Source organism: Erpetoichthys calabaricus, chromosome 10 (genome assembly GCF_900747795.2).
Source record: "Erpetoichthys calabaricus chromosome 10, fErpCal1.3, whole genome shotgun sequence".
In the NCBI taxonomy this organism is placed as follows: domain Eukaryota; kingdom Metazoa; phylum Chordata; class Cladistia; order Polypteriformes; family Polypteridae; genus Erpetoichthys; species Erpetoichthys calabaricus.
This window is the reverse complement of record NC_041403.2, coordinates 113,445,618-113,589,796: the sequence shown is the minus strand read 5'-3', so window position 1 is coordinate 113,589,796 and position 144,179 is coordinate 113,445,618. Positions and strand designations below refer to the sequence as shown.

The 144,179-nt window shown below is 38.7% G+C and overlaps 1 protein-coding gene across 5 annotated transcripts; it reads left to right on the top strand.

Moving 5' to 3' along the window:
* Positions 1–24,424: 24,424 nt before the first annotated feature.
* On the top strand, positions 24,425–140,562 carry arfgap1 (ADP-ribosylation factor GTPase activating protein 1). 5 transcript variants are annotated; one of them, XM_028811741.2, is made up of 14 exons: positions 24,425–24,643; positions 59,369–59,433; positions 67,006–67,115; positions 86,201–86,372; positions 88,145–88,245; positions 101,258–101,347; positions 102,077–102,188; positions 116,317–116,373; positions 116,640–116,672; positions 118,763–118,792; positions 130,312–130,368; positions 135,161–135,220; positions 135,860–135,936; positions 136,256–140,562. In XM_028811741.2, the coding sequence occupies exons 2-14, from the start codon at positions 59,374–59,376 to the stop codon at positions 136,605–136,607; spliced, it is 1,311 nt and encodes a 436-aa protein (XP_028667574.2). In that variant the 5' UTR covers positions 24,425–24,643; positions 59,369–59,373; the 3' UTR covers positions 136,608–140,562. The 5 variants fall into 5 exon arrangements, with proteins under 5 accessions (XP_028667574.2, XP_028667576.2, XP_028667575.2 ...); XM_028811743.2 differs by lacking the exon at positions 135,161–135,220 and having other exon boundaries at positions 24,426–24,643; positions 135,866–135,936; XM_028811742.2 differs by lacking the exon at positions 118,763–118,792 and having other exon boundaries at positions 24,427–24,643.
* The last annotated feature ends 3,617 nt before the right edge of the window (positions 140,563–144,179 follow it).

Sequence of the window (144,179 nt, the reverse complement as noted above, 5' to 3'; positions counted from 1 at the left end):
GAGCTTTATCTAATGGGCAGATGGCCTGACATTCTGCTGTAGAATCTTCTGATACAAGGCAGAATTTATGATTTTCATAATGACAGTAGGTTAACCAGATACTGATGCATAATAAGTTCCAAACCATCTCCGTTCTTGGCTATTAATAAGATCTTCCTGTGGAATACAGTTTTTAGGTTCTCTTATAAAGAGATCAATGCTGACCAGAACATGGCTCAACCATGCATAGAACATAATTTCCAAAATGTTTATTTGTCATGTGAATAATGCCATACTTCATGTACCTCTTAATCAGCAGTTTTTTTCATCCTCTTTTGATACTGCAATGGATCTAATTTTTGCCCTGTCTCTTTTGAAGATGAAATCAAATATGGTGGCTTTAGCCTGGCAGTGAGAGATATATAGACCCCTAAATATTGTTTTATGGCAGGGTGGAATGGGTGAAGAAGAGTGTCAGGAGTAATTTGTGACAGACGGGTATCAGCAAGAGTGAAAGGGAAGGTCTACAGGATGGTAGTGAGACCAGCTATGTTATATGGGTTGGAGATGGTGGCACTGACCAGAAAGCAAGAGACAGAGCTAGAGGTAGCAGAGTTAAAGATGCTAAGATTTGAACTGGGTGTGACGAGAGGATGGATAGGATTAGAAATTAGTACATTAGAGGGTCAGCTCAGTTTGGACGGTTGGGAGACAAAGTCAGAAAGGCGAGATTGCGTTGGTTTGGACATGTGCAGAGGAGAGATTCTGGGTATATTGGGAGAAGGATGCTAAGGATAGAGTCGCCAGGGAAGAGGAAAAGAGGAAGGCCTAAGCGAAGGTTTATGGATGTGGTGAGAGAGGACATGTAGGTGATGGGTGTAACAGAGCAAGATGCAGAGGACAGAAAGATATGGAAGAAGATGATCCGCTGTGGCAACCCCTAACAGGAGCAGCCGAAAGAAGAAGAAGAAGATTTAGGAATGAGTATATTAGGTACAACATGGCACGTGCAAAGGAAAGATGAGGGGTACATTTGTAAAGAGTGCTGAGGATGGAACTACTAGGTAAGAGGAAAAGAAGAAGGTTAAAGAGAGGTTAATGGATGTGGTGAGAGAGGACATAAAGGAAGACAGTGTGGCAGAAAATGATGTAAAGGACAGGGATAAATGGAGACAGATGAAAGAAGAAGATTTACTAATTTTATAAACAATACTGAGGTCATAGGTAACTGGTGTATATTATTACTGAGCCTTTCCTAGTAGAACTAGATGGGGTACTGGATCACCACATGGCTCAGCCACACTGGGAACATTTAGAGTCAACAGTCAACCAAACTTACAAATTGTGTGGAAGTCAGAGTAAGCCACAGTAACAGGAAAAAGTACATACAGTCACATGAAGAATGGGCTACCACCTCACAGACAGTGTCTGGACTGGCTTTTGAATCTCGGGAACTCAGCACTAGTGATGTGCAACCAAGTCCAAACTGCTTAGTCAGTCTTATAATACAAATAAAATTATTACCATCATTGCAATAAATCATTTTCATCAAGCAAAATACAAAATTTGACTTTCAAGTCAAAGTTTTTTTTCAATAGAATTCTATTTTTATTACATTTTAATAATTCAGTAACTCCATCTGCTTTATCACAATGATAGCACTGAAGCAGGTAATGCTGTTTGCAACATTTAGTTAAACAGCAAAACAATAATACTAAAACTGCTGTGAAGTCAACTTAACATCAAAGCTATGAACTATAAATACTGTAAAAATCAAGAATAACCATTGAGATAAGATTGTATTTATGAGTATATATGCCCCTTCACTATTTTTTTATCTTGGTACAAAAGAGCAGAGTTCATCTTTAGTGTCAAAAGCAGTAATTTATACTTGGAGTGCCTAATTATCTGTCTAATTGATTGAAGAAGAAAAAAAAACTCCATGATCTTTTATATTGTTGGTTAATTTGTTGGATAAGTTTAATTGCTTTATTGATTATAAAGTATGATTTTAAATTATTGGTTATTACATATTTTCACTTCTGGCAATCAACTTTTGTTACATGTCCTATTACACTTGCTGAACAAACAGGCCCTAGCCTAATGTTACTCTGTTGTAAGTTGCTTTGGATAAAAGCATCTGTCAAGCAAATCAATGTAAATGTAAATGTAATTACTTATGTTCTGTTTTGGTATACTGTGCACTTTAGTACAGTATGTTGAACCTACTATACTGTACATACTTGGGTCCCTACACTAGATGAAGCTGCTTTACTTTCTCAGACAACATTTCTCCATTTCTTTTCTGACCCATACATTCCTGTTATATTAGTACTCTGGTGCCTTTTTATGTTGAAATTTGTTTGCTGCTCACAGTCTTCTGGATTTACATCAAAATAGCTCTCTGTTATGTAATTAGCAAAGCTTCAAACTAAGCAGGTTTGGAGCTGCTGAGTTCTGAGGAGACATGGTGACATCATCTTTGCAAATGAGAGAGAAGAAGCTGTTGTTTTCTGTGGTGCAAAAGTTAATTAAAAAATACATTTTGCTCCTAAAACCTTGTGTTGCAAGAATTTTAAAAACTTTTTCCCTTTTAGAAGGGTTTTTTTCTTTTTTTCATCTGTACAGGAGCAGCTGGGTGTTTGGGGGTGTGTTTGGATAATTTAACACATTATATGGGTGGCTGCCCCAAACCTTTGCAATGTCTGATGTCCTTTCTTGTCACAATGGCATACTCGGCAGGATTCCGGGACAGAACCCAAAATCAAACCAGGTAAGAAAGTACCGGGGCCGAGCTTCTGGATGGGGAGTGCGTTGGGGGGTCGGGAAAGACCCGGTACGGGCTCTGCTCCACAAGGGCATTCCCGGGCATAAATCCTACTGAAAGGAGAGTGTGGAAGGGACCCACAGATGTGGGCTGGTTTCTGGGGAGGAAACAAAAAGGGCTTATTATGCTCTCTTGGACAAGAGAGCTGAGCCGCCCACCAGGACCAAGGTCCCCGGTAATGATGGGCTTTCCCCGGGCCAGCAGGTAAAGCTAATCAAACACTGGGAATTTGATCCAGAGGGGTCGGTCCCTGAGCAGGCTATGACTCTCTGGGAGCAGGTGGCTTTGTAGCTATGGCTGTTTGACTTGACCATCTTCCAAGTTGTACCGCAGGATGCCTACTTCTTGTTCCTCCAAGTCTGCCCCAGACCTTTGCCCTGCCGGCCTGGGGACACTTCCATAACATGCACGAGCTTGTATGGCTCATAAAAAATCCGAGGCCAGTCTTGAAATCTGGGAGGACGGAACAGCCTTCTAGTAGAACGCCTAGGGAATACATCCCACTCAATAAGTCTCTCTTACACAAATTGGAGCCTGTTCCGAGGTCCCCAGGCCACTTGGTGTGCAACCTGTCCGGGAGCGAGGCGGAATGCAGGAGGACGCGGGGATATTGTTTGTGTGCCCTTAGCAAACCCCTGGCGGCTTCGCCTACCAGAGAAGTACTTATCAACGGGTATAAAGTCTCGCCAATATGTCTTACTGCAACAGTGGAATAAACAAAAGACCAGTCTTAGGTGCATATACGTTCGTGTGTATAAATCCGCCCGGTGTTACATCTGACAGGGGGGAAAGCTTAAAACACTCACCGTGGCAGTCCTCTCCGATTCCCCCTTTCCTGTGATGCTACGGCGGAACTGGTCTGACAGTGAATGCGGTAGACTACTGAGTACTCCCGGTCAGCGGTTTGGCCTCACGATAGATGAGAGTAAGTCGTCTGAAGCTGCCTCCACACGGTGTAACCAGCCGGCTGAGAGTGAGACGGAGAGCCACAAGGCCGGCGCGGAGACTCCTGGTCTGTCACAGGCAGTTGCGTCATCTACCCATGCCCCAGTGAGCCGGGAGGAATCCTGGCCCCTTGAGGTCACTCCAGATCCTCTCTCTGACTTGCAATTTCAATTTAGAATTACACCGGCTTCTTTCAAGAGAGAGCAGTGGAATGATGACTCTTTGAAGCATGCAAATAATGCAGTAGTTCCCATCAATGGCCAACGCACGCATCAGCTCATGCCACAGGGACCTCACTTCATAATTGAAAATTACCTATTATATCAGGTCGCGGAGCATGAGGGGGAGGACCGGAAGTTGCTACTTATCCCACAAACCTACCAGCGGCAGGTCTGTGAGTTGGTGCATGCCCACCTCCTTGGAGGCCATCTTGGCTCTGAAAAAACTTTGGAGCGGATCAAATAAAAGAGGAGGTTCGCCGTTTTGGCATTTCCTGTCCGGAGTGTGAACTATGGCAAATTCCCAGGAGGGACCGTGATCCTGTGCTTCCCCTTCCCCTAATTGATGTTCCTTTTGACTGCATTGGGATCGATATACTAGGACCTTTAGAGCCCTCAGCCCGAGGACATAAATATATATTAGTCCTCGTGGATTATGAGACCTGATACTCAGAGGCTGGTCGTTTGCACTTGGCTACTTCTAAGGCAATCACATGGAAACTAGTAGGGCTCTTTGCATGAGGCGGCATCCCTAGAGAAGTCCTAACAGACAAAGGGACGCCTTTTACCTCAGAAATGTTCAAGGAAACAGCCAAGTTACTGAAGATAAAGCACTGAAGGTAAAGCACTTAAGAACCGCGTTGTACCATCCTCAAACTGACAGTTTAGTAGAGGGGTTTATTCAGACTCTCAAGCAGATGCTTCGCAAGGTGGTCAGCGAGGATGTGAGGAATTAGGATCAACTCCTCCCCCTTGTTCTCTTTGTCTATCGGGAAGTCCCACAAGCCACTACGGGCTACTCACCTTTTGAGTTATTATATGGACGACAGCCCCAGGGAATATTGGATATCTTAAAGGAAGGCTGGGAAGGAGAGGCTCTTTCCTCGACAAATATACTAGAATATATTGCACAGTTACGTGATAGATTTGGAAAAATTAGACTGATTCTAAAAAGTCATATGGAGAAAGCGCAAGCAGGACAGGCCCGCCTTTATGATCGTGGCAAGACCCTCCGGGAGTTCTATCCAGGGGATCAGGTCATGGTATTGATTCCCACCTCTCATTCCAAATTGCTCACCCACTGGCAAGGCCCCTATGAAATTAAGGAGAGGAAAGGACTGGTTGATTATTTGAGCGGGTGTATCATGTGAACTTGCTAAAACCGTGGAAGGAAAGGGACCCTGATCCCATCTCCGGACAGCCCCGCTCACTCTTTGCTCAAACAGACCCCCTTAATTTTGGCAAGGAATTATCATCCAGACAGAGACAGGGGCTGGAATCAGCTATCTGCTCCATCCCAGAAGTGGTGAGTGAAAAACCTGGTTGGATCTCTTTGATTGCGCATGACATACTGACTGAGCCGGGGGTTATTGTCCGAAAGCGGCCCTATAGACTCCCGGAAACAAAGAAAGCTGAGGTGGAACTGGAAATCAAGCGAATGCTGGAACTAGGAGTGATTGAGAAAAGTTTTAGTCCCTGGTCCAGTCCCATTGTCTTGATCAGTAAGCTCAACGGCTGTTGGAGGTTTTTCAATGACTTCCGTCGGCTTAACCAGGTATCCCAGTTCGATGCTTCTCCCATGCCATGTGTGGATGACCTCCTCGAGAGGCTGGGACAAGCTAGATTCTTGACCATACTTGACATGACGAAAGGGTACTGGCAGGTTCCATTAATGGAGTCCGCGAAGGTCAAGACCGCATTTAATACCCCTAGCGGACACTGGCAGTATTGTGTCCTTTCATTCGGGTTACACGGAGCTCCTGCAACTTTCCAACGTCTGGTGGACAAAGTCCTCTGGCCCCATAATGCGTATAGTGCTGCCTACCTGGATGACGTCGTCATCTATTCCAGCACATGGAAGGAACACGTGCAGCAGATCACAGCAGTATTGCGGACGCTGGGTGAGGCCAGGCTTTGAATCAATCCCAAGAAATGTTTCTTCGGACTGAGAGAGGCTAGATATTTGGGCTACCTGGTGGGCTGGGGTACTGTGAAGCCACAGTGTTCAAAACTAAATGCCTTTTTGAACTGGCCCCGTCCGCGAAACAAGAGGTAAGTCCGACCATTTCTCAGTTTGGCCAGGTACTACCGCCAGTTCGTACCTAGGTTCTCTGAGAGAGACGGCGCCCTTGACCAAATTAACAAAGAAAAGAGCTCCCAACCACATGGTATTGTCTGACAAGACAGAAGCTACATTCTGTGATTTGAAACAGGCTCTGACTTCAGCACCTATATTGATAGCCCCTAACTTTTCTCTGTCATTTATCCTCCAGACAGACGCTTCGGACACAGGCTTGGGAGCCGTGGTGAGTCAAAGCGTCGATGGTGTTGAACACCCCGTCATGTACCTGAGCCGGAAACTGTTGGATCGGGAGACCAGGTATGCAGTAGTGGAGAAGGAAGCCTTGGCAATTAAATGGGCAATTATTCAGTTGCGGTACTACCTCTTGGGCCGGGAGTTCACTCTGGTGACAGGCCATGCACCTTTAAAGTGGATGGCCCTACACAAGGAGTCGAATCTGAGGGTCACTAGGTGGTTTCTTGACCTGCAGCCGTACAAGTTTTTGCTCATTCATTGAAAGGGGTCTCTTCATGTCAACGCTGACGCTCTCTCCCGGGCTCATGACCTCTTTGTGCAGGCCGCCCAACCCGACAGGTCTGGGCTAAGGGGGGAGCCATGTCACACACGTGCAGGTAGGAGGCAGCTGAAGGGCTTAACGATTAGTAGTAACACATCTGCCCAGGGGACGGCAGGGTGCACTAACTCTTTTTCTAAGTCTCCTGCAGACCTTTTCTGGGAAATCCCACCAGGAGGCACTGCCTCGGCTCGGTACACAGCACTTCCAGTCCTGGCCACGAGGATGACATCATTTCTGGTCCCAGCCATGAGGATGACATCACTTCCAGCCCACGCCCTGAGGATGACATCACTTCCCCCAGACTCCTTATAAAACCTCACTCCCTTCCTCTGGATTTCAGTTCTGTTTTGGACTCTGTCTTGTAAACATTACTCGCTATCAAACCTTTTACTTTTGCAGCCAGGAACACATTATATGGGTGGCTTTCCCAAACCTTTACAATGTCTCGTGTCCTTTCTTGTCACAGTATACTATTCTTGTTGTTTGTAATCAAACTAACATCAGTAAGGCATGACAGTAAGCAACAGCAGCTAACACTGGCATGTCTGTAAGTAAATACCTGGTGTCGTAGAAAGTAAATGAAACAATGATAACATATGGAACAAACTTAAGGAATGCAAATACAAATGAGATAAAGAATTATGTAGGGATCTTATCCTTTTTTGTTGCATTTATTTAACCAAATTAAAGCACATCTCATACTTATTCCCTTCCATTTCAAACAGGGCTTTAAAGACAATCAGTAGAATGAATTGTGATTTTAATTAGAAAACAAAACACTTACTATTTGAAAGTCAAGTCAGAGTCAAAGCGAACTTTACTGTCATCTCAACCATATACAAGTATACAGATAGAAGAAATTGTGAAGCTCAGGGTCCAGAGTGTAACAACATGAAATTCAAATAAAAACAATAAATAAATAAATAAAAATGAAAATTAAATTAAAATTAGAAATAAAATGTAAATTTAAATTTAAAATTAAAATTAAAACACAAACAAGACAAGATATTGTGCAAAGACGAGACAAAGAAGTAGCAGCAATATTGACATGTAGTAAGCAATATGAACATTGATGCGATGTATGTTATTATGCAATCTAGATACATAAATATTGTCAATAAATATGTAATATAATAAATAAATAATAGATATAGATAATACAGCACAGTGTGAGGTAGTGCAGAAATGGCAGCTTGACTCAGTGTATGATAATAGTTGTTTAAGACATGTGTAAACAATGACAGGTCAGAATGTGTCACAGCAGAAGGATATCAAAGAATGTTAAAGTGCAGTGTGCAAAATACTTAAAGGTCAGTATGAGATTTTTCAGTTCTTTTTTACATGCACACTAATAGACCCGGGTTCGCTCCCCAGGTCATTCCTGCGTGGAGTTTGCATGTTCTCCCCGTGTCTGCGTGAGTTTCCTCTGGGTGCTCTGGTTTCCTCCCACAGTCCAAAGACATGCAGGTTAGGTGGATTGGCATTTCTAAATTCTCCCTAGTGTGTGCTTGGTGTGCGTGTGTGTGTGTGTGTGTGTGTGTGTGTGTGTGTGTGTGTGTGTGCATGTGTGTGTGTGTGTGCACTGTGGTGAGCTGGCACCCTGCCCGGGGTTTGTTTCCTGCCTTGCGCCCTGTGTTGGCTGGTATTGGCTCCAGCAGACCCCCGTGACCCTGTAGTTAGGATATAGCGGGTTGGATAATAGATGGATGGATGGATGGATGGATGCAGACTAGTCTTTGCAGGAAAGTGGCTTGCATGTATAAAAGTTCTGTTTTTAGAGGTGGTTGAGGCAGTGTGGAAGATCCCAGGGAGCAGCATGGTGTTAAGGAGTCTGACAGTTTGGGGGTAAAAACTATCCTGCAGCCTGGCAGGTCTTGCTCTGATGCTGCAGTATATTTTCTTGGATGGCAAAAGTGTGAAAAGTCCATGTGAGGGGTGTAAGGGGTCCTGCACAATGCTGCAGGCCTTGCGGACACTGTGTTTGTAAAATATGTACTGTAGTGAAGGGAGATGCACCCCAATAATGTTTTCTGCTGTCTTCACTATCCTTTGCAGGCGCTTGTGGTCAGATATGTTGCAGTTTCCATACCAGACAGTGATGCAGCTGGTCAGAACACTCTCAATGGTGCCTCTGTAGGACATGGTGAGGATGGAAGGGGGAAGACTTGCTCACTTCAGCCGCTTCAGGAAGTGTAGTCTTTGCTGGGCTTTCTTGATTAGTGATGAGGTATTATGCGTTCACATAAGTCCCTTAGTTGTGTGCACACCAAGGAACTTGGTACTCCTAACAGTCTCCACATCTGAACCGTTGATGCTGAGTGGGATGTGGGCAGGATGTGATTTTCTGAAGTCCACAATTATCTCTTTTGTCTTGTCGACATTGAGAGATCAATTGTTGTCTTCACACCATGCAGACAGCGGTTCTACCTCATCTCTATATGTGTTCTTGTTGAACATTTATCAAGATGGGGGTCTACTAGCCATCAACTTTGACTGCATTGATCAGACTTTGGAAACCAACTGGTTAAAATCTTTTATAATAAATACAAAGTCTGAATTAGCATAAGCTACTCTAATTCAGGGTTTTCTTAAGAAACATAATAATTTATTTCAGGAGGTAGAAGTACATAATTAACAAGAAGAGTTGAAACAAATATTTGAAATATTAAAATGTGTGCTTTAATTTAAATCTAAATGTTTTCAATTGTAATAGAAATCTGTCATTTTTCACCCTGTCACAGAGAGGTCCTTAGAGGGCTTAGTCCTTAGTAAATGATCACAAATGAAAAAAAACATTATATTTGTAATCACTGACCTTGAAATAGTCTAAAATTATAACACATGCTTATGCTTGAAATTTTTCATTTTTAACCTTCTGGGAGTGGCAAGAACCACCAGCAAAGAATCAAATATAAAAATATTATCATATTCATGATCAGGAACCTCAAAATAGCCTAAAACAACATTCTACATGCCTCTATTACCAATCCCCATTGTTTGAGGTTTTGTGAAAAGGAGTACATTTGACCCTTTGTATCCCATTATGATGTGTACCCTTGGGGTTGGTTGAAAAGACTTGTACAAGTCCTTGTGATCTTTTTTTGCTTAAGACATATATGGTTTACCATTTTTCATAAGGGTGTATTTTCCTTCACAAAATGTATTCAAATAATGGCATAAAAAGGAGGGTTTTTCATTTCTAGAGGTCCAAAAATAGGAAGGAACACCAAAAAAGCTCAACATCTTGCATAACTGGACAACAGGACAAGTCAAACAGTATTTCATATATGGGGTTTATCTTATACCAGTAAGTCAGTGTTTTGTCTTCGTAGAGTAATATATTGCTCTACTTTCCCCTTTGTATTATTAAGATGTAGCCTCTGTCAGAACGCCTCAAATCCCACAGACTTACCACTGTTTATAAGGTATTATAGTATATAACTTATCCCCACCTTCCCTTCTATATCTATAGGCAATTAGATGTAGTAAAAAGACAAGCGGGAGTTAAGTTACACATACAATAATGTATTATTGATAATATTCATGAATAATAACAATATGCAAAAAACATTTGAATATTGGCAACGATACAACCTGATTAAATGGTGATGTGTAGTTTCAGGCGGCACACAGACTTGTAGTTATTTAAAATGTCTCTAGTTAAGGCATCATTGGTGCTCAGCTTTCTTCAGAACAGGCTACATGCCTCTTCAATATGGCTGCTGAGCTGTGCTCTTCATTGTGTTGTTCTTGTCAGTTCATGGTGTGAGATGCTTCTTCATCATATGTTAGTAAGAGAGAGAGAATGTGGTTGAGCAAGCAGATTTATAGATTCTCTGTCCAACCCCTAGAGCCAATAGGACATCATCGTACTTAAAGGCTTCTGATACAAGCCAATTACAAACAGCAATACTTCAGACCAATGGGGGAATACAACATCTTAAAACCTGCCACCCCCCAAGACCATACAGTCTGTTAGGCAGCCTGGCTTCCTTGTGGGGTTGAAAGACTTTAGCAGAGAAACACTCGCCAAACTGGTTTAAGGCACATCCCCCCCAACTCTGTCGTAAAATTCAAAGAGACCCTTTCCTAAAGGGGGATGGGGGGGGGGGGGGTGTAAACATTAATGCTTCTCACTAATGTAACACTAAATTACATTGCTTTGCCTAAATTACAAATAAAGACATACAAAATGTTTATCAAGTTACAGTGGTGTGAAAAACTATTTGCCCCCTTCCTGATTTCTTATTCTTTTGCATGTTTGTCACACAAAATGTTTCTGATCATCAAACACATTTAACCATTAGTCAAATATAACACAAGTAAACACAAAATGCAGTTTGTAAATAGTGGTTTTTATTATTTAGGGAGAAAAAAAAAATCCAAACCTACATGGCCCTGTGTGAAAAAGTAATTGCCCCCTGAACCTAATAACTCGTTGGGCCACCCTTAGCAGCAATAACTGCAATCAAGCGTTTGCGATAACTTGCAATGAGTCTTTTACAGCGCTCTGGAGGAATTTTGGCCCACTCATCTTTGCAAAATTGTTGTAATTCAGCTTTATTTGAGGGTTTTCTAGCATGAACCGCCTTTTTAAGGTCATGCCATAGCATCTCAATTGGATTCAGGTCAGGACTTTGACTAGGACACTCCAAAGTCTTCATTTTGTTTTTCTTCAGCCATTCAGAGGTGGATTTGCTGGTGTGTTTTGGGTCATTGTCCTGTTGCAGCACCCAAGATCGCTTCAGCTTGAGTTGACGAACAGATGGCCGGACATTCTCCTTCAGGATTTTTTGGTAGACAGTAGAATTCATGGTTCCATCTATCACAGCAAGCCTTCCAGGTCCTGAAGCAGCAAAACAACCCCAGACCATCACACTACCACCACCATATTTTACTGTTGGTATGATGTTCTTTTTCTGAAATGCTGTGTTCCTTTTACGCCAGATGTAACGGGACATTTGCCTTCCAAAAAGTTCAACTTTTGTCTCATCAGTCCACAAGGTATTTTCCCAAAAGTCTTGGCAATCATTGAGATGTTTCTTAGCAAAATTGAGACGAGCCCTAATGTTCTTTTTGCTTAACAGTGGTTTGCGTCTTGGACATCTGCCCTGCAGGCCGTTTTTGCCCAGTCTCTTTCTTATGGTGGAGTCGTGAACACTGACCTTAATTGAGGCAAGTGAGGCCTGCAGTTCTTTAGACGTTGTCCTGGGGTCTTTTGTGACCTCTCGGATGAGTCGTCTCTGCGCTCTTGGGGTAATTTTGGTCAGCCGGCCACTCCGGGGAAGGTTCACCACTGTTCCATGTTTTTGCCATTTGTGGATAATGGCTCTCACTGTGGTTCGCTGGAGTCCCAAAGCTTTAGAAATGGCTTTATAACCTTTACCAGACTGATAGATCTCAATTACTTCTGTTCTCATTTGTTCCTGAATTTCTTTGGATCTTGGCATGATGTCTAGCTTTTGAGGTGCTTTTGGTCTACTTCTCTGTGTCAGGCAGCTCCTATTTAAGTGATTTCTTGATTGAAACAGGTGTGGCAGTAATCAGGCCTGGGGGTGGCTACGGAAATTGAACTCAGGTGTGATACACCACAGTTAGGTTATTTTTTAACAAGAGGGCAATTACTTTTTCACACAGGGCCATGTAGGTTTGGATTTTTTTTCTCCCTAAATAATAAAAACCATCATTTAAAAACTGCATTTTGTGTTTACTTGTGTTATATTTAACTAATGGTTAAATGTGTTTGATGATCAGAAACATTTTGTGTGACAAACATGCAAAAGAATAAGAAATCAGGAAGGGGGCAAATAGTTTTTCACACCACTGTATATGCAAAATCTTACATCACAACAGTCAGGATACACTGGAACACACACACAAAAAAAGAGAGGTTTCAAAGCATTTCAAAAGTAATTCTTATAAATATAATCACACACATTTTACAAACATAATAACTCCACACAATATTGCTATGTGGAATTACAGATTTATTCTTTTTAGACATAAATGTCTGTTTTTTAGGGTATGGATTGTAAGGAACATTTGACTTGTTTCTAATTTGTGAGATGAATATGGTAATCTATTACCCTTTGTTGAATTTTGAATAAAATGTAATTTCTCCTGTAATTGTAAACAATATGATAAGCTTAAAAAAGGTATTTCAATGTCCTTCATTCTGATTACTAAAAATACACTACCTTACTTAGATGCACCCCTGTTCTTCCTCCGTTACTAACTAATGATCAGGATTTTATAAAGACCATTTTGCCAAATTAAGCAATTTTATCAACATTCTTTTTCTTTCATTTTCATTTAAACTGTTTTAAAGAAACAGTGTGTTAATTTCTTGAAGTTACTTCTGCCTCCAAAAGCTAAAGAGGTTCACTTAAAGGTATTTAATGATAGCTACTGTATCTATCAGAAGAATTTCTTAGACATGGGTTTAATATTGATCATGATAATTGTACATTTTGTGTAGTGGATATTGAAGTACAGACTATTTTCTTCATGTTGTTATAGTAATACATTTTGTAATTATTTATTTGATTGGTTACATTCTTTCCATTTCCCATTTTATCAGAAATGATATAATATTTAGGATTTTAATGGAGGATAAGAAGATTCCATGTTTGTTGGGTGCCCTGCTTGTTCTAAGATTTTTTTTTTATAAATATAAATGTATTAAAAATAAACCTCAATTTGTGATTTTTATTAAAGAATTTACATTGTACTGTAAATCAGTAAAAGTATATGAAAAAGAAATCAGTGACAAAAATCCTGAACATTATTGTTGATTTTAAATTAAATGAAGAGACCCCTTAGCTCACCTTTTCCCCTCCTTTTTCATTTTCTTCTGTGTGCTATTTTTCTACTTATATGTATTATACTTTTGCATTTCATGAATAAAAAGAATTCATCGTTAAAAAGAAAAAGCTGTAGATATGATATATGGTTAAATATTTACCAGCTTCTCAACACTGAAAAGGAAGAGCCTCCTGAACACCAACAGTGCCATCTGGCTGTGTATATTGCATGTACGTAGTATTGCAAAGGAGAAGATTTCAAGCTGTATCAATCCAGCGGTGAATTTCAGTCTCTGGACAGAATTAGAAATGAGTACATTAGAGGGTCAGCTCAGGTTGGTTGGTTGGCTTGGAGACAAAGTCAGAGAGGTTAGAGTGCGTTGGTTTTGACATATGCAGAGCAGAGATGCTGGGTATATTGGGAAAAGGATAGAGCTGCCAGGCAAGAGGAAAAGAGGAAGGTCTAAGAGAAGGTTTAAGGCTGTGGTGAGAGGGGACATGCAGGTGATTGGTGTGTGAGAACAAGATGTAGAGGACAGGAAGATATGGAAAAAGATGATCCGCTGTGGCAACCCCCTAACAGGAGCAGCCAAAAGAAGAAGAAGGATCCTCAACACTCTTCTGCATACTTATTGAGCATAAATCAGTTGCATCAGATTTAGGTAGGACCAGAAAAGATGGTATTCTGAAGTTTGTTGAAAAATGGATAAAAGAGAAGACTGTTTGTGCTTCCAGTCTCATAGGAGAGATGTTTGTTATGTTTTAAACAAAAAAATAACACACACACTCAAGCAAACAAGTGAGGAGCAACTGCAGATGAATGGGACATGGCACCAACTTGCTGCAAAGACTCGCAATCATTTGCGATTTTAAAGTACTTGTACCCATAATGTTTTAAATAAGGTAGCATGGTGGTGCAGTTGTAGCACTGATTCCTTGCAACAAAGAGGAGTTTGCATGTTCTCCCCATGTCCTCGTGGGTCTCTTCCACACGCTCCAGGTTTCTTCCTACAGTCAAAAGATGTGCAGGTTAGGTGGGCTAGTAAAGCTAAGTTGGCCCTTGATAATAATAATAATAATGATTCATTACATTTATATAGCGCTTTTCTCAGTACACAAAGTGCTATCCACACAGGTATGTGCATGTTCACTGTGCAATGGGCATATACTGTATATAGGCTGTAGCTCTGGATAGTAAGTTTAGAAAATGACTGAATATTAGGGAATCATCAAATGCTATAATAAATGGATCTGACAGGCATTACTTATGAGAGAATTGAAAGCTTCTAGATATAGTGCAATGTTAACTATCAGCTAAATACAAGTGTGTATTGTAGTGATTGATGCAAATGGTTTGTAAATGTGCATCAGTAACATTCAGTAGTTTGTGCGGATTGAATCTGAAAAAAATATAAAATTGAAGACTGTTTTGAGATTTCCAGGTTAAAAACACTTAAAAAAATGCCTGATGCCATTTTGTTTTCTTAACTGGCATCACCACTGATAGCACAGAAAGTAGGTGTCAAGCAAGCCAGCACCCATGCTCAAATCTAAAAGATTTTTTTTTAAATGTTCTTCTTTAATGCGTTTCTTTTTGGGGATCCTTCTGGTGAATCTCTATGAGTAAATTCATGAAGACATCGAGATGCTTGTGAGTCCTGGTGGTCCCAAACTTTTTCCATTTTACAAATTTTGAAGCCACTGTGCATCTGGAATACTCTAAGCTTTAGAAATGGTTGTATGCATTTGCCCATATCTATGCCTCACCACTAATCACTGTGCTGGAGGTCTTCAGAGAGTTTCTTGCACTTTAAGACTTTGCTTTTGTCCTGACATGCAGTGTGAATTGTTGGCCCTTATATACATAACTCCCACATAATTTCCCACAGGTGAACTCCAATCAAGTTCTAGACTCGTTTCAATGATAACTGAAAAAAATATGATGAAGCTGACCACAATTTGGAGTGTCACAGCAAAGTGTCTAAATATTTAGATAAATAGAAAATACATTTTTTGACTTATTTTAATTTGCAAAACTGCTTTGTTGATGGGTGGCATGGTGGTGCAGTGGGTAGTGCTGCTGCCTCGCAGTTAGGAGACCCGGGTTCACTTCCTAGGTCCTCCCTGCGTGGAGTTTGCATGTTCTCCCCGTGTCTGTGTGGGTTTCCTCTGGACGCTCCGGTTTCCTCCCACAGTCCAAAGACATGCAGGTTAGGTGCATTGTCTAAATTGTCCCTAGTGTGTGCTAGGTGTGTGTGTCTGTGCCCTGTGGTGGGCTGTCGCTCCCTGCCTGGGGTTTGTTTCCTGCCTTGCAGCCTGTGTTGGCTGGGATTGGCTCCAGCAGACCCCCGTGACCCTGTAGTTAGGATATAGCGGGTTGGATAATGGATGGATGTTTCATTGATGGCGATGAAGATCAGAGAATCTTTTGGGGTGTTCATTTCCTTTATATTTTTGTTCTAGAAAGATTTTTTTTTTATTTCATGTTATGTTTTTTATTTACCACCTTATCATTTTGTGGTTTGGTTACAATAACTGTCTATTGCTAGAGAGCTAGCATATTTATCAAATGCAATCTTCCTAAATTGAACTCATGATTACTATTAACTTATAGAGATGTTTTTGACATGTGGTGTTAAATCTTTTTCTGAGTAATTGCTTTTATTAGTCTATCCATGATGCATGTCACATTTGCTGGTCTCTAGGTACTTGGATGAGCTTGATCACCTTTTCATTTAGGGAACTGGAACATTACAAAATCTAGATGAGAAGAGGCTATTCAGCCCAACAAAGCTTGCCAGTCTGATACACTTAATTCTTCTAAAAAAACATCAAGTCTAGTTTTGAAAAGCCCTAAAGTCCTGCTGTCTACCACACTACTTGGTAGCATGGTTACTTGCAAGCTACATCTGACATTAACCCTTTTCATCCCTGTGGCTTGTTACATGTAGTGAAACCTCTTTCATTTGGAAAATGAACAGCAGTCTATAGAGAGGTACAGTATACAGTTCATATCAGAGCTCTTATTTTATTTTCAGCCATGGATTGTGCTAATAGAAATGCAAACAGGCTGTGGGGACTTGGAAATGGCCCTGTAGCTTCCCCTGAAGTTTCGTGTTACTCCCATGTATGGCTTTTTTGAGCACCTGTTCAACCCAGGCAAGTGCACCAAACAGGAGGAGAAAAGGACCAAGTGCCGAAAAGGCAAGGTAAAGACAACAACTCACCTGGGCATGGTAATGGCACAGCCCCTGAGAAGACAGCTGCTGAAATTTGGTGCCAAAGGGCCCAAGACTGACAGAGTTATAGCACTTCTCTCAATCACCACATGTGATGCAAAAGGGCTAGCTGTAGAGGGGCTCCCTTGATACCTCTGGATTTACCCAAAAAGTCACCCCACTTTGACTCATGGCTTGGGCATGGCACGGAGAACATTTAAAACATAAGAGAAAGTGGCTGGCTGCCGTGTGGAGTGGAGGCCAAAAAGGAGGAGAATAGGACCTTGTGCAGCATAATGGTCAGGATTCTCAGGGGTAGTCCCTATGTGAAGGCCCTTATCCACCCAGACCATACAACTGTGATCTCCTGGGTTAGGACCATGGAAGAAGTATAGATACCCCCACAGCATTATGTGCAGGATGCTCAACAAGGTCTTCTTTCCCCGCTGATTCTGCCAAGCCTGTACCCTTGGCTGTTGTTTTGCTAGATAGTAGGTAACTACAATGGGAATCTTGATAGTCAGAGTTACTCCCACTGTTTACCCATGCTTTATGGAATTTCTTCACTTTGACATTCAGAGCACTGGGCAGAAATCACATTGCATCAACACCACTCTCTGGCCCTTGCAATGATTTATTTGAATTAAACAGTCGGATTCCCCTGGTCTGCACCAGTTTTAAGCCAACTGCTAGGCACCAGCTGAGGCCACGTACTGGCCCCCAGCCCCTGCCCCGCTGACATGGAGAGGGGTAGGGCATCAGAGGCAGGCTGATGCGCAGCACAGCTGGGGCAATCCATGGGAAGGGCCCAGCGAACATCCAGAGTCACTGCCAGGGGACACCCGTGTGCCAGCACCTCATCCAGTCATGGTTTGCACCCAGCCCTGCTTTGCAGCCCAGCCCAATTGTCCCAGCCCTTAGAGCCAATCCTTATCCCAAAGTTACTGATCCAGCTTGCTGACTTCCCTTACTAACATTGTTCTATAATGCTAGAGGCTATTCAGATTGGAGAGATTTACACCCTCTCCCCCAGATTTTCAAGGGCTGCTGGAGCTCTCCAGACGCCAGCAGAAACACAGCGCTTTCCAGGGCGGCCCTCCCCTTCAACGAGTATCAAGGACTCTCCCTGGGGCTCCTGTAAGATTATCTGAGATTGCTCGCATCACCACACTGGACAAACCCAGGGGGAGTGCATCCATCTCCGGCACTCCGGATTTCGGGGATCTGAACCTGACTATCTTTAAATGGGGGAAGAGGCGATGGAGGCCATCACCCCGCGATTCAGGAAGGTATGTGCCCATCCCTTAGAACCGACTGACTCATGTTCAACTGCTATTCTCATGGAATCCTGCTCCACTTTGGGCTTCAAAGAGCTTGTTTGAATATTTGCAACTACCACTAAGATCTGCACCCATGGGTGGCTCCACCTGGGCCCTTGCCCTAGGTGTCAGTGCCCACCGTGGTGGTCCTCCTACTAGTCATGGCTTAGCTGTCGTGGCTTTAGCCCTAGGGCATGGGCCTGATACTCAGGCTACATCCATTTTCAGGGTTGATTCAGCAGGTGAGTTGTTACATACTCCTTATCAGGTTTCGACTTCCATGGCCACCCTACTGCTGTCCGTATTAACCAACACCTTTTCTGGGATCTGATAAATGTTGGCATCAGGCACCTTAACCTGGTATTCAGTTCATCCTACAGCAGCTATTATGCTTACCAAAAGTGGCCCACTAGGCACTTGGCATTCTACACCGTGGCTCCATGCCAGCGAGCCGGGCTTCTTACCTATTCAAATTTTGAGAATAGGTTGAGATCATTTCTGCCGCAAGGCCTCTTATCATTTGCTTTACCAAATGAAACTGCATTGGTGAGTGCCAGCTATCCTGAGAGAAACTTTGATTGGAACCAGCTATTAGATGGTTTGATTAGTCTGTTGCCCCTATACCCAGGTTGGATGACCAAATTTGCACGTCAGGACTCCTGTGGACCTCCACCAGAGCTTCCTCTGTCTTCGCCTTACCCAGGCATAGTTCACCACCTTTCAGGTCCTATTACATATGCTCTGGAACCCCTCCCTGGCAGGGTGGGCTGGCGGGGGAGCCTGTCATTGCACCCTTCACTTTCATTGCACCACAGGGTTTCAAGAGAGACCACCCTCGATGGTGGGGGGGACCCTCTGACTCGAGCATGTGTTAGACTTCTTGGTCCGTGTTTCAATATGGGTTGGGTGGGGAGCCAACTTTGCCACTGAACCCTGGTGCCCCTTCTGTGAAGATGTGGTTGCACCCCACCCCTGTGATGCAACATGGTGAAAAACGCACTGTGGACAGTCCGTTTGCAGGGGAACAGCTGCTTTGCTACCGGGCAGGATGCAGCAGGCATTGGAAGCCCTTGGAAGCCAAGGCTGTTAGCTTAGCTTGTAAATTCTGTGCAATGAATCTTTGGGATGGGTTTTAGGATGTTTCATTTTTGTATTGGATTTAGCTGATTTCACTGTTTGATTCCTGGCTTTGACCTCTGCTGTTATGATTTCATTTTCTAGTCTATTATCAATGATGTCCTTGTAGTATGCCAGTTTTCACCTATGACAGAACACCTAGTAGCTAGTAGCTACAAGGTTTCAGCTTACTGTATGTTCCATGTAATGAGCTTTAGCCAGGCTACTCATCTCCCCATCTCTGTACAGCTTGGCTCACCATTGCTAACACCTGTCAAGTCAGTATGCAACCTTGGGGCGGTGACTGACAGTCAGTCTTTTTCTGACCACATTTCTACCGTTTTCTCATTCATGCAGGTTCATGCTGTACAACTTCCACAAGATCAGACCTTATCTGGCAAAGTAGGTAGCACAACTTCTGGTCCAGGCTTTGGTCTTGTTGCGTCTGGACCACTGCAACTCACTTCTGGCAGGAGTACCCACATGTGCTGTCAAAGGGTATTGTCTTGTATTTAAGCTCTGCCTTGTATTTAACCAGCAGAGATGGGCACATGTCACTGTTCTCTTCTGGTTGCTACATTGGCCCCCTGTAGCAGAAAGCACTAAGTTCAAATCCCTGATGCTTGCTCACAGAGTAGTCAATGGGTCAGCACCTGAATATATGGAGACACAGGTGAAGTGCTATTCTCCTTTTCGATCATTCAGGTCTTCCAGGTGATGCCACCTCTACGTAGCATCAAGTCTCAATCCAGACTCTTTTCCTATGTAATTCCTAGTTAGTGGAATGGGCTGCCCTACTCCATCCATACTTCTGACTCCTTTAATGTATTTAAGTAGAGATTAAAGACCTATATGCTCTGTGAAGATCTGTCTAATTGATGAAGAAAAAAAAACTTTGCTCTGTGATACTTTATATTTTTGGTTAATTTGTTCAAGTTTAATTGATTTATTGATTTTAATCTATGATTGTAAATGTATGAGTTATTACATTGTTTCACTTGTGGCAATCAACTTTTGTTACCTGTCCTAATACAATTGCTGAACAAACAGGCCCTAGCCTAATGTTACTTGCTTGTTTACCACTTTGTAATTTGCTTTGGATGAAAGTGTTCACTAAGCAAATAAATGAAAATGGAAATGGAAATAGAATGCAAGTATTCTAATAAATTGTGCACCAACTATTATCGTCTTGTATTTGGCCGATACCTTTATCTAAAGGGACATAGAAGAGTAGGATACATTACAATATGTTATACAGTTAGAGCAGGTTAAATGGCCTACTTAAAGTCATTCAGCATGTCACAGGTTAAAACTAAACCAGCAAGCTTGTGGCATTAAAGACAGTGCTTCAGCCAATACACAATGCTGCCTGGCCTAAAATACTGTATGCTGTATGTAAGATGACTCTAAGTATAAAATGCCTTGGGATTTCACAGACAGTGCAAGGGTGGTGTATAAAAAATATACTGCTTGAAATATTCGTTTTGTCAGCTAAAATACAATTTGTATGTTTTTACAGTACATATTGTAAAGTTTTGTGAAAGGTTGATCATGTATACTTGGGAAGAATTAAGTGTATAATTTTGATGAAAGTAAAAGGGAGTGCAAGTTTATTGTTCCAAATATGAATGGACAATGAGTTTTTAGGCCATTGGCAATGGTGTACGACACAATTTGTGCCAACTTCTAACCCTGCAGAAGCAGAGGTGAGGGACCTATCCATGACAAAAAGCACTTACAATGGAACCCTGATTTAACATTCACATATTTAGCATTTTAATCCATCCATCCATCCATTTTCCAACCCGCTGAATCTGAACACAGGGTCACGGGGGTCTGCTAGAGCCAATCCCAGCCAACACAGGGCACAAGGCAGGAACCAATCCCGGGCAGGGTGCCAGCCCACCGCAGGACTAGTATTTTAATACAATTACCATTTTAGAAGCTGTGTTGAACATCAAAGAGCCATTGCCTGAAGAAGCACAAGTCTTTTAAGGCTATGTTCACAACTCCAGGTAAAAATAACCTTATCCTGATTTTTGCTTATATCTGATTTTCTTTTTTTGTTTTGTTTTGTTTTTCGACTGATCAAGTTAATTTTCATATCTGATATCAGTACAGATGTCTACTGAAAGTGCCTCACACACACAAAATGAATAAAACAGTTTCATCAGACAAATGCTGACTGCTGCTCTACTTTATGTTATTTCAGTGCAGAGCATCTGCAAATTCATAACCTTACGACAATCAAGAGAACCACGAAATGAAAGATAAACACTGTTGGTTTGAGTGCATTTGTTACTGCTGTCATTCTGTACATATAAACCAATGGCTCAAAAGACTGGTGAAAGCACAACAAGACAGGTTTGGATGCAAAACTGTTGTTAAAAGAACTATATAAATCCCTTCTGTAAACTTATGATTCCTTATATTTTTTTCTAATCACACTTTATAAAAAAACATCCTATCTGTATTGCATATGAGTGAAAATGGAGTCTGTGTGAATATATAGGTTGTAAACAATGGTTTATCAATGGTGTAGTTGCTGTCAACAGCACGGCAATATACATGAAAGGGAATAACAATCTGAAACAACAAACATGACAATAATAATGTCACAAATTAAATACACCAAATCAGAACACTTCAGACTTGATTGTAACTATAAATCATAGTAAAAACTGCAGTGAAAATATTAAACAAAAACTGAACAATCCTAAATAAAGATGTGTAATAATGAGATTCCAAGAAAGCATTGCCAATTTCCTCAAATTTAACACTCTTTTTTGTTGTTGTTGTCAGTCCCTAGAAAAATGTTACATGGGTGTTCTGCTGCATCTCTCGTTCTAGTCAGTAACTATTCAAACAAATGTTTTAAATTAAATTCATGCTGTGTCTAGCCAGTTTGTTACAATTTGGGTATAGAGTTAACATATGAAATATTTTGAGAACCAAATGTTATTAATTCTATCGAATTTTGCATATTGATATTTTTACCTGGATCTGTGGGTGAGGCAACACACTGTATCAGTGCTTCTCCCAACAAACCTGTGCCTGTTAACTTACTCTGCGCATCTTTATTAATAGGCTTATGATCATCAACAATGGGAAGAGTTGAGCAAGGGGAACAAGCCTCATCTAGTCACTTTTGGACTAGAGACCCCCCCTCGCCACATCATGGGGTTATCTGTTACACCACTGATCTTTGGGTTGCTGTGAAAGTGACACAAACCAACTTATCGTTATATTTTTCAAACTCAGTCCAGTTTATGTGCTAGAAGGCTGAACCCACACTCATTACTTTTAGGGGCACCAACTACCCTAATCCTGTGACACACAGCTGTATTTATCAATTGCACCTGATGACCCCGATTCTCTTGATTCACTAACACAATGTCTAACTTGTATCTCAGAATGAATGAATAGTAACTTTCTCAAGTTAAATAAAGAGAAAACTGAAATCTTAGCGATTGGCAATAATGGATACAATGAGGCTATTAGAAATAAACTGGATACATTACGATTAAAAGTCAAAACGGAGGTAAAAAGCTTAGGGGTAACTGTTGACTGTAATCTAAATTTTAAATCGCATATTAATCAGATCACTAGGACAGCATTTTTTTCACTTAAGAAACATAGCAAAAGTTAGACCTCTTATATCATTGAAAGATTGCTGAGAAATTAGTTCACGCGTTTGTTTTCAGTCGACTAGATTACTGTAACGCACTCCTCTCAGGACTACCCAAAAAATGACATAAATCGTTTGCAACTAGTGCAGAATGCAGCTGCTAGAATCCTAACCAGGAAAAGAAAATCCGAGCACATCTCTCCAGTTTTGATGTCACTACACTGGTTACCTGTGTCATCCAGGATTGACTTTAAAATTCTGCTTATGGTTTATAAAGCCTTAAATAATCTCACCCCATCTTATATATCGGAATGTCTGACGTCTTATATTCCAAATCGTAACCTCAGATCCTCAACTGAGTGTCTCCTTAGAATTCCAAGAGCAAAACTTAAAAGAAATGGTGAGGCGGCCTTCTGCTGTTATACACCTAAAATCTGGAATAGCCTGCCAATAGGAATTTGCCAGGCTAATACAGTGGAGCACTTTAAAAAGCTACTGAAAAACACATTACTTTAACATGGCCTTCTCATAACTTCACTGCAAATTAAATCCTGATACTCTGTATATCCAATTCATTATATTATAACTTTTCATGGTGGCTCTAAAATCTGTACTAACCCCTACTCTCTCTTCTGCTTCCTTTTCCGGTGTCCTTTTGGTGGTGGCTTGCACCACCACCATCTACTGAAAGTACCATGATGTTCCAACAATGATGGATGGATTAAAAGTCAGAAGTCTGTATGACCATCAGCATCAAGTGATTCCGTGAGAAACCTAACTACAAAGAGGACTATTTAATTTATGTTAGGTAGGATGCCCAGAGGGGACTGGGCGGTCTCGTGGCCTGGAACCCCTACAGTTTTTATTTTTTTCTCCAGCCTTCTGGAGTTTTTTTGTTTTTGTTTTGTTTTTTCTGTCCACCCTGGCCATCACTCCTTTTCTATGTTAACTAATGTTGTCTTATTTTAATTTCTTATTTTGTCTGTTATTTTTATTTTCTTCATTATGTAAAGCACTTTGAGCTACTTTTTGTATGAAAATGTGCTATATAAATAAATGTTGTTGTTGTAATCCAGATAATTCTTAAGAGTTTTGAACCCTTACATGCACAGCAAAATGGTTCATGATATTACATTGTTATGTTACAGTACTGTTTTTTGCTGATAACAAGTTACAGTACTTATATTTTTTATACTTAAAGAGAAAGTCCAGAAACTGATGGAAACGTTTACATTCCTTTCTTTTTCTTAATAACTACTTAAGGCATTTGAAAACCGCTTAGAGAATGGCACCAAATTACATATTTTTAATTCTGTAATTATTAAAGAACGCTTTTGAAGACATGTCGGAGAAACCTTAAGAGTAACTTCGGAAAAGTTACGGAAAATCTGGCTGAGAACAACACTTTCTACATTCGATCCGGTTTAGCTTTGCACGTGATTGAAAGAGTGGTGACTCAAGGAAGGTTGATGCTAAAATCTGAACATGAACACCAATACGTGGGCGGTCTGATGGCCGTATGAACCAATAACAAAGAGTCAGGGCGTTCCTGAACTGTAAACACAAGCGTCTTTTACCGACAGAGTGCAATTGCATGCTGCGGTACCTATGAGGTCAGTCACGTAACGCCCCAAACCTGCCCTACGTCACAGGTATTGCGGCCTGCAATTAGACCCATATCTCTTTTACTGCATTTGGACCGTGTTGCCACATTTGGTAACTGAGGGGTTAACCGGCAGTGATATTACCCAGTAGTCCATGCGCGCTGCAACGTATGCAGTCAGGCACTGGCAGACTTACCGGGAGTATGATGGCTGCCTGAGGAAAGCGATTTCATAGAACCGGCAGGTTGTAAGCTATTCATACCAAGAGAATTAATTAAGGACGACTGTTGCTGCCTCTCTGACGTCCTGCGATTAATAGAACGAGAGGGTTGCACCTTAACGAAAGGGTAAGTTAGACATCGTCAAAGATGTGGTGTCTATTGAGTTTTAATATATGATAAAAATGATGAAGGGATACAAAGCCTTCGCTTACCGGAGAGAAGTGTTGGGTCGATAATTGAGATGTGTGTTGTTGGATGGCAAATTATTGGTGTTGTTTTGGGATTTCAATGGCTATGATTTTTCAGGGTTCTTTAACTAGCCAGGAGCGGTGTCTGCGCCTCTTTTGATTCGGTGTGCCTTCTGCAGTTTTCATTGACCAGACAGCCGGGGAGCGATCTCTCCTAATCCGCATCATTCAAGTTCTTGAATAACTGACACGTGTACAGTTTGTGTATTCCTTGTGGATTAGTCAACCGGTGAAGAAACACGTTAGCGTACTATTACGTATTTGTAAACGGCAGGATCCTAAAATACAGCTTTGTTATTTTTTTTTTTGATTCTGTGTGATAGAGAACAATTACGTTATCTTGTTCGCTTTCCAGTTGTAATAATTTTGTATGGTCTGTTATTTAGATTTCAGCCGGCTTGTATTTACGTTCTATACTTTTATTAGGACTTGCATACCATGCCCATCCGTAAAACTTTTAATATAAATGTGTTGCACTGTGAATGGATGACACTGTATCTGAGTTTTTTTCACATCCGATACCGAATGTGAAAAGAATGAATAGATTAATTACTCTACATTGTCCCTGATTACTTCAAAGCGTCATTTACAGTCACTCGTTAAATTAAATCTAAATAGCAAAGTTCATAATACAAACGGCGTACAATTCATTACATTTCTTTCAATCACATACTATATATTTACATGTAGATTTCCTGATAGTATTGTTAAAACACCAAGTAATATTTATTTAAAAGTTATCTTGAAAATAAAACTTCCTGCAGTATCCACTCAAATGAATAAATGCAACTTTTTAAATTAGGGCTCTTAAACTGACTGATGTTTAAAAAGAAATTGCTTTGACTGATGCAGAGCCTGTATTTGGTGAAGTTAATTCCATACAAAAGTTAATATCCCTGTAAAACACTGGAATTGGAAATCTAAAAAGCCAAATATAATTACTGTTACCATTAGTAGGTACCAAGCCCAAATGAGTTGTTAGCCTTGATTTGGATGAAGAGACTGATGAGGTACAGTACCGTTCAAAAATATTTGAACACTTCAGTTTTTCCAGTTTTTATTAAATTTTAATCAGATGAAATGTAATGAATAACCTTAAATGGTGAAAAGATTTAAATTTAAAGTTTAGTTTAGCAAAACTGAAAAAAAGGAAATACCAGAATATTTCAAATGGGCCTTCTTTAGGGAAAAACTAATAGATTACAACCTACAGATGTTCTGCAGTAATTAAAGTAAATTCAGCCTTGCACATTAAAACAAACATTTTGCATTGGACTGTTTAAAATCCCCTCTGTTTGTCTTGAAGCAGAATTGGAACATGCTGTGTTATTACACCCTCTGAAGGACTGCTTAGACAATATTCCAGTGATAATTGCAAGAAAGCAGCAATTAACAAATGAAATGAGACCAAGCATTATTCCCTTTAGACGTGTAGGCCTTTCATTTAGGGAAACTGCAAAAAAAGATAAGTGTCAATGAGAATGGTCTTACACAATGCAGTGGAAATTGGGAAATGGAAGAAACTTATAGGAAGAGATCTGGCAGACTCAAAGTCACAACCCAATAGGAAAACCAGTTTCTCAGGGTCACCAATTTACATGATCACAGGAGCCTCACAGCACAACAGTGTCAAGCCCAGTTTAACAGTGCAGATTACAGTTAGGGATGCTACAAACAGGTTTTTTTAGGGCTGATAACAATTACTGATCTCATGTTACTGGTTCAGCTGATTACTATATACATTTTTTCCCCATATCTCATTGAATAAAAAACTTTTAAACTAACCTCCTGCATAACCAAATGCGGAGAAGCCTTATATTTCATATTAAAGTGTTAACTTTGTGGTATTTTACAATTAACTCTAGACTACAGGTGTTAGTTGCAAAATGAAATTCTGTAGGCTTATTGTTCAGTGACCATAAAAATATATAAATACTTGTACAATATTTAGATACAATGTTTATTCATAATACAAGTAGCATTAAAGAAAATAAAATGCTTCTCATAATTACAAGCTGTTATACTGTTAAATTTCTTCTCCAATGTATGGGAAAGTGAGATAAATAAGGTAGCTTGCCAATATGGTGGTCATTACATGACATGGAGTTGTCAGTAAGGGGTTTATGCAAATAAATGTGTTTTTTAAGTTTTATAATTGTGTAAGGTCTAGTGGATTAAAGTATTAAATGTGACTTTGATCAAATAGAATTGACTTGCACTTGTGGACTACACTTTTAGTACTACTGATTCAATGCATCCAATTTTTTAAATTTTATTTATTTTTTTTATTTAAGAAATGTGTGTAGATGTGGTGGAGCCTTGTGATTGTAGTATGTTCAAAACCTATTTGTGAAATTTAAAACGGGGTGATTGCAGTTCATAAAAGAAAAAGTAAATCAATTAAAAAAAATGTGAAAGCTAAATCATCAAGACTTGCTACTTTACATCAGCCTTGATCACAAAAGGATGAAATGTTATGTTCGTAGTAACTAGTGATTTAATGCTGCTATATATCTCGGCTTCTTCCTTCAGGCCGATTTACAGAGTGTCTCTCAAAATTATAATATTAAATTACTGATGGATGTGTATGCTCTTTGGTCATGAAAACTGTGACAAAGTTGATAAAGCCAAACTACCACTTATGCTTACTTAGGGTGTTATGAAGTCTCCTAACTGTATGTCACATCTGTTTTTCCTGATTAACTGGAGCACATGTTTGAATTTAATGAAAGCCAGCTATTCTTGCTCAGTGGAATATGCTTATTGACTTTGATTTTAAATTTTTGCCATTTATTCTTGTAGCTAATTGTGTAATATTTGTGGAATGTACCACCTATCTATTTTCTGCTCCAACCCCCAATGAGAGTGGCAGAAGTGTGTCACAGCACATGGGCACAATTTTAGAAATGCTTTCTGTTTCTTTAGGTCTGTGTTGCATTAAGTTTATGCAAAGAGACAATATTTGCAGTGTTGGCCCTTCTTTTTCAAGACCTCTGCAATATGCCCTGGAATGCTGTCAATCATCTTCTGAGTCAAATCCTAAATCAGTGTTTCCCAACCTCGGTCCTGGGGGCACACAGATGCTGCAGGTTTTTGTAACAACCAGATTCCTAATCAGTGACAACACCTGATAACACAGATTTCATTTAATTAGCTGGTGGAATTTTTCTTCTACTTTCATAAAGGCACAGCAGCATGATTTTTACATTTATAAGACATTTAGAAATATTTCTACTTTTGCAATAGATTGAAATGCTTAACACTCTTTTGTTGATTTCATTATATTTTGCTCTTTCTCTGTGCAGTTTTCCCCTTCGTTGTATCTTAATGACAATTAAAAATGAGCAGAGCAGACACGCTGGCAAACAACACTGAATAATCAAAGGCTGCAACTACTTTAGCATCAGACCCACTAATCTATATATATAAAATTCTTTTCGCGTTTGAAACAGAAATTACGTATGACCACGTGATATGGAAATTACCTATGACCACAGAACATATTATAATACAGGAACTAGCCAGGCGCGTTCTGACAGAGAAGTTTTATTTATTCGTCCACGTGACTGTCGCTGAAACTGCCACATTGTAACTTTTTTTTAGTTGGCAGTACTTGATAGTAGAAGAGATGAGGAAAACAGCTTTGCGTCTTTCTACATTTTAACTGCGCCGAGCTGTAAACAATGTGAAGACGAGACCGCCTTCAGCTGCAAGGGGTCGTGAGAACAAAGTGGATGCCGGGAGTCACGGAATGTCGGGCTGCTCCGCCGAGTCAAGAGCTTTGTAGTTTCGGGCAGCGTCCTCTCTTCTCGCACTGTTTGTGACACTTAAGTACCCCGTCGGCTTCTGGGTGAGTGGAAATCTTTGTGAATGAGTGTAATCGGCGCCATTGAAGCCGGACTCTGTTTGTAAATTGCCCTGCACAACTACTTACTGTCCCTTAAGGTAAGTTCGGGTCACTAAAACCCCACAACATTCAAGGTTGCTTTTGTGATTAATTATTTTAACAAGTAAATCACAGGCATGTAGTGCAAGGTTGTCAGTCAAAAATTTGGACCATCACATAGAAAATGTAATTTCTATACCACAGCGGTCGTGTAGCGCCTTTCACAAGGGATCTACTACTTACCTGTTGTGTTATAGCGCCTTTAAAAGGTAGTTTACCAGAAACCACTCCGGTAGTGCTCAATGTATCTTTACTTCTTAAATGTTAATGTTTTACTGTTTAATAACTTATAGACTACATTTTTTTTCCCCTTGCACTCAGTGAGCGAAGCCACTGGGTAATCAACTAGTTAGTAAATAATGGATTAATTAAACAATTAGAACACCTAGAAAAGTAGAATGAAAATCAAGATGAAAATATTGTTAAAAAGAAAAAATACATTTTCCCCCCTATAACTGCTTTGTACATTTTAATATATATGTACAGTGATCCCCCGCCTATCGCTGAAGTTACATTCCAGACCCATCAGTAATAGGTGAAATTCCGTGATATGGAAAGACTATATAAACATTTTTATTTTTTTTTATAGTTTAAGCCTTAAAATACCCCTCCCACACGCTTTAAACACATGTAAACTTATTAAAACACACTTTATAAACACATATATGTGGATGTCGAGCTAAGGATATGAGTAACATCTCTCTATTATAAAACATTTTAATGTCATGCAAGAGAAGGCAGTGAGACAGAAGAACAGCTGCTGTACAGGCTTTTAGATGGACGCGCAGAGCGACAAGCAGAACACGTATCTTGGCAGAAGCAGCACAAAGCCAGTAGCTGATCCGTCCACTTCTGCTTAGCGTGCGTTCAGCTCCCCCTCTTCACAACATGAGCGGGAGAGACGAAGTGGCAGGAGCATAGCGCACCTCCAGGGGGGTTGAGTGAAGCGATCGAGACCAGATCATCTCGGAGAGACTCTTTGACAACACGCACGACTAGACATTACAACCTTAGGAAGCAAACCCGTGAGGCGGTGACTTTTGCACATCACACCCTACTTATAAACAATTTAAAACAAGTTCACTGACATCTAACCTAGCAGTTGTTGGAATACTTTTGGCAGACAAACTTCAGGTGCTCCCAGCTCTTAAAACAACGTCAAGCAGAACACGCGGCAGAGATGCGAAGTGGCCAAATGGCGGCTGCTGTACAGGCTTTTAAGTGATTGACACAAAGCGCACACAGCTGGCCAGCAGCAGCAGCAAGACGCCTGCTGAACCGATTGCATTTCTTCAGCATGCATTCAGACCCTGCTTCACAACGCAAGCAGCATTATAAGTGCCACGATAAAGAGATTTAACCACGCCCTGGGCAGGAGATAAAGGACAAATATTGATTTTAGAAAAGTTTTAAAGTAAAAATGGAAATAATGCATATGTAACAATTCCCATGAAAGTAACAATTTCTTTAAATTGTTTATCCGGTAAAGCAATCCTGGGGGTGGGTGAGCAGGGGGCGGAGCCCCGTAGTAATAATAATAATATTATTAATAAATCCGCGATGTAGCGGGTGCGCGATAGCTGAACTGCAATATAGCGGGGAATCACTGTGTGTGTGTGTGTGTATATATATATATATATATATATATATATATATATATATATATATTTATTTTACCAAACTTAGTTTTATAATTTCTATATTGTTCCCAAAACACAGAACTTGGGAAATAACAAATCACTTAATTAGCCCAGGGTTTTAATTAAAAACAGAAGCTTGATGGAACAAAAACCTTCAGCCACAGTGTGGCCCCAGGACAGAGGTTGGGAAACACCATCCTAACTGATGGCAGCCCATTCTTGCATAATCAATACTTTTATAATCAAGTTTGTCAGAATTTTTGAGTTTGTTTTTCCACCTGCCTCTTGAGGATTGACTACAACTTCTCAGAGGGATTAAGGTCTGGGGCATTTCCTGGCCATGGACCCAATATTTCGGTGTTTTGTTCCCCGAGCCACTTAATTATTACTTTTGCCCGGTGCTCCATCTTGTTGGAAAAGGCATTGTTTGTCACCAAGCTGTTCTTGGATGTTTGGGAGAAGTTGCTCTCGGAGAATGTTTTGGTACCATTCTTTATTCGTGGCTGTGTTCTTAGGCAAAATTGTGAGCCCACTGCCTTGGCTGAGAAGCAACCCCATACGTGAATGGTCTCAGGATGCTGTACTGTTGGCATGACAACAGTACTGATGGTAGCGCTCACCTATTTCTTCTCCAGACAATCTTTTTTCCAGATGCCCCAGATAATTGGAAATGGGATTCATCAAAGAAAAGGTACAGGGATTGGACTGCTGAGGACTGGGGTAAAGTCATTGAGGCTGAGAAACAAGAATAAAACCATTAGAGACATCTGTAAAAAAATTAGGATTACCTAAGGTTTTTGGAATATCTTCCTGCAATATCATTAACAAGAAAGAATGCACTGGTGAGCTCAGTATTCAAAAAGGGACTGGTAGGCCAAGGAAGACCTCCACTGCAGATGACAGAAGAATCCTCACTGTGGTAAAAAAAAAAACCACCTGTCTAACAGATCAAAAACAGTCTTCAGGAGGCAGATGTGTATATGTGTGTCAGACTACTATCTGTAAAAGACTTCATGAGCAGAAATATAGAGGTCACACTGCAAGATGCAAATCACTAGCTGGCTACAAACACGGGGTGGCCAGGTTATGGTTTGTGAAAAAGAGCCTGCACAACTCTGGAAAAAGGTCTTATGGACAAACGAAGCAAAGATTAACTTGTATTAGAGTGGTGACAAGAATAAATATATACAAATACCCTTAAAATCTACAACGTGCCCATTAATCACATCTGAATCATTTGATTTGTAATTTTAAACTGTGGAACAGAGGGGGTATTTCAATGGAAATATGATGTCTTTGTCCCAAACATGATGGAAGCCACTGTATTAAGCACATTCAGTTGTCAGTGTTCAGTCAAATATGCCCCTTCACCAGAGAATTCATCAACAGGTTAACCTACACTTAAGAATCGTCTGTTTATTTTATAGCTCCACAGAAAAATCCCAACTTAAAACAACCTGTAGAATCATTTTTTTTTATCTTCACAGGACTTTGTTTTTTTTCCCAGTAATAGACCACCTGTAATCATGAAGTAATTTTTTCAACAAACATGTATGCTGCCTTAGATGTAGGTGTAGACCGCTTTTGAAATAGTGTAAATGAAAATGAGGGGTAATGTCAGACTATTCCGACTGGATCAAACTGGTTTGATAATGGATAGACAGACAATTTATACTCGTGCGTTTCCAGCTAGTAGTCATTTTTCTTGGTCTAGTAGATATATAGATTATAGCAAATATTTCAAATAAATGGATTATATTGTGCAATATATATGGTATATAATATACAGTATATAGTATTTGGTATCTTTAAGTGATCTTAAATCATCTTTATACATTAACATTCCCAACCTTTGAGTATTGTGTACCCTAGTTGACAGTGCTGCAGAAGCCTTAGCACCCCCATTCCTGCATTTATTGAATGATATGAAATATTGCAATAATGTATGTATTTCAAAATGTTCTTGTGCAAATATAGCATACTATGTACAGTGCTATAAGAAAATGTTTAGTTGAAGGACACTTGAGTGAATGAAAAGCTTTTCCTCTTATTTATCCAATGAACAATACTACCCGACACCAAGAGCCAGGTGTGAAAAATTGCTTCCTATTACTTTCAACTCAGTTTAAGGGGTAAGTAGCATCCACTGAATGAACACAGCCATGGTTGATTTCAGGCAGTCCTGATCAATATTAATCTTACTTATTTTTAACCTATAACATCAGAGTCAAATCCTCCAAGAAGACAAAGAATTCTTAAAAAAAAAAATAATCCAAAAAACTAAAGGTTATGCTTGTTTCCTTGCCTAAACTTTTTAATCTGAGGCCCCAAATAAGAAAATCCACACTGTACTGGGAACCAAGAAGATAATTACTTTTTGAATGAATAGTATGAAAGCTCATTTAACTTAGTAACTTGATATATGCTGCTGGATAAGGGATACAGCTTCTTAGATTAATTTTTGAACTTCTTATTTACCTTGTCTTACTTACAAAAATATTATTTAATGTTTTTATAATAAGCTTCACTATTAACAATACATTTTTCCAAAAGAGTTCCCAAATAGTTTAATATTTCTGAGGTTCCATTGAGCAATTCAATGAACAGAGGTAAAAACAAAAAAAAGAAAGCTAAATTAGTCCTAAAAATGTAAGCACCATTTGTACTTTATGGGTGATGGAATTGGAATAAATCTTGCTGAAGATTTTAGAGACCAGTTTAAAATGTTCAAAGCTACCAACAGACATCTTGCTGAATGTATACTGCTTATCTCAACCTTTTCATATTTTCTGACATTTTTACGGTTCTTAGTGATGTGACAACACATCCTCTACATACAGACACACACTTTTACCCAATTCACCCACCCTTTATAACACCCTGAAAATTGTCACATCTGCACCGGTTATTTGATTTTGATATTTTTATGCCACTCAATAGTCTCTTCACTTTATAAGCTCATCTGACAGTTCCTTCTCTCTATCCCTTTCTTATACATGTCTTTGCTGTTATTCTGACTATTTAATAGGTTGTGAGATGGGAGTTGAGGAAAACATATTCGGTTTTCATGCTTCATAAACAAAGGCATAGCTTCACATACTGCCGCAATAAAAGTATGATAAATAGTGGGAGTCGTATCACTTTGTATAATTCACACTTGAGTGAACTTCTGTAATGTTACTGCACAATCATGTGGGGTGGGGACCCATAGTTTAAGAAACACTGCTTGAAAGGGGCAGGGGAGAGTTTGTCCCCAGTGGAGTCTACAGTGCTTCTGAGAGCGAAAGAACAAAGAACTGAGCACAAGTTCTTTCAAAACTATTGTTTACTTCCAGTACTGAAATGTTGGTACCATACTGTTTTAAAAATTGAATTTTTCTGTACTTGTTTTGTATCAGTTTATTGCTTAACCCTAGTTGTACTAATACTGTAAAAAAGAAAGTACTGTTGGATTTTCAGAGCTTTGGTACTGACTTTGTACGTATGTATCGGTTCTTGCGACATCCCTACTAAAATGTGCTTAGATTTTTTTTTTTTAGTGGCTCATAATTGTAAATTATTGGTCATTAACAAATAGTGGCAACTGAACTCAAGCACACAAATCATTGTGAATTTCTTAGAATTAAAATTTATCAGCATAAAATGTCAAACTGCTGGTTTGAAAGAGGGCAAAATTAGTAATAGTCTAAAGAAGAAAATCTGTTTCCGATTTAGGTGGTTGCAAGGACTGCTTGCCAATAATATGCTAAATAAGCCTGGAAAGCAGCATTTAATTCTCATTTATAAAGCAGTGTATAAATCATACATTTGGTAGTATGATCATGAAAGCTGTCCTTTGTACAACCAACCAGTAGGTGAAAGCCAATTGTTAATGGGCTTTTGGTAAACTTGGGAGAGTACAAAGTAGACTACCTAAAATGTAATTTTACAAAAAAACTCCTCGGAAGTGATAAATAATAAAAAATATTATTAAGCAAAATCCCCGAAGCTAGAGAATAAAAGCATTAAAGTGGCCAAAAGGGAAGACAGCTACTGCAAATGATGTAAAAATTCTGATTGATAACATTCTCAAGTCAAGTCAAGTTGGGGAGCATGCGCTAGTACAGTGCGTTGCTGCACCCACCACATGACAAAACAGCTTGGGATCCTGGTTGGCAACCCCCCAGGCAGACACGTGGTCCGGTCTCACCCTCCGGAAATGACCCTCTATCTGCTGCAGCCAGGTGTTATGTGGGCCACCCCTTGGCCTGGTCCAGCCACTCTGGTTCCTAACAATGAGGATCCTCCAAGCTGGATCGCCTTCGGGGAAACATGCCACATGGCCGTAGTGCCGTAACTGACTCTCCCTCACAATGCAGGTAATGTGCCTCATTCGTGACTCCATGAGCAACCACTTATTCGACACAAAGTCAAACCAACGCTACCCAAGGATTTTCCGGAGGGACACAGTACCAAAGGATTCCAGTCTTCATCTCGGGTCACTGGATAGTATCCATGTCTTGCAACCATATAGCAAGACATGAAGCACCAGGACTCTAAAGACTTGGATCTTCGTCCTTTTGCATAGATATCGGGAGCGCCATACACCCCTTTCCAGTGACCTCATGACTCCCCATACTCTCCCAATCCATCTACTGACTTCATAGGAAGAGTCACCAGAGACATGAATGTCACTGCCAAGGTAAGTAAACCTCTCAACAAGGTCAACACTCCCTCCGCAAACAGTCACAATGCTGATGGCTGTGCCCAAGAGGTCATTAAAGGCCTGGATCTTGTTTGTTTTTTTTATCCAGGACACTTGCAAGCCCAGACACTCAGACTCCTCGCTCAGTTTCTTGAGTGCTCCGATCAGAGCCTCCATTGACTCGGTGAAGATCACAGCATCATCAGCAAAGTCAAGATCCGAGAATCTTTCTTCACCATCAGATGCCCCACTAACACTGGACCCCATGACCTAGCCCAACACCAAGTCCATAAAAGCACTGAACAGAGTAGGAACAAGAACACACCCCTGACGAACCTCAGAATCAACTGGGAAAAACAGAGGTTCTACCTCCACTCTGCACAGCACTCACAGTACCAGTGTACAGGCCGCTCATGATATCCAGCAACCTTGAGGGGATCCCTCAAACCCTCAGGATTTTCCACAGGGCTGCTCGATCAACTGAGTTGAACACTTTACGAAAATTGACGAAAACTACAAAGAAACTCTACCAATATTCACGTTTGTGCTCCATGAGAACCCTCAGTGCCAGGATGAGGTCGATAGTACACTACTTAGGTGTAAAAATCAGACTGTTCCAGTCGTTGGTAGGTGAGCAGGTGATCACAGATCCTATTGAGGATGACCCTTGCAAGGACCTTACCCGGCACTGAGAGCAATGTTATCACCCTGTAGTTGCTGCAATCACCCTTCTCTTTCCAGATAGGGACGACAAGTCCCATTTTCCAGTCAGTTGGGATGATGCCAGTCTCCCAAATGGAAGCAAAGATTGCTTGCAATGCAAGGAGGATAGCCTTACCACCAGCCAGGAGAAGTTCAACCCGGTACCACGGATCCCTGCAGCCTTTCCTCCTCTCAGCTGTTTCACCACCTATGCAATCTCAGTGAGATTAGGTGGTTCACAGCTAATTGGAGGATCAGCCTCAAGAATCTTGGACTCGGAGATATCCAACGTCCTAGCTGGAGGATCAGCTTTGAACAACTGTTCAAAGTAGCATCCTCCTTGGCATAAAATTAGACAGTGATGTCAGTATTGGAAATCCATAGTCATGTTGCTAAATATATTTCCAGAATAACTGAGAATCAAATAATTACTTGTTTGAATTTCTTGAAAACATAAGCTATTTTATAAAGCAGGAGCTGACGATTTTTGTTCCACATGCAAAATATTGACATTTTTACCATATTATGTTGTGCAGGGATTCTTAAACTGATGGTGTGCAACAGTACAGCTATTATATCGGCAGTTAAACTTGATCAGCCTTGGCTTGAGCAAAATTATAATGTTCACAGTACACAATACCTCTTTATGCTAAAAAAAACTCAATAGTGTACCTGCCACCATACTTTTATTTATTTAATATTAGCTTGATTAGCATGTTATAGTAGTGCTGAGCGGTATGACCAAAATTCTATATCACGGTATTTTTCAAAATTATACCGGTTTCACGGTATTGGACGGTATTTTTTTCCCATGCATGAGTGGATGTTAACTACATTTTCCACTGCAGTTACTGGCTAAAAATAACCTATTCCACTATCATGAGAATGGTACAAAAAATATTTTAATGTGCACACAAGTATTAATACAGGTTTGCATGGCCCCATAAAGTGATAGTGTTCTAGGGGGTGGCACTAATGAAGAGAAGGAATCGATTGCATGACAGATGCAGTCAAAATATAGCCTTTTTATTGAGCAAATTTTGCAAACAACTTAAACTAAAATTTTGACAACATATTTTCAACCATCCAAAAAGGCATTTAGACTTGCTAAAATATCCAGAGGTGCTTGTCAAAAGTTGTATTGCACTGAACATGTCTTAGAAAAAGAATAAATAGTGAATATTTTTTGTAAACCAATTACACTTTGTTAATGTTAACAATCTCTGTCTACTGACACGTTAAAATGACTTTTTCATAAGCGTCGAGAATAAATTCAACATGTCATCACACTATTACACAGTATTGAATAAAAACAAAAAACAACAAGTACAACTTGGCTTGCAGTATTATCCAGTAGTATAGAAACAGTATTCACACATTTGAACATAATGGTCCACATCTGAACTTTTAAAACCAAAGTATCTCCAGACAACAGACACGGCTCCTTTTTTTGGCAAAAGTTCTTCTGTATCATCATGTTTAACTTTCTCGTCTGCTACAGCTTCAGTTTAAGAATGTTCTCTGTCCATTTTCACCGTTCAATACATCCACTAACGCATGTACTCCGTTGCATGCGTGTTTAGCAGTGCAGCAGCAAAAAAGGTCCCCCCTTAAACAGTTTCCCGCTGCGCTACGTTCCGAACGTTCTTTAGGCTATTTAAACCGGTGTTGCAGTATAAGAAAAATCCATATAACAAAAATAAAAAAGTTTTTTGGTATGAACCGGTATACCACCCAACACTATATTATAGCATACAGAGATGTATTATTGACATGTGGATGCACATTTTTTAATGAAGATCTTAAAACCCTAAAATGAACAGTTTATAAAATATGTAGTGGGTGTTAGGTCAAAAACGCATACTTTTGTCAAACTTGGTAAGGCTACATAATGTTAATTTATTTTATTCCACCCATTGAGTTAAAGTAAGGTAGCTTTTGAGCCTTTTTGCAGTACAGTAGGTGCTTTAATGACGAACTAAGATGTTTTCTCTCTGTATTCTAGGAGAATAATTTGAAGACCGTGATCTTATTCTGAAATATTTTTTGCATAAATTCACCAAACCAGAATTTTATGTTGCTAATGCTGTTTACATTATATGTTAGGAGAATATGCACGGTTGTCTTTGTTCAGTGAAGAACATTAACCACAGAGGCTTTCAAATTAAAGCCAAAATAATGAAACTTCTTTCACAGTGAAACTGTTAATTTTTCAACAGTAGTGCAAAAAAAAAACAAACATAATAACTGCATGATTTCACTGTTTACACCAGCATTTCTCAACCTTTAAGTATTTGCGACCCGAGTTTTCATAAGTTTTAATCGTGCCCCCCTAATGTTTTTTTGAAACCCTAATAAACTTTATTCCTATATTTTTTGCTGCCAGTACACTGCTACAAGTTTAAAATTTTCCTACGAATAGCGAAATTACGCCACATATGGCAAAAAGGGGGCGCGCCCCACAGTTTGAGAACCGCTGGTTTACACTACAGTTGTTACTCATTTTTTAGAAAGGTGTATGATCTCTTTGTTGGCCATTTTACTGATATTGAGTTGAAAGATTTGTCTGTTCTTTGACAAAGATTCTTTTATTACTTCAGCAATTGTATAGTATTTCTTATTTGGAGAGGAACTGTATCTAATCGGTCAGTGTTTCTTTATTGGCAACAAAATTCAATGTGATTCTTAACAAATCAAACAACATTTTTCATAAGAGTTTTCTTTCCGAGTTTTTAAATTTTACAATTATTGAGTAAGAAAATGTAGACAAGTGTATTGAAAAGGTATAAAGATATAGCTCTGGATAAGCAGGTTTGGAAGATGGATGGATGATTTTTATATACTTTGCAACATGAGTGGTTTAGTTGATCATCTCTTCTGGAAGCTGCTTAAATTTAATCATAAGCTTTGGAACCTCTCACTGAATCAGTACTGAAGGTGTGAAATAAAGAGCAGAAATCAATTATCACAAGACAGGCAGCTTCTAAGTGAACTATCTTTAGCCTCAGGGTAGCAGCCAGTTTGTTTAATAAATAGGCCAGCAGTTACCGTAATCTAAGTATCAAGTAAAACATAATATTTTATAGTTAATTGACAGCATGAATGTGTTCCCTTACATTTTTTATCACTGCATCCAAGCGAGGTAGTTTTTAGAGTGTCAACTGTTGTGGAGTGTAACCGATAGTTTAATAGCCTATTTTTACTTTGGTTCTCCTCCCACATCTCCAAAATGTATGCATGAACTGGTCCCTTATCCAGGATTAGCATCCTTTATAGTGGTCAGTGCTGCTGCGGTGGGCTTTGCACCCATAACCCTTAACTGGATTAAACAGCTTTCAGAATGTTATGTTGTTATGATGTGCAGGTATTTGAGATAAGGAGCTCAAATATTTTCAGAGAAAAGAGAGAGAGAGAGAGAGCATGTACACTCTTATAGTCTGAATTGAGGTGTGATTATAGGTGGGTCACATTTATTCAGAGTGTTGTTAAAAATGCTGTTTGTTGAGTTTTCAGTTCCTTTAACAGTAGCAATTTGGTAAAAGTATTTAAAACTTCAGAGGGATTCTAATTCAGTATGTAGTCAATAAATACTATCTATCTATCGATCGACATCAATCTATCTCCATCTATCGATCGACATCTATATGTATATACATCTGTATATATATAATATATATAATATATGAATAATGCTGAGCAATTGTTAGCAATTGATGACAGTAGAAGCAATTCCAGTAATTCCTAGACACATACAGGTGAAAACACAAAATGGTGAACTGAAATACATTTTTATTAGCAGCATTCAGAATAATGCAGTGTTGAACAGAAAATTTTGGAAAGGCAAAGAAAATGTATGGCATAAATTTAATGTAATTGAATCTTGAAATTGGACTGGTGGCTTTCAGGTAATGTCTTTTCATATGATATATTCTTGCAGAAACAAAACGGGCTGTTTTATAAAATGTTCAAATTTCTTGAACTCTTGCGGCTATAATAGTATTGTGATTACAGTGTGTAAAAATATTTTTAAATTGAACTTATCAGTGTTTTCAATGTTTTAAAAATTTGAAATTCCTAATGTACACCAGTAACAGCACCTGACTAAATACTGCTGACTAAATACTGCCTTATCAGGATGGTATGTATTGGGATGATGGGGATCATGATTGTGTATTTAAAAATAATTTTATTTACATGCTTTATGATGCTGCATGTTGGCAATGATAACTGGAGGTCTGTCATTTAACATTATGGCTTTAAATTAGAAATGTTTCTTAATGATTATTAATTTCATTTCAATTTATTCTTATTAATCACAATTACACTTTAAGTCAGTGGTAGTCAACCTGGTCCCTACCACCCACTAGTGGGCGTTCCAGCTTTCATGGTGGGCGGTAGCGGAGCAACCAAACGGTGCTGCGATTACATACTAATCGACTAACTGTTGACCAGTCAAGATCAGGACAGCAGTCAGACGCTGTTACAGGGCATCTGTATTGGGACCGCACCCGACCTCTTTCGCGACCACCTGGCCCGCATCCGCAAGCAAAAGAAGTGATGCCATTGGCCAACACCCGCTACATAAAATTTTATAAAACGCATAACCACGGATACTCACTAACTTAGTCTCGTCTCGACAAACTCTTGCTCAACCACGACACTTGTAACATCCAGCAATCCTCAACTTAGAGGTGCCCAGCATTTGTTACTCTGTCAACACATTCATCATTTCAACGTACGAGGAGCTACGATTACTACATCCCGATCCTGACTCTCAACGGCTGTTGTTGGATCCACATATCTTTCAACATTACGGTCTGACGAAAACCTTGCGGGATCGTGATAGCCAGCGCCTTGACTGACCATCCGCGTCCAACGTACGCTGTGCTGTCCAGCGACCGGAACACCTGATCCTGCCTGACCAATGCCAGAGGTCCATCTTTTCATTCACTCACAGTGGTATCCACAAACCCACCCCATTTGGACAACTGTGTCGTTCAGGAAGTGTTCACCCATCAATACATAATTATGCGGCGTATGCTACGCCGCGGGTTGACTAGTATTTTCTATTAATCCAATAAACTTAATGTTACTGCTGAAATACTGCTGTTTCCATAAGGCATGTCATATATTATAAAAGGAAGTTGCTACTTTGAAAGCTCAGCCAATGATAAACAAAAGTCCAAAGAATTAAGAGGGGTTCCCAAACTTTTTCATATGACTGTATGTTTGATGAAACAGTAGATAAGTGTGTAAGAAAAACAGCAAAGTCATTCAGAAAGTCATTATTTGATTTAGGAGGCCGGTAAACAGTTGCAATAATAGTAGGAATAGGTCCAGTTGACACACAAGAGATTCAAATGAAGGCAGGAACCGATAACAGCAGGACTTTCCACGTCTCACGATACATTAACACAGAACCTCATCCCCAGCCAGAGCCATGGGGTTGAGAGATGTAAACAAACCCCGGGGGAGTGGATTTGTTAAGTTGGGAAAAGTCATGAGGTTGTTGCCATGTCTCTGTTAGACAGAAAAAGTCAAACTTACGATCACAGAGGAGATTGTGGATGAGAGGCCCCTTGCTCGTAAGTGAGCGGATGTTCAACAGACTGAAGTTGACAATGGCGTTATCGCATTTAGCAACGGTGTTAGCTGACTGGGCTAGGTTGGCTAACACACTGTGGTTACCGACTCTGCCTAAGTTACGTGGAGGACGTTGAGAACTGGACCAGATGGAGTTTATTATTTTTGAAGTGTCAGCTTGGATACTCCGGTGGGACCCATTGTGGATATATCTACGACGGGGAAGGAATACGATGTCCGGGTGGAGATACAGCCCAGTCTGTGGAGGCTCGGACAGGTGGAAGCACAGTCAGAGGAGCTCGGCAACTGAGTACTGAAGCAGGATTGTCGCAGCTTGGATAGCGAGCGACAGGAGGGACCAAACAAACATGAACCAAATAAATATCCTACCGGTCCACATGTTAAGCGAAGACGCAGACAACTCAGATATCCGGAGAACAAAGCCAGGTAAGTTTCAAAGTGGGGATAGGCTGAAAAATAGTCCATACACAGCCAAAAAATCAATCTAGCTTTAAATGACTAAAAAAATAAAACTCAACAAATAAATCTGCCCAAAATGAAAACAGTTGCTTAGTCCGTTAGATTGTAAGTTAATTGTAAAAAAAGTTAAAAAGTTACCGGCGAGCAGCGGCGACCAGTCATTCGCTCAACCGGAAGTCAACCTTTTAAAGCATACATCTTTTTTCCTGCTCTTAACTAGCGTAAAAGTCTACTTTCTAGAAATGAGTTTGTATATTTGAGGTACATTACATTAAAAAGAGATTGTAAATAGTGTTTACATATTCTATTTTTGTTTACAAAAGCAGAGTTTTAGGTAATGCTGTTTCAAAAAAAGTCAACAATCTCTTTCCTTTACAAGAACCATATCATGAAGTGACTTTATTGAAAGTGAAACTGAACTGGAATTAATCTTAGGATTTCAAGTACTAAATACTAAATGCCAAATATGTGTGAAAGTACAGAAATATTGCTTTAACACGGTTTTGTTTTTTTATTATTGCTCCAACAAAAATAAAATTCTAAGATATAGCTGAAATTGCATTTGTTCCATACTCCATGTCTTGCCAATACACATCCAAATAAAAACCACCAGCCACAATTAAAAAGTGACTAATAAATACAGATGTATAAGTGTCAGTAAATGGTGACTTTCACCAAAGACTTCCACCAAACCCCCCAATGCCAACATCAGTCTTTCCATTTCATAAATCTGATTTACTTTCAATAAAAGATCTCTAAAATTAATTCTAGCAAAACCTTCTCTAAATGTATTTGTATGCATTTAGCTTAACATACTGTATGTATGTATTTTATGTATTATTGCATGGTGCTAATGTTTATAACCTAGAAATAGAAAAATACTACATAATAAATGCTTTGAATTTAATTATTTGCAAAGGAAAGACACAATGTGTGTCTTCATCATAGTCTGATAATTCACATGTCTAAATAAACATTTAACATGTGAACACTTGACTTTTTGAGACTGAGACATGCTGATTTCATTCTTGCAAATAGAATTAGAAGAAGTGCTGAATGAGAGTTAATTAAAAAATATATTTTGCTCCTAAAATTGTTTTTTTGGTTGCCACTAAGGAGCTGTACAGTAATTTTTAAAGCTATTTTCTCTTTAGAAGGTGTGACGGGCGGCCTCTGTTATTACCTGGCTGTGACGGCAACAGAATGGAAGGACCCAGGGAGAAGGCATCGGTGAGGCAGTACCTCCCCTGGGATGCTAGAGGGCAGCCCTCATGTGTGCCTGTGGCACCACGGATTCCCACAGGGCATGGTGGGAGCTGGAGTTTGGTACAGCACTGCTGGATTCCTTGAGGGCCGCCATGGGGAGCTGCAGAGCCCTATTATGAACTTCAACCATACCTAGGAGTGATTCCAGGTAATGTTGATGAACCACCTGGAACACTCCCAGGACCTGAATAACAGGAGCCGCCTCACTCCATTTGGGAGCCAGAGTCTGGAGGAAGTGGATGAAGCTTGCTGGGAGAGGAGTGGAGGTGGAGAGAAGAAAGAAGGAAAAGAGGACTGTGCTGTGCTTTATGTACTTTGCTCTGGGGAGCAGAAAAGAGTGCTCCCCAGCTGTAAATAAAGATATGCTGTATGACAACTCATGTCCTGCCTGTCTGTGTCAGGGTCATGGCAGCTGTTGGCACCCCAGTGGTGCACAATTGGCATCCCAGATGGAACCTCATGGCCATCTGTTGATAGGACACCCAAGTTAAAATAATTAATGTGGCCGTCCTGACACAGCAGCGCGAGGTGCACGTCCAGCAGCAGCACTCCAAAGCACGAAGAAGCACCTGATGTCGCCTTGTTCATAATAGGATGAAAATGGTCCAGGACAGAAGTGGGGGTTATGCCAAACTGGGTGCATGCCATCTGCCGCATTGTGATCGCCACATCTGGGATCGATGTGGCTTGTCAAAGCGGGAGCACGCCAAACAACACGCTCCAGAGGGAGGAAAGTGCCAGCCGCGGGATCATAGGTACCGAGAGTGTTTTACATCTTGTGCAAGCACTTACCTCCTAGGAAACGATATGCTCCCAAGGAGGCAGACAGACGTCCAAGCTTGGAGCGCCCGAGCTCTGAAGGCCCAACTGCGCAACTTGCAGTTGAGGAGCACAGACCTGCCGTATGGACATAGGAAGACCCAGGATAATTGGTCACCTCTATGTAGCCTGGACCGTCGACCAATGGACAAGATCTTCCGAAGAGGGGAGTGGGTGGCGAAGAGAAGGAAAAGAGGACTGTGCTGTGCTTTATGTTCTGTGCAGAGATGAGTACTTCCTAGCTATAAATAAACGTGTGTGCTCTGTAGCAATTCGTGTCAGGGCAGTGGTACGAGCCCCAGGCTTCACAGAAGGCTTTTTTACATTTTTCTGTATAAAAGTACCTGAGTGTTTTGGGTAGGCATTTAGAATGTTGGTATTTGGACTTGCATAACCAGATGTATAGAAGTCTTATGTTCCATATTACAGTGTTGACTTTGGTATTTTTATATTTAAACTATAGACCAGATGTGTTCTTATTTTTATTAACAAAATGAAATTCTTTATCCTTTTTGTTCAGTGACTATAAAAATACTAAAAAAAAATGTGTTGCCTTAAATTTAATTTAATATGTACAGAAATAATTATCCATAATACATATGGCATAAGTACGAGCTGTCATATTGTTTAATTTTTTCTGTAACCTACTTATCTGGAATAAAGTTTAATTAAAAAGGGTATAGATTTATGGAGCACTGAACTCCTTTTGGAATAAATGGAACCTGTTCCAATGTGACAAGTTACATTTGAACTGCAGGGATCCCAATGTGTTGGGGAGTAATATAAGCAGGCTAGTCAAGGATTGCTTAAAAGAGAAAATAGGAGTCAAGAAGTTTAGGACAGGCCAGGTTTAGAATTGTACATGAGGAGTCGAACAATAGTGTAAAAACAATTATGCTTAGTAATGTAAATTCTAACATAAAATGTTTTTGTGCAAAAGTAAAATAACACTTTAAAAATGGCTTTCGTTAATGCTGGAAGTATCAAAAATAAAACCAATGAATTGGAATTGTGTGTACCCAAGTATAAAAAAGATATTTAAGCAATAACAGAAACCTGGCTAAATCATAAATATGAGGATGAGTATAACATAGATAGGTACACATTTTTTTATAGAAAGAACAGAAAAGGAGGGAGAGTTGCCTTTTATGTAACACAGAATTTAAATGCAAGTCTTCCTTAGTTGGGTGATGAGCCAAATCTTAGTGAGGATGGCTGGATTCATATGGAGGCCTTATTTTAGGAATGTGCTATGTACAACCCCCAATGCAGACAGTAGTTTAATACACATTTTTAACAATATTAAAAGGCATGTATACAGAGGGATATTATAGTCATGGGTGATTTTAACTACCCAAAAATTAACTCTTCAAATAGTGAAGTACAAGAATAGGAGTTAATAGACAAAATCAATGTGTTTTGTGTTATTAATTTATTTTTTATCACTCGCCCGTTTTGTTTAATTTGGATTTGGTCTCTGTTAAGCATAGTAAATCCACCACCACCCGTCTCTCCCGTGTCATTCCCCCCTCTGCTGCTAAAGATTTTGCAGCTGCTTTTTCATCAATTTCCACATCATGTGAATCCACGGATGTTGATGTTTTATTGCAAACATTCCATACTTCCTGCTGTTCTGTGATGGATGACATAGCCCCACTCAAACGGAGACAATCTAAAGTCAAGGTTGACCCATGGCTAAACGAACAAACTCGTTCCATCAGGCAAAACTGTAGGCGTCTAGAACGCAAATGGAGGAAAGATGGTCTTATTGTTACCTTCGACCGCATGAGAGACGCGTGGTCCCAATACCAGAGAGCAGTCAGAGGTGCAAGGAACCGTTTTTTCGCGGATATCATTTTAAAAAACTCTGGCAATCAACGTGTCTTATATAAAACACTAAATGCTGTCCTTTCTCCAGTTGCAACTGTTTTTTCTTCTGCTTCCACTGCTCTTTGTGATCAGATCCTTACGTTTTTTCTGGATAAGGTCACGAACATTAGATCCCAGATCTCCATTTCTTCTTCTGGCTCTGTTGACTTAGCTGTTCCTGCACACGGCTCTTTCACCAGCTTTGAACCCATTTCGCTCTTCCATCTGGAAAAAATCGTCGCCTCAATGAAGCCTTTGGGCTCTCCGGACAATGTGGTGCCGCCCAGACTCCTGAAAGATGTGTTTCCTGCGATTCGATATGACGTCCTAAAGATCATAACTAGTAGTCTATCTTCGGCTATAGTTCCTCGTGCTTTCAAACACGCAGTTGTACATCCAATTCTGAAAAAACCTGATTTAGACCCTGCTGTTCTTTCCAATCTTCGTCCAATTTCCAAACTACCTTTCTTGTCAAAAATACTAGAAAAAGTAGTTTATGAGCAATTAACTCATCACTTACAGGACCATCAGGTAATGGACCTTTTTCAGTCAGGCTTTAGGCCCCAACATAGCACAGAAACCGTGCATTTACGTGTCCTAAATGACATCCTTTTGGCATTGGACTCAGGACTTCATGTGATTATGGTTCTTCTCGACCTATCTGCTGCGTTTGACACAATCGATCATGGCATCATGATCTCCCGACTCGAATCCTGGGCTGGTGTATCTGGCTCAGCCCTCGACTGGTTCAGATCATATTTCTGCAACAGGACTCTTAGAGTCATGTTGGACGATTTTTCATCTGAATCAGTCCTACTCCCATGTGGGGTCCCCCAGGGTTCCATTTTAGGGCCACTACTTTTTTCAATCTACATTCTGCCTTTAGGTGCAATTTTTAGAAAACATGCAATTTCATATCATCTATATGCTGACGACTGCCAAATTTATTTTTCCCTTAAGCCAACTGACTCCACCAAACCTCTCCTCGACTGCCTATCTGACATTAAGGATTGGCTGGCTGTAAATTTCCTTCACCTAATGATTCAAAAACCGAGGTCATTGTTTTTAGTCCCGACTACAAACAGATTCCATCTTTTGGCCTGCTTCCTGAAAATGGATACTCAAGTCAACAGCACAGTAAAATCCTGTTTTTTCCAGCTCAGGCGTATCGCCAAACTCAAGCCTATTCTGTCTAACCATCTCCTGCAATCAGTAATCCATGCATTTATTACGTCCCGGCTTGATTACTCTAATTCCTGCCTTTATGGTATCAGCAAAGCCACTCTTTCTAGATTACAACTGGTTCAAAATGCGGCTGCAAGGCTTCTAACAGGGAGTGGCAGAGGCCAACATATTACTCCAATTTTAAAAACCTTACGTTGGCTGCCGGTTAGATTCAGAATCAATTTTAAGATACTCCTCTTAACTTATAAGGCATTAAATGGTCTAGCCCCCGCCTATTTGAGTGTTTTGCTCCATCAATACAAGCCCCCTAGCGCTCTTAGATCCGCAGATCAGCTCCTTCTAACCGTTCCCAAGGCACGTTTCAAAGCTCGCGGTGAAAGGGCTTTCTCCATCGGTGCACCCAGGCTCTGGAACTCCCTACCCTTAGTGGTTAGGCAAGCCACTTCAGTTGCCACATTCAAATTACGCTTAAAAATGCACTTCTTCACATTGGCTTTTAATTCTTAACTTGTTTCATTTTCTACTTGTTTTTCGCTATTTTCTCTATTTTATTGGATCCTCTGACCTGTTTTTAGTTTTTAGTTCAAATTCTCTCTTAATGTTTGCTTTAATATTTTGTTTTTAGTCCTGTTTGTTTTAACTGTACAGCGCTTTGGTCGGTTGTAATGCTGTGTTTTTAAGCGCTCAACAAATAAATATGGTATGGTATGGTATTTTTGTAAACACTGTATAAAGCACCAACACTGGGAGAAGCCTGTCTCGATTTAGTATTTTGTAATAACCAGAATAGAATTGAGGGTGTAGAGGTTATTGAACCGCTAGGGTCAAGTGACCATAATATAAACAGTTCTCAATATTTTGGAAGAGCATGGATGCAAAAGCTAAAACTGTTGGGTTTAAGTTTGGTTGGACAGATTTTGAACAGATGCAGCAAAGTCTAAAAGGGATAAACTGGGATAAGCTTTTAAGTTAGTGGAACAGGTTTAAAAACGTTTTACACATAATGCAAGATTGCACATTCCAAAAATTGGAATTGGTAGGAAATAAAAAAAAAAAAAAAAAAAAGGGGGAAGGAGATAAAAAAAGAAGCTGCAAATGAGTAAACAGTTGTATAAAGCAAGTCAGACTATTACCTCTAATGCTAATAATAGGGTGTATGAGGGCAACTGTTAAAAAGGATATTAAAAGGCAGTTGGAGAGGATATATCATTTAAGGTAAAAGATGTGACTGAAAGATTTTCTTTCAGTATTTTAATAGATTAAGAACAGTCAAGTAGGAGGTAGCATGTATCAATAATAGTAAAGTGAGATTAACATATATGGACTGTAAAGTAGCAGATGCTCTAAACAAAAACCCATTTATTTCTATAGCACAATGTCATATAAAGGATGTAGCTCAAAGATAGAGGTATTTAAATGCAAAGAAAAGCACTTCAAATTTAGATAAGAATAACAGTGAATAAATAGGATATAAAATATACTGTAGATAAATGTACACATGCATAAAGATATGTAGTTAAAGAGTCCTCAAAATATCTTTTTTTTTTTTTTTTTTAAGTTCTAAATAACAGTTTAGTGTTCAAACAAAATCTACATGGCTAGCTTCCAAGCCAAAACACCGACATGCCCCAACACACAGGGCATTTTGCCTTACATGAATGTTCTTGTGTAGTTCTTAATGTTTTTTTTTTTGGCTTTATCTTAAAGGATTCAATTCAGTGGGTTTTGTCACAAGTTGGAGTATCCATATTCATTCTAACATCATGGGTGGCTACACAGAACTTTGAGGTGGTTGTGGTGCTGAGTGCCACCACCGAAGAACCAGAAAACAAAACTGAGAAAAGTAAAGATTAACAACAATTGCAGATTCACTGAAATGAATAATTGTTTGCTTATCTAGGGTATTAAGAGTAAAACTAAATTAAAAAAAGGTGGATTTTATGAGTTTCTTAACATGTTCCCCAGTATTAGCCTGGCATATCTCAATTGGTGAAATATTTCAAATTTTGGTGAATAATAGCAAAAAGCTTCCTCCTTCATTAAAGCTTGGCTGTTATAATTATAAGCAATCTGCTATTAGAATATATAACGTTACGGCTTGGAATGTAGGAGGAAAGGCACTCCAAGATATAGGTGCAAGATTATTCATTTCTAAAGGACACCAATATAATGATACTAAAACTTGTGACGTGGTCAGGTTTTCTTTTTCTGGTTACCTTTCTTGCTGTTGCATTCTGAAATAACTGCAACCGATTGATGTCTTTCTTAGGTAGAACAATTATGAGTGCATTATGTAATTTAGCTGACTAAAAACAAAAGCATGAATTTCTCAGCATCTTGAAGTACTATAAGAGGTCTAATTTTTGCAGTTTTCCTTAAATTGATAAATGCAGTCTTGGGGCTGGGAAATACAGTATTTTGACATTTTAAAATATACAGTGGTACCTTGAGATGCAAGTTTAATTCGTTCCGTGACCGAGCTCGCAAGTCAAAATGCTCGTATCTCAAATCAATTTTCCCCATTCAAATTAATTGAAATGAGATTAATTTGTGCCAGCCCCCAAAAAACCACCCCAATTTTTTGTTAAATGTTTTCAACTTAAGAAAAATGTATTTATACTGAACAAATATTGTATAGAAACAAAATAAAATCTAATACATAAAAGAGAATCTCAAGAAATAAACAGATGTTGGCGAAGCCGATTTAGGTATTGTAATGTTTTTTTCTTAACTTCTTAACTTAATTTTCTTCTTCACTAGTTTTTTTTTTCTTTTTTGCCACGCTTTCCTCACTTTCATTCTCAAGGCGTTTCAATAGAAACCTATCCAAGGAGCTTTGTTTATTCCTCCCCTTTTAGAATGTTTCTGAAATGAGTTAGGCAAGTGTCATTAAATAGCGCTGCTGCACGACCAGTTGCAATTTTTTCAGGGTGTTTCTTTAAAGTTCGAAACTTTTTCCCACATTGCAAACACTTCCTTTATCTCACTTTAAGAGACAACCTCCTCCACAATACAGATCTCCTGCAGAACCTCCGTATGTTGCCGCGTCTATAGTTCTGTCAACTCCTCCGTCTTCATTTCCTCGGAATGTGCGGCGACAACCTCTTTGATGGCTCGTATTTCGAATTTTGGCTCGTAACTCAAGGCAAAAAATAAACCTAGTGACGGCTCGTATCTCAAAAAACTCGTACGTTGGGGCACTCATATCTCAAGGTACCACTGTACTGGTATATAAATTGAGCAGGATATAGATTGAGGCAATTTCTTTTATGTCAAGTTTAAATAAAGTTTTGTTTTAATCTTGTGGAAAGCCTTTTTTCTTATCCCTCACTGCCTGTTCCAGGCTTCACTACTGTGCTCTGCTAGAAACTCCAACCCACTCACTGCTTCAGTTAGCACTTTTGCACCATCTGAGCTGAGCCATGTTTCACTTATTACAAGAAAGTCAATTTTCCTATCATTGATAAGATTTGTTAATGTAAAAATTTGTATTAATGCCACTTTGTGCTGTTTTTTTATTTATTCTATAATCTCTTGTTATAGTTCTAATACAGTGCACCTTCATCCATCCATTGTCTCCCGCTTATCCGAGGTCGGGTCGCGGGGGCAGCAGCTTGAGCAGAGATGCCCAGACTTCCCTCTCCCCGGCCACTTCTTCTAGCTCTTCCGGGAGAATCCCAAGGCGTTCCCAGGCCAGTCGAGAGACATAGTCCCTCCAGCGTGTCCTGGGTCTTCCCCGGGGCCTCCTCCCGGTTGGACGTGCCTGGAACACCTCACCAGGGAGGCGTCCAGGAGGCATCCTGATCAGATGCCCGAGCCACCTTATCTGACTCCTCTCGATGCGGAGGAGCAGCGGCTCTACTCTGAGCCCCTCCCGGATGACTGAGCTTCTCACCCTATCTTTAAGGGAAAGCCCAGACACCCTGCGGAGGAAACTCATTTCAGCCGCTTGTATTCGCGATCTCGTTCTTTTCGGTCACTACCCATAGCTCATGACCATAGGTGAGGGTAGGAACATAGATCGACTGGTAAATTGAGAGCTTCGCCTTGCGGCTCAGCTCCTTTTTCACCACGACAGACCGATGCAACGCCCACATTACTGTGGATGCCGCACCGATCCGCCTGTCGATCTCACGCTCCATTCTTCCCTCACTCGTGAACAAGACCCCGAGATACTTGAACTCCTCCACTTGGGGCAGGATCTCGCTACCAACCCTGAGAGGGAACTCCCCTTTTCCGGTTGAGGACCATGGTCTCGGATTTGGAGGTGCTGATTCTCATCCCAGCCGCTTCACACTCGGCTGCGAACCGATCCAGAGAGAGCTGAAGATCACAGCCTGATGAAGCAAACAGGACAACATCATCTGCAAAAAGCAGTGACCCAATCCTGAGCCCACCAAACCGGACCACCTCAACACCCTGGCTGCGCCTAGAAATTCTGTCCATAAAAGTTATGAACAGAATCGGTGACAAAGGGCAGCCCTGGCGGAGTCCAACTCTCACTGGAAACGGGTTCGACTTACTGCCGGCAATGCGGACCAAGCTCTGGCACTGATCGTACAGGGACTGAACAGCTCTTATCAGGGGGGCCGGTACCCCATACTCTCGGAGTACCCCCCACAGGATTCCCCGAGGGACACGGTCGAATGCCTTTTCTAAGTCCACAAAACACATGTAGACTGGTTGGGCAAACTCCCATGCACCCTCCAGGACCCTGCTAAGGGTATAGAGCTGGTCCACTGTTCCGCGACCAGGACGAAAACCACACTGTTCCTCCTGAATCCGAGGCTCGACTATCCGACGGACCCTCCTCTCCAGGACCCCTGAATAGACTTTTCCAGGGAGGCTGAGGAGTGTGATCCCTCTGTAGTTGGAACACACCCTCCGATCCCCCTTCTTAAAGAGGGGGACCACCACCCCGGTCTGCCAATCCAGAGGCACTGTCCCTGATGTCCATGCGATGTTGCAGAGGCGTGTCAGCCAAGACAGTCCTACAACATCCAGAGCCTTGAGGAACTCCGGGCGTATCTCATCCACCCCCGGGGCCCTGCCACCAAGGAGTTTTTTGACCACCTCGGTGACCTCAGTCCCAGAGATGGGGGAGCCCACCTCTGAGTCCCCAGGCTCTGCTTCCTCATTGGAAGGCATGTTAATGGGATTGAGGAGGTCTTCGAAGTACTCCCCCCACCGACCCACAACGTCCCGAGTCGAGGTCAGCAGCGCAACCATCCCCACCATATACAGTGTTGACACTGCACTGCTTCCCCTTCCTGAGACGCCGGATGGTGGACCAGAATCTCCTCGAAGCCGTCCGAAAGTCATTCTCCATGGCCTCCCCAAACTCCTCCCACGCCCGAGTTTTTGCCTCAGCAACCACCAAAGCCGCATTCCACTTGGCCTGCCGGTACCTATCAGCTGCCTCCGGGGTCCCACAGGACAAAAGGGTCCTGTAGGACTCCTTCTTCAGCTTGACGGCATCCTTCACCGCCGGTGTCCACCAGCGGGTTCGGGGATTGCCGCCACGACAGGCACCGACCACCTTACGGCCACAGCTCCGTCAGCTGCCTCAACAATAGAGGCACGGAACATGGCCCATTCGGACTCAATGTCCCCCATCTCCCTCGGGATGTGGTCGAAGTTCTGCCGGAGGTGGGAGTTGAAGCTACTTCTGACAGGGGGCTCTGCCAGACGTTCCCAGCAGACCCTCACAACACGTTTGGGCCTACCACGCCTGACCGGCATCCTCCCCCACCATCGAAGCCAACTCACCACCAGGTGGTGATCAGTTGACAGCTCCGCCCCTCTCTTCACCCGAGTGTCCAAGACATGTGGCCGCAAGTCCGACGACACGACCACAAAGTCGATCATCGAACTGAGGCCTAGGGTGTCCTGGTGCCAAGTGCACATATGAACACCCCTATGCTTGAACATGGTGTTCGTTATGGACAATCCGTGACGAGCACAGAAGTCCAATAACAAAACACCGCTCGGGTTCAGATCAGGGGGGCCATTCCTCCCAATCACGCCCTTCCAGGTCTCACTGTCATTGCCCACGTGAGCATTGAAGTCTCCCAGCAGAACGAGGGAGTCCCCAGAAGGTATGCCCTCTAGCACCCCCTCCAGGGACTCCAAAAAGGGTGGGTACTCCGAACTGCTGTTCGGTGCATACGCACAAACAACAGTTAGGACCCGTCCCCCCACCCGAAGGCGAAGGGAGGCTACCCTCTCGTCCACCGGGGTAAACCCCAATGTACAGGCTCCAAGTTGGGGGGCAATAAGTATACCCACACCTGCTCGGCGCCTCTCACCGGGGGCAACTCCAGTGTGGTAGAGAGTCCAGCCCCTCTCAAGGAGATTGGTTCCAGAGTCCAAGCTGTGCGTCGAGGTGAGCCCGACTATATCTAGCCGGAACCTCTCAACTTCGCGCACTAGCTCAGGCTCCTTCCCCTTCAGAGAGGTGACATTCCACGTCCCAAGAGCCAGTTTCTGTAGCCGAGGATCGGACCGCCAAGGTCCCCGCCTTCGGCCACCACCCAACTCACACTGCACCCGACCTCCTTGGCCCCTCCCATAGGTGGTGAGCCCATGGTGCACCTCTGTAGGTGAAATGGAAAATTACTAATTTGTCTGAGATTTTTTTTAGTTAGACTGTGGTTATAGTGCTAATACAGCGCACATCTAAAGTTGAACTTGCCAAAGAATTATTGCATCCTAACAAGGCATTATAGAAAATCTTAGGACTAAAATTACATAGTCAAGAAAGCCCGATTACCTTCGAGATATTGTCGGAGAGGACCCGGGCACTGAATCTGTTTTGGATTTGGACCTTCTCGTCTGAAGAAACACGGTCTCTTCCAGAAATTCTCAGTTGTCCACAAAACTGATATTTTGTCTCTTACAGAAGCCTCTCAACTAGTTGTTCAAGGCCAGCAGATGACTGAAGGATTCATCCGACCCTCTATCTAAAGGCAGGGTACCTGAAATGATGATTCTCGCAGCTGGGGTCCCCTCCTTCGTGGCTTGATTTAGTTCAGTGAAGTCTATCTTTAGAACCTCTGATTGTCTTTATCAAATGTTGTTTATGCCCGCATGTAGTACAGTGGTCCCAATAGCCCTGTCCTTGTGCTTCTCAATGACTGTTGGTGGTGTTCTTGTAATATCTTGTACTCATTTACTGGGAAAACAAGAAACAAAATATTGAGGTTGCGCACAATTCATTCCCCATCAACAAATACATCGCCACAGTCAGCCGGCATGGTGGGGGAGCAAAGATGGTTGAAGCAGTTCTGGATGACTTTGCTTGCCAGAGCTGATGGAGGTGATCTAGCTTTGCGCCCCTGCCTGCATTGCTGAAACAGCCGGATTCCATCATCGTCGTTTTGAGTAGGAGGTGGGATGGGATGGAAAAACTGTCTTGGCATAGTGAGCAAGCTGCATGGCATAGGTTTGATGTTGTTGAATCGAAACAAGTTATTATCAGCTGCTGAGGATGTCTCTTTTAGCAGGAGAACCTTCTGTTCCCTGAGGTGCGTCTATTTGGCAAGGAGTTGCTGAATCTGACTCTCAAGGGCCCACAATTCTTCAGCAATGCGTTGCATCTAACGGTCATCCATCTTGCACTGCCACTTCGCATCCTAGGAAAGAAAAGGAGTGGATGCTTAGACAAAAAAGTAAAAGGTGTGGGAGTTTAGGGTGAAGTGTGTAGATGGGTACAGAAATAGCTAAAACAGAGGAAGCATTGGGTGATGGTGTGAGGAGCCTTATCAGAATTGGTTGAAGTTAAGAGTGGTAGCCGACAGGGATCAGTGCTATAGTCGCTACTATTTTTAATAAATTATATATATATATAATATGACTAGCTGTTCCCCGTGGCTCCACCCATGTAGTAGTGAAACAGGACAAGCTTTAAAAATCATTTACATAAAAAAAGAAAAAATGTAATTCTAGCCCAGTGGAAGGCAGGTACACTCCAACGTCAAATGTTGCCACTGTGTCTGATCGTATTCAGCTCTGATGGGAGAAATCTATCTCTCTGTCTCTATCTCGATCTCTAGATGATGATGTCTTTTGAACAAACAGACACTAGCTAAGCAGAGGCAAGATACATTGCAACACATGGCTAGAGGTAGACCTACTTGAACAGAGGCTGGTGCGTGTGTGAGGAGGGCGAATAAATCGTTACTTCAAGCAAACTGTGGTGCTTAGCACAATGAGAGGAGTTGCAGAATCAACCGGAATGTTCAAGCAAATTATAGAAAAAATGCAATCTAAATCTGTTAAGTAGTTATCTCGTGAAAAGTGGACAGACACTGAAATATAGATATAGACAATTGGAAAACAATCTTGAATTTGTTTAATCATTACAGAGGGACTTAGACAGCATATAATGTAATGTTGGTAAATGTAAAGTATTAAACATAGGAAGTAAAGATATGAAATTTAAATACACAATGAAAATTGAAAGTACATCTTAGTGCTGGGTGGTATACCGGTTCATACCAAAAAACGTTTTTTTATCTTTGTTATGATATGGATTTTTCTTATACCGGAACACCGGTTTAAATAGCCTAAACAACATTCGGAACGTGGAACAGCGGGAAACTGTTTAAGGGAGGACCTTTTTCACTGGTGCACCGCTAAATACTCATGCAACGGAGTACATGAGTTAGTGGAGGTATTGAGTGGTGAAAATGGACAGAGAACATTCCAAAACAGAAGCTGTAGCAGACAATAAAGTTGAACATGATGACACAGAAGAACTTTTGACGAAAAAAGGTGCCGTGTCTGTAGATACTTTGGTTTTAAAAGGTTGGATGTGGACCATTATGTTCAAATGTGTGAATGCTGTTTCTATACTACTGGATAATACTGCAAGCCAAGTTGTACTTGTTTTATTTTATGTTTTTTCAATACTGTTTAATGTGCCTGGTTACGGTGTAATAGTGTGACGATGCCGGTCCCTTACAGACTCCCTCTTCCCACATGGGAGTCTGTTGAACCAACACCGTCGATAGTTATGACTGAGATGAGCTGAGAAATCTTATTGAAGCCAGGGAATGGTGGAAAGTGCTCAAGTGCTTTTGTTAAAAATAGTCAAAGTAAAACCAAAAGTGTCCGTTGTGCAGTGTTCAGAAAAATACAGTACCCAAATAAATAGCAAATCCATAAAGCCAGTGAAACGTGGAGATATAATCCATAATAAATAAATCCATTAAAATGCAGTCTCTCTTCTCTCTCCATGCCCAATCGCAACACACCACCTTCTGTCTCCATGGCTCACCCTTCACTGGCATTGCTGACGGAGCCTTTGCAGCACAAACTGCTTTCTGCCAACCCCTGTCTTGGCTGCCGCCACACTGCGCAGCCAGACCATCCGAGGTTGGCACACCTCCTATCTTCCTTCGCACTCACTCAGTTGCTCCTCAGATCCATTGGGAGGTCTTACATTTCTCTCACCCCACTCTACACGCTTAGTCAGTGGGGTGAACCAGCCCCTAGATCGCCTCAGCCTGTGCTTCCTCATGGAGCCCCAGCTCATGCTGCCTTCTCCTTCCTGGTGTCTGGATCGTCTCCCATTACTGCCTTTTCCCTTCTTTAACCTCCTTGTGTTCTATCTTTTCTTTTTTCCTTCCCCCTATCCTGCGCCCACGGAGACAGACATGGCAAACTGGATTTAAAAATGGACTTTTTTTTTTTTTTTTTTTTTTTTTGAAGCCGCGGACCCACTATATCACAAATAGCATTATAATTGCAAGTTAATTTTATTATTTATGTGTATAGCTTAACTTGAAGCAAGGTCCATATTAATGCAATTTGCCTTAATAACGGTTCAGTTGCTAAAGATGTCATCACCAAGTTGCACTTGTTTTATTTTATTTTGGTGAATACTGTGAAATGTACCTGGGCTTGAAGTTTTAAAGTAATAGTATTATTACTGGAAGTTGCACTATTATTTATTTTATTGTTATTTATTAGTTTAAATATTATGCAGTTTAATGATGGTAGATTTGTTTAAAAAGTCACTTTAACATGTCAGTAGACAGAGATTGTTAACATTAACGTAAAGTGTAGTTGGTTTACAAAAAATATTTACCATTTGTTCCTTTCCTAAGTCATGTTCATGACTTTTCTAAGTCATGTTCAGTACAACTTTTGACAAACACCTCTGGATATTTTACTAAGTCTAAATGCCTCTTTGGATGGTTGACAATTTGTTTTCAAAAGTTTTAGTTTAAGTTGTTTGCAAAAACTGTCATGCAATTGATTCCTTCTCTTCATTAGTACCCCCCTCCTTGAAAACTATCACTTTATGGGGCGATGCAAACCTGTATTAATACTTTTGTGCACATTAAAATGTTTTTTTGTACAATGTGTAATTCTCATGACAGTGGAATAGGTTATTCTTAGCCAGTCTACTGCAGTAATTGCAGTGGAAAATGTGGTTAACTCATGCATGGGAAAAAAATACCGTTGAATACCGCGAAACTGGTACAATTTTGAAAAATACCGTGATGTAGAATTTTGGTCATACCGCCCAGCACTAGTACATCTTATGAGAACGATTTAGGAGTCGTAATGTACTTGTCACTGTCAACTACTAAACAGTATTTAAAAGTCATTAAGAATGCTAACAGAATGGTTGGTTATATAGCACAATGTGTAGAGTACATACTACATTATATAGCACAGTGTGTACATACAAATCAAAGGAGATTATGCTGAATCTTTATAATGTATTGGTATGGTCACATCTGTAGTACTGTTTGCAGTTTTGGCCTCCAGGATATTCAAAAAGACATTAGAGAACTAAAAAAAAAAATGTCCAGAGAGTAGTAACTAGTCTGATCCCAAGATTGCAGGGGTTGAGTTATGAGTAAAGATTAAAACAGCTGAGTCTTTTCAGTTAAAGTATGATATGAGATGACATATTTGAAGTATTCAAAATTGTGAAAGGAATTAGTACAATGTATTGAGACTATTACTTTAAAGTAGGGCTGCACGATTAATCTTTTTTTTCTCATGATAACGATATTTATGACCCACGATCAGTTAATAAATATCGTCGCGATTTTACAGTATAAAGACCAAACTGTTTTTTATGGGCTGAGTTTACGGATTGGACACTATGACATTACTGCGTCTAGATTGCAAGCGCTTTCTGAAGCAGTAGAAATCAATAGCAGCAATAACAGTCAGTCAGAATAAACATATGATGGTGGAGCAACGTGAGGAAGGTGCAGAAGTGCGATCGTTAGTTCCTAAAAAGGGGTCATACTCAGTTGTCTGGAACTATTTCGATTTCGAGGAATGTGATGTTGATCAGGTACGAGTCTTGTGCAAACTTTGCTCCTGTTCTGTCCAAACGTCCCAAGGTAACACAGCAAACCTCATCAACCACCTTAAAAGCCACCACAAAGTACACTATCAAGAATTTCAACGACTGAAGGCACAGACAGCAACAACAAAAAAATTACCAGCCATCCACAACACAGACAACAATATCAGGGACATTGTTCAATGCAATACCATATCTGCCTAGCTCGCAAAGACACCGGGAAATAACAGAGGCGATCACGTACCATATAGCCAAGGATATGTGTCCAATAACCACCGTGAGCAGTGAGGGGTTTAAAAAAATGATCGCAACACTTGATAAAAGATATAGCATTCCCTCACGCAACCATTTTTCCAATGTTGCGCTGCCGCCGCTGTATGCGAACTGCCGAAAAGAAATAGAAAGAGAAATTCTCAGGCTCAGCCTTGAATATTTTGCTGCCACGACCAACTTATGGTCAAGCAGAACTGCGGAACCGTATTTGAGCTTGACAGTTCATTTTATTGACAGCGAGTTTGAGATGAAAAGCAAGCTTTTGCAAACTTCGTTTTTCCCACAAGACCATACAGCGGAGTTTATTGCAGTGGGCCTCAAAGAAGCGATGTCCGCTTGGGGCTTGGTGGAAGAAAGACTTGTGTGCATCACAACGGACAACGCAGCTAATATGATTAGGGCAGCATCTTTGAATAACTGGCCGAGGCTACACTGCTTTGGTCACAGACTTCATTTACCAAAGGAATAATCATCATTATTAATCGTGATAAAAATTTTGAGAAAAATAATCGTGATAATCATTTTTTCTGTTATCGTGCAGCCCTACTTTAAAGTGTGTTCAACAAGGACAAGGTGACACAGTTGGACATTTGTTAGGGGGAAATTTCACACAAATGGTAGGGAGTTTTTCTTTACACAGAGAACCACAGACACATGGAATAAGTTACCAAGTGGTAAGGTAGACGGTAGGATTTTATTGACCTTTTAAAAGTTGATTTTATTTTGGAGGAATTAAATGGATTGGACTGGCAAGCCTTGTTAGGATGAATGTTCTGTTTTTGTGTAAATCTTTCTAATGTTCTGTGTGTTTTTTTATATAGGAATTATGGCAAGTCCCAGAACTAGACGTGTGCTTAAGGAAGTGCGAACACAAGATGAGAATAACGTAAGTAATAAACAAATAGAAAAGAATTAATTTCTTGCTATTTTTATTTAGAGCTACACTTCAATTTTAAAACAGAGATTCAATGTGTTGCTCACATCTGTGAGATTTGGTTATTTTCAGACGTGTACTATACTTTTTTAAATCCTGAGGCTATTAGGCACCTATCAATAGATAGATAGATAGATAGTATTAATACCTATAAAGTATGACGTTAATTTACAATGATATTTAATGTTTAACATATATAGGGTACTTTTTCAGAGTTAGTCATATGAAAAAGTTTGGGAACCCCTCTCAGCCTGCATAATAATTTACTTTCAACAAAAAAGATAACAATGGTATGTCTTTCATTTCCTAGGAACACCTGAGTACAGGGGTGTTTTCCGAACAAAGATTTTAGTGAAGCAGTATTTAGTTGTATGAAATTAAATCAAATGTGAAAAACTGGCGTTGCAAAAATTTGGGTCCCCTTGTAATTTTGCTGATTTGAATGCATGTAACTGCTCAATACTGATTACTTGCAACACCAAGTTGGTTTGATTAGCTCGTTAAGCCTTGAACTTCATAGACAGGTGTGTCCAATCATGACAAAAGGTATTTAAGGTGGTCAATTGCAAGTTGTGCTTCCCTTTGACTCTTTGATCCTCAAAGCAACTCTCAAAAGATCTGAAAACAAAGATTGTTCAGTATCATGGTTTACGGAAAGGGTACAAACCGCAATCTCAGAGGTTTAAACTGTTAGTTTCAACTGTAAGGAATGTAATCAGGAAATGGAAGGCCACAGGCACAGTTGCTGTTAAACCCAGGTCTGGCAGGCCAAGAAAAATACAGGAGCGGCATATGCGCAGGATTGTGAGAATGGTTACAGACAACCCACAGATCACCTCCAAAGACCTGCAAGAACATCTTGCTGCAGATGGTGTATCTGTACATCGTTCTACAATTCAGCACAATTTGCATAAAGAACATCTGTATGGCAGGGTGATGAGAAAGAAGCCCTTTCTGCACTCACGCCACAAACAGTCGCTTGTTGTATGCAAATGCTCATTTAGACAATCCAGATTCATTTTGGAACAAAGTGCTTTGGACTGATGAGACAAAAATTGAGTTATTTGGTCATAACAAAAAACACTACATTCTAAGAAAAACACCTGCTACCTACTGTCAAATTTGGTGGAGGTTCCATCGTGCTGTGGGGGGCTGTGTGGCTAGTTCAGGGACTGGGGCCCTTGTTAAAGTCGAGGGTCAGATGAATTCAACCCAATATCAACAAATTCTTCAGGATAATGTTCAAGCATCAGTCACAAAGTTGAAGTTACGCAGGGGTTGGATATTCCAACGAGATAATGACCAAAAACACAGTTCGAAATCTACAAAGGCATTCATGCAGAGGGAGATGTACAATGTTCTGGAATGGCCGTCATAGTCCCCTGACTTGAATATCATCGAAAATCTATGGGATGATTTGAAGCAGGCCATCCATGCTCGGCAGCCATCAAATTTAACTGAACTGGAGAGATTTTGTATGGAAGAATGGTCAAAAATATGTCCATCCAGAATCCAGACACTCATCAAAGGCTATAGGAGGTGACTAGAGGCTGTTATATTTGCAAAAGGAGGCTCAACTAAGTATTGATGTAATATCTCTGTTGGGGTGCCCACATGTATGCACCTGTCTAATTTTGTTATGATGCATATTGCATATTTTCTGTTAATCCAATAAACTTAATGTCACTGCTGAAATACTGTTTCCATAAGGCATGTCATATATTAAAAGGAAGCTGCTACTTTGAAAGCTCAGCCAATGATAAACAAAAATCCAAAGAATTAAGAGGGGTTCCTAAACTTTTTCATATGACTGTATGTAGGAGTATAGCAGTTAAACCATAGGCACATTTGTATGCAGTGGATGCTGTTTATTTTTTTGTCCAGTACGGACACTTTTTTTAAATTTTTTTCATGTGTTAGTTTTTTTTTTTTTTTTATTTACATTTTTACATGTTTTTGGATATGAATCAGACAGTCTATATCTGCTAAGAAAGAAGATTCCGATACATTGATATTTAGGGGTAAACCCCACCCCCATAAAAAATAAATACCCCAAATTGTGAAAAGCACTTTCCTGGATTGATTGAAATCTGATGCCATTATAGAAAAAGAAAATTTGTCTTTTGTTGATATTTACTGGTAATCATTAAGAGAAATGGTGCTTGTTGCAAGTTTAGGAGGAGGGCAGTTGCCCTACACAGGAAAAAAGTCAAAGTGGCAAACTGCATGGAAATGAGATGTGAAGTGGGCAAAGAAATGTTAGATGTGGTTAGCAAGTGGCCTCCTTGGGTTCATGTAGTACTATCTATTTTTTTAGCAAATGTCGACACAGGGAGTGCAGTTCCCATTAGCCAGTGTGCTGGTCTAGATGATTTTATCAGTGCTTATAGTTTAAAAAAAAAAAAAAAGCAAACACAGCTTTTTTTTTTTTTCTTTTTTTTTTTAAATAACAATTTCATTGTGTCAATGGAGTACATCATTTTCACAGCATTTATCTTAGGGAGTATCTTTTTTTTCATCTTGGATTGTTTTTAAACATTTACAAAAGACGCTTTTTCTCTATTTATTTTAATTTGAATCATTTTCTGAGAAATATGTTGCCAGAACCAGTGTAGGCAGTGTTACCAAACCCTTAAGGAACAATCTTCTTTTCTTTATTTCTATACCCACCCGAAAAAAAATCCCAAACATGATGTTTTCAAAAGGAAATCGTGCTGTTCTACTTAACATTTACTTATTATAATATCATGGTTGACATAATCAAAAACTGATTACATTTTTTTTAATTGGTGCATAGCCTTGCAAACACTGTTCTCCACCTGTATATCATCATTAAATTCACAATACCAATCAGTGATCATTGTTAGGTGATTTTTGAAATTAAAAACGCATACCGCAGATTAACCCATGGGGCCGAGCAACAGTTTCTCAAAATGAGGTGTGATTATTTCTGTAGCTGATGAGATCAGATGCTGTTTATCAGAATGGGATAAGAGGACAGGATGGTGCTTTTGAATGAGTAAAAGCAATAAACTTTTTTTTTTTTTTTGGTTGGTAAACTTTTATTGAAACCCACTGTATAATGAGGCACTACTAATTTTAGGCTTTGATGCTAGTGGAGAGTTGAGGTTTCTAGTAGTTTTTAGCTTTAGATTAATTAATTTTAAATCATACTTGTCACATTACTGAATACCACTATTGGTCCTTTAATATGAAGCTTTGCTGCAGTCTCTTTCACTTTCTACAGTTCATATCATTCAAAGTTCATAAAATGATTTCTTTCCACGTGTTCTTTCCTGTACAGTATTTAAAATGTTCAGTTCACTATATGGGCAATGTAAACGGGCCATCTAGGTCTTTGTCTGGTTGAAAGTATGGCAAAAAAGAAACTGGAACATATGAAAAACATGTAAAGAAATGCTGAAGTGAACAATGTAAACAAATGAAAATCCTAAACATTTAATAATAATAATAAAGTTCACTGCGGTGGGTTGGCACCCTGCCTGGGATTGGTTCCTGCCTTGTGCCCTGTGTTGGCTGGGATTGGCTCCAGCAGACCCCCGTGACCCTGTGTTCGGATTCAGCGGGTTGGAAAATGGATGGATAGAAGGATAGATAATAAAGTTCACATTATTCCTACTGATTTCCTGTTTCAATTCAAAAGAGTTCATTTTCCTGTATAATTCTGTTTTGCAATCGCCATTAACCAAAGTCAGGTCACTAGGAAAGGCAGGAATGTTTTACTCATGGACAATTATGTATAGCATGTTGATGCTGATGCAGCTCCATTAACCTAATAATATGTTGTTACTTATTATTTGAATGGAGCATTTATCCAAGGCAACTTAGAACATTTGAGATAGAATTGGTTACATTTCTTTTGTTTTTTTCCAATTGGAGTACAGGTAGGTGAAGTGACTTGCTTCAGGTCTCTCTGTGTCAGTAGCAGGAACTGAATCCACCTCAGGGTTTGAAGTTCAAACAAAGCCTTATCAGCAATATGCAGAACTTCTTTTTGCAAAGTATTTACTTTGATAGCAACAGTTAGTATTTGATATACTGTTGGGGTGGGAATTGGGGTAAGCAAGCTTGAGCTATTTGATAGTTCATCTTCCAGTCTTTGCTTTGATCTAGAGGAAAAAATGAAGCCATACTTTATTGGTATCTTTTGCCAATGCTTAATGTTTACAACTTTATATCTTTGACAATTATAGGTTGTCCATTTTTGGATATTCTCCTCCATTGACAAGATCTTATCCTTAAATATTAATCTTGACCATTAAAGTCAATAATTGTTGCTACATATTTTTTCCAGGCAAAACCTTGTTATTAACACAGCTAGTACAATGTTTGTGTATGTATGTATAATGTGTGACATTGGTGTTAGCATATGTATTTTATTGGAAGAACTCAAAAAAAATCTGAGGACAAAAACCATATCTAATCTTATTTCACCTAGAACACCACAAAAGTATATTGACCTAATATTTAGTAGCACATTCTTTGGAATGGACAACTGCAATCAAGCACTTCTTGTAGCAATGCAGTTTTTGCACCTTTCTACTAGAATTTTAAGCACTCTTCTTTTGCAAAATGCTCTAGATCTGGTGGATGCCTCTTTAAAATGACTCTTTTCAGATACCACCACAAGTGTAGTCCAGTGCTTATTTTGAAACTATTTCTGTGTGCTTTTGAGAAGTGTGCTTTGCGTCATTGTCATGCTAAAAGACCCATGATCTTCGACTGACACCAAACTTTGATACTGGATTCCTTGACAATCTTCAGATTTCATGATGTCTTGCACAGTTTCAAGGCAAACCAGTGCAGGGGAGCAGCAAAGCAATTAAAAAATATCAGTGTCCACATCTGTGTTTGACAATAGGGATACTGTTTTCTTTGAAGGCTTCGGTTTTTTTTTTTTTTTCCTGTAAACATAAAGATGATGTGCTGTAGCAAAAAGCTGTAGCTGTGTTTCATCTGGCCAGAGTACATTCTCCCAGAAGGATTCCATAGACCTTTAACATCTTGATAATGCTGTGTGCAGTTGGCACTGAAACAAGAATGTCTCTGGAGATGCAACGGCTGTGCAATTGTTTATGCTTTTCTATAACTTTGTTTCTCGCCTCTTCAGACAATTCTTTACTTTTCTGTCTTTTCTCCTTGCAAAGTGTGGCACACACAAAACATGTCAAATACCTTTTTTTTCTATTTAAACTGGTTAAATGTATGATTTTTAAATTGACAGCACTTATAACTTGTTACAGGTGATTTGGAATACCAGTTATTTCTCACAACTTCTAAAATGTGCTAATAATTTTGTCAATACCCTTTTTAGGGTTCTGTGTGAAATAAGAATAGATATAGCTGATTTTTCTCCCCGGGCTTTTTTTCTTCCTTCCAATGCAAGTAAAAAAAATATTACATTTTATTTTGCAATGCCATACATTTTATGGAAGAATTGGTGTATTACCTGAAGAAAACTACAGCAGTGCCAATATTTTTGGCCACAACTGTTTGTGTGTATTTGCATGTATAATAAAAAAATCAAAACACAATTATATGTACTGTAATGTATAAAAAATGAAGTACAATGATGTATAAAAAGAAAATAAAACAAAGAAAAATTGTACAGTATTAGTTAAAGAAGAAATTTGGAAGCTAATATTTTCAAGGGAATGTTTTAGAAGGAAAAAAATAATGTTGAAGTGACAACACAATTTAGCTGGGGCTGGAGTCAAAGGTCAAGAACGCAGTAATTTCCACTTTAGCAATGGTCTTTGTTCAAAACCGCTCCATTAGTCCAAACAAGGGCTCAGAATTGACAATATATAGTTGAAGTTAATAAGAGCATTTTGTGATAATGATGTCCAGAGAAGTACATGAAGCATAGCCACTGATCTCTTTAATGGCAAAGAGTGGAGGCAAATTGAAGGGGAAGTTACTGAACTAAAAAGCTAGGAGGCCTGAAACAGGTAGGTGGCATTTTTGGTAAGAAACGAGTTTTGGGAGAAATTCAATCCAATGCAAGGGCTGTCTGAAGTGGGTATGTAAAACTTGTAGTGTCTGTAAGAGGAGTGCAGATTTAAATATTGGGAATGAAATGATCTTACAGAAAATAGCGAAGTTCTGCTACTTCAGTGACATGTTGAATTCAAAAGGAGATGCGGGTATACCAGTGATGGCAAGGTTGAGAAGTGTGTGGAAGGAATTCTGGAACGTGTCCCCCATTATTTCTGATGGACTGTCATGGAGTGAGCAAAATGCATGCTGAGTTAAGGGGAAGACTTGGTAGTGAAGTGAAAGTTGATAAGTATTGCGCACACAAGTTGGAGACTAAGAAAACACAGTCTTACATAGGCCGATGCAGCAACATTTTACTGTCTGAACATTAAACTGTAATTGAAATTGTGCTAAATTACAAAGAACAGCTTCCTATCCTGAGGAATATTTTTGTGTACTGCACATAGTAATGTAAAGTTCAGACTGGAATGGTACAAAAAAACCTTTAGTATTGTTAAACCAGGCATTTTGCTTTCCATACTTAAACCTTGTTCTAGATTTCATTTTCCCCCCAGAAGAGGATAATAAGAATATCAAGTATTTTCATCTGGATGCCCCATCTAAATTGTTCGGCCCTATTGTAAGCACTAAATCCCTTCGATTCAAATCCCCCCAGATGCCCGCACCAGAGAGAGAGTACAAAAGCAAGGCTATACTTTAATTAGCTGTTCATCACCATATAACAACTGAAAGGAGGCCTGGTGATGCTGATTCAAAACTAGGATGCTAATGGGTGGGGACCCTGACTCAGTTCATGTTATTAATTCATTTAGAGGCTCATCCATGAAGGACAGATGATCAAACAAATGCTGTATCTGCAGAAATGCCACCATTAGAATCAAACCAGCTTACACAGAGCTAGCCTCCAAGTATAGAACAGACAAATAACAAGGCATTGCAAAATAAGGTGGTTGATGCAAGAACAGTGCTCAAATCTAATTTAAACTTAGCGAAGAATTTAATGGGCTCGAAGTTTTGCAGATGATCTCCTTTAGTGGTAGCTGCATTTTACAGTATTGTGCTATACTCTCTGGGGTGTACTTTAATTGACTGTCAGGCTCTTAGAAGCAAGATCAAAGTGGTGGAATAATTTTGTGATGTATGCTATGTTAAAATCAAATGAGGAGAGATGAATTGATGTTCTATTTTGTACCTAGTAGGATGTGTACACAGGTATTTTCCTTTTGACACAGTTTAAATTTATCCAGAAAGCCTGTTCATGTATTTTAAACATTCAGATGTAATGGTAATTTACTTGAAAGAAGAGCTATCAGTAGCTGTTTAAATGTGTCATGTCTCTGTATTCATCCAGTCTCTTTACTACTCCACGTGTTCTTTCTTATGTGTATCTACTGTAAATTCAAGTGTATTTTATAGTACAAAAACCTAAGATCATTTTACAAAAATATCACTTACTTGATTGCATTCTGATTTTAAAATTTCTCAATTCTATTCTTTTTGCAGACATGCTTTGAGTGTGGTACTTTCAATCCACAATGGGTGAGCGTTACATATGGCATCTGGATTTGCTTGGAGTGTTCAGGGAAACATCGAGGTCTAGGAGTACATCTGAGGTTAGTTTACCACATTGCAATCATTTGCCCAAAAAGCCAGGGGCTTATAAAGAATTCCTTTAATATGAAAGGCTTAATGAGCTTCCAACTGTCATTATGAACGTGTGAACTTTTATTTTTAATGACTATATTTGCAAATATACTTCATTGTTTGGATATCATTTTACTTTGGTGAAACAATGTCAACACACTTTGGGTTGAATTGTTCATTTTTTTAATGTAGTAAATATTTGTTGATCACCAAAATAGGTCATTGTTTCCACTTTTTCATGTGCAATGTGTATAGTTAGATTAAAACAGTAAGCTGATATCTCTTGAGGTCATCCAAATAGTACTCTGTCCTTGCACATGCCCTCATCAACAAAAAAAACATGATTTCTCCTTTGCTTCTCAGTCTGAAAGATTGCACTTCACAATTAACGCTGAAGGCGCTCCTCTAAAATATACATACTATAAGTATTGTAGTTTCCACACAGCTCCCAGGTTCAAAATACATTTTATTTAAAGAAATCCATTTCTCCACTCAGGCAAGCTTTGCCCTTCTACTGTGACTCAGATACAGTCATGGCCGAAATTATCGGCACCCCTGGAATTTTCCTTGAAAATGCACCATTTCTCCCAGAAAATTGTTGCAATTACAAATGTTTTGGTATACAGTGATCCCTCGCTATATCGCGCTTCGCCTTTTGCGGCTTCACTCCATCACGGATTTTATATGTAAGCATATTTAAATATATATCGCGGATTTTTCGCTGCTTCGCGGGTTTCTGCGGACAATGGGTCTTTTAATTTCTGGTACATGCTTCCTCAGTTGGTTTGCCCAGTTGATTTCATACAAGGGACGCTATTGGCAGATGGCTGAGAAGCTACCCAACTTACTTTCTCTCTCTCTCTCTCTTGCGCTGACGTAGGGGGGTGTGAGCAGGGGGGCTGTGTGCAGCTGCTTCCTGAAGGACATGCTGCACGTTGCTTCGCATACTTAAAAGCTCAAAGGGCACGTATTGATTTTTGACTTTATTTGTTTTTCTGTGGCTCTCTCTCTCTTCCTGCTCCTGATAGAGGGGGTGTGAGCTGCCGCCTTCAACAGCTTTGTACCGGCGGTGCTTCGCATACTTAAAAGCCAAAAAGCCCTATTGATTTTTTTTTTTTGACTGCTTGCTTTGCACTCCTTTGAAAAGGAAGATATGTTTGCATTCTTTTAATTGTGAGACAGAACTGTCATCTCTGTCTTGTCATGGAGCACAGTTTAAACTTTTGAAAAAGAGACAAATGTTTGTTTGCAGTGTTTGAATAACGTTCCTGTCTCTCTACAACCTCCTGTGTTTCTGCGCAAATCTGTGACCCAAGCATGACATTCTAAAAATAACCATATAAACATATGGTTTCTACTTCGCGGATTTTCCTATTTCGTGGGTGGCTCTGGAACGCAACCCCCGCGATGGAGGAGGGATTACTGTACACGTTTATTTCCTTTATGTGCATTGGAACAACACAAAAAACAGAGAAAAAAAGCCAAATCTGACATCATTTCACACAAAACTCAAAAACCGGGCTGGACAAAATTATTAGCACCCTCTACTTAATATTTGGTTGCACGCCCTTTGGAAAAAATAACTGAAATCAAGCGCTTCCTATAACCATCAACAAGCTTGTTACACCTCTCAACTGGATTTTCCGACCACTCTTCTTTTGCAAACTGCTCAAGGTCTCTCAGATTTGAAGGGCGCCTTCTCCCAACAGCAATTTTGAGATTTCTCCATAAGTGTTAAATCAGATTTAGATCCGGACTCATTGCTGGCCACTTCAGAACTCTCCAGCGCTTTGTCTTCAACCATTTCTGAGTGCTTTTAGAGGTATGTTTGGGGTCATTGTCCTGCTGGAACACCTATGACCTCTGACACAGACCCAGCTTTCTGACACTGGGCCCTACATTGCGCCCCAATATTTTTTGGTAGTCTTCAGACTTCATGATGCCTTGCACACAGTCAAGGCATCCAGTGCCAGAGGCAGCAAAACATCTTAGAACCTCCACCATGTTTGACTCTAGGTACTGTGTTCTTTTCTTCGTAGGCCTCATTCTGTTTTCTGTAAACAGTAGAATGATGAGCTTTACCAAAAAGGTCTACCTTGGTCTCATCTGTCCACAAGACGTTCGCCCAGAAGGATTTTGGCTTCCTCAAGTACATTTTGGCAAACTCCAGTCTGGCTTTTTTATTTTTCTGTGTCAGCAGTGGGGTCCTCCTGGCTCTCCTGCTATAGCGTTTCATTTCATTCAGATGTCGACGGATAGTTCGAGCTGACACTGTTGCACCCTGAGTCTGCAGAACAGCTTGAATATGTTTTAAAGTTGATTGGGGTTGTTTATCCACCATTCGGACTATCCTTCATTGCAGTCTTTTATCAATTTTTCTCTTCTGTCCACGTCCAGGGAGATTAGCTACAGTGCCATGTGTTGTGAACTTCTTGATTATGTTGCGCACAGTGGACAAAGGAACATGAAAATCTCTGGAGATGGACTTGTAGCCTTGAGATTGTTGATATTTTTCCACAGTTTTTGTTCTCAAGTCCTCAGACAATTCTCTGCTCTTCTTTCTGTTCTCCATGCTTAGTGTGGCACACTCAGACACACAACAGAAAGGTTGAGTCAACTTTTCTCCATTTTAACTAGCTTCAGGTGTGATTGCTATATTGCCAGCACCTGTTTCTTGCCACAGGTGAGTTCAAACGAGCATCATATGCTTGAAATAAAACGATTTACCCACAGTTTTGAAAGGGTGCCAATAATTTTGTCTGGCCCATTTTTGGAGTTTTGTGTGACATGATGTCAGATTTGGCTTTGTTTCTGTTTTTTTTGTGTTGTTCCAATGCACATAAAGGAAATTAAACATGTATATACAAAAACATTTGTAATTGCAATAATTTTCTGGGAGAAATGGTGCATTTTCTGGGAAAATTCCAGGGGTGCCGATAATTTCGGCCATGACTGTATGGAGTACTCTTTTTACTGGACCTTGAAGTACTTCTGGTACCAAAATATTGTTTCCAGGAAGCACTTGGAGTTTAGGTGGAAATTTTATAGGATAAGGAATCATACTTCTAACAGCACCCAGGAAATCCAACCTTTTTGATTTGATATACACTGCTTAAAAAATGAAGGGAACACTTAAATCGCACATTGGATCTTGATGAATGAAATATTCAAGTGGAAAATCTGTACTGAGTAATACTGTGTAATTCATTGAGAACAACATGATGTAACAATGGTCAATGGAAACCAAAATCACATTGAGGTTTGAATTCAACATCACACTGCAAACCGAAGTCAAAAATTTAAATTGCATCAATTCATAATGTGTCAGGAACTACACACACTCACACTCTAGCCACATAGCTGGTCATTTCCTGCACTAGGAGGAACCCAGGGCCTATTGCACCAACATAAGGTAGGACAGTAGCTCTGAGGATTTCATCCTGGCACCTAACAACAGCCAGGGCACTGTTGCCTAGCACGTGGAGCTCTGTGCGACCGTCCAAGGATATGCCTCCCCTCCACCAGTGTCAACAGAGATGTACAGTAAAATGGTTATACAGGAGTTTTAATTTGCAATGCAAAAATGTAAGCATGTCCACATGTTCTTGGCTCTCTTTTTTGGAAATGTTGTTGCCTGTGACTGAAAAGAGATGCTCAAGTGGTGCTGAGGTAGCAGGGACACATAGGTAGGTCTTTGCAAGCCAGGCCAGAGTGGGGTATGTAGCCTCATTAGTCTTCCATCTATGTAATGGATTTTCTTTTTTGGCAGCTTGTTTATGTCCAAAGTATGTCAGGATCTCATTCCTTAAATCCTGTCCATAGATTTCTTCAGTTTTCACATCTGTTATCTTCTTCACTGGTGTTTCCTGACCCAAGGAGTGAGTCAAGTACGGTGACAGGAGTTGTAGGTCAGGCAGCTGTATTACTGGTGGAGGTACTGGCAGCATAGATTTTGTCTTCCTAACACTGTTGGTGATCCATTTCCCTTTTCACTTCAAGTGCCTGTGTTTCATGTGCAAGCTGAAGTACAAACACTTGCTCAGGTGTCAAACTTCCTTGGATCCAGTACAGTAACAAGCTAAGTTTAAAAATGTGACCTCCTCCCTCCATCGTTTTGTTATCTGCTCCATAGCAGTGACTTGGAAAGCCTGCATTGCATTTGACTCCAACACTCATTTCTTAATGGATTTCATGAGCTCTGTTGCAAGTTGGGGCATTGAAGACATTGTAGGATATTTCTCTCAACTTATATACACAGTGGCACATTCAAAAGGTTTAAGAGCAGTGGAAAGCTATTCAAGCATGATCCATTATTTTGCTTTTAAATCAAGGTGGTACTTGTCTCTCTTTGTGACAATGGTGTGAGACAGAGTTGCAGTTATGGGCCACCTTTGCTCAAGCTTTCAACTAATCAGATAGAGCTTTCGCTGTTCCACTCGCTGTAAACTTTATTTCATCCTTATTGTTCTTAATACACCTGCTCTTTGACATTTCTTTTACCACTTAAAAAAAAAAAAAATATCTTTAGATGATGCTTGCCTTTTCTGCAGTGTTTCTCTTTTTTTAATCCTTTCAAACTTTCACAGTGATGCTTTCATAGACCGTATGGTTAACACTAGAGTTAGTATTATGTCTACATTATACAGCTGTTTTTTCGCAGCTTCATATTTAGCTCCTGATTTATCCACTTCATGGTTTGTGGAATAGTCATTGTCAGTTGTACTGTAGATTGTGAACTTATTTTACAGTATGCGAGTGCTTTGGTATTCCACATATACTATTTTAATATTTTTTAAAGTAATATAATTTGCCAAGTATTTCATCCTCTTTAATAAAACAGTATCTGTCTCTGTGACCATCTGGTTTCTATATCTGTTGTCAATCCAAATAATGGCACATTACAAACATTTTTAGTAATAAAATGCATTGCAGTTGTCTTACCAATAGATTGCATATCACAAGTATTAACACTGCTTTTATAAATCTCATACCAAATGGAGCATAACCGAGACATATGCATTACATGGTACACTGCAAACATTAATGCTGAGGTTTACATTGATTGCTTAGATTTCAACCAGTCTTAGATGGGTAGCAAAGCTAGTAATAACATAACAGTATCTTTTCTAAACTGCACTTTAAAGTGCCACATTACAATCCTTTGGATTAGTGCTCAGCCATAAATGATGTGGCAGATTTGGGGGGTTGTGTTTGAAGATACAGAGCACTTTCATGAGTTTATGGTCACCAGCAACTCTTCTTATTGATCCCAGCATTCATTTGACGCATCTTCTGGGCATATCCTCAGAAATTAACAAGATGTGTGTGTGAGTTGCAGTACCAGCAAAAAGTCGAGGGGCACAGTGTGTTCAAGTTGGAATGTGACATTAGAGTCTGTTTATTATCAACATATGACAACAAGCCGCTTTGCAGATCCTACAGGATATCAAAGTGCATGCTTCGATGTTTGATGAATAGTTCAATGTGGTGAAGCAAATCATCAAACTTAAATGCTGACACGTGAATGTATTTGTGGTGCTTTTCTTCATTTATTTCTCCATGGGCAATATAAGCATTGCATATTTCCCATCATAATGATGCAATACATGTTAAAGGTCTCACGTACCATCTTCTGTGTTGTCTTTTTTTTTTTTTTTTGTTGTTGTGCACTTTTACAACAGCATCAGAATGTACTGAAGCATATTTAAGCCACAGTGGGGGAAAAAAATTAGGAACACAGTGAAGAAAAAAGGGTCTATTTTGTGATTAAAGTGGAAATTTCGACTTTAATCTTGTAGTTTGTCATTAAAGTAGAGTGTCATAAAAATCCGCTTAAAACTGACCCAGTTGTTAATCTATACATTCTTCTGAGCGTCTTCCTGTGCTTACAGTAGCAGCAGGCAGCAATTGTCGGACAGAGCACATTAAATTTATGATATTCCAGCTCTCTGCACTTTTAGAATCCTTAGATTTATACTTGGTATCACTTTCATGATGAAATGTGTTAAACCATGTATGTTACAATGTACAGATAAATAATGAATACTATTAATAATTACACACAAGGGGGCAGCACAGTGGCAGAGCGGTAGCTCAGCTGCCTCACAGGGAGTCCCGTCCTTGATGTTTCCTTCCTGGTGTTTGCATGTTTTCTTGGTGGATTTCCACAGTGTGCTCCGGTTTCTTTCCAAGGCCATGCAGGTTTGGGGGATTTAGTGATGCTAAAATGATTCTGGTGTTTGTGTGTGCTAGTATTCACTTTGCGATGAGCTGATGCCCTGTTCAGGGATTATTTCTAACTCGTGCCTGATGCATGCTGGAATGGGCACGTCCGTGCATTATGATCACTTGATGTTTTAGTCACCTTTACTTCCCAAATTTTGTTCCGATTTTACTGCAAAATACTAAATCTAGACAGAAATTCGTTCTCATCAGTGCCTTAACAGAGTTAGAAAATTGTCTCCAAATATATGTATAACTAGGGGGCTTTGCTCGTCAACCAGTATAAGCTGCCATGCGGTGTGATCTGAACTTTGCTCGCATACCAATTCCCCCCAACGCGCCGTTGTGAAGAGTGTGGCTGAATGCACACCAATGTGATGCGGTTGCTCCTCTGAAACCCCTCTTAAACGGTGATACATTGGGGAAACAAGTAACAGTTGTTTTTTTTTTACCTCCTCTTTGCTCGATAAGCTACTGGCTTGCTGCTGCTTTCGTTCCGCGTGATCGGCATTGCGGGCAGCACTTCAAACGTTTAAAAGCCTTGCTTACGGGACTTGCTTACAAAGGTTGTAAGTATGATGTGACGTGAAGTGCCTGTCTCACGCGATGTGAGAATTTGTCCCTCTTCAAAAGTGTCTCTCTTCAAAAGATCACGATTTGTCGCCAGATTTTTTTATATAATAGAGAGACATTCTGCTCTTGTGCTCTATTTGTAAATCCTCCATTGCTGTATTGTCCCTCTCTAAACTCACTCTTTTTAAAAATGTTGTTTAAAAAAAACAAAAAAAAACAAAACTGAATATTGTCTGTATTGGGGATCTATAAAACACACTTGATGTCAACTTCTTCACATTTTTAAATTTGCCTATTTGTCCTAAACACTATGTACCACCTGCATTATGTTTAAGAGCCTGTCAGTCTGTCTAGGGAGCTTTCCCATTTGTATAATAATAACAGTAATACATTTACTGTATATAGTATTTTTCCCATGCTCAAAGCATTTAAAACCAGGTAGGCAACATCATGTGTAAGTATCCTTGTAACTAGAGTAGACCTGTAACTGCTCCCTTCTTTCCTGGAGATTGCCTACTATTTTAGACTGTTCACTTGATTCACTTCCTTGACACAGTAAAAAGGAAATGCCAAAACCCCCTTAATCTGTATGTTCAGGGCTACACTGATAGACTTCCTTAACAGAATAGGAGAGGAGTAGTTCAGACTTCCACTGATACACGTCCTCAACACAATGAAAATCCCAAAGCCCCTAATCTGTCCATTCAGACACTTCCTCCATACAACAGAACGGTAGCTGCAGATCCTAGACTTTCAAGTTGGAGTGGTATTATAGGAATTTCACCTGATTTCTATCCATCTCTCCAATGGAACTACTTAGTGTGACTCTCTGAGGCTGCCTCCTGCCTCAGCCAGGTGCAGAGCTATTCCAAAGTGATCGGCTCAAAGTCACTTACCTAAGTGGTTAATTTAATGAATAAATGCCCCCGGTCCCACAACTTGGAGTGATGAACAAGCAAGGTTTGCACTTCTTTACAAACTTATTTACAATAATCAGTAATGTTTCAATTTGATCTCTCTGTTCTACATTCTAACCGTTCTTTCTGCGCTTTTAATTCTGTTTTAATTTCATAGTTAAAAATTTCTTACCTTTTATGGCACCATTGTTTGTGTCTGTCTCCTGGATATTCACCCAGCCATTCAGAGTCACTCAGCCGAATTCATGTAGATCCTTTCAAGCCACCCCCCACCACCACCCACACCCACACATTGAGGTCACCTAATTTATGTTGTGGAAAAAACGTTCTTACATCTTCAAAAAAAGGCAGTCATGGTGCTCAAATGAGAATGCAGGATGTTTCTTTATTGGCTCAAAGATATGAACAAATGTTTCAGTTCATGGAGTAAGCAATCGATTAAACAATTCATTGTCTTTTATACTTACCAATGCATTAAAGTATGTATATTACATTATACAGATACATTTTTAACTTAATTTAAATGATGTATACTGTTAATAATTAAACGTGGGGGAACGGTGGCACAGCATTAGCAATGAGCAGGTTTCCTGTCCTGGGATTGTTTCTGCCTCGCACTGTTTGCTTGCTGGGACTGGCGCGCCCCTGGATAGATCAATGGATGGAATCATTAAGCATGTACAATGAAGATATTTCAATGTTCCTTAAAAGTTTGGAATAATCTGTGTTACAGATGGTTTGACATATATTATTGTGTGTGATTGGTTACTTCGAGAAAGAAAAAGAAGTACAGGAATTGAAAATGTGAAAGAGACAGTACTGCTGCAATAAATCAATTCATAGAGGGTCGCGCACATCCCAGCAAGCATCTTGTGGGATGCAGGAACAATCTCTGGACAGGGCGCCAGCTCATCGCTACTACTGCGCCACCATGCCCCATGTTTAATACATGCTTTAATTCATGAAAATTATATCAAGTATATATCATGGTATTTAAATTGTTCAGACAGCTGTAATATTGTGAATGTAATGTATTCTGTGTCCTGTCGGCATAAGAGAAAGCCTGTTTAAGAAGCACGTAGTGATTCACACACAGAGCACATAGAATATGAAGCATTTAACATGCTCACTGTAGTTACGATGGGATCTGAAAAACAAGATTAAGTTTACAACGTTCTACTTTAATGACAAAATAAACAACGTGATTTAAGTGGAACTTTCGAGATTAAAGTTGACATTTCAAGCTATTTTTTCCACCGTGTCCCTAATTTTTTTTTTCTCTATACCATAATAAGCTTCTATATGACACTCAGACGGTGGGCTACAACTCTCCATTTTATGGTGACTTTGATATCTGACCACTTACTTTTTTTATTAAGGGCACTGTGCGACTTTTTGAACTTGAACTTTCGATCAACTTCCTTTTGTTGTTTATACAAATGCTTAAACCAACAAATAGTATGTTTTTCATTGCCTCCACTTCTCATTTGCTGAAATTCTTATTTTTTCCCTATGGTTTTGCCTTTGTCTTTTCACATAACACTGAACTTAATGGAATATTTATATTGATTTGCATTATTCAAAGAGGTGTAATTCTGAGAGGGGTGGCAGGCGAGGGCACGACCGTTACATTTCATGCTGACCAGGATTTACTGTAGAGGAAGTGTGTGAAAGTTGGCTTATGCACAGTTTTCTGCATCTGAAATTTTTTGTGTGTACGCACATTTCGGCTTTTGTCCATACACCATGTTTTAATGTGAATTCTATGCATGGCGTTATGCTTGAGGCCCCAGGTTTTTTTGCAAGGTAGCTAGATAGAAATCTGTTGACATTTAATATTAGGACTGAACTCTGACTACGCAGATTCTGCCTATTACATCTGAAGTCCCCTAAAAAGTTGTTGTTTTAAGGTTTTACTGTGTATAGCTGAGCACCCATCTGCAGTCAAGTTTTGAAACATCACAATGTTTTTTAAAACTATGCTTTGTTTTTATTCACTTAAAAGTGAATGTCATTTTATTAAAATGTGCATTGTTTTACAGAAGTGTTCATATTCCTTCAAAGATTTTAAATGTTTCTGGATTTTTAGTAATCTTTACACATCTTGCTTAGATTGTGTTTATAATGTAAGCTGACATATTCAAAATAATTTATTTCAGATAAAATTTATTTCAAATTAAAATGTAGTTGTTTTTGGCAGCAGTAGTTTCATCTTTGAAGGGTTAAGTCATCAAATATGGAAGAAATTTCTCAGCAAGCATGTAATTCTTAACAACTAGACTCAGTAGTGCATGTACACCAGTGAAGTCAAATACAGCCTCCTCTGTTTAGGAATTGTTAAATTCACAATGAATCTGAAAACAGCATGAAAGTGACCAGTAAACATTCTATTTGTATTCAAAGAGTGGAAACTTCCTATACATACAATAGATTAAGAAATTGATACAAAGCTGATTCAGAGTTTTTTTGGATCTTTCTTATAGCACTAGAGACTGCTTCAAACCACTAAGACATAACCTAGAAAATGAGGTTTGTCAAAGTTCAGAATCCAATGAGAAGCCAACAGTTACCTTGGAAAAACAGTAGATATCAGTGGGTCACACTGCAGTAATGCAGATGTTCATCAACAACTTTGTTTAATGCAAATTTGTATAGAAGTGCTCAAAAAGATTCAGTTTAGGCACATGTAGAGTTTGCTGGAAAGTAAAAGTCTTGAAGTCATACAAGACACAAGATTAAGGTATTTTATCCAAATTTCAGAGAGTTTTGGTAGGTATAGGCTTGGCACTACCTCTACCTCAAGGAATACTATACATGTAGTTAAGTGTGATGACTCCAGCATCGTACTGTGGTGTTCATCTGATCAGCACATAGATGTGAATCAAGTGAGAGTTTGCATTGGATTTGTTGCTAATGGCTGCTTATCTTAGCTTTTGCTTGCATCCTTTAAACTTTTAAATTGATATTAACCTCCTCTTTCCAGCTCAGATAGTAGCCCAAGTTCAACCTTACCTTTCAAAGAATGACTCTTTTACAAAAAAAAAAACCTTCCAGTCCTGCAAAGGTATCAACCCAGACTGAAAATGGTGCACCTGAAGATGTTGTCTCTCTCTCTCTCGCTCTTTCTGTCACTCTCTCTTTTCATGGGCAGTTTTCTTGAAGTTGTATAAAATTTTGTGATAGGTAAATTCTGCTTCACTTACCAACTGTGATATTCCTGATATCAATAGCAAGATGGAAATGCTAATGAAAATTTTTAGAGATGATGGACCATAATGGACTGTACAGTACCACAATGAATTTTAAATGACACAACTCAGATGCAGTTGAAGTGCAGACTTTTAGCTTTAATTCAGTGGGGTGAACAAAATGATTGCATAAAAATGTGAGGCAACTAAAGCATTTTTTAACATAATCCCTTCATTTCAGGGGCTCAAAAGTAATTGGACAAATTAAATAACTGGAAATAAAATGTTCATTTCTAATACTTGGTTGAAACCCTTTGATGGCAATGACAGCCTGAAGTCTTGAACTCATGGACATCACCAGATGCTGGGTTTCTCCTTTTTAATGCTCTGCCAGGCCTTTACTGCAACGGCTTTCAGTTGCTGTTTGTTTGTGGACCTTTCTGTCTGAAGTTTAGTCTTCAAAAAGTGAAATGCATACTCAATTGGGTTAAGATCAGGTGACTGACTTGGCCATTCAAAAATGATCCACTTCTTTATTTAATAAACTCCTGGGTTACTTTGGCTGTATGTTTTGGGTCATTGTCCATCTGTATCATGAAACGCCGCCCAAGCAATTTGACTGCATTTAGCTGGATTTGAGCAGACAGTATGTCTCTTAACACCTCAGAATTCATTCGGCTACTTCTGTCCTGTGTCATATCATCAATAAACACTAGTGTCCCAGTGCCACTGGCAACCATGCATGCCTCCACCGTGTTTTACAGATGATGTGGTATGCTTTGGATAATGAGCTGTTCCACGCCTTCTCCATACTTTTTTCTTGCCATCATTCTGGCAGAGGTTGATCTTGGTTTCATCTGTCCAAAGAATGTTTTTCCAGAACTGTGCTGGCTTTTTTTTAGATGTTCTTTAGCAAAGTCCAATCTAGCCTTTCTATTCTTGAGGCTTATGAGTGGCTTGCACCTTGCAGTGCACCCTCTGTATTTACTTTCATGCAGTCTTCTCTTTATGGTAGACTTGGATATCGATACGCCTACCCCCTGGAGAGTGTTGAAGGGGTTTCTCTTCACCATGGAAATGATTCTGCGATCATCCACCACTGTTGTCTTCCGTGGACGTCCAGGTCTTTTTCCATTGCTGAGTTCACCAGTGCTTGCTTTCTTTCTCAGGATGTACCAAACTGTAGATTTTGCCACTCGTAATATTGTAGCAATTTCTCGGATGGGTTTTTTCTGTTTTCGCAGCTTAAGGATGGCTTCTTTCACCTGCATGGAGAGCTCCTTTGACCGCATGTTGTCTGTTCACAGCAAAATCTTCCACATGCAAGCACCACACCTCAAATCAACTCCAGGCCTTTTATCTGCTTAATTGATAATGACAAATCGACGGACTTGCCCACACCTGCCCATGAAATAGCCTTTGAATCAATTGTCTAATTACTTTTGAGCCCCTGAAATGAAGGGATTGTGTTAAAAATGCTTTAGTTGCCTCATATTTTTATGCAATCGTTTTGTTCACCCCACTGAATTAAAGCTGATAGTCTGCACTTCAACTGCGTCTGAGTTGTTTCATTTAAAATTTATTGTGGTAATGTACAGAACCAAAATTAGAAAAAAAGTTGTCTCCAATTATTTATGGATTTAACTGTACATACAAAATAAAATCTGATTTATAAAACATGTTTGCCAGGTCCCATGCAAAATGTCTTTATAAATCTCAAATCAATTTAAAATGTGGATGTGCATGCACTTTTAGCCTATACCCATCACCTCCCACCAGTAACCAAATATGGCTTTAAAAAACACCCATTGTAAATGTTCATGACCTAATTACCTTTTAAATTTGGCCATTTTTTTTTTGTGATGTTTTACTACATTTACTACAAACCATGGGAGAACAGAGGAAACAAACCCAGTGAATGGAAACTTTAGGTATTATGGACTTTTGCCATAGCTTAAGGAGTGGCTGAGTTCTGCTCCCCAATCCAATAATTGCTTAAATAAAAGGTGTTTTTTTCCCTAAATTAAGGCCTCAGTTATTGTAAATATGTTAATCAATGAATTAGGTGTGCAGTGACGCAGTGGATTTGCTAAAATGCCAACAACAACAATTTTGTGTAGGACTTACAGTTGGTCAAGTCAATGTCCATGCCATCTTCCTGTTTTATAAATCCCAATATTTTTTCACCGGAATTGGCAGGTGTACTCTCTTTTCAGCGCTCTGTCATGTGAACACACAGATTGTACTACACACTGGTTAACACTTTGTACCCATCACCCTATGAAGTCAGTAGATGGACTGGGAAAGAGTTGGGGGGGGTGGGGTTGGGGAGGGTTGGGTTGGGTTGGCACATGAGATTACTGGAAAGGGGTGTGTGGTGCTCCCGAGATCTTTGCAAAAGGAAGTCAAGTCCAAGCCTTTAGAGTCCTGATTCTTCCTGTTTTGCTATATGGTTGCGAGACATGGACACTATCCAGTGACCTGAGACAAAGATTGGACTCTTTTGGTACTGTGTCCTAGTGCTGGGCGGTATACCGGTTCATACCGAAAACCGTTTTTTATTTTTGTTATAATATGGATTTTTCTTATACCGCAACACCAGTTTAAATTGCCTAAATGACGTTTGGAACGTGGCGCAGCGGGAAACTGTTCAAGTGGGGACCTTTTTCACTGCTACACCGCTAATCATAGATGTGTTGTGCAGGGGCTTTTTTTCACTGCTACACCGCTTAAATAGGTAGTGTAGGTATTGCTCAGTGAAAATGGACAGAGAACATTCTGAAACTGAAGCTGTAGCTGACGATAAAGTTGAACATGATGATACAGAAGAACTTTTGCCAAAAAAAAGGAGTCATGTCTGTTGCCTGGAGATACTTTGGATTTAAAAGGTCGGATGTGGACCATTATGTTCAAATGTGCGAATACTGTTTCTATATTACTGGATAATACTGCAAGCCAAGTTGTACTTGTTTTATTTGTTTCCAATACAGTGTAATGTACCTGGGTACTGTGTAATAGTGTGACGACATGTTGACTTTAATCTCAACGCTTATGACGAGAATAAAGTCGACATGTCGACTTTATTCTCGTAATTTGTCATTAAAGTAGAACATCGTAAACTAAACTTCATTGTAAAATGAATATTTAATTTACAAGATTTTCTCAAACCCGTCATAAGTTATATAGCACATTAAATGCTTTGTATTAAGTGTTCCCCGAGCCATGTTAAATCGGTACGTGCTTCTTAAACTGATTTCCTCTTGTACTGAGGAGGCGCCGCAGCAATCGCCGCACAGAATACATTCACTTCATGATATTCCTGCTCTCTGAACATTTAAAATGTTAAGATAAATACTTGATATCATTTTCATGTTGAAATGCATTAAAGCATGTATTAATCATGTGGGGGCACGGCGGCGTGGAGGTTGCACTGCTGCCTCGCAGCAAAGGTGTCTCGGGTGTACCCTGCCTTGAATTTGCATGTTTTTCTGGTGGGTTTACTCAGTGTGCTTCAGTTTCCTTTCAAATCACGTAGGATGTGGGGTTTTGTTACGTTATATTGACTCTGCTAGTGTATGTTTTGCTCGTGTTCATTCACCCTGCAATGTGCTGACGACTCGTTCAGGATTTGCTCCTGCCTCACACACAATGCTTACTGGGATGGGCGCAACCCAGAATGGATGGCATAATTAAACATGTATAACGAAGATATTTTTAAAGTTCTGAACACTCCATGGGCTAAGTTTATAACTAGTTTTAATTTCACAAAGACATTTATTGTGTGGTGATTGGTTATGTGGAGAAAGAAAAAGGAAGGATAGGAACTGGGGTTTTGGTATGTCAGAAAGCCGGCACGCGTGCAACAAACAAAGCCCACTCAGAAGAACATCCATTGAATTCTGTGTTCGTGTCTCCGACCACCAGATCACAAACCCAACATTTACACAATATTTAAGTTAAACCTTTGCGATACCCATTCATACATCCAGTTTTTTCGAGCCTCGTCACACCTGCCATAAAGTTCTTTACACTGAACATACACCTTGGGACCCCTTACTGCGAGGGAGCAGCACTACCGCCTCACTACCATGCATGTTTAATACCTGCTTTAATGCATTTCATCATGAGAATGATATCAAGTATTTATCTTGGCATTCTAAATTTTCAGAGAGCAGGAATATCATGAAGTGAATGGATTCTGTGCAGTGATTGCTGCTTGCACCTCCTCTTAGTGCGGAGGAAGTCAGTTTAAGAAGCGTAGTGATTTAACAACTGGGTCGGGGAACACAACACAAAGCATTTAATGTGCTGCATTAACTTATGACGGGGTTTGAGAAAATCTAGTAAATTAAACATTGATTTTAGGATGAAGTTTTTAGTTTATGTCATTCTCCTTTATTCTCATAATTTTATAATTAAAGTGGAAATGTTTTTTTTTTCTTCCTTGTGTCCGAATTTTTTTTTCTTCACCATGGCCCTAATACGATTCCGTAGGGCTATACCACAAATAGCATTATAAATGCAAGTTGCAGTTTTATTATTTATGTATATAGCTTAGCTTGAAGCAAGGTCCATATTAATGCAGTTTGCCTAAATGATGGTTCAGTTGGTAAAGATGTCATCACCAAGTTGCACTTGTTTTATTTTATTTTAATTTGGTGAATACTGTGTAATGCACCTGGGCTTAAAGTCTTGAAGTAACAGTGCAACTATCAGTAATAATACTATTTTTTATTTTATTGTTATTATTTATTAGTTTAAATATTATGCAGTTTAATGATGGTAAAGCTGTTTAAAAAGTCGTTTTGCCGACCCACATGAGGCTGGACCTCACTTCCCAAAGTCCCAGTCCTCTGACATACCTAGAGACAGAGGATGTCCAAAACAAAACAATTCCCCCAGCAGTGGTGTATGAGGAATAAAATTAAGAAATCTATTGCCAATACAGTCCAATTACTGTAAGCATAAAATCTAATCTTCAACAATCTTGAGATAGTAAAATAATAAGCCCAGGGAATGGTGTTGAAAAGTGGCCCTGGATAAGCATAGTAAACCCTAATATGATAATAACAATAACAATAAACCAAGGGTATGATGTTAAACAGTCTCATTTAGAAGAGTAAAAAAAAAAAAGAATTATTAATTTCTTTGACGTATACATTCATATACGCATATAATATTTTTTTTAATTTTAATTAAAGCATAAACAAAAAGTGTCAGAGAAGGGAAAAGAACGTATAGTTACAGTACCAGTATCATTGCAAGCGGATCAAACAACTGGCAAGATCTTCTTTGCCATGCCTTGACAGGATCGTATTTCAAAAAAAGTGTCAGAATCTGCTTTCTTAACTCTTTTTATGCTTCCTCCGTAGTGGTAAAGATGTAATGCTTGTCTTGAATATCCACTTTCAGTTTGGCAGCGTACAAGAGGCTGTATCTGATCTCGGATTTCCGTAAGCGCTGTTTTATGTTGTAAAAAGCTGCACGCTTAGCAGCTGTTGAGGGTGAGAAATCCGGGAACATGCAAATGAGGTTATTTTCAAATATAATCACTTGTTTCTGTCTGAGAAGTGACACTACATGTAATTTAAATTGTAAATTCTCGATGCGCTAATAAGACTCCTAGGTTTAGAGGTATTTGATCCCCGTATGCGGTAAGCTGCTGCTATTTCAGTGTCAGCTTTACAGTCTTCTTCAATTATTTTAGAGAATAGCTCAGCTATGAATTTCACTGGGTTTGGACTTTCATGATTCTCTGGGAGATCTTCGATTCTAATATTATTCCTTCTGCATCCATCTTCCAGTACAGTAAGTCTGTCTCCAAGTTTTTTGCATTCGGAATTTGCAGCCGTTGCTTTCCCGTCCGCAGTAGATGCCAGAGGTTTGGCTGTTTCAATTTGAGTCATGAATGTTCGCTTAACGTCTTCCAACTAATGGCCAAGTGCTCTCAGTTTTTCTTCAAACTTACATGCATTTTCCTAAATGTGTTTTTTTCAGTTTTTCTAATTTTTTCCAGCATATCTTTTAAAGGCTGCCTAAAAGCGATTATATACACATTTGTTCAGGTCTTTATTATCCTGCCGCAGCTTCTCATTTGTGTTGAGCGTACCATGTATTTCTTTCTTTCTATCTTTCTTGAGCTCCTTTATGTCTTTAGCGGTGGCCGTGGCCATTGCACTGATCATTACCTTCAGTTCAGACAGATCGTTTCGGCCTTCGTGCTCCGCAGGTGAAGTGACAAGCCCGGTTTCTGCCAATGCTCCCGACTCGCAAGGAATAGATGAAAACGCAGAAGGCAAGGCCATTTCCAGTTTCAAAGAATCTTCTGGAATCGATGAGCTATCGTGACAATGTACATTCACTTGTACATTCGCTCTCACTTTCGCACTCAACTGGAGACGATCGATGAAGTGGCCCAGGGTCCCGAGAGATCTGTGCTTTCGCCTGTCTGCTCCTCATCAGTCTCTGTAAGGCCATACCTTGAGGTTGAACTTGGACTTGATGCCTGTCTAGGCTTGGTTGTAGCTTTGGTTTTCTTTTCCATTTCTTTCTGAGCCCTTTTCTTACCGCTTATGTTTATATATGCTTGCATATACTGTAATAGAACCTTCTAGAGTTGGGTAAATACAGGATACCTCGGGATGATGAAAATAAGAGAAAAATTAACACAGCTGCTAATGGAGTTCCACTTCAGACGTCCATCTCCCTTAACAGAGGAGACCAATTCCCGAGTGGCTTGATCAGGCCAAGGGGATTCCCACGTAACACCTTGCAGATAAATGGTCACTTCTGGAGGGTGGAACTGAACCAGGGGTATGCCTTTGAGATTGCCAACCAGGATCCGGAGTTGTTTCATTGTGTGGTGGGTGCAGCAGTGCGCTGTACCAGTGCATGCTCCCCATCCTGACCTGACCTAACCAGTAGTCAAAACTCCAAATGGGACAAGGATGATTAGGAATTTGTACATATGAACAGCATCTCGATGAGGACCAAAAACCAAACAACAAGAGTACTGGAATTTATTTGATTCCACTTCCATTTGTTCATTTTTGAAAGTCTTTTTTATTTTCTTACCCCCAAGAGCTGTGATCTCTCCCTGATGATGCTGAGATAAAGCCAACATTAAACAAATGAAAAGGGGCTTTATAAGTGGGTATATTTGCTACACAGTTGTTCAGATTTGGGACTTTGAAAATCTTGTCACCATCAGAGTGCCACATTCAGCCGATATCCATAGTGGTTACTCACTGTAATAAAGTTCACCTCCGTTATTGCCTAACATTTGTCATAATGGAATAGCTTTGCAAGTCCTATTTCATAAAAATTACAATGACCAGACATGCTCAAGCAAAAAAGGATTTATTTAGAAAGTTTTTTTTTTTTTTTTTTTAATTTAGGTTTGGTTAATTGGCAGTTGCAAATTGTAGGGTGTTTATGTGTTTATGAATGTCTTGATGAGTAAAAGTGATTCCCCTGAAAAGCTGAAATGGATTGGGAAAATTCTAGAACCTACCTACTTGAGAGCTCCTGTGTCTGCGTGGTTCTTGAACACACCTAAATGTTACACCTTGTGTCTATTTTGCTAGACTATTTTCATTAGCCTATCCGTTTACCTGTGACATAATAGTTCACAATTGACCATAATCTGATCTAAAACCAGAGTTTGTAGGTTTCAATTTTTTTTTTTTTTTTTTTGCAAGTCTTTTTTTAGTAACTTAAATACACTGCTAATGAGACTGTGTATCCATAAATGTGGGTATTGACTGAACAGTGATGTCATGTTTTATAGTGATAGTCATGACGTCAAACACATTGCAAATATGGGTGATATTCTTAGCAACAGCCATAGCAACAATAATCACAAAAACAATATTCTGCAAAAAGGTAAACAGTTCACAATTTAAAAATATTCAATCACAAAATAAAGCAAGACAATTGCAAAATTACTTGAGAATCATGGCATTAAGATGTTTTCATTAAAAAAAAAACGCTTGTATTGTATCACTGAGGAATTTTTTTTCCTCGGTTCTTTCTTTCATGGTTTATATCCATCATGTTAAATTACTGATACAAATTTAAAGTTTTGTTAGTTGTATTCGAATTTTAGCAAGTTAAAATATAAAGTGATTTGTCTCTTATTCCGTACCTCTTTAGTTTTGTGCGTTCTGTCACAATGGATAAATGGAAGGACATCGAATTAGAGAAGATGAAAGCTGGTGGAAATCGCAAGTTCCGAGAGTTCTTAGAATCTCAGGATGACTGTGACCCTTGCTGGAGTTTGCAGGAAAAGTACAACAGCAAAGCAGCTGCACTATTCAGAGACAAGGTTAGTGAAGCTGTGTTTTATATTTGTCCTTTGAATTATAGTTGATTTTTTTTTTCTTCATATATATATATTTCATTACAATAAGTTTCCACTTGTTCATTAGATTTATGTTTAAATGCTTTGTAACTGTTTTGGTAACTTCTGTACAAACCATGCTCATTCTGTCTCTCTTTCCAACTCTCTCTCTTGAGAGAGAGAGACCTCAGTGTCTATAACCAGTTAGATGTTGGTTACACTCAAGTAACACCCATGTCTTCAACTGGCCATAGTTTAGTGGTAATGTTAATGGACTATTGTTAAGTTTAATTTTTGTTAAAGAAATCTGTGTCTTTCACTCATTATGTAATTAACATTTTGTAAACATTATAATTGCATTTACCCTTTGAACTTACTGCAGCACTCTATGCCTGCACTTAGTGAAGAACATTATAGAAAAGTAAACTGAAACTGAATTTTCATTAGCTACTAAAGACTATGTGACATTGCCTGACTTTTCCAAAAATTTTTAAGTCATAGCTTTCATTTATATAATCTTACCGAGTTGGAGCCAGTTGGCAGTGCATTCTCATGGAGGCTGGTCACATAATCAGCATATCCAGTGACTCAGTGATTTTGTCTTTAGTCATAGGGATGGACTCTATGTGCATGAGAGACAAAAATGAATGCTGATTCATAAGTACAATGCATGTAATGCAGCAACAAGGAGTAAGGAACATAGGAGTTTTAGACCTCACAAATCTGAGCTTCTGTTTTGCATACCACGACAGAATTGGAAAAGGAGCTGAGATTGTAGCTTACCTCGCCAGACCTTATAACACTTTGCACAACACCAGTTCTATTAGGCAGCATGTTATTGGCTGTAACAAAAAGAAGCAGGCATGACAGTCCTGGAAAGTTGGAACACAGTTGCCAAATATGACATGCTTAGTAATTTTCAGTTGTGTAAATTGACATGGTCCAGTGACAAGACAAGGAGCTGCAGTCAGCAAGGCTCATGTACCTAATGACTGGAAGTCATGAACTGTGATATTAGCTTTAACCTGTTTTATCCTACTTCTTGTAGATAGTTGACCTTGAGTAAGTTTTGTGATCCTGTGGAGAATGACAGAAGAACAATATACATGAGTGTAGCTATTTTCTGTAGAATGCATGACGCAATTAACATTTCTCATAGCCAATGAAACATGGATGACTTAAATTCTTTCAGTTTAGGCAGCACAAGGGCATTCATTGAACAGGCTTTCAACAGAATTCACATTAGATGACCAGTGTGGTTTTAGTTTAAGGACAAAGCCGAAACTTTTGGTCAAAGGAGACAGATGCTTGGTAAAAACTGTTACAGGTGAAGCTCGATCCTAAATAAATTTTTAGGCATTATGAGATACATACTGTAGGTCTATACAGTGGCTATTTTTTTATTAATTGTATTAGTATAGGTTTTAGGTGATGTGGAGATTTGCCCAATTGACTTTATTTAGTGACAGTGACTCTAGGGAAGGTATATTACAATAAGTCTTACAATTGACAACCTGTAAGCTAATATTGTTTAAATAATGTAAGTGTATTCTATATATGAATCTCTAACTGTGCCAGTACCTTGATCATATTCCAGTTTTGTTCATTATTCTCAATTTCTACCATTAGAAGTTAATTTTATTAGGATTTAGAGCAGACAGTGATAAAATTATTTTTTAAACTTAATTAAAATAAGATACAGCCTTTTTAATATACGTTTTGTGAGTGTGTGTGTGTTTTTCTTTTTCCCATCCCAGGTGGCCACTTTAGCTGAAGGCCGAGATTGGTCTGTTGAAACTTCATCGGCTAGAAACTGGTCCCCACCTCAAACCAAGGTTCCACTCGCATCTGTCCATCGGTAAGCATTATGTGTATAGCGTTTATCACTATGTACTAAACATAGTTAAACTGAATAAAGACCCCCCCCAACCCTGATATTTGCTTTTGTAATCACACATTTAAGAAACGTTTAATACTGAAGTTCCATGTTAACAAAGGACAACCCCACAAAGAAGATGAAAATGCTTACATTTTATAGTTTGTAAAGAAATTTCAAGATCTCCCAATTATTTTTCATTCCTGTGTGTTAGACTTTAACTTTCCATTCATCTTGAATATTTTCCCATCTGTAGGAGCCATGGCACTGTATACAGTGCATCCGGAAAGTATTCACAGCGTATCACTTTTTCCACATTTTGTTATTTTATAGCCTTATTCCAAAATGGATTAAATTCATTTTTTTTCCTTAGAATTCTACATACAACACCCCATAATGACAATGTGAAAAAAGTTTACTTGAGGTTTTTGCAAATTTATTAAAAATAAAAAAGCTGAGAAATCACCTGTACATAAGTATTCACAGCCTTTGCTCAATACTTTGTCGATGCACCTTTGGCAGCAATTACAGCCTCAAGTCTTGTTGAATATGATGCCACAAGCTTGGCACACCTATCCAGAAACAACAGAACAAGAAAGGCGAAGGTTTTCATTATTTAAGACAGATGTTCCCAAGAATAACTGACGCCAAGATCAAAGAGGGCATTTTTGTTGTCCCCCAGATCAGACATGTTATGAGTGAGAAGCAGTTTGAAGATCTGTTAGTTGGGCTGGAAAAAATTGCCTGGAAGGCCTTCAAACACGTTGTTGACAATTTTCTGGGCAATTACAGAGACCCAATCTACATTCCGCTGGTAAACAAACTTCTCAAAGCATATAAGACAATGAAGTGCAACATGTCACTCAAGATTCATTTCCTCCACTCGCAATTGGACTTATTCCCCGCAAATCTCGGTGCTGTCAGTGACGAACACGGTGAAAGGTTTCACCAGGATATTGCTACGATGGAGAAACGATACCAGGGCAATTGGAATCCGTCAATGCTTGCTGACTACTATTGGACACTGCAACGTGATGCACCAGACATTGAATACAAAAGAAAACCAGGAGCAAAACACTTTTAATTCTGTTGAATTTAATAGCTTATGCGAAACATAAACGTGACTAAATATGTTATTGTCAGTAAACATATAAATGTCAATTTCTCAGAGTTCCTACGTCACGTAGTAAAACCAAAACTATATTTGTGCATACCCAGTAGGTGCCTGTCACAATCGGCAAAAACTTTTCAGGATGCAAGACTTTTCAAAAAAAATTGTTGTGCAGTGAAATGTATTAGATAGCCCTTTCACCTACCCATTCAGAGAGCAGAGAAAGAACAAAGGCTTAGTTTGAAGTTATCATTAAACAATGGTGCAGTATACAAAGTGTTTTTTTTTTTTTTTTTTTTTTTTTTTAAGGATAGGAGTAATAAAAGACTGCCAGATTCTAATACACTTATAAGGTGAAATTGCCTTTTTAGCTTTAAATTAAATTTATTCTTTTTCCAGTGTGTTATGATAGGTGGCTTAGGATTCTTTCTGTTGAGCAAGTTTGTACCAACAATGTTTGTGAAAGTTAGGATAAGTTTTTTTCATTATCCAATAATATACCATTGACTATTACCCCCAAACAGTGCTATAAGTGAAATGGCAATTATCATAATTCCAACATTGTCTCATAAATAAGCAAAGGTTTTATTTAAATAAAGTCTAAGCAGCCATCATGGTATACCAGTGCTTGTATATTTTAATATGCTGCTTTCGTCTGTTGCAAAATATTTTTGGATGCCTCATAAACATATGTGTCCTTTCTAGACCAAGAATTTAAACACAACCTTAACTGGACAAAGGAATAACAAAGGCAGGGTGTCTGAGTAGATCATTTTGTAAATTTCCCTAACCTTTTTGTGTACTTCTTTAAGAATGTTTTGTAGGACTTGGACCTGAGTCTGCAAGCTGATTGTTCAATTTTTGGATACAGAATAATTAGACTGTCCTACCCCAACTACAAAGACTAACCTTAAAGTTTGTGTGGGTTGGGCATTGTTACTTTTAAGTCCCTAATGTTAAGATCTCCCCTTAGGTACCTAATCTTAAGACTCTCTTTTGGGTGCCTAATCCTAAGATTTTTCCCTTCTGGCCCATTCTTTTAGAGTCCCTTATCTTAAGAACACCTTTTAAAACCCTTAATTTTAAATTTTTAGAACCCTAATGTACACCATCAAATTAAGGTTTCTCGGATAATCCAAAATTTTATTTTTGAATTATGGGGTTTTTAGGTACTCTATTTTAACTACTGGTCATTGCTTTTAAAACCAGATTATTATTTATTTGAATATCTGCTTTTAACAGTTTTAATTTTGCAATTTTAAAGATCTATTTATTAAGGCATTTTAGACAGTATTTTGTATTAGGGTGTTTTACAGTGTTAGCCATTATGAATGTGGTGAGAAGTTAAGCATAATGACACCTTTTATTGGCTAACTAAAAAGATTACAATATGCAAGCTTTTGAGGCAACTCAGGAACCCCCTTCAGGCAAGATGTAATACAGAAACTGGAGTTCCCTGTGATTATATAGACACCAGGACAGATGCAACATTGGAAAACCTTTAAGTGAGACATCTTAAATGTAAAAAATTAATAGACCTCTTTAGGCTAAGATTCATTAAGCAAGAGAGGAGAACAATGTATATGCAAGATCTTTGGGTAAGATAACTGTCCAACAAAGTGTTTTGAAGTTTCTGATGAGTTTTTTGATACATTGTGGGTCTGTAGACAGGTTGTCTGTGTCAGTCCGAGAGATGCAAGCAATCCTCATATCTGGCCATAAAACTCTTGTCTTTATTCACACCATGTTATAATGTGTTAAGTTTGAGCACGAGTTTAACTTCCCATTCTTTTCTCTCTTGTTGTATTCTGAAGTTGCCCATAAGCACTGTGACTTTAAAGTCCCTCTCACAGTGTACATGGCTGTTGAATGGGCTGCTACAGGAACATCTGTGTTGCCACGTTTGATGCAGAATCTGTGCAAATTCATTCTCTGGTAGGGTGTTTGTCCAGTTTCTTCCACATAGAGTGCAGTGTCAGGACATTTCATGCAGAGAATAAGGTAGACCAAATTAGATGATCTACAAGAAAATGATCCCTTTATGCGATGTTCTAGTCGGCAGTGTGGTATAACTTCACGGTCTGTATTATAAATGTGAGCACATGTTTTACATCTTTTCTGTAGGCAGGGAGTTGTGCCATTTTCTGTTGGTTTAGTTAGGGAGCTTCGGACAATTAGTTGCTGCAGGTTTGGCAGTTATCTGTATGCCAGGAGGGGAGGTTCTGGAAATACATTTTTAGTTTTTTGTCATTGTGTAGTATTGGCTGAAGTTTTTATAATTTTTCAAAGTGCTTCAAGATGTGGGTTATAGGTGATGTGGTCGCTGAAAGTCGAGAACGACAAGGAAGCGGACACCAATATAAAATAAAAAGCAATTTCTTTATTCTTGGTGAGTTAGAGATTGGATCACCCTCCCCCCCAGCTCTGTGCCACTGGCTGGTCAGAACAGACTGCCTGCTCTAAAAAGAGAAAATTCCTCTTATATTACCTAGCTTATTCATTAGCCAAAGAGAAAAAAACATGACAGTTCATTTTGAGGTCATATATAGATTGCTATAAGTTACAGTTACATCCTGATTTATTACATGCAGGAGTGCACAGTTTCTTAGTAAAATAAAGAGTTATCAGGGCACTTACATTCGTAAAAATACGCCCTTATCAGCACACAGACACAAGACCAGTTTAAAGCAGTTTCTTATAGTTCAGTACATTTAGTTATAAAGAAAGTACATTCTTACAGCTTTAATATCTTCATTAGATTTTGTCTGGTTAGATTAATAAATCCTTATTAATTAATCCGTAAGGGACATGTGTCTTATAGTTTTAAGCAAGAATTCAGAAAACTATCACATTGATTTATAATATCACAGGGTGTTCTGTTAGTATCAAGAGATCAGCATTTTCTCAGAATGCAAATTAGTCCCTTAAACTGTGCACAAGCTTAATTCTTTTTCTACGTATATGAAAAACAAATTATATAGAAATAATAAATCATATAGTTGTCTGCAGCATGATTAATACAAAATATAGTCCTTGGTATTTGTGAGTTAAATACTTATAATCATTATAGTTAATAATGTTTTTTCTTCCTCAGTGACAACAAGGGGGATGCGGTTCTTATTGTCTTTGTTTTAATATTCCAGAAGGTTGTGTCTGGGTATGGCAGTAGCTCTTCTTATTTGAGTGTCTGTTGATTTGGGAGTATAACCTTGTCTGATGAAATGTTGTCTAAGCTCCTGCGGTTGTTTATCCTGGTCTGTCGGGTCTGAGCAAATACGATTGTATTGTATTGCTTGGCTGAAAATAATGGAGCGCCTTATATGTTTGGGGTGGAATCTATCACTTATTAGGTAGGTCTGTCGGTTTGTGAAAAACAGAAGTTATAGGGGTGTTTTTCAGTTGAACGGTGGTGTCAGGGAAGCTGACTTCTGTTTTTGAATAATTAAGCTTCAGCTTTATGTTGGGGTGGAAAGAATTCTATTCATTATGAAAATGGATGATGTCCTTCTCACTGGCAGTCCAGATTATGAAGATGTCATCTATGTAATGGAGATACAGCATTAGTTTGAAGATGCACGTTGACATAAAGTCTTCTTCCAATTTTGCCATAAATAGGTTTGCTTAGTGAGGTGCAAACCAATAGCCCATTGCAATCCCCATTTGTTGCAAGTAGAAGTCATGTCCAAATGTGAGCTTGCATATTGTAATCTTTTTAGTTAGCTAATAAAAGGTGTCATTTTGCTTGACTTCTCACTATAGACAGTATTTTGATTATGTATATAATTTTATTTCAGTAGGTTTTTTTTTAGCGATGTTTAATGGTATTTTAGAAGTATTTTGTGTGCTCCCTTCTGTTAGCGATAAGTGTTTAGGCAGGAAGATTAGACAGATTATTGTCATCATAGGTAGAGTACCCATGCACCTGGCCCTCTAAGAGGCACCAGCTCTCTCTCTCTCTCTCTCTCTCTCTCTCTCTCTCTCTCTCTCTCTATCTACAGTGGGTACGGAAAGTATTCAGACCCGCTTCAATTTTTCACTCTTTGTTATATTGCAGCCATTTGCTAAAATCATTTAAATTATTTTTTTCCTCATTAATGTACACACAGCACCCCATATTGACAGACAAAAAAAAGAATTTTTGAAATTGTTGCAGATTTATTAAAAAAGAAAAACTGAAATATCACATGGTCCTAAGTATTCAGACCCTTTGCTGTGACACTCATATACTGTATATATCTACTGTATATATAATAGAGAGAGAGAGAGAGAGAGAGAGAGAACGAGCTTTATATATATATATAGTTCTGAAATTATGGAGTCCCTCAGAGTACATGCTGCTGCTTACCATACCTTGAAATGAGCATGAACTGCCATTTCATGCAACTGTACATAATTTCCTGTGAACAGAACATACTGCTTAAAGGTTTGATATTACATACATAGTTACATTCAACAATAAAAGATATTGGCAGGTTTATTAAAGTATTCATTTAAACCCAGGTCATTGCATCCACGAAGCATTTGTGCCAGCCACTGCACTACTGTGATCCGCAAAACGCTTTTATACCAACAACAATATTCCTGTCTAACACCTTACTATGACTATACAACTACAGTAGAACCTCTGGTGATGAACATTTCTGAACACGTACAAATCGGGTTAGAATCAAAAAGTTTACCGAAACTTTGCATCTGTTCACGACCACATGCTCTGGTGGCGAACAAAAACACTGGTGGCCATTATCCCTACACGCGTTCGTACACACCAATGATTTGCCATTCTCCATTTCCCATTTTCTTTTGTTTGCATAAAGCCTAACAGAGCCTAACAAAGCAGATGATGTTGCAAAGGGCGTTATAATGTTAACCAAGCAGAGGCCTCAAGTGCTGCAAGAGGTGGAAAAACTGTTGCTAGTGTGGTTGAATGAGAATCAACTTGCAGGGGATAGCGTAAGCAAGCCGATCATATGCGAGAAAGCCAGGAAGATTTATGGCGATATGCTGAAAAAAAAAAAAAATCCTCCTTCGTGTGGCGAAGGTGAGTAATTTAAAGCCAGTAGAGGATGGTTTGATAAGTTTCGCAAGAGAAGTGGCATTTAATTTTTTTTTTTTGCCCTGTGCTTAAAAATAATAAAAAAAAGTGTTTACAGCAAGCAGTTTTTTAAGGGTCTAGCGCGAACTCTTAGTGTTAGTTTTCTCTGTTGTTCAAGGTTTTCTCGGTGTTATTCAATGTTTTTACATTTAATTTACTATTACACTGTGCATTCTATGGTATAATTAACTATTTTTTTTGCTTAAAAATATATATATTTACATACAGTTTGAATGGTCTGGAACAGATTAATTGTATTTACATACAATCTTATGGGGAAATTACATTTGGGTCGCGACCAAATCAGGTCGTGTCCAGAGTTTTGGAATGAATTGCGGTCGTGACCAGAGGTACCCTTGTACCAAGTCAGAAGATTTCTTTCTTTTTAACTTTCTTCATTTTTAATCATTCTGATATGTGTTCAGACCAGTGTGTGTGTGTGTGTGTCTCAATCTACTGTAGAAAGCCAAATTTCCCCCAGGGGACAAATAAAGTTTATCCATCTAGTAAAATGGAATAGTTAGCTAACTTCTTGCAGGTATTTAAAAGATCGCAGCTGGGTTCTTATTTGTATAAATTGCAAGGGTATTCCTTATTCCACATTTTGATTGCATGTGAATTTTGTCCAGTCCAGTGCAAGTATGCTCATTTAATTTTCTGGCAAACTTGTCACACTTGCTTGTCTACATCAATAGACTTGTGGTATTTGAAATGCTTGCTAAAGAGTTAAATCACATCTAACCACTTTGTTCATCAACATTTTGTGACAAGAGACATGCCCTTCTTAAAATGAGACAATTTTTGCCTAGCCAAACTTGAATATCCTAATCCACTGGCAAACCTGGCACAAGATCATCTATTGCACTTTGGAGAACAAATTGCGGTATTTAGAATTCAGACACAGGTACACTAGGAAGATTCATTAACTAACCTGCCATGTTATCTTGTTCATGAAGATGCAAAAGGAAAAGCTTTGAGTCTTTGTATTTCAATTTAGCAAACATAACAATTCAATTTTAGAAGCAAACTATAATTTAAACCGTACTTTTTGCAAAAAAAAAAAAAAAATCTCTAATGAAGATGTAGCAAAAAGTGATATTGGTAGACCACAAAATCTCTGTCATCAAATCAAAACCCAGTCTTCTGTCACCAAAACAAATACAGTGGTGTGAAAAACTATTTGCCCCCTTCCTGATTTCTTATTCTTTTGCATGTTTGTCACACAAAATGTTTCTGATCATCAAACACATTTAACCATTAGTCAAATATAACACAAGTAAACACAAAATGCAGTTTTTAAATGATGGTTTTTATTATTTAGGGAGAAAAAAAATCCAAACCTACATGGCCCTGTGTGAAAAAGTAATTGCCCCCTTGTTAAAAAATAACCTAACTGTGGTGTATCACACCTGAGTTCAATTTCCGTAGCCACCCCCAGGCCTGATTACTGCCACACCTGTTTCAATCAAGAAATCACTTAAATAGGAGCTGCCTGACACAGAGAAGTAGACCAAAAGCACCTCAAAAGCTAGACATCATGCCAAGATCCAAAGAAATTCAGGAACAAATGAGAACAGAAGTAATTGAGATCTATCAGTCTGGTAAAGGTTATAAAGCCATTTCTAAAGCTTTGGGACTCCAGTGAACCACAGTGAGAGCCATTATCCACAAATGGCAAAAACATGGAACAGTGGTGAACCTTCCCAGGAGTGGCCGGCCGACCAAAATTACCCCAAGAGCGCAGAGACGACTCATCCGAGAGGTCACAGAAGACCCCAGGACAACGTCTAAAGAACTGCAGGCCTCACTTGCCTCAATTAAGGTCAGTGTTCACGACTCCACCATAAGAAAGAGACTGGGCAAAAATGGCCTGCATGGCAGATTTCCAAGACGCAAACCACTGTTAAGCAAAAGAACATTAGGGCTCGTCTCAATTTTGCTAAGAAACATCTCAGTGATTGCCAAGACTTTTGGGAAAATACCTTGTGGACTGATGAGACAAAAGTTGAACTTTTTGGAAGGCAAATGTCCCGTTACATCTGGCGTAAAAGGAACACAGCATTTCAGAAAAAGAACATCATACCAACAGTAAAATATGGTGGTGGTAGTGTGATGGTCTGGGGTTGTTTTGCTGCTTCAGGACCTGGAAGGCTTGCTGTGATAGATGGAACCATGAATTCTACTGTCTACCAAAAAATCCTGAAGGAGAATGTCCGGCCATCTGTTCGTCAACTCAAGCTGAAGCGATCTTGGGTGCTGCAACAGGACAATGACCCAAAACACACCAGCAAATCCACCTCTGAATGGCTGAAGAAAAACAAAATGAAGACTTTGGAGTGGCCTAGTCAAAGTCCTGACCTGAATCCAATTGAGATGCTATGGCATGACCTTAAAAAGGCGGTTCATGCTAGAAAACCCTAAAATAAAGCTGAATTACAACAATTTTGCAAAGATGAGTGGGCCACAATTCCTCCAGAGCGCTGTAATAGACTCAAGTTATCGCAAACGCTTGATTGCAGTTATTGCTGCTAAGGGTGGCCCAACCAGTTATTAGGTTCAGGGGGCAATTACTTTTTCACACAGGGCCATGTAGGTTTGGATTTTTTTTTCTCCCTAAATAATAAAAACCACCATTTACAAACTGCATTTTGTGTTTACTTGTGTTATATTTGACTAATGGTTAAATGTGTTTGATGATCAGAAACATTTTGTGTGACAAACATGCAAAAGAATAAGAAATCAGGAAGGGGGCAAATAGTTTTTCACACCACTGTATATTCAGTGTTTGCTATATCTTTAGAGGATGAGCGAGAAATTTAATTGTCAAGAAGCAAAATTCAAGCGATGGCATTGCATATTTTCCTGTTGTCCAAATATTTTATAAATTTCAGTTTAAAGGCACTTATAACTGGGCGTCTTGTTAAAGCTTGTTGTTACATTTCTTGTCTCTGTGTGTTTTATCTGATCTAATTGATCTGTGGAATAGGTGAGCTGAATGCACAGCCCTAAGCATCTGGGGCCTCATGTATAACGCTGTGCGTAGAACTCACACTATAACATGGCATAAGCACAAAAAGCGGAAATGTTCATATGCAGAAAAAAATCCAGATGCATAAGTCTGTGCGAACGCCAACTTCCACGTTCTTCCACTACATAAATCCTGGTCAGCGTGAAAACTAACGCATGTGCACGCGCCTGCTGTCCCGCCCCAGCTCCTCCCAAAATTATGCCTCTTTGAATATGCAAATCAATATAAATAGTCCTTAAGCTCAGCCTTCTGTGAAAAGACAATGGCAAAAACACGAGGGAAAATAGAAGAATTTCAGCGAATACCAAGTGGAGGCAAGGAAAAACATACTATTTGTTGGTTTAAACAGTGGTATAAACAACAAAAGGAAGTTGATCGAGTGACATAGCGTGTAGGAGAAACTCGAAAGCTCAAGTTCACAAAGTTGCACAGTACCCGAAATAAAAAAGAAGTTGTCATATATCAAAGTTGCCATGAAAAGGCAAGTCGTAGCCCACCGTCTGAGTGTCATATGAAAGCTTATTAGGATACAGAGAAAAAAAAAAGGCACACAGTGGGGGAAAAAGCACAAAATGTCAACTTTAATCTCGAAATTTCCACTATAATCACATAATGTATTTTGTCATTAAAGTAGAACATCATAAACTTCATCTTAAAATCAATTAATTTACTAGTTTCTCAAATCCCATCTTAACTAAAGTAGCACATTAAATGCTTTGTTTTGTATTTGATCTTCTGTGTGTGTGAATCACTACGTGCTTGCGGGCTTTCTCTTCCTCCGTCAGGACACATAATCCATTACATTCGTAATATTACAGCTCTCTGAATAATTAAAATACTGAGATGTATACATGATATAATTTTCATGATGATATGAGTTAAAGCATGTTATTAAACATGGGAACATGGTGGCACAGTGATTGTTCATGTCTCATGCAAGATGCTTGCTGCGCCATGCACGACTTTCGATGAAATACTTTATTGTAGCAGTACTGTCTCTTTCAAACTTACTAACCCCCTTACTTTTCTTTCTCCAAATACCCAATCGCCACACAATCAGCTCTGTAATAGACGTTAAGCCATCTGTAAGCTTAGAAACGCCGATTCTTCAAAACTTTTAAGGAACATTGAAATATCTTCGTAGTACGTATTTAATTATTCTATCCATCTATCCTTCCAGTGTCGCGCCAGCACCAGCAAGAATACAGTGTGAGGCAGGAACAATCCATGAACGGAGTGCCAGCTCCTCTCTAGCGCTGCAGCACTGTGTCCTCACATGTTTAATTATTAACAATATAGATTATTTAAATTAAGTTAGTTTTATCTGTATACTATAATAAACATGTTTTGCTGCATTTCATCTTAAAAATGATAGTCATCATATGTAAATACGCGCTTTATAAAGTGCCTCAGGTTGTGCAATATTATAACTGTAGTGCAAGTTTACAGTGAGGTAATTGTACTTATAAGTACAAACAGTTCTACAAGGAGCACTTGATGGACTGATTGAATGCGTTTATAGGTCTTGGGATGAAACTGTTTCTGAACCACGAGGTCCGTACAGGAAAGGCTTTGAAGCGTTTGCCATGTGAAAGCAGTTCAATAGACAGCATGGCTGAGGCAGCATGTGCTTGATGCTGTATACCGATAATTCTCTTTCTGATCAGCTGCTGTAGATCTGATTCCCCACTCGGATATAGTGATATAAATACTCCGAGTGGTGCAGTGAGAGTAATATGGAAAAAGATGATCTGCTGTAGCAACCCCTAACAAGAGCAGCTGAAAGAAGAAGGTGGTGCAGTGAGAGTAACAAAGCTAAAGCAGCTATGGTATTTGGAATACTTTGGCTATTCCCTGGACCATTATATTGTTACAGGTTAATTACAATCAGATGCCTTAAACTAATAAACAATATGCAGTTAGTTTCAGTGTATATGATAAAACCACATCAGGGATGTGGATCTAAAAAAGAAAGGGTAACCACACAGAAACAGTAGCACTGCTTTGAGATGCTGGGTGCCGCCAGATTGCAAAACCGAGTGGAGGACTTGTGTACGCCAGGGTTGGAGCTACCATGAAAATGTGAATGACTTTGCGCCAAGTTTGTTTTAAATATCGCGATTTGAGCATGGAGGCGTTCGTACGCAAAATTTTTGTGCATACGCACCATTTAGACATGAGGCCCCTGGTGACAAGTCACAAAAACTTTTTCTTAATTATAGAGAGTTTTGCAGTATGGTACTTTTGTTTCTCCTTTACTCTATCTCGCTCTGTCACATACATTGCTGTATGTTAATGGATTAAAAACCTTATAAGAAAATATTTTGAGAGATTTGTCTAAAAAAAAAAAAAAAAAGTTATATTAATGCTAAATGTTATATTTTGAAATCCTTGTACTCTTATATAGTTAAAAGAACTGGGCAAAGGCTTTGAAAATTCAGTTTCATATAGAAAGTGCAAAATGCTAAACACAGGCAAAATGAAATTCAATGTTACACTGTTCTAAAGTAAGCAACCTCTGAAAAGGAATTAGCAGTTTATGTTGACACAACATTTTCATCATCTAAGTGTTGCATAGAAACTATTAAAAGGCAAATAAAATGTTAAGATTATATAGTAAAAACTGTTAAATATAAATTGAGGTACGTTATGCTTAGATTATAGAATGCAGTAGTGAGACCACATCTGCAGTATTGTGTCCAGTTCTGGTCACCACACTTACAAGAAAGACATAGCAGCATCTCAGTTCTTAAGAACATGTCATACTTTGACAGACTCTGTGAAATAAAACTGTTTAATATCTAGAGGAGGGAGAATTCTTTGAGGACCTAATCCAGATCTTCAAAATTCTGAAAGGCTTTGATAAACTAGATTTAATAGAATTATTTCTACTTGTGGACACCAGTGGAAAGTAAAGGGAAGTGCATTTATGACTAAAGCGAGGAAGCATTGCTTTATGAAAAGAGTGTGGGAGTCTGGAACAAGCAGAAACCCTAACAACCTTTAAGAAGATTCTGGATCAGATGTTGGGACATCTTAGCTATTAACTTAACAACCAGCTTGAAGGACTGAATTGTCTTCTCTTGTTTTTAAAAATTTCTTAGGTTCTGATGTAGAGTCGTATATAAATGCTTTAGTCTTGCCCTATCACCTTATAGAAACTAATGGCTATACTCTAGTGTGTATGTTACAGTCCCAAAATGAAGGCTTGTTTAAATTTCCAAGGATAAATGTAACTGCTTTTGGAGGTAGATGCTTTATCTAAAGAGTACACAAATGCTGGATGATCTAGCTGGTAAATTAGAGAAAGCTAACTAGTTCAGTAGTCTCAGTTTCTAAATTAAAGCTCAAGAGTATTCCATGGAAAAGTAATGTTAGAGCTGCAGCTGAGGCTATTCCTATCGTTGTCACATTGCTTTTTAAAGAATTGTAATTGCTTCAGTTGGCCATTGAGAAGTTTCCTATTGTCAATCCTTATTGGGGTATTTCATGGCATTATGTCAGTCTTAGACTGCATATGTTTTCAGAAGCGATGGTCCTATTTTCATATTGTTATTATTTTCCTGCAGAAAATTTCATTTAAAAATGTGACTGACTAGGATATCTGAAATTTGTTTTGATGTTCTTAGTTGTTTACAGTCATAACAGGTGTAAAAATTTTAATCCAGGGGAAATTCAATTTAAGAGTAGGTAAGGTACAATGTATGTATTGAATCTGTTTCAGTTACAAAGATTTTGTCATGTTTTCATTTCTCCCTGGCAGCACTTCAGCTGGTCAAGCCCAGAGTTCAGGTTCTTCCTCGGACAAGGCGTTTGAAGATTGGCTGAGTGATGATCTTAACTCCTATCAAAGGTATACCTGTTTTTTCTTTCTTTCTTTCTTTCTTTCTTTCTTTCTTTCTTTCTTTCTTTCTTTCTTTCTTTCTTTCTTTCTTTCTTTCTTTCTTTCTTTCTTTCTTTCTTTCTTTCTTTCTTTCTTTCTTTCTTTCTTTCTTTCTTTCTTTCTCAATTTTTCAAGTGTGGTTTGGGAGAAAAGCTGACAATTAGAAAAAAATCTCAAGATTACTCTTGCTTCCCATTACTAAGCAAATCAGAAATAGAGAATGGCTTGACTGATAACAAGATCACAATGCTGTTATGTCAGGTAATCAGATTATTAGTAAACACTGGTGAACGTATTGGATCTGGTGGGAATATCATTGTTATAGCAGATGATCTCAGAATACCTGAAGTAACATCACTGTAATTTTTTGAAAAATTTTACACATTTAGTCAGTCATTTTTATCATATTAAATTTTTAACCTGAAGCAAAGCATCAATAGTTCTTACCTTTTTGTACTATGCTTTTGCTTTAGTTTGCAAAGTATAATTGGATAATGTGTCCACTGCAAAAGGTAGTATTCAAAATAAAGGTTTATATTTAGAAATGGTTTTCAAAAGAACAGTGGTAGTATAGTTCCATTTAACCATCCTCAGTCATCTTTTAAGAAACATTTGACGGCTTGTTTAAGAAATATAAAATAAAGTTTTAACAGTGCATTGTTTAAATGTTTATTAATCATTCTAAAAAATTTATTTTAGCGGAGGTGGATATAGCAGTCAGGAGAACCGTTATGTTGGTTTTGGAAACACTGTTAACTCACAGAAGAAAGAAGAGGACTTCTTTAATAATGCCATGACATCAATTTATTCGGTATGAATTTTATGCTTTATTTTCTACAAGGCTGATGCTGCTGTAAAGTTAACATTTTTACTTGGCTTAACATCTACAACATATCTGTTAGTGATCTGATTACATCATAGCTACAACAAAGTTGCAATGAATACAGCCATATTATTTACTAAATTCTGGTGTTATTTTAATTTTCAGGTGTTTTTTAAGTTTAGAATACAGGCAGTCCTCGGGTTACATACGAGATAGGGACTGTAGCTTTGTACTTAAGTTGAATTTGTACGTAAGTCGGAACAGGTACATTATTTTAACAAATGCTATTGTTGACAGACTGTAACCAAGTGCTCTGCCAATGAATGATGGAGTTTCACCTTTTTCTGACCTTTTTATTATTTCTTCTTTATTTTCAATGGTGATGTTTTTTCTCTTCTTTACTATATCACCAGCACTTGCATCAGATTTGTGTTTCAAAGACATTGTTGAAGGGTGAAGACAAAAGGTTAAGATGAGCTCTTCTGCACAGCACTGTACAGCTATCACAGCAGGAAGGCACCAGTCGTCAACACGTCTGATGTATAGGGTGGTCCAGATCTAATTATGCAATTTTCATTACGCTATAACTTATTCAGTTTATTACATAGAAAATCACCCAAAAAATCCCGGACCATTGAGAAGTGTGCGAACTGACGACATGAAGAATCGTCTTCGCGCCAAACTGGAATTGTCCCTGCATAAATCAATCCAAACGATCTGGATCTGCATAATTAGATCTGGACCACCCTGTACTGACAAGAGACAACTTCCTGCTATGTGTGTAACAGTACAAACAGGCTTGCTATTGAGAATGATTGGGAGCAGCGAGGGGCGGTTCATCACCTGCCCACCTCACAGTAACCTCCACTACAGTATGCTGCCTGCAGCGTACGCAACACCACCGCCCCCATTCAACACGCAGCCATCTGAGGCACACTACAATGCTACCCCTCACCGCCCTGTTCAGCCACAACTGGATCACCGCGTGCAGCATTACCAGCCGTGCACCTAGAACGAACGGGGCAGCCTGTACCTGACTTCTCATTGCTTCTGTGGAGGTTGCATATTTTCTTCATGTATCCATGTTTTTTCTCTGACACTCCATGTTAATTGGTAACATTAAATTGAGTTTTGGTTTATGTGTGTACCTTGCTGATGAATTTTGCATTACTACTCTTACTACAAGTGGGAATGGGGTGGTTGTCTGAATGGAAAATAAAGTATACAGCAGTATGCAACATATGTAGAACTCCTGCTGTAGGATGGATTCACTGGTTAGTCTCACAGTATTCTGTAAAATCTCAAACTCCCCAACTTGGAAAGACTTCAAGCTACGGACTTCTGGGAGACAATCCCAATTAATTCTCATCCTGTCCCTATTGTACTCTGCTATGAACTGCTTCAGTGTGATAAAAACAACTGCTCAACCATTTTTCTTGAAACTGTTTCCGTAAGGTACAACATGGTCATAAGCTTTTTTCAGGTATGCAAATCACATTTCTGCAAGATTGGCAATCTCTTATAACCCTACAAATTATCTGTGCCAGGAAACTTGGTCCACTGTTCCATGGCTGTAATCAGAAAAATAAGTTTAATGTCACTGTGCTCTGTACAAAAAAATATTTTATAAATCCACCAACATCTACAGGCCAGGCCAAAGTTAGCACACAGGGGCTCTCAGCATTTAGAACTGCTAGGCAAGCATTTGAAGAGAGAAAGGTACAACTACGAAAATGGGCATTGTACTATTTCTGTATATTAGATGAAATTGAATCCTCTCCTTGCTTGGAACCTAAGTAAGGGCCTGCACGTGGACAAAACAGTATAATAGACCTGGACAGCAGCCAAGTCTTCGAAGCCGATGGACTGATGGAAGATTACGTCATCCGTCCTGAAAACCCTTCCAGTGCAGTGACAGAAAATGGCAGACTGTATACTGTACATCGAGATCCCACCTGTTTGGTTTCCTCCGTCTGTAATGCCGCGTAAATCTTCATTAAAGAAAGCTAAGGTATTTTATCTTATGTGATTTCTTACTGCCAATCACTATGGGAGAGATATCACCTTTTAATATTATATCTATATAGTTTTGGGATACTTTAAACGCCACAATTACAAAAAAAACTTATTCCAACCAGGGAGCTATCGCCCCCTACAGAAAATAATGGCATAACTGAATCTTTGGTGTTAAAGGATCTGAGGTTCATCTATTAGACAGGCTGTTTCTGTTCCTCACTGCATGTTTTCCCATTGAGGATGCAGAGTGTGATCACAGGTAGATTTCCACCTTTGTAAAAGTGGGAACCACCCTCCAAAATCTACCATTTATTCTTCCCCACTGTTTACTCACCATGGCATGGACAATTAGCTTGAAAATATCCAGTGCTTTTAGCATCTGCAGTCTGATCTCATTTATCCATTGAGTCCTTGCTGCTATGGAGTTTTATTTTCAACACTGAAACCTCAATCACAGAAATGGACTTATGCTTCATTTGAGGAAGGCATGTCACTGGATTTAACAATTCGTTATTTGAAATACATAGTCATTAACCATTTTGGGTCTTCTAAGTCTGTTCAGCATACACTCCCATTTCTCCAAACCAGCTCATCATAAAGTGGTGAAAGGACAGCTTTGCATTTCTCTTTACTTGAGTGTGCAGGTAATATGGTCTTAGATTACATGAAAGGACTGCAATGTTGTCTTTGGTCTTTGTCATAAACATACCAAGTACACTTAAAGGAATACTCCAACCAGACATTTTTTTAAATGTTACTTACCCCATTTACTTTTTAGTGGTGGCCAAGAAAAAATTAAATCCTGTGTTTTCATGGAGAAATTAAAAATTGAACAGTTAAACTCAATGGCATCAATAGAGGATCAGCACACAACGAAGTGTCCATGGAAAAACGAAAAATTTGTGTCACATAATCCATATGTTCAATGGATATATGGTGAAAATGTGTTTTGTTTTTTTTTTGTTTTTTGCTAAAATATTAATGGTTACTTCTTGAAAGCTCCACACTAATTGTATACAAGGGAAGATGTCATTCCCACAATGCTGTGCGTTTGTTTGAACATGGTGTATGTTTTGGACAGTCCACATTGGAGAGTATCTTACCAACAAATTTCACTTGCGAACAATTATGTTATCGTGCACATTGTAATAAGTCGGGTTTTTTTCTATGTAAAGATGATTGATTCATGAAGAAAAGTTTGAGGTAGAGTTTTGTTGTCTTTAGCTTTTATGAATGTTGCTAATAATAGTGGCGCAAACTTAGTTTACATTTTGTTTAACAAAATTTTACTAAGTAGCCATCAGGACCTGCTGTTTTACCACTTTGGATTGAGATTATAGCATCCAGTAATTCTGAGAGTGTCAGAGGTTTGTTCAGTGTCTGTAGACCGAGTATTTAGCTGGAGTATTTGTATTACATCAACAAACTCCTTAGGTTGTGTCTTGTCTTCTTTAAACTGTGTAAAATATAAGGACTTAAAGTACTTGCTATATGTGCGGGTTTTTTTTTATGATCAAGTATTTTAAACTTCCTGCTTGGGGATTTGTTGATCTAAGATTTTATTAGCCTTTGTCTATGTTCATATTAGTGATGTCACGATTTAAAGTCTTTTGTTTTTTGTTTTTTTTTCTTTTGTTGTCAAGAGGTTAAATTCTGATTGTAAAGTTTATCTTTTCTTGTAAAGTGTCTCAATTGGAGATCTGGCCTATTCTTGATCTAATCTGCAAATTTCATTTTAACATTAGAACAATCAAGACAAGGATGGGGCATTCAATCCAACAAAGCCTAACCACTTAATTCAAGTCTAGCTTTAAAAATTTTTAAGTGCAATTGTTTACCATACTATTTGGTAGCTTATTCCAAGTGTCTTTGGTTTTCCATGTTAGGAAACTTCCTAATGTTTGTGTGAAATTTACCCTTAACAAGTTTCTAACAGTGTCCCCTTGTTCTTGATGAATTTTTTTTTTTTAAATAACTGTCTTCATCTACTGTTCTAATTTCCTTCATAGTATTAGACACTTCAAACGTATCTCTTCTTAATCTTCTTTTGTTTAAACTGAAAAGGTTCAAATCTTTTAATCTTTCTCTGTAAATTCATCCCCTGTAGCTCTGAACTCGACCTAGTTGCTCTTCTCTGGACTTTTTCTAGAACTCCAGATGGAGGCCTCACCTGTGCATTACAAAGCTTAAGCATAACCTCCTTGGACTTGTACACAACATTTCATGCTGTATAACCTAACATTCTGTTAAACTTATTAATGGCTTATGTACACTGTCTGAAGTTGACACTGTCGAGTCCACTATGACACCTAAATCCTTCTCATAAGGTGTATTCAAACCAAACATTTTTATTTCCTATGTGTAATTTTTCTGATTAATTAACATAGTGGCCTTCAGGATCAAGAATTAAATCTGATGCTGCAAATGAGATTGTTTTATGTAACAAGATTCCGACACCTCTTTACTTTGTATAGCTGGAGTGAAAAATTTAGAGATCCAGTCTCTTAACACTAACCCTAGACTCCCCCCACCCTGAACCCTCCCCCATTTTGCCTTCCCAAATGAGGCTAGACAAACCACTGGAAGCGGTGTAGTAAAGAGTAAATTGAGATATCTTATGATAGTACAGTCCAGATACAGTAAACTAAGAGTGGGATGTTAAACAGTCTCCTGAAAGCAAAAAAGAGGATTTTTTTAATGACACTTTTCAGTTACTTCAGTTACTTAGTAGTTACCCAAATGCACATATAGTTAATAGAATTAATTTAAGTATAGTAAATGAAAAAGTGAACAAAGAGGAAATAGAAGGTATAGTTACGGCAAATGTTACATTAAGAATAGACCAAGTTGCAAGCAGAATCTTTTTTGTATTACTAAAGCACAAAATGACACATGTTCAGTTTTTTTTTTTAGTTCATTTTCTGCTTCTTTGGTAGAACTGAAAATTTTTAAATTGGCCATTGACATTTACTTTTAGTTTAGCTGGAAGTAAGAGAATATATCTGAATTCAGCTTTGTGTAATTGCTGTTTGATGCTGTACAAAGTAGCTCAGTTGACAGCTGTTGAAAGAGGAGATATCTGGGATAGTACAATTATGGCGGTTTTCAAATATAATCTTCTCTTTCTGTCTGAGAATTGACATCAGAATTTCTTTAACCCGTAGTTTGTAGAATCTGGCAATCGGGCCTCTAGGCTTTGAGCCATTTGGTCCATGTATGCAATAAGCCACCAAGATATGTGTGTCCATTTTTAGCGTCTTCTATTATTTTGGAAAACTAGGGGGCGGTGCCTCCTGCTCGCTTCACTTTTAAGATTTTTTTTTCTTTGAATTGTTGCTATTTCATTAGTTTTACTTTTATGTCAGAACTTCAGTAAAAACAATATTTGGAATCTTTCAAGTACCAACATGCTGAATCTTTTAAATGAGGTTCGTGAGATATGTGTTTAATGACTTTGTACCATAATTCAGGATAGGTTTCTCTGTTTGGAATTTCAGCACAGACAAAACGATCTACATCATCAGCAGTTAATAATTTTTTTGCAAAGTAACCAATAAATGCATATGAGGTAAACCCCGTTTTTGAATTTCTCTGACTTAAACTTCAAAGCCTTACAATATTTACATACTTCTGACATATCACTTATGTCCATATATTCGATCTCTATTCGCCTTTTCGTTATTTCTCCGAGTAATAATTTCTCTTTGTTTGTGCTAATGCGATGTTTACTTTCTTTGTTTTGACACTTTCATTTTTTTCTGCTTTCATATTCTGTATATTGCTCTGCATGTGTTTCTCGCCTACGTTTTTTTTTGCGTCTTTTGAATTCCACTGTTTTCATTATCTATAACCTGCTCTGCATGTGTTTGGCCCCCTTGTTTTTTAACCTCTTTATGGCGTTTTACAGTAATCCCTCCTCAATCGCTTGGTTGCATTCCAGAACCCCCCGCAAAAGGTAAAAATCCGCGAAGTAGAAACCATATGTTTATATGGTTATTTTTATATTGTCATGCTTGGGTCACAGATTTGCACAGAAACACAGGAGGTTGTAGAGTGACAGGAACTTTATTCAAACACTGCAAATAAACATTTGTGTCTTTTTCAAAAGTTTAAACTGTGCTCCATGACAAGACAGAGATGACAGTTCCGTCTCACAATTAAAAGAATGCAAACATATCTTCCTCTTCAAAGGAGTGTGCGTCAGGAGCAGAGAATGTCAGAGAGAGAGAGAGAAAGCAAACAATCAAAAATCAATAGGGCTGTTTGGCTTTTAAGTATGTGAAGCACCGCCGGACAAAGCAGCTGCACGGAAGGGAGCAATGTGAAGATAATCTTTCAGCATTTTTAGACGAGCGTCCGTATCGTCTAGGGGTGCGAACAGCCCCCCTGCTCACACCCCCTCCGTCAGGAGCAGAGAATGTCGGAGCGAGAGAGAGAGAAAAGAAAACAATCAAAAATCAATATGTGCTGTTTGATCTTTAAGTATGCGAAGCACCGTGCAGGAAGCATATCGCTTGACAAAGCAGCCACATGTAAGCCCAGCAAGGAAGGGAGCCATGTGAAGGTAATCTTTCAGCGTTTTTTGAGGGCCGTATCTTATAGGGGTGCGAACAGCCCCCCGTGCTCACAATATATTTGAGGAGTTTTATTTAATACAGTACTTAATATGCGTTCTGGTTGTGTAGCTTCTCAGCCATCTGCCAATAGCATCCCATGTATGAAATCAACTGGGCAAACCAACTGAGGAAGCATGTACCAGAAATTAAAAGACCCATTGTCCGCAGAAATCCGCGAACCAGCAAAAAATCCGCGATATATATTTAAATATGCTTGCATTTAAAATCCACGATAGAGTGAAGCCGCGAAAGTCGAAGCACAATATAGCGAAGGATTACTGTACTTTGTTTTCTACTCTGTCTTTTATTTCTGACCTTGCTTTGTCTCGCTTTTTTTTTTTCCAATGACACCTGGTCTGTGGTGATTATTTTCCCTTTTTTCGAGTAATAATTTCCATTTAGTTGCGCTACTGCGATCTTTACTTTCTTTTTTTTTTTTTAATACTTTCTAATTTTCCTGCTTTCATATTCTTTATCTTTCTCTACATATGTATCGCGGCAATATTTTTTTTTTTGAGTCTTTCGAATTCCACTGCTTTTATAATCTCTAACCTGCTCTGCATGCGTATAGCACCAATGTTTTTAAACATCTTTATGAAGTTCTACTTTGTCTTTTCAGCAGTGCATTTCAGTGGGCTTGGACTTTCATGGTTTTTAGGAAGTCCTTCAGTTCTGATATTGTTCCTTGTATATGCCTTCTAATGCTGCAAATTTATCACAAAGCACTTTGCATTCAGATTCTACAGCAGTTTTTTTTTTTTATTTTGTCAACCGCGGATGTGAATTGTTCTGCCTCTTCAATGTGAGTTGTAAACGTTAGGTTAACTTCTTCCAGGTGAGCACCAAGTACTCTGATTTTGTCCTACATTTATCTTACATTTTTTCCATCAATTTTTGCTAGATTTTTTTTTTTTTGTTGGTTTACATCAAAGTTTTTCCTTAAACGTACTTCCTGGTCTTTTATATCCTCAATCAGCTGGTCTGTCCTGTTTTGTGGTTCTGCATTATTCTTCTTTATATTCTTTATGATACTTTATATTCTTTATGTAATACATTTTTACCATTCTTCTAATTCTTTATAACATTCATTGCATCATTTATATTTACCCCAAATGTGGTAGTCAATACCTGCAGCTTGTTTCCATCTTCTCCATGCTCTGAAGTCGAAGTTTCAAATCTCATTGGAGTTGATGCTTTTGACTTGGGGGCTATTGGTAATAGATGACTGCAGGGATAAAGAGACCAAGTTTGGTTCAGATATGCTGCCCAAACGCAACAAATTCTCGTTGCCCGCCTCACTCGCATTTGCTTTCCCACATTCACTGTTGGCTAGAGCAGATTCTGCATCATGAGGTCCTGGCTAATTCATTCTTTTGTCTCTCTGTTCCTGTTCAGTCTGTGGCAGGCCATATAGTGAACTTGACACAGCTTAGACTTTGATGAAACTTTAGTTACCTTTTCCTTCTCTTTCTGACCCCTTGTTCTCCTGTTCATGCTTTTAATATACTTGTAATTGATTCCTCTCTGGTTTATTTAATACAGTATATCTCCGATAGATAAATAAAAAATCTAAATAACACTTCTGCCAGGGGGAGCACTATCTCAGACACCCATCCCTCACAATGGACAAGGCCAACTGAGATCTGCTTTTTTTGAGCTTTACGGTATGCTAGTTCAGGTAGAGCATGTCTTTTTTACCAAGGAGATGGAACATTGGGGTATTAGCCCTTATTTTAAAGACAGTGGAATAATAAACTGAGAAAAAGGAAGATTGGGAAGAGTCATCTTGAGGAATGGAATAAACAACAAAAATGCTATTTAATGAATTCAGACCACTTTTTTGTTCATTAATTAAAATGACCACAACTTGTCTGTCTTTTTTCAATTCACAACTCAAATGCAAAGAAGAACTTGAAATTTCTTCTTAATCTTGTTAGCATAAAAGCAGAAATTTGCCTATTTCACTTGTAAACTTGTTAGGCATGATAACCTTGTTTCTTCTTGATGAACAACTTATGAAAATTTCAAGGATTTGCAGATTTTTTTTTAAGAATTTGTACTGTGTTGTATTAATTGTGTGTGCCACACAGTGTAGGTTTTGGTAAGAAGCAAGTATTGCATGATTTAAAATGGTAATCCATATTCATAATTATACCTCATGAATTTGGAATGTTTAGATGGTACACTGTGTGTGTGTGTGTGTGTGTGTGTGTGTGTGTGTGTGTGTGTGTGTGTATATATATTGTATATGTGTGTATATATATGAAACAAATGCAAAAGAAAAATGCCTTTGTAAATATATACTGTATTTTAACAGCAAATAAGCTGTAGTGAAATTAATGATTAAAATAATTCAAAACTATCAGTACATGTATATTTACAATTAAGTATTTAACTCTCTATCAATTAATCGATTTAGTGTGTGTGAATGTATATATTTTTTGACAACTGGTGAAAAAATAAAATATGGCATCCCACAAGGTTCTATACTTGGGTCAATTCTGTTTTCATTATACATGCTTCCTCTTGGCTCTATTTTCCATAAGCATAATGTATCTTTCCACTGTTTTACCGATGACACACAAATTATCTACCGCTCAGAAACTACTCCTTGGGGTTTCTTTTGGCTTACTTGCCTGATGTAAAATGCTGGATGTCATCAAATTTTCTCGACTTGTATCCAAGTAAAACTGAGATTTTGATGTTTAGTCCATCCAGTGGGCCTGTCGCTAACATAGACCCTCTATCAAAACATTGTATGACATCTGCAAAAAGCGTGGGTGTTATCCTAGACAATATTCTTAAACTGGATAACTAGATAAACTCTGTAAGAAGCTGTTTATTCTAGTTAAGTATCATTTTAAAAAAATCAACCCCTTTCTTTGTTTTGCTGGTTTGAAAAAAGTTGATCATGCTGTTGTTTCATCCCACATAGACTATTAGAATTTGTTGTACAATGGTGCCAGTCATACTCTTCTCTCTCGCCTGCAGGTGGTCCAAAACTCTCCTACAAGGCTCTTAACTGGTTCACGTAAGCGTGAGCACATCACTCCTATTTTTGCTTCACTCCATTGGCTTCTTGTCAGTCTTAGAGTTGATTTCAAAATTTTATTGTATACTTTTTAAATGGACTGGCCCTGGCTTATCAGTCTGACTTCCTTGTGCCCCTTCTCGATCCCTGAGATTGTCCGACCAGTTGCTACTGGCCTTACCATGATCAATGGGGTGATTGAGCTTTTGTGGTAACTGCTCCTCAGCTCTGGAACAGCCTAAGGCCAGGTTTATACTTCATGTGATGCGTGTTCCTGAGGACGCTGCTGGTTTCACAAGCATTGTACTGTTTATGCTTGCGTGTGTACTTTATGTAAATCTGGAAGATTCCACCAGGTGGCAGTGTGAGATATCATCACGGTGAGAACAGATTCGGCTTCAATGTATTGTGAATTGCCTGAAACACCCATTAAAATCCAAGGGCACCTTGCCATATTATCTCGGAAAAGGATGGATGTTTAACGATTAAATCCATCAATCCAGGGATGCACCCATTCGATAGATACTTTATTAATCCCAAGGGGAAATTCACATACTCCAGCAGCAGAATATTGATAAAAAACAATATTAAATTAAAGAGTGATAAAAGTGCAGGTATAACAGACAATAGCTTTGTCTAATGTTAACGCTTACACACACACCCCCCCGACTGAAGAGTCGCATAGACTGAGGAGATCATTCCTCCCCCACACTGTCAGTGGAGCAGGACAGTGACAGCAGTCTGTCGCAGAAGCTGCTCCTCTGTCTGGAGATGATACTGTTTAGTGAATGCAGTGGATTCTCCATGATTGACAGGAGCCTGCTCAGCGCCCGTCGCTCTGCCACTGATGTCAAACTGTCCAGCTTCATGCCTACAATAGAACCTGCCTTCCTCGCCAGTTTGTCCAGGCATGAGGCGTCCCTCTTCTTTATGCTGCTTCCCCAGCACACCACCGCATAGTAGAGGGCACTTGCCACAACTATCTGATAGAACATCTGCAGCATCTTATTGCAGATGTTGAAGGACGTCGGCCTTCTATGAAAGTATAGTCAGCTCTGTCCTCTCTTGCACAAAGCATCAGTATTGGCAGTCCAGTCCAATTGATCATCCAGCTGCACTCCTAGTTATTTATAGGTCTGCACCTTCTGCACACAGTCACCTCTGATGATCATGGGGTCCGTGAGGGGCCTGATCCTCCTAAAATCCACCACCAACTCCTTGGTTTTGCTAGTGTTCAGCTGTAGGTGGTTTGAGTCGCACCATTTAACAAAGTCCTTGATTAGGTTCCTAATCACTGTTAATTCCAGCTAGCATTGGGCACTAGGCAGAAACAGTCCCTGGACTGGGCATCAGCTCATCGCAAGGTGCATACAAACACACACGTACACTAGCATCATTTTAGCATCACCAAATCCCCAAACCTGCATATCTTTGGAAGGTAACCAGATCACACTGTGGAAACCCACCAGGAAATCATGCAAACCTCCAGGCAGGGAACCCAAGGGACGTGACACTCTGCGAGACAGCAGCGCTACCACCCCACCACCGTGCTGCCACCACGTGTGTAATTATGAACAGTATTCATTACTGGAATAAGCTGAAATATCAAATTTAATGTGTTCTATGTGGCGATTGCTGCTTATCACTGCTGTTAATGCAGGAGGAAGCCCCAGAAGCACGTAGCGATTAATAACTGGGTTGGTTTTAAGATGACGTTTTACGACGGTCTACTTCAATAATAAAATACACTATGTGATTAAAGTGGTCATTTTGAGATTTAAGCCGAAATTTCCACTTTAATCACAAAATACACATTTTCACTGTGTCCCTAACTTTTTTCTCTCTGTGGCTTAAATACACCGCAGTACATTCTGATGTTTTTATGAAGGTGCAAAAAAAAAAAAAAAATCTTAAAATGTATCGTGTCATTATGATGGGGAATATGCGACACTTGAATATAAAAGCACTACAAATGCATTTGTATGTTGGCATTTTGCTTCATCACATCGAACCATTCATGAAACAGCTTTCTGTCAAATGTAAGTAGTAAACCGAGACTCTGACGTCACGTTCCAACTTTATCACTGCGCCCCCTGACTTTTTGCTGGTATTGCAACTTGCGAACACGTCCCATTAATTTCTGAGGATGTGATCTGAGGATGCGTCAAATGAACACTGGGAACACATGGTAGCCATGATGAGTGTGTATACGTGTTCTGAGCATGAAGTATAAACTGGCCCTAACACTTCAGATAAGAGCAACTCCAACCCTGTCAGTTTTTAAATCTTTCCTGTGTGAATTCAAGCAAAATGGCACCTTTTATTGGATGAGCAGATTACAAAATGCAAGCTTTTGTGACAACTCATGCCCTTTCTTCAGGCAGTTTGTAATATAGAAACTTGAGTTCCCTGTGTATATATTAACACTAGGACAAATAACAAAATTGGTAAACCTTTAAGTGGGTCACCTTCAATGTAAAAAAATTAACAGATCCCTCTAGTCCAAAATTCATTTTGCTGCTAAATTTTAGCAGGAGAGGAGAACAATGTATAGTCAAGATCTTTTGATACTGCATTTTGTAATCTTTTCAGTTAGTCAATAAAAGGTGTCGCTTAGCTTGACTTCTCATTGCATCCATAATAGCTAACACGGTACAAGACCCTACTACTAAATCTTTGCTGAAAACACTTTTTCTTTCCTCTCTGGCTTTTAGTGGTACAATTATTTGTCAATTGTTTATTGTTTTTATTTACTTTTTCAAGTTTATTTCTTTGTATTAACTTTTTATTTAATAATCTTTGAATTAATTTTCCTGCTTTCATGTACAGCATTTTGGAAGTGACTTGTCTTGACTTGAAAACTACTTTTGTTTTTGTTGTTGACATTTGATTCAGATAAGTATATTACTGAAAAAATTAATGTGACACCTTGCAATTGTGAGAATAATTTCATTTTCTGTTATGTAGGGATACTCCGATCAGGTTTTTTCAGACTGACTGGGCTAACATGCTTAATATGTGTACAAGGAAAATTACAAACTTTGCTTTTATTCAAACAAGCCTATTGTTTACAAAGCAGCAATTTAAAATTATTTTTCATATTTTCTTTCATATTGAAAATGTGAGCTTCTGTACTAAACACAAGCTTGCTCACGATCCAAAAATCAGACAAGCAGTGTCCACTTAAATTAAACAATTCAAAAAGATCTTAATTAGTTGATGTATCAAGTATCTTTTCTTGCCATTTGTCTAATTGTACCAGATGCTTCTCCAGTTCCTTTTTCTCAGTTTGTTACTCCACTTTCTTTGATGTAAAGGTTAATATTCCAGTATTCTCTCTCTTTGGTAAAGTCTGCCTTGCTGATTTCTGTTTACAGGAAGTTTGTGGCATATAAAAAAAAACACATGAGCTTGCTGAACTACTATAATATTACCCGTAAAGGAGCACTACAACCAAATTACTGTAAAGCTTAGAAAAGTAGATTCATGCATCCATTATCCAGTCCGCTATATTCTAACTACAGGGTCACGGGGGTCTGCTGGAGCCAATCAAAGTCAACACAGGGTGCAAGGCAAGAAACAAACCCCGGGCAGGGCACACACACCAAGCACACAATAGGGACAATTTCGGATCGCCAATACACCTGACCTGCATGTCTTTGGACTGTGGGAGGAAACCGGAGCACCCGGAGTAAACCTACGCAGACAAGGGGAGAACATGCAAACTCCATGCAGGAAAGCGAACCTAAGTCTCCTAACTGCGAGGCAGCAACACTACCACTGCGCCACCGTGCCGCCCTAGAAAGTAGATGTTGGGAGGAAAAAAATTTGTGATTGGCCAATTTACAGATCACCGATTCTTTTGTCTTCGAGTCTTTTGTCGTGAAAATTCTTCGATTTTGATTGGCGTTCAGTTGATCAGAACATCACTACTTTATGCCAAGTGTATTATGAGTAAATATTTTCTTCACCTATTTTATGAGGCAAAGTCTTGATTTTAAGGTAATTTTATTTATTTTAGAATTTTTATGGTCACTGAACAATAAACCTGCAGAATTAAATTTTGCCAATTAAACATAAATAGTTAACACCTGTGTTCTACAGTTTAACACTTTAATAGCATCATGGCTTCTATGGTGGTTATGCAGGAGATTAGTGTAAAATGTTTTTTAAAGGAATTAAAAAAAAAAAAAAAGGAATCCGCCAATTCATTAATATGAAATCAGTGATCTGTGTTAGCCCTTAAAAGCCTGATTGGAACATCCCTATAGCTTTGTTAATCACTGGTAGCTGGAAAAGTTCACAGTTTACATGTCTTCATAATGTATTGCTGCTACACACCTGAGACTGGTTCTACTAGTGTGGAGTTTGCACATAGCAAACGTTTGAATTGTTGAAAAACTCTTCCATTTAAAGCTGTCGTCATTTTAAATAAACTTCTGTGTTTCTGCAGGGATGGAGCAATTTTACTGTTGGGGCAAGTAAATTTGCATTAGCTGCGAAAGAAAACGTAAGTGTGACTGTGATTCAAGCGCATTTTTTTAAATAACATTAATTAATAGCATGATTTTGTAATTTGCATCATTTTTTCTAAACACTGCTGTTTTAAAAGGCTATAGATATTTAGAGCTATGCTTAACATCGTAGTAATTGTAAGTATAAGCAAGATAATTAATGTGGGAAGTGAAACTATTCATATATTTAAGTTACAAATCTTACTATTTTGTCTTTTGTGATATGAAATAAAGTTTTATTTTATTTATTTTTTTTTTGTAGACAACAAAACTTGCAAACCAAGCAACACAGAAGGTAATACCTTATTTATGTCACTTTAGTTTAATTATGTGATCATGTGTAAATTTTAAAGCATCAAATAAGTCGGACACTCTGGAAAATTTTTTAATGGTAATAAACACGTTGCCTTACTTTTATCTCAGTCTAGGCGTTTTGCAATGTGCTCAAAACAAATATTAAATATAAAAATTATTCTTGCTTATACATTATTTTAAACTCAACATGATAACAGTGATTATCAGATATATTATGATCATGGGGTGTGAAATGCCTGTATATTGCATTTTGTCAAGCAATGAATCATTTCCATCAAACAAACTCCTGACTGTTTTTGCAGTTCCTTATTTGTGAACTATTTCTGTGTATACATATAATATGGAAAAGAATGGTGACAGCAGTTTATTAAGAATCTGCATATTGTAGCTTAATAGCACCCCTTTAATCTTTGCAAACTCAAAAGTAAATGTAATAAAGCCACACCATTAAATGACTTAAGAGTTTATTGCAAATAAAAAGCATTCCATATGAAACTGATACACTTCGGATGAAATTCCTTTGATTGTCTCAGGAGTAGCCTACACATAATACTGACTTTATACCATAATCGCTTTTAACTTTCTTTCACATTGTCTTTAAAATTGCTTTACAACCCTGAATGTCACTTTACCACACACTTAATATTTCAAACAAAAGATATTTTGAAATGATTATTTATGTAGCAATCTTTTGAAATTGTATATTTGAGGTCTTGACTTAACTTAAAATTAAAAAGAGAAAAACTAAAGAAGCAATCACTGTTCCCTTTACAATGCAGTTTGAAAAACATATAACCAGTACATTCGCCATTCCAATATGTAACTTGTAATTTTACAATTAGCATATATATTAATACCTGAAATGATTTCTTTTTTCTCTCATTTTCTGTGAAGGTTTCTTTATAGGTCTTAATACACATATTAATATAATCTCTTTCTCTTTGCATGTTTTTAAATTGTATTTTGTGTTTTTATTCTTCATTTATAAGATCTCATTATCCAGGGAGAATTATGAAGCTAAGCCTTAATTCATGCAATTTGTGAGATTTATATTGTAAACCTAGCAAGCAATAGAGAACTGAAACTCAAAGTCGAGTACAGTATGTCTTGTAGCATTACTTTTAGTCCTAAGGTTAGGTGATAAATAAGAATTCAAGCTCTTGCTTGACTGTACAGCTATAGATATCCCAGAGGACAGAAGAGGTATAAATTCTGAGGTGTCCCAAGTTGGTCTATACAAACTTGTCTTCATGAGGCATCTGAACAACAGTAGACATGGAGCAGTTTAGTGGCTGAAACATAATTTGATAGGACATTTCTAATAGTATTGTTAATTTTTTTTATGTACTTTTGAACTACTCAGAACAGTGTAAAAAAACTGTTTAATAATAATTTTAAAGGTTAATGGAATAACCACTGTATATAGACTCATGCAGATATGATATATTGCATCAGACTGTCCTTTATTTTTCTAACAGGATGTAAGCCTTTTATTAATCTACACAGAAGCGAGTCATAGAGTATTGTTTGTAAAGTTATGAGCAGCAAAGCAATGGTGTGTTTTTTTCAATCCACATGGCAGGGGATAAGCAAAGACAACATACATACAGTACAAAGATACAGTAGTTGGTTTTAGTGGTTCAAAGTAAAACTTATAGCACACAATGGAAAAAAATTAATTAACTTAACATTGATTATGGTATTGTAAATGAATGTTAAAAGATAAGTACTATTTAGTTGTTTCTGAATTACTGTTCCTCAAAAGCCAATGGAATATACAGTAATTTTATTTATTCTTACTTGAATTTTAATCAAGGAAATCCTAGATTTACTAATGTGTTTGCTCATTTTTTAAAATAAGACTACACTTTCTATATTAATACAACTTGGTTTTGATTAATACCCTTTTTTAAACTGTGAGAAAAATGTAAATACAGTACTTGTTTTTTTATTTTTATGAATGTAATAACTTTTGTCACACTTTGATTGTGTATTTGTATGCCTTTACTTGCTCTGCTTATCTGATCAGTTTCTACTTTCTATCCTTCTTTGCATCATATCTGGATTAAGATATGGGGTTATAAACCCCCACCAGAGCCGGTAAAGCAGTTGATTGTACTCTGCATGGCTCACATTTTCTTTGTCTGCCTGTATTAATAACGATGCTTAATTGTATTTCATTTACTCATGGCCACTGTGTTATTTGATTATTTTTATTTATGTCTAATCCATACCTCTTTACTGATGGCTCTTCTTTCTTTAGTGAACATCACTGAATTCACCAATGCATATATTGTATGGTCTAGTGTCCAGCACACATGGGATTTCATAGCAGATGATTCAGGTTTTTGTTTTCCCCTCAATGTGTATAAACAAACTAAATCTTTCTATACCTGCTGCAGTTTTAGTGACTTCACATTAAAAAGTATTCATCTGTTGTCCAACACTACAACTTATTATTTTGTATAGCTCTCTTCACTTAGTGCAGACACAGAGTCCTGTGAACAATTCTCAGTTAAAATACAAGTATAGATTATATTAATTACTAAATACAGAATTGGTACACATAAAAATATAGATTTGTTAAAACACATGGAGAACAAGGTAGAAACTGATTAAAATAAATGGAAACCAGCAATATCTGTCCATCAGTTAATTGATGAAGTATGGTCAGTTGACAGCGAAAGTGGTTAAAAAAGTCAGTCCTGGCTGCCTGCCTCCTCCTCCTTCCGATAATGGAGTCTGTGCTGGCTGTCGGATCTGATGAGATAATTTTTTGATGATTCCAACCCCCTTTTATCCCAGATGACTTTTCCATATGCAGGAAATTAGCCTGGTAGAAGGCAGGGGCACCAAGTGCCATATCCAGACACCGAGAAGAGAAACAGAATAGATTAGATTTATTAACGGTTTAAAAGGATTGTATTACTTCTATTTCTGTTCAAATAACTAACACAATTGTAGTAAGTACAGCTAATCAGCAGCTGTAGTCGAGGTGTGCTAGCCTAAAGTAGTAAGTCTTCAGTTTAGATTTAAAAGCTGAGACTCAAGTGGCATGCCTTATATTAGCAAGCAGATCATTCCATGGCTTTGGGGGCCTTTAACTAAAAACTTGACCTCTCACTGTTATTGATCCTTGGAATCTTATATAGGCTGACGTCTTGAGATCTCAATTTGTGCTCTGGGCTATAAGTAATAAGTTCAGCACCAAATTGTTTATGTGGGATGAGTGCTTGTGAAGTTAATGTGTGCAACAGAATGCTGTAACAGGCCTCGGCTGGAGCACCAGCTCATTGTAGGGCATGCCATTTTGTAGCTTTTTTGAGCAAAGTTAACTTTAACGCAGTTCATTTCTCATACAGCACTATTTAACAAAGATAGGCTTATACACGTTAACAAATATAATTTCTTTTGTTTTAATTTTTTAAATAATATATTAAAGGCAAATAACATTCCATACAAGCAAGTCAAATTTTTACAAAACTAACTTCACATCAAGTCAACCCCCACCCATGAGAAAGAGAGTTAAGCCATTATAAATAAATAAATAGAAATAATTAAAATAAATAAGGGAAGAGAATCCACGTTCTCATTTTAAATCCTTATTCTAAAATGTTATTGATTAGATCCTGCCAGGTTTTCAAGTTTTGCTTTGATTCTCTAAGTGAGAATTTGATTTTTTTTTCAATTTCAAATAATATATAACATCAGTTACCCACTGACTTAAAAGAGGTGAGTTAGGATTCTGCCAGTTGAGCAAGATAGGTCTATATGCTTATAGTGTAGTAAAGGCAATCACAGTTTGTTTGTCCTTCTCCACTTTAAGCCCATCTGGAAGTACACCAAACACAGCTGTTAATGGATTAGGAGAAATTGTGACACCAAGGCTCTCTGCAAGGCATTTAAAAATTTTGGTCCAAAATGATGTTAATTTGGTGCACACCCAAAACATACAGTATGGCCCAATGAGGCTGGAACTTGATTGTAACTTGCCCTGCAAACATTTTGAACAATCTTAAACGAGACAGATGTGCTTGATAGATGATTTTAAGTTGAATAATTGTACACTTTCTGCATATGGAGCTCGAGTAAATTCTGTGCATTGCTACCTTTCCACTCCTTTTCTGAAATGTTGAGTGAGAGATCCTCTTCCCAACTGTACTCTAGGATCTTTGTAAGGGAGGGGCTTTAAAATGTTTTTGTATATTACAGAAATGCTATCTGAGTCGTCAAGACTGATCAATATTTTTTCCTGAATATAAATAGGTGGGAGGTGAGGAAAATTGGGCAGGTTTTGTTTAGCAAAGTTTCTAATTTGAAGTTAGTGAAAGAAATGTGTTGCTGGAAAGTTAAATTTGGAGGTTAATTGTTTGTAGGATATGAAGACGTTGTTTAAGTACAAATCTCTAAGAGATTTAATCCTGAATGTTTTTCAAACATTAAAACTGCGTACGTTTGAGATGGCGGAAAAAGGTGGTTATTGTGCAGAGGTGCCACAGACAAAAACTTCTCTAACTTGAAGTACTTCCTACATTGGTTCCATATTCTGAGTGAATGGAACACAGTTTGGTTGTTAGTATATTGGCAATAACTTGTATTTACTCGGGTATAAAGCAAGGAATATAAGAAAGTGCTGCAGGATTTTATTTATCTTGCGGACCAAACCTGTGTATGTTCATCTATTTGTGTCAATCTCCAGGGGCCTCATGTATAACGCCGTGCGTAGAACTCACACTATAACAGGGGTGGGCAATTGTTTTGGCTCGGGGGCCACTTTGTGGAAGCGGATGTTAGCGGAGGGTCGCACCTTTTAAAATGATTGCATTCATTAGTTAACTTTGCATTTCAGAAAAGGTATAAATTGTACTATAAAAATCAATAAATATAAATTAAATAAAAAAGTAGCAGTTTTATATTCAATTTATTTATTGTGCTAATTTCATATCTATAGCTGCAAGCACATTTAATTTTAGAATCAGTAATGAGACAAATGTACCCTATCACACTTTTCTGCAATTTTTTTGAAATCAGGAGTGAGATTGCTTGTTGAGATTCTCATCACAGCCTGCAAGTTAATGTCTGTCAAAGAGCATCTATATTTACTCTTGTTAATCTTCAAGCAAGAAAAACTTTGCTCACAAATATATGTAGACCCAAATATAGAGAACATTTTCCCAGCAAATTTCTTCATACATGGAAATTTTTCAGCAGACAAAGATTTGTAAAAGTCAACTAATGTCACAGCATTAAACATTTCTTTCACAGTGTGATCTGACTGCATGTCAATAAGTTCAAGCTGCAGCTCCTCAGGTGCTGTGTCAATATCAGCAGTGAAGGGATAAGAGAGCAAATTGAATTTAGGCTCAATTTTCTTAAAGTCCTGAAATCTTCTTGTGACCTCATCCTCCAAACTCTGCAGATGATCCCTAATCTTAGCAGAAACACTTTCAGGCACTTTCTGTTTTCCTAATAAAGGGAAATGACAAAAATTGCCTTCACCTGCTTGCCTTGCAAATAGACTTAGTTTTGCTTTGAATGATTTTACATGCTTCCACATTTCATGTGCAAACAACCCCTTTCCCTGCAATGTCACATTCAATTCATTCAATTTCTCAAATACATCAGCTGCAAACATCATCTCGTATCTCCACTCCTCACATCCTATTTTTATAACAAAATCATGAGATATCTTCTTCGTGTCCAGAAATAAGAGGATTTCATTCTGCAATGCCCAGACTCTTTTTATCACTTTGCCCAGGCTCAACCACCTCACCCTGTTGTGGTAAATTACGTCTTCATACTCTGCCTCCACATCCTCAAGAAAAGATTTGAACTGTCGATGGTGGAGTGCCCTTGCTCTGATTGTGTTCACCACACTAACAATAGGATCTACCACATGCTTTAAGTCCAGTGCAGCTTTACAAAGGCTCTCCTGATGCAAAATACAATGAAAAGACAAGATATCACTGTCTGTGTCTTGTGCTTGTAACTTGTTTTTTTAAAAGCTTAACCATACCTACATTTTTTCCAATGAAAGCGCTGGCCCCATCTGTTGTAATGCTTGCCATTTTGTTCCAGGACAAGCCACTTTTCTCCACGCAATTCACAGCACACTCAAGCAAGTCCTGACCAGTGGTTCTATCTTTCATTGATTCTAGGCCAAGTAATTCCTCTGTGATGATGAAATTTTCACTAATTCCACGGATAAAGATGAGTAATTGTGCAGTGTCTTCATTATCTGTGCTCTCATCCAGTGCCAAAGAAAACCAAACAAAATCTTTGCTCGCAGTCTTCAGCTGTTCTGTGAGTTCGTCACTAATTGAGTCAATGCGCCGCACTATAGTCCTTCTTGACAATGAAATGCTTTCAGATTTGCTTCTCACATCAGGACACAATACGCTTGCACACTCTACCATACACTGCTTAATAAACTCGCCATCCGAAAAAGGCTTGTTGCGTTTAGCAAGGTTGTAGGCTACCATTAAACTTGCTTCTGTAGCGCTATTTTGAAGTGTTGATTGCTTTGTAAATAATTCTTGTTGCTTCTTCAGCCTTTTCACACACTCCGCAGCTTTTATTTTGCGTTCTTCCTTGGAAAGTTTGCAGCCAAATTCGCTATGTTTTGTTTCGTGGTGTCGTTTCAGATTGTACTCCTTAAATACGGCTATCGTTTCATGACACAATAAACACACTGCTTTATTCCCTGTATTACCAAAGAAATATTTGTTTGTCCATTCTTCATTAAACACACGACATTCATCACCGATTTTACGTTTTTTCGGAGGGTTCATGGTTTCACTAAAGTTGGAAATTTATATATTTACTGTTGCAAAGACAAAATTGAAATTAAACAGATCAACCGGGAAAGCACTGCGCATCGTTCCTACACTGCACATGCGTATTGACGTGGCCGTCCTAGTGGAAAATACGAGACAAATCTTCGGTCACGCACGGGAAGGAAATCTCGGTTCAAGGCGGATTTTTCTGACTGTCTTGGCGGGCCACAAAAAACTCTTAGCGGGCCGCATGTGGCCCGCGGGCCGCAATTTGCCCACCCCTGCACTATAACATGGCGTAAGCACAAAAGCGGGATTGTGCGTACGCACAGAAAAATCCAGATGCAGGAATCTGTGCGCACGCATACTTTCACGTTCTTCTACTACATAAATCCCGATTTGCGTGAAAAGTAACGCACGTGCACGCGCCTTCTGTCCCGCCCCAACTCCTCCCAGAATTATGCCTCTTTGAATATGCAAATCAATATAAATAGCCTTCTGTGAAAAGACAATGGGAAAAGCACGGGAGAAAATATAAGAATTTCAGCGAATACCAAGTGGAGGCAAATGAAAAACGTACTATTTGTTGGTTTAAACAGTGGTATAATCAACAAAAGGAAGCTGATCGAGTGACAGTGTGTCGGAGAAACTCGAAGGCTCAACTTCACAAAGTCGCACAGTGCCCGAAATAAAAAAGAAATCACATATCAAAGTCGCCGTGAAAAAGCGAGTCGTAGCCCACCGTCTGAGTGTCATATGAAAGCTTATTAGGGTACAGACAAAAAAAAGGCACACAGTGGGGAAAAAAGCACGAAATGTCAACTTTAATCTCGAAATTTCCACTTTAATCACGTAGTTTATTTTGCCATTAAAGTAGAACATCTTAAACTTCACCTTAAAATCGTTTAATTTACTAGTTTCTCAAATCCTATTGTAACTAAAGTGGCATGTTAAATGCTTTGTTCTGTATTTGATCTTCTATGTGCTCTATGTGTATGAATCACTACCTGCTTTTTAAACGGGCTTTCTCTTTCTCCGACGGGACACATACTCCATTACATTCTTGATATTACAGCTCTCTGAATAAGTAAAATACTGAGATGTATACGTGATATCTTTTTCATGATGATAGGAATGAAAGCATGTTATTAAACATGGGAACACGGTGGCGCAGTGCTTGTTCATGTCTCACGCAAGAGGCTTGCTGCGCCATGCGCAACCTTCAGTTAAATAATTTATCACAGCAGTACTGTCTCTTTCAAACGTATTAACCTCCAATTCCTGTCCTTACTTTTCTTTCTCCAAAAACTCAATCGCCACACAATAAGCTATGTAATAGACGTGAAGCCATCTGTAAGCTTAGAACTTCGATTCTTCAAAACTTTTAAGGAACATTGAAATATCTTAGTAGTACGTGTTTAATTATTATATCCGTCTATCTTTCCAGTGTCGCGTCAGCACCAGCAATAATACAGCGCAAGGCAGGAACAATTACTGAACTAGCTAGCGCTGCGGCACCGTGTCCTCACATGTTTAATTATTAACAATACAGATTATTTAAATGAAGTTAAAGTTTTATCTGTATAATATAATCAACATGTTTTGCTGCATTTCGTCTTAGAAATGAATACCGTCATCACATGTAAATACGCGCTTTATAAAGTGCCGCAGGTTGTGCAATATTATAACTGTAGTGCAAGTTTACAGTGGGGTAATTGTACTTATAAGTCCAAATATTTCTACAAGGAGCACTTGATGGACTGATTTAGTGTGTTTAGAGTTCTTGGGATGAAACTGTTTCTAAACCGCGAAGTCCGTACAGGGACTAAAGCGTTTGCTGTGGCTCAGGCAGCATCTGCTTCATGCTGTGTACCGATAATTCTCTTTCCAATCAGCTGCTGCTGTGATTTCCCACTTAGATACAGTAATATAAATACTCTGAGTGGTGCAGTGAGAGTAATGTGGAAAAAGATGATCTGCCGTGGCAACCCTTAACGGGATCAGCTGAAAGAACATGCAGTGAGAGTTACAACGCTAAAGCAGTTATGGTATTTGGAATACTATGGCTATTCCCTGGACCATTATATTGCTACAGGTTAATTACAATCAGATGCATTACACTAATAAACAATATGCAGTTAATTTCATTGTATTTATAAAGCCGCTCCAGGAATGTGGATTTAAGAAAGAAAGAGTGATGACACAGGAACAGTAGCACTGCTTTGGCACTGGGTGCCGCCAGTCTGCAAAACCGGGCGGATAAATTGCGTACGCCAAGGAATGAGTTACCGTGGAAATGTGCGTGGCTTTACGCCAAGTTTAGGTTTTATACATCGCGATTTGAGCGTGGAAAGGTTCGTACGCAACATTTCTGTGCGTACGCACCGTTTATACATGAGGCCCCAGGTTGTTATACAGTAGTTTGTATATTTGCTGCCCAGTAATTAAACTGAAAGTTAGAGCCATGCCACCTTCTGTCTAGGTCTTTGTAGGGTCTCCCTTTGGATATGTGGATGTTTTGATTTCCAAATAAATGAGGTTTTGATTGAAACGAACTTCAAAAAAAAAACTATTTATTGATGTATACTGGAAAACTTTGAAATAGAAAAAGAAGCTTAGGAAGGATATTCATCTTGACAGTGTTAATTCTTCCAGCTAAAGTGAGATGAAGGGTAGACTATCTATGCAAGTCTTGCTTAAGTTTTTCCATGCAGACAGCAAAATTTTGTTGATAAACAGCATTATGTTTACTTGTGATTTTAACCCTAGGTATTTAAACCAATCTGCAATGATCCATTTCTGAACCTATATACTGAATCCATTTCCATTCAGAGTATAGGCACATTTTTTTTTCTTTTTTTGCTGCTGCTGCTTCTGTGATGCAGGTTTAATGTTTCAAGATGTTGAACAGGTTGATAAAAATGCCTTTAAACTCTTCTAAACAAGTCAAAAAGGTAGATGGTAATGCTAACATTATTAATGTCAACAGGTCTTTATAATTAAAATATTTACTATAAAATTGCTTTTTATTACTATTAAAGCTGTATAACACAATAATCTATTAACCTACACATAATAGCATCCATTTCTTCCCTTTATATATTCATGTTATTCATCCCAGCCCATCAACCAGTGAAAAGACAGAAGTTAATTTGACTGAAATTTTCTTTGTAGCATGTACAGTATGTACAGAACTAAATTTCCATATTTCATTTAAATACCAAATATAATATTATAATTTGGCAGATTATAGTCTTAGTTTAAAATATTTTTTATTATTGTTCAGGTACCACATTCTCATTGAATCTCTTGGAATTTTTGGTATTCCCTTGAAAGTTTGTAGATAGTGATACATACTGAGAAATATAGACTTCATGCTAAAATCTACAGCCCAAAATTTCTAAAACATCCATCCAGTTTTTTTAAATTTTATTTATATTTCATGACATGACTCCATGTTAAGTTTTAGTTTTCTAAATTGAAATACTTCATACCACTGATAAGTATGTTGGGCCAGTTCAGAAAGAACCTTTTTAATGCTTTTCTGGACTGGAATAAGATTTTTACTTTAGTCTTTGAATATTTGTTTAATTATGACACCTCTACAGTATGTAAAATTAAATGACCTAGAAAGAGGAAAGTGTCCAGATTTATGCATACAAATAAAATTTGCTCAAAATTATGTGGAACCCATAAATCCTTTTATGATAATCCTTCAGTAGCTCTTAATTAAATAGAGACCACATTAAAGATGCTGTATAAAGTGGCACATAATCCTTTTATAAGAAGACCTTTTGTTTGAACGTTTTCCTCTTTGTTTCCAATACTTCTTGGAATACTAAAACTTATTCTGCTGCCAGGACGACTCAAGAGAAAGACCAAAGTAAGGGGAAATGATGCTAAAACTATTCAAAGTACAGGACTGATTTCAATTAAAGGAAAAAAAAGAGGATTTAATTTTGGTGGATTTTAATATTGAAAAGTAGGAAGGATAATAAAATCAACATTTAGGCTCAAGTGATAGAAGAAGAAATATGTTTTTGCTGGATAAAATTAATGCGGAAGAAATTTAGTGATGTACTTTTAGAGTTCGTTGTCAAATTGACCACTGGTCACATCTGCTTACCAAAACACATCAATAAAGAATTAATACAATACTCTAATAGTATTCACTGAAACAATAACCTGATAATATAGGGAAAGGGTAATCTCACCTTATTTTGATATAATGGCATTGCATATTCCTCTCTCCAATTTTTCCATATTTGGGATTTACTTCATTTAATTATTCACAGAAATGTTCATCCAAGATCCACAGGGTAATAAAAAATGGTACACATTTCAAGTGATCTTGTTATACTGACTATTTTTCTATTGTTGAATACATTTAACCAAAAAAAGTGGCCTCGAGTTTTGGATGTATTTTAGAAAATAATAGGAATCTGCAGTAGATTAAAATGTTGCTTTTATGTGGAGTTCACAGAGAACTCCCAATGGAAATCACAGTATATCATCTTTAAAAATGACTAGTTTAGTTTAATAAACACTATGCCCACAGTAAAAATAGCACACCCATAATAAAAAAATTACATCAATTTGTATACTGAAGAAAGGAATCATTAATTTTAAATGATAGTAGAGAATATGTTAAAATCCTCAATTTGGAATACTAAGAAAAAAGAATGATACTTTCATATATTTTTTGTTTATATTTTTGAATATGTGTTTTGAATAGCCTTTTGGGAAAGTGCTTCAGTTCCTGCTTGCTCTTTACTCTTTTCTTTCTTCCTTGACAAAATGTATGCATATTTTCCTAATGTGTATTTTATATTATTTTTACTTATAATTAATTTAGCAATTTAAATTGTATACTGTTTTTATATGAATAGGGGAAAACTACCACCTAGATTTGAAAAAAGAATAGCTGGTTATGACAGACAACTGCTATTAAAAGTATAACTTACCACAATCAGTTTCATCACATGCTTTGAAAGTGGAGTCACCAGTGGTTCTGCCTATGGAAAGAATACATCTTGTGTTCTCCTTTAGCCTTTTTGATCCACACTAACTGTGATTGGATTAATCAAGTTTGACCTGAGGCTTTACAGTTTTTGACCTAGGTATATAAGGCTACACATCTAATAGATGATAAAATTCTAACTAAAAATAAGATCAGAAAAGCATCTGATGTCCCATGGATGTATTTTAAGTTTTGTACATCCAAATTAAGCACTTCAAAATATACAGTACATGCCAAAGTGAAAGAGATGGCCATTCTTGTATAGTGGCATTCAAAAGTTTGGGCACCTTTGTTAAAATGTCTGTTACTGTGAATAGCTAATTGGGTAGACGAAGAACTGGTCACCAAAAAGCATAAAGTTAACAATGACACATTTCTTTAATATTTTAAGCAAGATTATAATTTTTTTTCCATCATTCACAGGTACAAAATCCCCAAAAAAATGAAAAGGGCCAGAAACAAAAGTTTGGGCACCTGACTTGGTCAGTACTTAGTAACACCTGCATTAGCAAGTATCACAGATTCTTAACACTTTTTGTAGCTAACTTAAAGTCTTTAAATTCTTACTTGTGATACTTTTACCCATTCATCCTTGAAAAAGGGTTCTGATTCTGCAAGATTCATGGGCTATCTTGCATGCACTGCTCTTTTGAGATTTACACGTACAGGCTATAAATTTTGTCCTGTCTATACAGGTAAAATAACTATTAAGTATGTGCCAGGCATCAGTACATAAATGTAGATTACAGCTGTAATCTACATGACAAACAGTAGAAAGAAAAACAAAGAAGATCCTTATCTAGGAAAGATTTTCCACTAAAACACAAGACTGAATTAAGATCATGTCTTCACACAGTGTTGTGCTGGTAAATTCTCCAAGACCGTTTTAACAGAAATCCTTTTTTATTTAGTATGAGGATCGTGTTGTTATAAAATAATCCATAAAAATAAGTTGAGTTCTCTTCCTGGATAGTAGACAAACTTTTATATAATGCTATAAAAATGGCTCAGAATTTTTTCCAGCACTTGTAGGGTCCACTAATTAAAATTTAAGAACATAGCGAGTTTCTGTTTAGTTTGATGAAATGTACTTCTCCACCCAAAATGTAATGCTTTAAATTAATTACCCGATGGTACTTTATAGCAAATGCCAAGAAAAAAATGTAGTCTCATGTTTTCATACAAAATGGAGAGAAAAATGTTTGATATATTAATAGAAGCCAACAGAGACCAATGCTATACAACTGCAAATGATTTGAAAAACATCCACCACACCACATTACCCATGCTGGATAATCCATATTAGAGTTATCCAGTCATATGCCCAAAATGAAGAATGGTTTTTTTGCTAAAATATTTTTAAATAGATACTTCTGGAATAATCTGCACATATCATAAACAGAAAACTGAAGCTTCATGGGATTGACGTTTTATCCTATAGAAAGCACTTAAAAGACACCTTTTATCATGGTTTGACCATGGTGCTTGTCACTGATATAGTATGTTACATCAAGGTGGGAGACGTCTGGGGGGAAAAAAAATCCTGCTGAGCAGAGCTTAACATTTTACATATTTTATTGTCAAAATATCTTCTGCTCTTTTATTTCTTCCATCATGATCATGACCATAGTGTTAATACTTGTATTGATGCAGTTGTTTATCTTCTATGCTAGCACTTTCCATTTTATTCGAATGATCATCCCATCCATTAAGAACTAAATTGAAGAATTACTCTAAAAAACGTAATTTTTTATTTCTGAAAGTATACATCGTGTTGTGTTACTAAATCACAGTTTTGAAATAACTTTTTTCCTTTTAAATAGGCAACAGAGTTGAGTCAGAGTATAAACGAAAATGTCCTCAAACCTACACAAGAGAAGGTAATTATCCAATCTAATACAATATATCTCTCTTTCTAAGAATATCTTCTCTCCTGTATGTTACAGATTTGGATTCACTGTTTTCCATCAAAATGAAAGCTTGATTTGTGTGGCTGGCTCTTGTATGGAAAGAAAATTTAAACCAGCAGACCTCTCAGACATACTGTGACATTATTTAAGACCTGTGAAGAAATAGACATCAGTCTTAAAGTACAGTGATGAACAATCTGCCCCACTTAATCATCTAGCTCTGATTAGATTAATTGGCATTTTTAATATTGCATTCTTAATTTTATTTATTACTGTCTTCAGTGTCAAAAGACATTATACTTTGGTGGGTTCTGCAGGTTTGGCAAGAAGCTCATCAGTTTCTTCTTCTTCTGGGTACTCTCATTGGGGTCACCACAGCGGATCATCTTTTTCCATATCCTCCTGTTCTCTGCATCTTGCTCCTTTACAACCACCACTTTCATGTCCTCTCTCACAACAAACCGTCTCTTAGGCCTTCCTGTTTTCCTCAATAACCTTCTCCCAATATACCCAGCATCTCTCTTCTGCACACGTCCAAACCAACGCAATCTTGCCTCTCTGCCTTTGTCTTCAACTGTCCAACTTGAGCTTCACCCTCTAATGTACTCATTTCTAATCCTGTCCATCCTTCTCATACCCAATGCAAATCTTAACATTTTTAACTCTATCTCCTATTTTTTATGTTCAGTGCCACCATCTGTAACCCATATAACATGACTAGTTCAAGCGCTGAGAACAAATGCCAGTGTCGGTGTGGTTCCCTATTTACCTGATGAGGTAAGTATGCGGTATCGTGGCATCAGAGCCGGCACTAAGCTAAAAATGAAGCGGCTTGCGAGAAAGTGCCATTTTAAGCCTTCTGTGCTTTCTGTGATCCTGGGAAATGTGAACTCACTACCAAATAAGATCGACGAACTGGCTGCACTGGTGAAAAATGTCAGAACCTACAGAGAATGCAGTTTGTTGTGCTTTTGAGAAACGTGGCTAACAACTAACATCCCAGATGCTAATGTGGAGCTACCCAGGTTTAGCACAGTTAGAGCGGACAGAGACGCAAGTACCTGCGGGAAGCACAAAGGAGGAGGACTCGCTCTCTATGTCAATACAAAGTGGTGTGACTCTGGACATATAAACATCAAAATCTCCACTTGCTGTAGGGACATCGAACTGTTGGCCGTAAGTTTGTGTCCCTATTACTTGCCCAGAGAGTTTGGACACGTCATTGTTGTTATTGTTTACATCCCTCCTCGGGCAGACGTAGAGATAGCATGTGACGTCATCCATTCTACTGTTGCTAAGTTACAAACGCAGCACCCTGAGGCGCTTGTGCTTAACGCTGGAGACTTTAACCATGTGACGCTGGACAAAACATTACCTGCCTTCTCCCAGTATGTGGATTGTAACACCCAGGGAAATAAGACTATTCACCTACTGTATGCAAACGTTAAAGACACATACAGCGCCACCCAGCTGCCTGCACTTGGGAAAGCAGATCATAACCTGGTTCTGCTTCAGCCTCACTACAAACCAAGAGTGAGGGTCCTACCTGCAACCACACGCTCATTCAGGAAGTGGTCCCCTGAAGCAGAGCAGGCTCTGAGGGACTGCTTTGGAACTACGGACTGGGATATCCAGCAGGGATCACATAGTGAGAACATTGAGGAGGTTGTTGACTGCACTACTGACTACATCAACTTCTGTATGGACATTGTAGTTCCAGTAAGAACAGTATGCTGCTATGCTAACAACAAGCCATAGATTACATGTGACATCAAGGGCCTTTTGAACCAGAAGAAAAGGGCTTTTAAAGGCGGTGATCAGCATGAGCTCAAGCGCGTGCAGAAGGAACTCAGAGTCCAGGTCAGGGCGGCGAAGGAGCAGTACAGGAGAAAGCTGGAGCAGAAGTTGCAGAATAACAGCATGAAGGAAGTGTGGGATGGGACGAAGATCATCACTGGCTGCAGCTCGAAGCGGGGTGCCACCATCGAGAGAGACGTGGAGAGAGCAAACCAAATGAACAACTTCTTTAACAGGTTTGACCACCCTAACCCACTCTCACCTCAGAGTACTACACCCTCCACCCATCCTTCTGCTGATACCAGCATAGGAAAGACATCCCCACCCACAATTACGGCAGCGCAGGTGAGCAAAGAGCTGAGGAGACTTTGTGACAGCAAAGCAGTGGGTCCAGATGGAGTATCGCCACGACTACTGAAGGCCTGTGCGTTGGAGCTGGGGAGTCCTCTACAGCGCATCTTCAACCTGAGCCTGGAACAGAGGAGTCCCGAGGCTTTGGAAAACATCTTGTATCACCCCAGTCCCAAAGGTATCACGTCCTAGTGAGCTGAACGAGTTCCGGCCTGTCACTTTGACATCACATGTGATGAAGACCATGGAGCGGCTACTGCTTCACCACCTGAGGCCACAGGTACGCCATGCCCTTGAACCTCTGCAGTTTGCATACCAGGAGAAGGTGGGAGCGGAGGATGCCATCATCTATATGCTACATCAATCACTCTCCCACTTGGACAGAGGCAGTGGTGCTGTAAGAATTATGTTTCTAGACTCGTCTAGCGCCTTCAACACCATCCAACCTCTGCTCCTCAGGGACAAGCTGACAGAGATGGGAGTAGATTCATACCTAGTGGCATGGTTCGTGGACTATCTTACAAACAGACCTCAGTATGTGCATCTCGGGAACTGCAGGTCCGACATTGTGGTCAGCAACACAGGAGCGCCGCAGGGGACTGTACTTTTTCCGGTCCTGTTCAGCCTATATACATCAGACTTCCAATATAACTCTGAGTCCTGCCACATGCACAAGTTCGCTGACGACACTGCTATCGTGGGCTGCATCAGGAGTGGGCAGGAGGAGGAGTATAGGAACCTCATCAAGGACTTTGTTAAATGGTGCGACTCAAACCACCTACACCTGAACACCAGCAAAACCAAGGAGCTGGTAGTGGATTTTAGGAGGCCCAGGCCCCTCCTGGACCCCGTGATCATCAGAGGTGACTGTGTGGAGAGGGTGCAGACCTATAAATACCTGGGAGTGCAGCTGGATGATAAATTGGACTGGACTGCCAATACTGATTCTCTGTGCAAGAGAGGACAGAGCCGGCTATACTTCCTTAGAAGACTGGCGTCCTTCAATATCTGCGATAAGATGCTGCAGATGTTCTATCAGACGGTTGTGGTGAATGCCGTCTTCTATGCGGTGGTGTGCTGGGGAGGCAGCATAAAGAAGGACGCCTCACGCCTGGAAAAACTGGTGAGGAAGGCAAGCTCTATTGCAGGCATGGAGCTGGACGGTTTGACATCCATGGCAGAGTGACGGGCGCTCAGCAGGCTCCTATCAATTATGGAGAATCCACTGCATCCACTAAACAGTGTCATCTCCAGACAGAGGAGCAGCTTCAGCGACAGACTGCTGTCACTGTCCTGCTCCACTGATAGTCTGAGGAGATCGTTCCTCCCCCAAACTATTCGACTCTTCAATTCCACCCGGCGGGGTAAACGTTAACATTATTCAAAGTTATTGTCTGTTTTTACCTACCTTTTTATTACTCTTTAATATTGTTTTTTTGTATCAGTATTCTGCTGCTGGAGTATGTGAATTTCCCCTTGGGATTAATAAAGTATCCATCTATCTATTGATCTATCGTCTTATAGACCTTTATTTTTACTCTTGCTGGTGCCCATCTGTCACAAATCATTCCTGATACTCTTCTCCACCCTACCTGCACTCTCTCTTCATCTGTCTGCCACACTCCCCATTACTCTGTTCTGTTGATCCCAAATATTTAAACTCCCCCATCTTTATCAACTCGTCTCCTTGTATCCTCACCATTCCTCTGACTTCCCTCTCATTCACACACATGTATTCTGTCTTGTTCTTACTGACCTTCATTCCTATCATCTTTAGAGCATATCTTCACCTCTCCAGGGTCTCCTCTACCTGCTACAGATCACAATGTCATCTGCTAACATCATAATCCATGGCGACTCCTGTCTAATCTCATCTGTCAACCTGTCCATCACAATTGCAAATAAAGGGCTCAGAGCTGATTTCTAATGTAATTCCACCTCTACATCGAATGCATCTGTCACTCCTACTGCAGACTTCACCAATGTCATACATTCCTTCTACATATCCTGTACCACTCTTAACATACTGTTCTGCCAGTCCCGACATCCTCATACAGTACCACAACTCCTCTCTAGGCACCCTGGCATATGCTTTCTCTGAGTCCACAAAGACACAATGCAACTCCTTCTGGCCATCGCTATACTTCTCCATCAACACCCTCAGACCAAACATCACATCTCTAGTGCTCTTTCCAGACATTAAACTATAACAAGCCCATCGGTTAATATTTATTTAATTACTTTCATATTACAGTATACAATTCCTCTTTAATTTATATTTCATGAAGAGGCCAAAGTTTTAATATAAATGTATAATAATTAGCTCTGTCCTGCTGGTACAAACGGATGTTAGAACTGGTTATTTTTGTATTTCTAGGTGGTGATTTGATTCTGAAATCAATTAAATCCCAAGTGAAGTAATTATAAAGCATCCTTATAATAAATTTTACACCAGCATACGTTTCGAATTGTTACTAAGGACACATTTTTTATTATATTAGAAGAATCCTTAATGTATAATTGGGGAAATATGTACTTTTTCATCACACATACAAGTAATAGTACTTTATAAACTTGCTTGTATTGTATTTATGGTCTTTTTTTACTTGTCCAGGTGAAAGATGGCAAATTATTTGATGATGTTACAAGTAGTATGTCTCAGCTGGCTTCAAAGGTATGAGGCACTTTAGTGCCAAGTGGAGATCTTCAAGCCAGCCTCCATATCTCAGAATTATTAAACATTTTAATTTGTGGATGTGGAGTACTAAGCGATCTTGTTAGAAGTACCATGTAAGTGTGGTCTTCAGTAATCTTCAGAGCTAGATATCCTTTCATGCATAGGATCACTTATGATACCTATGAAATAAAGCCATTGATGAATTATCAATTATTAAATCTGAAGATTTTTAATTAATACATTTAATTGTTATGAAGAATTTACATTGCTAATTGAGAACTTATTTCTACACAAACCTGCATGTAAACAACCACGTGATTGGTTTATTGAGCTTATTTTCTGGTCTATGCTGGCTGGGTTGAACTCCATTTTTTTTTTAAATGTTCATATAAACTAATTTTCTGATCTCTTGTTGATTTTGCTGCCGTGACCATTGTTATGGTGGTAAGTATTCAATATTCACGTCATAGCAAGAAAATGTTTTCCTAGACTATACAAATTAATAATTACATTTTTCTTATTTTTTCATATTTTGGCTTGTTTTGATTTTTGCTAATTCAGTCCTCTGCATAATTTTTTCTTAAAAAAATTGCAAGCTCTAATTTTATTTACTCGTTATTTATCTATCAAATTTAGGTTCAGGGAGCTGGTACAAAAGGCTGGAAAGACATGACCACATTCTTTTCTGGAAAACCAGAAGATTCTTCTAATAGGTAATGGCATAGAGGAAGGATAAGTGTCAAGTTTTTTCTTCTTTTATTTCATGGCAGCTGTTAGAATTAAGAAAATCTGACAATAGAAAGGTAAATTATTTGAATGTCAGATTCTGGATTTAATTATGTGCTTTGATATCTTTTGAAGTTCAAAGTTCAGACCTTGAATCAGGTGTTACTTGTCTTAAGTGCTGTTTTTGTTTTTAAAATCCTATAAAACTATTCACATGTGCCATGACACAAATTTAAAATATATGTTTGTAATTTTCTTGTTGATAACGGTTTAATAACTACATGCATCATTACTGTTTACCTACAGGCCTGCAATGGGTGATAGCTACCAGAATAGTGGCATTGAGGAGAGTTATCAGAACAGTGGCTTGGGTAACCAGGAATTTTGGGAAAACTTTGGTAGTGAATCCAAGACGAAAAAATCACCCAGTAATGACAGCTGGACATATGCAGATAACAATTCCACTGAGAAAAAGAGTTTGGATAGCTGGGACAATTGGGGTTCTGAGACTGTTTCCAAGAATAACCATAGCACTGGAGAAAGCTGGGAGACATGGGATAACAACTGGGATGCTGCTGGTGAGGGTAAAGCAAAAAAATCACCCAAAAAGACCGCCAAAGTGGCCAACGATGATACCTGGGATAACCAAAACTGGTAGCCCCATCACCTTCTTTTGACTAGTATTCCTGTGTTGTATGCTGACAACAGTGTGTTAGTTAACCATACATGGTTAACTACTTGATGATAAATCTCATTTTTCCTTTTTTGTAAGAATATGATCCCACTGTTGTTGATTTCATAATGTTTATGCTGCACTCAAAGTACCTTTGAACACCTAAATTCAAAGCTGAAACTGTATGGCTGTATTAAGCAATGAGGGGTCTGGAAAATGAGATGGTCAGTATTTTCAGTTGAGTAAATGGCATATGAATTTCATTTTCTAGAGATTCTCCATTACTGTCAATATTGGGGAGAAAGACTTTCTGCCTGCCCTGCTCTACTAGACAAGTTAATTTAAAAATACTGAGGCTATAACTGGCTAGAATAAAACTTGTTGGAAAACAGGCCTGGCTATAAACATTGCAAAGTATAGTTGCAATTCTTTGACCATATAGATTTGACTAATAACTGCATAATATTTTAAAAGGTTGAAAATGTGCTTGATCTTGACCCCTATTCCATTTGCAAAGTCATAGATGCCTTCTGGGGTAGTAAGGAAATTATTCATATTAAAATATGTATTTTTTTTTTTATTATTATTAAAGAACCCTATATTGAAAGAAATTATGTATTACATCAACATTAGTTTAGTATTTAGATCTTTTTAATTGTTGAATAATGCATATATCAACTTGTAATAGGTCATGTTCTATTTTAAGGTATTTGCCTTTTCTCATATACAGAAATAATTTACTACATTAGAAAACTTTTTTTCAATGAAATAATCATGTTCATTATTTTCATTTGTTTTAGTAGTACTTGTTGACTGGATAATTACACAGTCTGAAATATATTAAAAGTATGTCCAGCTACTTATTGCCATCAGGATTGTTAGGTTCTAATAATGCAGGTATAATTTTAAGGGTGCTTTAATATGTAGAAAGTACCTTACATAGATAAACACTTAGTTCAAATGCATATTAAAATGGCATCCCTATTTTTATGCTAAATCATATCAGGACAAAGTTTAGTTTTTTTTTTTTTTTTTTGTTTGTTTGTTTTTTTTTTCAATTTGTAAATTGCTAATTGAAAAGCCACCACCTCCACCTCTAAAACATTACAGATAAGTTTATAAGTGGGGAGAAAGACTGAATTAGTGTTTTTTATGTAATACAAATTGTGACTCCTAGGATTGTTCATCATACTCTAGTGGTAAGGCTGACATTAAAGCCACCAGAATACACAATATTATCTAGATAAACATTTTCCATGACATAATTATTCAAATTTAATGGAAGACAGACAGACTCTCATAATACTGACTGGCATCTTTGGCATTTTCTTCTTTGGGATCTGTTGTTACTTATTTTTATTTATTTGGTTAACAGTAAAGAAATCATTTGCACAGTCCTTAAGCATGCCTTTCTGTATACAGTATAAGCTTTCCTTGAAATAACCATATAGATGTGATGTGGAAGCTGATATTCAGTCTGGATTGGAGGTCCATAGTTTCTTACAAGCTACAGCTGATAATTTATTAAAAGTCCTTTTACTTGCATTGCCTTGACATTATTTTTGGATGGAGTCAACCTTTCTTAAATACTTTTTGTTGTTGTTTTTCGAAGTACAAGTATTATCAGCACAGGCCCAGGTAACCAAACCTTTTTTTTTCACTCCCGAGTTTGGAAGTAATGCACTAAAAAAAGCCTTTGTGTGCTCTCTTTTTATTTTGTAGAGTTGAACTTGTTCAAATGAATGAGTGGAAAGGCTTTTAAATGGATAGGATGACTGGAACACAGAGTTGGGGAAACCAGTATTTTAAATCTTATAAAGTTTTCTAATTGAGATTTCAGAGGCTTTCTTGTTTTGAATGTACAGGCACTTTTTCTCCTGTTATTGGTGCTTTTTATGTATGCAAAATTGAGGTTAGACCTGAATGATATTAAGACAAATCCATATTGTGGTTGTTATGCTATATATCCTATTAAGTATAATTTCAGTTTATTTTGTATAGCACCGTTCAGTGAGTGCAAAATTTGATTAAAACTTTTACAAAATATTAATTGCATATGTGCACACAAAGATAAAAACACAATTTTTTATTCTATTTAACATGAAAGGATCCAAACAATATATATTCTTTTAATATTATTATTGTTGAAATATGGCCATCTGACAATGGAGGAAATAAATAAATAAATACAAATTCCTAGGTTTAAAATCCCTGTAGAAAATAAACATCTGGAGGGGAGAGTCCACAGTCCATTATAATGCAAAGTCATTATAAACAATTAATGAAAGAACATTACTGTTCAGTACATAACAGAAATCTGGTTTGATCAGCTTGGTTTAAAACTGTCCAAACATTAAAGATGAAAAGAGGCGGAGGGAGATCCATACCTTTTTGATTTCCTTTTAAGTCTGGCTTATAAGATGCATAAATAATTGTGATTAGCATGTCTTAAAATTGCTGAATGTAGTGTAGCTAGTTTTTACTCTTTTCTAATTTTCAGAAATAAACCTTTAGTTTTATATTTTCACCATCTAAGGGCAGCCCTAGGTGAATAACGAGGTGAAATGACAACATTTGTAAATTATTAAATGTGACAGGATACAAATATTAATTTTTTTATCTATATTTAACAGTTCTGTAGTTTCCAATTACATTAACCCATTGGAGTGAATAAATAAAATCTAACTAGCTCCTACACCAAGTATCTTTTCTTGGCAATGAAAGATTCAACAGCGATAAATGATGTACACATGAAGTGAGTGTTCAGCCACTGTTTTTATGTGGCATGCTTTTTTTTTTTGCTGTCTAGTTGTTGACTGATGAAGACGACCATCAATGATCCTAGAGGCTGTTTAATAGTTTGCAGACTTGCTTTAAATTGATGTGGGGAAAATAAATTAAACTTCTTAAATTAGTTTACTGTAGTGCAGACAATTTAAAATGATTTGTCTCCACTTTGGTAATCAGTTCATAGCTTTAATGTGTTAAACATCTTTAAAAGTTAGCTTCACTATTAACGTTGTGTCTGTCACAAAGTCCCGGACTGTCATACAAGGCCCTCAATACACAAGTGGTCAGAGATGACTCTGGTTCAAATTCAAATGGAAATTCTGGACTAACACTTAGTTTTCAGTGTTGCAACTTTGCTGCAGACAGCCTGTTGGCACAGTTCCTTTCATCATTTGACAGAAATATGTTCAGTCTGATGCAAATTGTCCAAAAATATTTCTTAGGGTCACATTTTTAATTTAAAATGATTTAAGCACTTCATAGTCACCAACTTTAAAGACTAGAAAATTTCATGTTAATATCAAAATATGCAGTCTACCAACTCTTAAGTGTTCCATAGCTTGATAATGATCGTCTTATATGCCTCCCAATCCTAGTTACTATGGTTCTGGGGTCAGTTTCTCATGAACGTATTGTTGAAAAACTTCGTCAAGGCTTCAAAATGTAACTTGTACTCTTATCTCTGGTGCATTTTTGTTAATTTTAGTGTTTTAATGTATTGCTGTTGAATGAAAATTTTATGTTGCTAATTTTGTTTGTATATTTCTTTCTGCCTGGATGGGTTTTTTCTCTTAAATTGTGATTATATAAATATTTGTGTGTGTTTTTGTGTGCTTTTTTTTCTCTTCTGAATAAGTGTCATTTTATTATTTTTTACTTGACTTGTCATTTATCTTATGCCTTGTCTGATTCAGACATTCCATTAACACAAAGGAAATGTATATTTCTGTAAATATACTCGGTCGTGTTTGTTCTGCCACCAGCATGAAAAAGAGTTTTTATTTTTGCCATTTCTTTCCTGTGCAGGAAAGAGTGGTATATACCCAGTATGCGACAACATCCAAGATTGTGGTCTTAAATTATGTTGATGTGTAACCTCACTTAACCTGGAAGTCAAGCTAAATAAAATCCACAAAAGTCTATTCTCTTATTACTAGTACTGTGTTTGTTTAATTACTCTTTCTTTATTCTGCTCTGCTGCATCTGGTAAACAGAAAACCAAGAGCAAAGCAATTGAAACATTCTTGTCGCACAATGTTTAGAACATTTGACACCGGGCTTTCACCTGCTCTTCCTCACACTCTCCTGCTCTGCCACAGTGGTGATTCTGAGTTGCTGGTGTTCTTCTAATCTGAAGATAGGAGCTAAAGCAGGATGATTGCCCCCTTGTCGTGGTTCTTATCTTGTGTCCTGAAGTAAAAGTTCTGGTTTTGAATGAAGTCTTCAGACTGTGTCTGTCTTATTTGAAAATGAAGCATTAAATGCAACTTTTTTTGTAGAAATGCAGGTATGAATACAGAATGAAAATGAGACATGAGATGTAAAATTTTTTTCTCAGTGTAAACTGACACTGTTCTCTTTATTTGTTCATTGCAAAGGAAACTTTGAAAAGTGCGATGAAACTCAAACAGTACAGTATCTGCACACTACACAACTACCAAAGTGAATGTTCGGTGGAGCTCTGACTCAGAATTTGGTTATTTGTATGATTTCACGCCTACACTCTTACCGAGACTGCCCAAGACATGAAATTTCACAGACTGTCACTTTCTTTTGGTCTAACAAGAAAGAGGCAAACTGTTGCAGGGTTCCCGAGACTTGGCAAAAGTATAGGTGCAGCATTAAGTAAATTTTGCATTACATTATCTTCAGTGGTCATTTTTGCTTGAAAAAACATTTGTTATACTGAAATTTGTTTCATTAAAACAAAATCTGTTAAGTATGATGTATAAATGATTGTCCGGGCCAACAAAAGATATTCATTATTCTGAATATTTTGTTACTTCAGCATTCACTATAACAAGATTTGTCCTGTCAGAGTGTGTGTGTGTATTATATACACACTAGTAACTGATGTGTTTTTGGTGAAGAAGAGAGCTGAGAACCTGCAAGACATTTGTTTCTCAAAATATGGATTCTGGTGTCCAAGTGCTTTTATACAGTTACCCATCTGAGCCTTCCCCTTCTTTTTCTGTCCCGGTAAGATCCAGTTTGCCCTCTTCTCTCAAGATAATAACAGACACCTTTATTTTTTGGCAGTCTGTCACATAGAATGGCCTTCATTGTGCAAAAAAAAATAGAAATTGGTTTCATTTTGGCCATTTTTGTAACCAGAGCTGAACTTTATAAATACCAGTACCTTGCAACATAAGTGAACAGGATGGCAGATTTCAGCAGCGCTAATGCAATCAGAAAGGTTTCTCTAATAACCAGTTAGCATGTAAACATGTCTAAGGAAGCTTGCCTTAGGACACTGAAGGAAACTACTGCTGCTTTGCAGCCATATGTGAATAATAAATTAAAATTCAGTAATTTCAAGCAGTAACAGACTTTATAAAAACTAGTAATATCTTGGCTATATTTTTAAATCAATTTAATTGCACCTTTATAAAAAAAGGTACCGATTTCTATCAAAATTGTATATGCAAATTCATAATTTGGAACCAGTAATGAGTGATATAATCTATTCTTGCATTTTGCTTTGTACTTATACTATTAATATTTTACTATTGTATTCCTGATGTGGCAATGATAGATTGGCCATTAAGATCTGTGAAGATGATTACTTTGTTCTGTTTTGTGTTTACCCCATATTTTGACACCCATCACACGTCCAACTTGCCTGGAAAGGTACTCTCTGAATTGTCTTTCCCAAGATTTGTTCCATTTTTCTTTTGTTTTTTTTTTTTTCCCTCCTGTCTTATGAAGAATGTGGCACATTACCTACATTGTTAGGGAGCGTCTGTTATGGCACTACGGCTATGTGGCACAATTCCCTGAGGGTGATCCGGATTCCTTATTGTTAAGGACCAGAGTGGCTGCACCATGCCAAGGGGACGCCCGCATAACACCTTGCCGCAGCAGATCATTTCCAGAGGGTGGGACTGGACCAACTGTCTGCCTGGGGGGTTTCCAACCAGGATCTCAAGCAGTTTCGTCATGTGGTGGGTGCAGCAACAAGCTGTACCAGTGCATGTTCCCTGACCTGTCGTCTTAGCTCTCCCAGCCTTGACTCCCTATCAAGAAACCGGGCCTATTAAAGCCTACTATGGCACTACTTGTGTGATTTTGGGCTGTAGAAGAAATAAATTGATAATAATTTATAATACCTGATAAGAGCTGTTCGGTCCCTGTACGATCTGTGTCAGAGCTTGGTCCGCCTTGCCGGCAGTAAGTCGAACCCGTTTCCAGTGAGAGTTGGACTCCGCCAGGGCTGCCCTTTGTCACCGATTCTGTTCAGAACTTTTATGGACAGAATTTCTAGGCGCAGCCAGGGTGATGAGGGGGTCCAGCTTGGTGGACTCAGGATTGGGTCACTGCTTTTTGCAGATGATGATGTCCTGTTTGCTTCATCAGGCCATGATCTTCAGCTCTCTCTGGATCGGTTCGCAGCTGAGTGTGAAGCTGCTGGGATGCGAATCAGCACCTCCAAATCCGAGACCATGGTCCTCAGCCGGAAAAGGGTGGAGTGCCGTCTCAGGGTTGGGAGCGAGATCCTGCCCCAAGTGGAGGAGTTCAAGTATCTTGGGGTCTTGTTCACGAGTGAGGGAAGAATGGAGCGTGAGATCGACAGGCGGATCGGTGCGGCGTCCGCAGTGATGCAGGCTCTGCATCGGTCTGTCGTGGTGAAAAAGGAGCTGAGCCATAAGGCAAAGCTCTCAATTTACCAGTCGATCTATGTTCCTACCCTTACCTATGGTCATGAGCTATGGGTAGTGACCGAAAGAACGAGATCGCGAATACAAGCGGCTGAAAATGAGTTTTCTCCGCAGGGTGTCTGGGCTCTCCCTTAAAGATAGGGTGAGAAGCTCAGTCATCCGGGAGGGGCTCAGAGTAGAGCCGCTGCTCCTCCGCATCGAGAGGAGTCAGATGAGGTGGCTCGGGCATCTGATCAGGATGCCTCCTGGACGCCTCCCTGGTGAGGTGTTCCGGGCACGTCCAATCGGGAGGAGGCCTCGGGAAAGACCCAGGACATGCTGGAGGGACTATGTCTCCCGGCTGGCCTGGGAACGCCTTGGGATTCCCCCAGAAGAGCTAGAAGAAGTGGCCGGGGAGAGGGAAGTCTGGGCATCTCTGCTCAAGCTGCTGCCCCCGCGACCCGACCTCGGATAAGCGGAAGAGGATGGATGGATGAAGAAATAAATTGTTATTGATGTAAATCGTAGAAGAATGTATGTATGTATGTTATATACATGTATTATGTTCTATAATTTATGAGGTAGTGAATGATTTGTTTTTCCTTATATAAAACAGCCAAATTGAATAAAATAATAAATGGGGCTATTTCAAACTTTTCTTTGAGATATGGCTATTCATGAACTTGTTACATTGTGGGAGGAGGAAATCAGTTTCTTATGTTTCACTTTACTTACATGAGAAAATATAACAAGTTTATGGTATATATGGTGCTGATCTTTAAACTTTTTAAGGTGTTTTAAGGACATCTCAGTTTTGTATATTGTGTTTTCTTTTGTTGCTTTGTCATGAATCTCTAGTGTTTTCATAAAATGTTGTCTTTGCCAGCTAAGCACCCGTCTTCTGACATAT

Bases quoted from the DNA above. Each gene is read 5' to 3' on its own strand.
- arfgap1 (XM_028811741.2), top strand. From the start codon at position 59,374: ATGGCAAGTCCCAGAACTAGACGTGTGCTTAAGGAAGTGCGAACACAA. The intron at 86,373-88,144 runs GTTAGTGAAGCT...TTCCCATCCCAG, and splicing joins CTGCACTATTCAGAGACAAG to GTGGCCACTTTAGCTGAAGG. The intron at 101,348-102,076 runs GTATACCTGTTT...AATTTATTTTAG, and splicing joins GATCTTAACTCCTATCAAAG to CGGAGGTGGATATAGCAGTC.